We start from the raw sequence: 144,179 nt of genomic DNA on the forward strand, positions 1-144,179 counted from the left end.
AAGTTTACAGTTTATCAATAGTTTTACATAAATAGTAAAATTTCCATATAGTACAGTGCAACGTGTTGTCCGAAATCGCTGGCAAAATTAGGCAATAACAGGAAATATATGCAAGGCAATATAAGGTATATGTATAGCATGGAAATTGTAATCGTTGCTCGCTCGCTCCGCTCGCTCGTATAAATCTAGTCCAACCTCACAACCGATCCGACACGTTAGCAAATTTGAAATAAGTCGCCTCATTATCGAATAACGAACGCAAGAGTGCTTGGTTTTAGGTTAGACTATAGTTTTCGAGCGAGCGCAGCGAGCGAGGGTCGCGTAAATGTGTGTCACAATCCAACGGCTTGGCACATAGGGACATTGAAATATTCGCACCAGCCCGAGGAGTCGGAAGTCTTTATCGAATTGCGTACTGACGAAAGTTTACAGTTTATGAATATTTTTACATAAATAGTAATAATTCCACATAGTACAGTGCAACGTGTGGTCCGAAATCGCTGACAAAATTAGGCAATAACAGGAAATATATGCAAGGCAATATAAGGTATATGTATAGCTTGGAAATTGTAATCGTTGCTCGCTCGCTCCGCTCGCTCGTAAAAATCTAGTCCGTCCTCACAACCGATCCGACACGTTAGCAAATTTGAAATAAGTCGCCTCCTTATCGAATAACGAACGCAAGAGGGATTGGTTTTAGGTTAGGCTATAGTTTTCGAGCGAGCGCAGCGAGCGAGGGACGCGTAAAGGTGTGTCACAAACCAACGGATTGGCACACAGGGACATTGAAATATTCGCACCAGCCCGGGGAACCGCAAGTCTTTATCGAATTGCGTACTGACAAAAGTTTACGGTTTATCAATAGTTTTAAATAAGTAGTAATATTTCCACATAGTACAGTGCAACGTGTGGTCCGAAATCGCTGACAAAATTAGGCAAAGCAGGAAATATATGCGAGGCAATATAAGGTATATGTATAGCTTGGAAATTGTAATCGTTGCTCGCTCGCTCCGCTCGCTCGTAAAAATCTAGTCCGACCTCACAACCGATCCGACACGTTAGCAAATTTGAAATAAGTCGCCTCCTTATCGAATAACGAACGTAAGAGGGATTGGTTTTAGGTTAGGCTATAGTTTTCGAGCGAGCGCAGCGAGCGAGGGACGCGTAAAGGTGTGTCACAAACCAACGGTTTGGCACATAGGGACATTGAAATATTCGCACCATCCCGAGGAGCCGGAAGCTTTTATCGAACTGCGTACTGACAAAAGTTTACAGGTTACCAATAGTTTTACATAACAAGTAATATTTCCACATAGTACAGTCCAACGTGTGGTCCGAAATCGCTGACAAAATTAGGCAATAACAGGAAATATATGCAAGGCAATATAAGGTATATGTATAGCTTGGAAATTGTAATCGTTGCTCGCTCGCTCCGCTCGCTCGTAAAAATCTAGTCCGACCTCACAACCGATCCGACACGTTAGCAAATTTGATATAAGTCGCCTCCTTATCGAATAACGAACGTAAGAGGGATTGGTTTTAGGTTAGGCTATAGTTTTCGAGCGAGCGCAGCGAGCGAGGGACGCGTAAAGGTGTGTCACAAACCAACGGTTTGGCACATAGGGACATTGAAATATTCGCACCATCCCGAGGAGCCGGAAGCCTTTATCGAACTGCGTACTGACAAAAGTTTACAGTTTATCAATAGTTTTACATAACAAGTAATATTTCCACATAGTACAGTCCAACGTGTGGTCCGAAATCGCTGACAAAATTAGGCAATAACAGGAAATATATGCAAGGCAATATAAGGTATATGTATAGCTTGGAAATTGTAATCGTTGCTCGCTCGCTCCGCTCGCTCGTAAAAATCTAGTCCGACCTCACAACCGATCCGACACGTTAGCAAATTTGAAATAAGTCGCCTCCTTATCGAATAACGAACGCAAGAGGGATTGGTTTTAGGTTAGGCTATAGTTTTCGAGCGAGCGCAGCGAGCGAGGGACGCGTAAAGGTGTGTCACAAACCAACGGATTGGCACACAGGGACATTGAAATATTCGCACCAGCCCGAGGAACCGCAAGTCTTTATCGAATTGCGTACTGACAAAAGTTTACAGTTTATCAATAGTTTTACATAAATAGTAAAATTTCCATATAGTACAGTGCAACGTGTTGTCCGAAATCGCTGGCAAAATTAGGCAATAACAGGAAATATATGCAAGGCAATATAAGGTATATGTATAGCATGGAAATTGTAATCGTTGCTCGCTCGCTCCGCTCGCTCGTATAAATCTAGTCCAACCTCACAACCGATCCGACACGTTAGCAAATTTGAAATAAGTCGCCTCATTATCGAATAACGAACGCAAGAGTGCTTGGTTTTAGGTTAGACTATAGTTTTCGAGCGAGCGCAGCGAGCGAGGGTCGCGTAAATGTGTGTCACAAACCAACGGTTTGGCACATAGGGACATTGAAATATTCGCACCATCCCGAGGAGCCGGAAGCTTTTATCGAACTGCGTACTGACAAAAGTTTACAGGTTATCAATAGTTTTACATAACAAGTAATATTTCCACATAGTACAGTCCAACGTGTGGTCCGAAATCGCTGACAACATTAGGCAATAACAGGAAATATATGCAAGGCAATATAAGGTATATGTATAGCTTGGAAATTGTAATCGTTGCTCGCTCGCTCCGCTCGCTCGTAAAAATCTAGTCCGACCTCACAACCGATCCGACACGTTAGCAAATTTGATATTAGTCGCCTCCTTATCGAATAACGAACGTAAGAGGGATTGGTTTTAGGTTAGGCTATAGTTTTCGAGCGAGCGTAGCGAGCGTGGGACGCGTAAAGTTGTGTCACAAACCAACGGCTTGGCACATAGGGACATTGAAATATTCGCACCAGCTCAAGGAACCGCAAGTATTTATTGAATTGCGTCCTGACAAGATTTTACAGTTTACCAATAGTTTTACATAAATAGTAATAATTCCACTTAGTACAGTGCAACGTGTGGTCCGAAATCGCTGACATAATTAGGCAATAACAGGAAATATATGCAAGGCACTATAAGGTATATGTATAGCGTGGAAATTGTAATCGTTGCTCGCTCGCTCCGCTCGCTCGTAAAAATCTTGTCCAACCTTACAACTGATCCGACACGTTAGCAAATTTGAAATAAGTCGCCTCATTATCGAATAACGAACGCAAGAGGGCTTGGTTTTAGGTTAGACTATAGTTTTCGAGCGAGCGCAGCGAGCGAGGGTCGCGTAAATGTGTGTCGCAATCCAACGGTTTGGCACATAGGGACATTGAAATATTCGCACCAGCCCGAGGAGTCGGAAGTCTTTATCGAATTGCGTACTGACGAAAGTTTACAGGTTATCAATAGTTTTACATAACAAGTAATATTTCCACATAGTACAGTCCAACGTGTGGTCCGAAATCGCTGACAACATTAGGCAATAACAGGAAATATATGCAAGGCAATATAAGGTATATGTATAGCTTGGAAATTGTAATCGTTGCTCGCTCGCTCCGCTCGCTCGTAAAAATCTAGTCCGACCTCACAACCGATCCGACACGTTAGCAAATTTGATATTAGTCGCCTCCTTATCGAATAACGAACGTAAGAGGGATTGGTTTTAGGTTAGGCTATAGTTTTCGAGCGAGCGTAGCGAGCGTGGGACGCGTAAAGTTGTGTCACAAACCAACGGCTTGGCACATAGGGACATTGAAATATTCGCACCAGCTCAAGGAACCGCAAGTATTTATTGAATTGCGTCCTGACAAAATTTTACAGTTTACCAATAGTTTTACATAAATAGTAATATTTCCACATAGTACAGTGCAACGTGTGGTCCGAAATCGCTGACATAATTAGGCAATAACAGGAAATATATGCAAGGCACTATAAGGTATATGTATAGCGTGGAAATTGTAATCGTTGCTCGCTCGCTCCGCTCGCTCGTAAAAATCTTGTCCAACCTTACAACTGATCCGACACGTTAGCAAATTTGAAATAAGTCGCCTCATTATCGAATAACGAACGCAAGAGGGCTTGGTTTTAGGTTAGACTATAGTTTTCGAGCGAGCGCAGCGAGCGAGGGTCGCGTAAATGTGTGTCGCAATCCAACGGTTTGGCACATAGGGACATTGAAATATTCGCACCAGCCCGAGGAGTCGGAAGTCTTTATCGAATTGCGTACTGACGAAAGTTTACAGTTTATGAATATTTTTACATAAATAGTAATAATTCCACATAGTACAGTGCAACGTGTGGTCCGAAATCGCTGACAAAATTAGGCAATAACAGGAAATATATGCAAGGCAATATAAGGTATATGTATAGCTTGGAAATTGTAATCGTTGCTCGCTCGCTCCGCTCGCTCGTAAAAATCTAGTCCGTCCTCACAACCGATCCGACACGTTAGCAAATTTGAAATAAGTCGCCTCCTTATCGAATAACGAACGCAAGAGGGATTGGTTTTAGGTTAGGCTATAGTTTTCGAGCGAGCGCAGCGAGCGAGGGACGCGTAAAGGTGTGTCACAAACCAACGGATTGGCACACAGGGACATTGAAATATTCGCACCAGCCCGAGGAACCGCAAGTCTTTATCGAATTGCGTACTGACAAAAGTTTACGGTTTATCAATAGTTTTAAATAAGTAGTAATATTTCCACATAGTACAGTGCAACGTGTGGTCCGAAATCGCTGACAAAATTAGGCAAAGCAGGAAATATATGCGAGGCAATATAAGGTATATGTATAGCTTGGAAATTGTAATCGTTGCTCGCTCGCTCCGCTCGCTCGTAAAAATCTAGTCCGACCTCACAACCGATCCGACACGTTAGCAAATTTGAAATAAGTCGCCTCCTTATCGAATAACGAACGGAAGAGGGAATGGTTTTAGGTTAGGCTATAGTTTTCGAGCGAGCGCAGCGAGCGAGGGACGCGTAAAGGTGTGTCACAAACCAACGGTTTGGCACATAGGGACATTGAAATATTCGCACCATCCCGAGGAGCCGGAAGCTTTTATCGAACTGCGTACTGACAAAAGTTTACAGGTTACCAATAGTTTTACATAACAAGTAATATTTCCACATAGTACAGTCCAACGTGTGGTCCGAAATCGCTGACAACATTAGGCAATAACAGGAAATATATGCAAGGCAATATAAGGTATATGTATAGCTTGGAAATTGTAATCGTTGCTCGCTCGCTCCGCTCGCTCGTAAAAATCTAGTCCGACCTCACAACCGATCCGACACGTTAGCAAATTTGATATTAGTCGCCTCCTTATCGAATAACGAACGTAAGAGGGATTGGTTTTAGGTTAGGCTATAGTTTTCGAGCGAGCGCAGCGAGCGAGGGACGCGTAAAGGTGTGTCACAAACCAACGGTTTGGCACATAGGGACATTGAAATATTCGCACCATCCCGAGGAGCCGGAAGCTTTTATCGAACTGCGTACTGACAAAAGTTTACAGGTTATCAATAGTTTTACATAACAAGTAATATTTCCACATAGTACAGTCCAACGTGTGGTCCGAAATCGCTGACAAAATTAGGCAATAACAGGAAATATATGCAAGGCAATATAAGGTATATGTATAGCTTGGAAATTGTAATCGTTGCTCGCTCGCTCCGCTCGCTCGTAAAAATCTAGTCCGACCTCACAACCGATCCGACACGTTAGCAAATTTGATATTAGTCGCCTCCTTATCGAATAACGAACGTAAGAGGGATTGGTTTTAGGTTAGGCTATAGTTTTCGAGCGAGCGTAGCGAGCGTGGGACGCGTAAAGTTGTGTCACAAACCAACGGCTTGGCACATAGGGACATTGAAATATTCGCACCAGCTCAAGGAACCGCAAGTATTTATTGAATTGCGTCCTGACAAGATTTTACAGTTTACCAATAGTTTTACATAAATAGTAATAATTCCACATAGTACAGTGCAACGTGTGGTCCGAAATCGCTGACAAAATTAGGCAATAACAGGAAATATATGCAAGGCAATATAAGGTATATGTATAGCGTGGAAATTGTAATCGTTGCTCGCTCGCTCCGCTCGCTCGTAAAAATCTTGTCCAACCTTACAACTGATCCGACACGTTAGCAAATTTGAAATAAGTCGCCTCATTATCGAATAACGAACGCAAGAGGGCTTGGTTTTAGGTTAGACTATAGTTTTCGAGCGAGCGCAGCGAGCGAGGGTCGCGTAAATGTGTGTCGCAATCCAACGGTTTGGCACATAGGGACATTGAAATATTCGCACCAGCCCGAGGAGTCGGAAGTCTTTATCGAATTGCGTACTGACGAAAGTTTACAGTTTATGAATATTTTTACATAAATAGTAATAATTTCACATAGTACAGTGCAACGTGTGGTCCGAAATCGCTGACAAAATTAGGCAATAACAGGAAATATATGCAAGGCAATATAAGGTATATGTATAGCTTGGAAATTGTAATCGTTGCTCGCTCGCTCCGCTCGCTCGTAAAAATCTAGTCCGACCTCACAACCGATCCGACACGTTAGCAAATTTGAAATAAGTCGCCTCCTTATCGAATAACGAACGCAAGAGGGATTGGTTTTAGGTTAGGCTATAGTTTTCGAGCGAGCGCAGCGAGCGAGGGACGCGTAAAGGTGTGTCACAAACCAACGGTTTGGCACATAGGGACATTGAAATATTCGCACCATCCCGAGGAGCCGGAAGCTTTTATCGAACTGCGTACTGACAAAAGTTTACAGGTTATCAATAGTTTTACATAACAAGTAATATTTCCACATAGTACAGTCCAACGTGTGGTCCGAAATCGCTGACAACATTAGGCAATAACAGGAAATATATGCAAGGCAATATAAGGTATATGTATAGCTTGGAAATTGTAATCGCTGCTCGCTCGCTCCGCTCGCTCGTAAAAATCTAGTCCGACCTCACAACCGATCCGACACGTTAGCAAATTTGAAATAAGTCGCCTCCTTATCGAATAACGAACGTAACAGGGATTGGTGTTAGGTTAGGCTATAGTTTTCGAGCGAGCGCAGCGAGCGAGGGACGCGTAAAGGTGTGTCACAAACCAACGGTTTGGCACATAGGGACATTGAAATATTCGCACCAGCCCGAGGAACCGCAAGTATTTATCGAATTGCGTACTGACAAAAGTTTACAGTTTATCAATAGTTTTACATAAATAGTAAAATTTCCAGATAGTACAGTGCAACGTGTGGTCCGACATTGCTGACAACATTAGGAAATAACAGGAAATATATGCAAGGCAATATAAGGTATATGTATAGCTTGGAAATTGTAATCGTTGCTCGCTCGCTCCGCTCGCTCGTAAAAATCTAGTCCGACCTCACAACCGATCCGACACGTTAGCAAATTTGAAATAAGTCGCCTCCTTATCGAATAACGAACGCAAGAGGGATTGGTTTTGGGTTAGGCTATAGTTTTCGAGCTAGCGCAGCGAGCGAGGGACGCGTAAAGGTGTGTCACAAACCAACGGATTGGCACACAGGGACATTGAAATATTCGCACCAGCCCGAGGAACCGCAAGTCTTTATCGAATTGCGTACTGACAAAAGTTTACAGTTTATCAATAGTTTTACATAAATAGTAAAATTTCCATATAGTACAGTGCAACGTGTGGTCCGAAATCGCTGACAAAATTAGGCAAAGCAGGAAATATATGCGAGGCAATATAAGGTATATGTATAGCTTGGAAATTGTAATCGTTGCTCGCTCGCTCCGCTCGCTCGTAAAAATCTTGTCCAACCTTACAACTGATCCGACACGTTAGCAAATTTGAAATAAGTCGCCTCATTATCGAATACCGAACGCAAGAGGGCTTGGTTTTAGGTTAGACTATAGTTTTCGAGCGAGCGCAGCGAGCGAGGGTCGCGTAAATGTGTGTCGCAATCCAACGGTTTGGCACATAGGTACATTGAAATATTCGCACCAGCCCGAGGAGTCGGAAGTCTTTATCGAATTGCGTACTGACGAAAGTTTACAGTTTATGAATATTTTTACATAAATAGTAATAATTCCACATAGTACAGTGCAACGTGTGGTCCGAAATCGCTTACAAAATTAGGCAATAACAGGAAATATATGCGAGGCAATATAAGGTATATGTATAGCTTGCAAATTGTAATCGTTGCTCGCTCGCTCCGCTCGCTCGTAAAAATCTAGTCCGACCTCACAACCGATCCGACACGTTAGCAAATTTGAAATAAGTCGCCTCCTTATCGAATAACGAACGCAAGAGGGATTGGTTTTAGGTTAGGCTATAGTTTTCGAGCGAGCGCAGCGAGCGAGGGACGCGTAAAGGTGTGTCACAAACCAACGGATTGGCACACAGGGACATTGAAATATTCGCACCAGCCCGAGGAACCGCAAGTCTTTATCGAATTGCGTACTGACAAAAGTTTACAGTTTATCAATAGTTTTACATAAATAGTAAAATTTCCATATAGTACAGTGCAACGTGTGGTCCGAAATCGCTGACAAAATTAGGCAATAACAGGAAATATATGCAAGGCAATATAAGGTATATGTATAGCTTGGAAATTGTAATCGTTGCTCGCTCGCTCCGCTCGCTCGTAAAAATCTAGTCCGACATCACAACCGATCCGACACGTTAGCAAATTTGAAATAAGTCGCCTCCTTATCGAATAACGAACGCAAGAGGGATTGGTTTTAGGTTAGGCTATAGTTTTCGAGCGAGCGCAGCGAGCGAGGGACGCGTAAAGGTGTGTCACAAACCAACGGATTGGCACACAGGGACATTGAAATATTCGCACCAGCCCGAGGAACCGCAAGTCTTTATCGAATTGCGTACTGACAAAAGTTTACAGTTTATCAATAGTTTTACATAAATAGTAAAATTTCCATATAGTACAGTGCAACGTGTTGTCCGAAATCGCTGACAAAATTAGGCAATAACAGGAAATATATGCAAGGCAATATAATGTATATGTACAGCATGGAAATTGTAATCGTTGCTCGCTCGCTCCGCTCGCTCGTATAAATCTAGTCCAACCTCACAACCGATCCGACACGTTAGCAAATTTGAAATAAGTCGCCTCATTATCGAATAACGAACGCAAGAGGGCTTGGTTTTAGGTTAGACTATAGTTTTCGAGCGAGCGCAGCGAGCGAGGGACGCGTAAAGGTGTGTCACAAACCAACGGATTGGCACACAGGGACATTGAAATATTCGCACCAGCCCGAGGAACCGCAAGTCTTTATCGAATTGCGTACTGACAAAAGTTTACAGTTTATCAATAGTTTTACATAAATAGTAAAATTTCCATATAGTACAGTGCAACGTGTTGTCCGAAATCGCTGGCAAAATTAGGCAATAACAGGAAATATATGCAAGGCAATATAAGGTATATGTATAGCATGGAAATTGTAATCGTAGCTCGCTCGCTCCGCTCGCTCGTATAAATCTAGTCCAACCTCACAACCGATCCGACACGTTAGCAAATTTGAAATAAGTCGCCTCATTATCGAATAACGAACGCAAGAGTGCTTGGTTTTAGGTTAGACTATAGTTTTCGAGCGAGCGCAGCGAGCGAGGGTCGCGTAAATGTGTGTCACAATCCAACGGTTTGGCACATACGGACATTGAAATATTCGCACCAGCCCGAGGAGCCGGAAGTCTTTATCGAATTGCGTACTGACGAAAGTTTACAGTTTATCAATAGTTTTACATAAATAGTAATATTTCCACATAGTACAGTGCAACGTGTGTTCCGAAATCGCTGACAAAATTAGGCAATAACACGAAATATATGCAAGGCAATATAAGGTATATGTATAGCTTGGAAATTGTAATCGTTGCTCGCTCGCTCCGCTCGCTCGTAAAAATCTAGTCCGACCTCACAACCGATCCGACACGTTAGCAAATTTGATATCAGTCGCCTCCTTATCGAATAACGAACGCAAGAGGGATTGGTTTAAGGCTAGGCTATAGTTTTCGAGCGAGCGCAGCGAGCGAGGGACGCGTAAAGGTGTGTCACAAACCAACGGTTTGGCACATAGGGACATTGAAATATTCGCACCAGCTCGAGGAACCGCAAGTCTTTATCGAATTGCGTACTGACAAAAGTTTACAGTTCATCAATAGTTTTACATAAATAGTAATATTTCCACATAGTACAGTGCAACGTGTGGTCCGAAATCGCTGACAAAATTAGGCAAAGCAGGAAATATATGCGACGCAATATAAGGTATATGTATAGCTTGGAAATTGTAATCGTTGCTCGCTCGCTCCGCTCGCTCGTAAAAATCTAGTCCGACCTCACAACCGATCCGACACGTTAGCAAATTTGATATTAGTCGCCTCCTTATCGAATAACGAACGTAAGAGGGATTGGTTTTAGGTTAGGCTATAGTTTTCGAGCGAGCGTAGCGAGCGTGGGACGCGTAAAGTTGTGTCACAAACCAACGGCTTGGCACATAGGGACATTGAAATATTCGCACCAGCTCAAGGAACCGCAAGTATTTATTGAATTGCGTCCTGACAAAATTTTACAGTTTACCAATAGTTTTACATAAATAGTAATATTTCCACATAGTACAGTGCAACGTGTGGTCCGAAATCGCTGACATAATTAGGCAATAACAGGAAATATATGCAAGGCACTATAAGGTATATGTATAGCGTGGAAATTGTAATCGTTGCTCGCTCGCTCCGCTCGCTCGTAAAAATCTAGTCCAACCTTACAACCGATCCGACACGTTAGCAAATTTGAAATAAGTCGCCTCATTATCGAATAACGAACGCAAGAGGGCTTGGTTTTAGGTTAGACTATAGTTTTCGAGCGAGCGCAGCGAGCGAGGTTCGCGTAAATGTGTGTCGCAATCCAACGGTTTGGCACATAGGGACATTGAAATATTCGCACCAGCCCGAGGAGTCGGAAGTCTTTATCGAATTGCGTACTGACGAAAGTTTACAGTTTATGAATATTTTTACATAAATAGTAATAATTCCACATAGTACAGTGCAACGTGTGGTCCGAAATCGCTGACAAAATTAGGCAATAACAGGAAATATATGCAAGGCAATATAAGGTATATGTATAGCTTGGAAATTGTAATCGTTGCTCGCTCGCTCCGCTCGCTCGTAAAAATCTAGTCCAACCTCACAACCGATCCGACACGTTAGCAAATTCGAAATAAGTCGCCTCCTTAGCGAATAACGAACGCAAGAGGGATTGGTTTTAGGTTAGGCTATTGTTTTCGAGCGAGCGCAGCGAGCGAGGGACGCGTAAAGGTGTGTCACAAACCAACGGATTGGCACACAGGGACATTGAAATATTCGCACCAGCCCGAGGAACCGCAAGTCTTTATCGAATTGCGTACTGACAAAAGTTTACAGTTTATCAATAGTTTTACATAAATAGTAAAATTTCCATATAGTACAGTTCAACGTGTTGTCCGAAATCGCTGACAAATTTGGCAATAACAGGAAATATATGCAAGGCAATATAATGTATATGTACAGCATGGAAATTGTAATCGTTGCTCGCTCGCTCCGCTCGCTCGTATAAATCTAGTCCAACCTCACAACCGATCCGACACGTTAGCAAATTTGAAATAAGTCGCCTCATTATCGAATAACGAACGCAAGAGGGCTTGGTTTTAGGTTAGACTATAGTTTTCGAGCGAGCGCAGCGAGCGAGGGACGCGTAAAGGTGTGTCACAAACCAACGGTTTGGCACACAGGGACATTGAAATATTCGCACCAGCCCGAGGAACCGCAAGTCTTTATCGAATTGCGTACTGACAAAAGTTTACAGTTTATCAATAGTTTTACATAAATAGTAAAATTTCCATATAGTACAGTGCAACGTGTTGTCCGAAATCGCTGGCAAAATTAGGCAATAACAGGAAATATATGCAAGGCAATATAAGGTATATGTATAGCATGGAAATTGTAATCGTAGCTGGCTCGCTCCGCTCGCTCGTATAAATCTAGTCCAACCTCACAACCGATCCGACACGTTAGCAAATTTGAAATAAGTCGCCTCATTATCGAATAACGAACGCAAGAGTGCTTGGTTTTAGGTTAGACTATAGTTTTCGAGCGAGCGCAGCGAGCGAGGGACGCGTAAATGTGTGTCACAATCCAACGGCTTGGCACATACGGACATTGAAATATTCGCACCAGCCCGAGGAGCCGGAAGTCTTTATCGAATTGCGTACTGACGAAAGTTTACAGTTTATCAATAGTTTTACATAAATAGTAATATTTCCACATAGTACAGTGCAACGTGTGTTCCGAAATCGCTGACAAAATTAGGCAATAACACGAAATATATGCAAGGCAATATAAGGTATATGTATAGCTTGGAAATTGTAATCGTTGCTCGCTCGCTCCGCTCGCTCGTAAAAATCTAGTCCGACCTCACAACCGATCCGACACGTTAGCAAATTTGATATCAGTCGCCTCCTTATCGAATAACGAACGCAAGAGGGATTGGTTTTAGGCTAGGCTATAGTTTTCGAGCGAGCGCAGCGAGCGAGGGACGCGTAAAGGTGTGTCACAAACCAACGGTTTGGCACATAGGGACATTGAAATATTCGCACCAGCTCGAGGAACCGCAAGTCTTTATCGAATTGCGTACTGACAAAAGTTTACAGTTCATCAATAGTTTTACATAAGTAGTAATATTTCCACATAGTACAGTGCAACGTGTGGTCCGAAATCGCTGACAAAATTAGGCAAAGCAGGAAATATATGCGAGGCAATATAAGGTATATGTATAGCTTGGAAATTGTAATCGTTGCTCGCTCGCTCCGCTCGCTCGTAAAAATCTAGTCCGACCTCACAACCGATCCGACACGTTAGTAAATTTGAAATTAGTCGCCTCCTTATCGAATAACGAACGCCAGAGGGATTGGTTTTAGGTTAGGCTATAGTTTTCGAGCGAGCGTAGCGAGCGTGGGACGCGTAAAGTTGTGTCACAAACCAACGGCTTGGCACATAGGGACATTGAAATATTCGCACCAGCTCAAGGAACCGCAAGTATTTATCGAATTGCGTACTGACAAAAGTTTACAGTTTACCAATAGTTTTACATAAATAGTAATATTTCCACATAGTACAGTGCAACGTGTGGTCCGAAATCGCTGACATAATTAGGCAATAACAGGAAATATATGCAAGGCAATATAAGGTATATGTATAGCATGGAAATTGTAATCGTTGCTCGCTCGCTCCGCTCGCTCGTAAAAATCTAGTCCAACCTCACAACCGGTCCGGCATTTTCGCAAATTTGAAATATGTCGCCTCCTTATCGAATAACGAACGTAAGAGGGATTGGTTTTAGGTTAGGCTATAGTTTTCGAGCGAGCGCAGCGAGCGAGGGACGCGTAAAGGTGTGTCACAAACCAACGGTTTGGCACACAGGGACATTGAAATATTCGCACCATCCCGAGGAGCCGGATGCATTTATCGAACTGCGTACTGACAAAAGTTTACAGTTTATCAATAGTTTTACATAACAAGTAATATTTCCACATAGTACAGTCCAACGTGTGGTCCGAAATCGCTGACAAAATTAGGCAAAGCAGGAAATATGTGCAAGGCAATATAAGGTATATGTATAGCTTGGAAATTGTAATCGTTGCTCGCTCGCTCCGCTCGCTCGTAAAAATCTAGTCCAACCTCACAACCGATCCGACACGTTAGCAAATTCGAAATAAGTCGCCTCCTTAGCGAATAACGAACGCAAGAGGGATTGGTTTTAGGTTAGGCTATTGTTTTCGAGCGAGCGCAGCGAGCGAGGGACGCGTAAAGGTGTGTCAGAAAACAACGTTTTGGCACATAGGGACATTGAAATATTCGCACCAGCTCAAGGAACCGCAAGTATTTATTGAATTGCGTACTGACAAAAGTTTACAGGTTATCAATAGTTTTACATAACAAGTAGTATTTCCACATAGTACAGTCCAACGTGTGGTCCGAAATCGCTGACAAAATTAGGCAATAACAGGAAATATATGCAAGGCAATATAAGGTATATGTATAGCTTGGAAATTGTAATCGTTGCTCGCTCGCTCCGCTCGATCGTAAAAATCTAGTCCGACCTCACAACCGATCCGACACGTTAGCAAATTTGAAATATGTCGCCTCCTTATCGAATAACGAACGTAAGAGGGATTGGTTTTAGGTTAGGCTATAGTTTTCGAGCGAGCGCAGCGAGCGAGGGACGCGTAAAGGTGTGTCACAAACTAACGGTTTGGCACATAGGGACATTGAAATATTCGCACCATCCCGAGGAGCCGGAAGCTTTTATCGAACTGCGTACTGACAAAAGTTTACAGGTTATCAATAGTTTTACATAACAAGTAATATTTCCACATAGTACAGTCCAACGTGTGGTCCGAAATCGCTGACAACATTAGGCAATAACAGGAAATATATGCAAGGCAATATAAGGTATATGTATAGCTTGGAAATTGTAATCGTTGCTCGCTCGCTCCGCTCGCTCGTAAAAATCTAGTCCGACCTCACAACCGATCCGACACGTTAGCAAATTTGAAATAAGTCGCCTCCTTATCGAATAACGAACGTAACAGGGATTGGTTTTAGGTTAGGCTATAGTTTTCGAGCGAGCGCAGCGAGCGAAGGACGCGTAAAGGTGGGTCACAAACCAACGGTTTGGCACATAGGGACATTGAAATATTCGCACCAGCCCGAGGAACCGCAAGTATTTATCGAATTGCGTACTGACAAAAGTTTACAGTTTATCAATAGTTTTACATAAATAGTAAAATTTCCAGATAGTACAGTGCAACGTGTGGTCCGAAATCGCTGACATAATTAGGCAATAACAGGAAATATATGCAAGGCAATATAAGGTATATGTATAGCTTGGAAATTGTAATCGCTGCTCGCTCGCTCCGCTCGCTCGTAAAAATCTAGTCCGGCCTCACAACCGATCCGACACGTTAGCAAATTTGAAATAAGTCGCCTCCTTATCGAATAACGAACGTAAGAGGGATTGGTTTTAGGTTAGGCTATAGTTTTCGAGCGAGCGCAGCGAGCGAGGGACGCGTAAAGGTGTGACACAAACCAACGGTTTGGCACATAGGGACATTGAAATATTCGCACCATCCCGAGGAGCCGGAAGCTTTTATCGAACTGCGTACTGACAAAAGTTTACAGGTTATCAATAGTTTTACATAACAAGTAATATTTCCACATAGTACAGTCCAACGTGTGGTCCGAAATCGCTGACAACATTAGGCAATAACAGGAAATATATGCAAGGCACTATAAGGTATATGTATAGCGTGGAAATTGTAATCGTTGCTCGCTCGCTCCGCTCGCTCGTAAAAATCTTGTCCAACCTTACAACTGATCCGACACGTTAGCAAATTTGAAATAAGTCGCCTCATTATCGAATAACGAACGCAAGAGGGCTTGGTTTTAGGTTAGACTATAGTTTTCGAGCGAGCGCAGCGAGCGAGGTTCGCGTAAATGTGTGTCGCAATCCAACGGTTTGGCACATAGGGACATTGAAATATTCGCACCAGCCCGAGGAGTCGGAAGTCTTTATCGAATTGCGTACTGACGAAAGTTTACAGTTTATGAATATTTTTACATAAATAGTAATAATTCCACATAGTACAGTGCAACGTGTGGTCCGAAATCGCTGACAAAATTAGGCAATAACAGGAAATATATGCAAGGCAATATAAGGTATATGTATAGCTTGGAAATTGTAATCGTTGCTCGCTCGCTCCGCTCGCTCGTAAAAATCTAGTCCAACCTCACAACCGATCCGACACGTTAGCAAATTCGAAATAAGTCGCCTCCTTATCGAATAACGAACGCAAGAGGGATTGGTTTTAGGTTAGGCTATTGTTTTCGAGCGAGCGCAGCGAGCGAGGGACGCGTAAAGGTGTGTCACAAACCAACGGATTGGCACACAGGGACATTGAAATATTCGCACCAGCCCGAGGAACCGCAAGTCTTTATCGAATTGCGTACTGACAAAAGTTTACAGTTTATCAATAGTTTTACATAAATAGTAAAATTTCCATATAGTACAGTTCAACGTGTTGTCCGAAATCGCTGACAAATTTGGCAATAACAGGAAATATATGCAAGGCAATATAATGTATATGTACAGCATGGAAATTGTAATCGTTGCTCGCTCGCTCCGCTCGCTCGTATAAATCTAGTCCAACCTCACAACCGATCCGACACGTTAGCAAATTTGAAATAAGTCGCCTCATTATCGAATAACGAACGCAAGAGGGCTTGGTTTTAGGTTAGACTATAGTTTTCGAGCGAGCGCAGCGAGCGAGGGACGCGTAAAGGTGTGTCACAAACCAACGGTTTGGCACACAGGGACATTGAAATATTCGCACCAGCCCGAGGAACCGCAAGTCTTTATCGAATTGCGTACTGACAAAAGTTTACAGTTTATCAATAGTTTTACATAAATAGTAAAATTTCCATATAGTACAGTGCAACGTGTTGTCCGAAATCGCTGGCAAAATTAGGCAATAACAGGAAATATATGCAAGGCAATATAAGGTATATGTATAGCATGGAAATTGTAATCGTTGCTCGCTCGCTCCGCTCGCTCGTATAAATCTAGTCCAACCTCACAACCGATCCGACACGTTAGCAAATTTGAAATAAGTCGCCTCATTATCGAATAACGAACGCAAGAGTGCTTGGTTTTAGGTTAGACTATAGTTTTCGAGCGAGCGCAGCGAGCGAGGGTCGCGTAAATGTGTGTCACAATCCAACGGCTTGGCACATACGGACATTGAAATATTCGCACCAGCTCAAGGAACCGCAAGTATTTATTGAATTGCGTACTGACAAAAGTTTACAGGTTATCAATAGTTTTACATAACAAGTAGTATTTCCACATAGTACAGTCCAACGTGTGGTCCGAAATCGCTGACAACATTAGGCAATAACAGGAAATATATGCAAGGCAATATAAGGTATATGTATAGCTTGGAAATTGTAATCGTTGCTCGCTCGCTCCGCTCGATCGTAAAAATCTAGTCCGACCTCACAACCGATCCGACACGTTAGCAAATTTGAAATATGTCGCCTCCTTATCGAATAACGAACGTAAGAGGGATTGGTTTTAGGTTAGGCTATAGTTTTCGAGCGAGCGCAGCGAGCGAGGGACGCGTAAAGGTGTGTCACAAACTAACGGTTTGGCACATAGGGACATTGAAATATTCGCACCATCCCGAGGAGCCGGAAGCCTTTATCGAACTGCGTACTGACAAAAGTTTACAGTTTATCAATAGTTTTACATAACAAGTAATATTTCCACATAGTACAGTCCAACGTGTGGTCCGAAATCGCTGACAACATTAGGCAATAACAGGAAATATATGCAAGGCAATATAAGGTATATGTATAGCTTGGAAATTGTAATCGTTGCTCGCTCGCTCCGCTCGCTCGTAAAAATCTAGTCCGACCTCACAACCGATCCGACACGTTAGCAAATTTGAAATAAGTCGCCTCCTTATCGAATAACGAACGTAACAGGGATTGGTTTTAGGTTAGGCTATAGTTTTCGAGCGAGCGCAGCGAGCGAGGGACGCGTAAAGGTGTGTCACAACCCAACGGTTTGGCACATAGGGACATTGAAATATTCGCACCAGCCCGAGGAACCGCAAGTATTTATCGAATTGCGTACTGACAAAAGTTTACAGTTTATCAATAGTTTTACATAAATAGTAAAATTTCCAGATAGTACAGTGCAACGTGTGGTCCGACATTGCTGACAACATTAGGCAATAACAGGAAATATATGCAAGGCAATATAAGGTATATGTATAGCTTGGAAATTGTAATCGTTGCTCGCTCGCTCCGCTCGCTCGTAAAAATCTAGTCCGACCTCACAACCGATCCGACACGTTAGCAAATTTGAAATAAGTCGCCTCCTTATCGAATAACGAACGCAAGAGGGATTGGTTTTGGGTTAGGCTATAGTTTTCGAGCGAGCGCAGCGAGCGAGGGACGCGTAAAGGTGTGTCACAAACCAACGGTTTGGCACATAGGGACATTGAAATATTCGCACCATCCCGAGGAGCCGGAAGCTTTTATCGAACTGCGTACTGACAAAAGTTTACAGTTTATCAATAGTTTTACATAACAAGTAATATTTCCACATAGTACAGTCCAACGTGTGGTCCGAAATCGCTGACAACATTAGGCAATAACAGGAAATATATGCAAGGCAATATAAGGTATATGTATAGCTTGGAAATTGTAATCGTTGCTCGCTCGCTCCGCTCGCTCGTAAAAATCTAGTCCGACCTCACAACCGATCCGACACGTTAGCAAATTTGAAATAAGTCGCCTCCTTATCGAATAACGAACGTAACAGGGATTGGTTTTAGGTTAGGCTATAGTTTTCGAGCGAGCGCAGCGAGCGAGGGACGCGTAAAGGTGTGTCACAAACCAACGGTTTGGCACATAGGGACATTGAAATATTCGCACCAGCCCGAGGAACCGCAAGTATTTATCGAATTGCGTACTGACAAAAGTTTACAGTTTATCAATAGTTTTACATAAATAGTAAAATTTCCAGATAGTACAGTGCAACGTGTGGTCCGACATTGCTGACAACATTAGGCAATAACAGGAAATATATGCAAGGCAATATAAGGTATATGTATAGCTTGGAAATTGTAATCGTTGCTCGCTCGCTCCGCTCGCTCGTAAAAATCTAGTCCGACCTCACAACCGATCCGACACGTTAGCAAATTTGAAATAAGTCGCCTCCTTATCGAATAACGAACGCAAGAGGGATTGGTTTTGGGTTAGGCTATAGTTTTCGAGCTAGCGCAGCGAGCGAGGGACGCGTAAAGGTGTGTCACAAACCAACGGATTGGCACACAGGGACATTGAAATATTCGCACCAGCCCGAGGAGCCGGAAGTCTTTATCGAATTGCGTACTGACAAAAGTTTACAGTTTATCAATAGTTTTACATAAATAGTAAAATTTCCATATAGTACAGTGCAACGTGTGGTCCGAAATCGCTGACAAAATTAGGCAAAGCAGGAAATATATGCGAGGCAATATAAGGTATATGTATAGCTTGGAAATTGTAATCGTTGCTCGCTCGCTCCGCTCGCTCGTAAAAATCTTGTCCAACCTTACAACTAATCCGACACGTTAGCAAATTTGAAATAAGTCGCCTCATTATCGAATAACGAACGCAAGAGGGCTTGGTTTTAGGTTAGACTATAGTTTTCGAGCGAGCGCAGCGAGCGAGGGTCGCGTAAATGTGTGTCGCAATCCAACGGTTTGGCACATAGGTACATTGAAATATTCGCACCAGCCCGAGGAGTCGGAAGTCTTTATCGAATTGCGTACTGACGAAAGTTTACAGTTTATGAATATTTTTACATAAATAGTAATAATTCCACATAGTACAGTGCAACGTGTGGTCCGAAATCGCTGACAAAATTAGGCAATAACAGGAAATATATGCAAGGCAATATAAGGTATATGTATAGCTTGCAAATTGTAATCGTTGCTCGCTCGCTCCGCTCGCTCGTAAAAATCTATTCCGACCTCACAACCGATCCGACACGTTAGCAAATTTGAAATAAGTCGCCTCCTTATCGAATAACGAACGCAAGAGGGATTGGTTTTAGGTTAGGCTATAGTTTTCGAGCGAGCGCAGCGAGCGAGGGACGCGTAAAGGTGTGTCACAAACCAACGGATTGGCACACAGGGACATTGAAATATTCGCACCAGCCCGAGGAACCGCAAGTCTTTATCGAATTGCGTACTGACAAAAGTTTACAGTTTATCAATCGTTTTACATAAATAGTAAAATTTCCATATAGTACAGTGCAACGTGTGGTCCGAAATCGCTGACAAAATTAGGCAATAACAGGAAATATATGCAAGGCAATATAAGGTATATGTATAGCTTGGAAATTGTAATCGTTGCTCGCTCGCTCCGCTCGCTCGTAAAAATCTAGTCCGACCTCACAACCGATCCGACACGTTAGCAAATTTGAAATAAGTCGCCTCCTTATCGAATAACGAACGCAAGAGGGATTGGTTTTAGGTTAGGCTATAGTTTTCGAGCGAGCGCAGCGAGCGAGGGTCGCGTAAATGTGTGTCACAATCCAACGGTTTGGCACATAGGGACATTGAAATATTCGCACCAGCCCGAGGAACCGCAAGTCTTTATCGAATTGCGTACTGACAAAAGTTTACAGTTTATCAATAGTTTTACATAAATAGTAAAATTTCCATATAGTACAGTGCAACGTGTTGTCCGAAATCGCTGACAAAATTAGGCAATAACAGGAAATATATGCAAGGCAATATAAGGTATATGTGTAGCATGGAAATTGTAATCGTTGCTCGCTCGCTCCGCTCGCTCGTATAAATCTAGTCCAACCTCACAACCGATCCGACACGTTAGCAAATTTGAAATAAGTCGCCTCATTATCGAATAACGAACGCAAGAGGGCTTGGTTTTAGGTTAGACTATAGTTTTCGAGCGAGCGCAGCGAGCGAGGGTCGCGTAAATGTGTGTCACAATCCAACGGTTTGGCACATACGGACATTGAAATATTCGCACCAGCCCGAGGAGGCGGAAGTCTTTATCGAATTGCGTACTGACGAAAGTTTACAGTTTATCAATAGTTTTACATAAATAGTAATATTTCCACATAGTACAGTGCAACGTGTGTTCCGAAATCGCTGACAAAATTAGGCAATAACACGAAATATATGCAAGGCAATATAAGGTATATGTATAGCTTGGAAATTGTAATCGTTGCTCGCTCGCTCCGCTCGCTCGTAAAACTCTAGTCCGACCTCACAACCGATCCGACACGTTAGCAACTTTGAAATTAGTCGCCTCCTTATCGAATAACGAACGCAAGAGGGATTGGTTTTAGGTTAGGCTATAGTTTTCGAGCGAGCGCAGCGAGCGAGGGACGCGTAAAGGTGTGTCACAAACCAACGGTTTGGCACATAGGGACATTGAAATATTCGCACCAGCTCGAGGAACCGCAAGTCTTTATCGAATTGCGTACTGACAAAAGTTTATAGTTTATCAATAGTTTTAAATAAGTAGTAATATTTCCACATAGTACAGTGCAACGTGTGGTCCGAAATCGCTGACAAAATTAGGCAAAGCAGGAAATATATGCGAGGCAATATAAGGTATATGTATAGCTTGGAAATTGTAATCGTTGCTCGCTCGCTCCGCTCGCTCGTAAAAATCTAGTCCAACCTCACAACCGATCCGACACGTTAGCAAATTCGAAATAAGTCGCCTCCTTAGCGAATAACGAACGCAAGAGGGATTGGTTTTAGGTTAGGCTATTGTTTTCGAGCGAGCGCAGCGAGCGAGGGACGCGTAAAGGTGTGTCAGAAAACAACGTTTTGGCACATAGGGACATTGAAATATTCGCACCAGCTCAAGGAACCGCAAGTATTTATTGAATTGCGTACTGACAAAAGTTTACAGTTTATGAATATTTTTACATAAATAGTAAAATTTCCAGATAGTACAGTGCAACGTGTGGTCCGACATTGCTGACAACATTAGGCAATAACAGGAAATATATGCAAGGTTATATAAGGTATATGTATAGCTTGGAAATTGAAATCGTTGCTCGCTCGCTCCGCTCGATCGTAAAAATCTAGTCCGACCTCACAACCGATCCGACACGTTAGCAAATTTGAAATAAGTCGCCTCCTTATCGAATAACGAACGTAAGAGGGATTGGTTTTAGGTTAGGCTATAGTTTTCGAGCGAGCGTAGCGAGCGTGGGACGCGTAAAGGTGTGTCACAAACCAACGGCTTGGCACATAGGGACATTGAAATATTCGCACCAGCTCAAGGAACCGCAAGTATTTATTGAATTGCGTCCTGACAAAATTTTACAGTTTACCAATAGTTTTACATAAATAGTAAAATTTCCAGATAGTACAGTGCAACGTGTGGTCCGAAATTGCTGACAACATTAGGCAATAACAAGAAATATATGCAAGGCAATATAAGGTATATGTATAGCTTGGAAATTGTAATCGTTACTCGCTCGCTCCGCTCGCTCGTAAAAATCTAGTCCGACCTCACAACCGATCCGACACGTTAGCAAATTTGATATTAGTCGCCTCCTTATCGAATAACGAACGTAAGAGGGATTGGTTTTAGGTTAGGCTATAGTTTTCGAGCGAGCGTAGCGAGCGTGGGACGCGTAAAGGTGTGTCACAAACCAACGGCTTGGCACATAGGGACATTGAAATATTCGCACCAGCTCAAGGAACCGCAAGTATTTATTGAATTGCGTCCTGACAAAATTTTACAGTTTACCAATAGTTTTACATAAATAGTAAAATTTCCATATAGTACAGTGCAACGTGTGGTCCGAAATCGCTGACAAAATTAGGCAATAACAGGAAATATATGCAAGGCAATATAAGGTATATGTATAGCTTGGAAATTGTAATCGTTGCTCGCTCGCTCCGCTCGCTCGTAAAAATCTAGTCCGACCTCACAACCGATCCGACACGTTAGCAAATCTGAAATAAGTCGCCTCCTTATCGAATAACGAACGCAAGAGGGATTGGTTTTAGGTTAGGCTATAGTTTTCGAGCGAGCGCAGCGAGCGAGGGTCGCGTAAATGTGTGTCACAAACCAACGGATTGGCACACAGGGACATTGAAATATTCGCACCAGCCCGAGGAACCGCAAGTCTTTATCGAATTGCGTACTGACAAAAGTTTACAGTTTATCAATAGTTTTACATAAATAGTAAAATTTCCATATAGTACAGTGCAACGTGTTGTCCGAAATCGCTGACAAAATTAGGCAATAACAGGAAATATATGCAAGGCAATATAATGTATATGTATAGCATGGAAATTGTAATCGTTGCTCGCTCGCTCCGCTCGCTCGTATAAATCTAGTCCAACCTCACAACCGATCCGACACGTTAGCAAATTTGAAATAAGTCGCCTCATTATCGAATAACGAACGCAAGAGGGCTTGGTTTTAGGTTAGACTATAGTTTTCGAGCGAGCGCAGCGAGCGAGGGTCGCGTAAATGTGTGTCACAATCCAACGGCTTGGCACATACGGACATTGAAATATTCGCACCAGCCCGAGGAGGCGGAAGTCTTTATCGAATTGCGTACTGACGAAAGTTTACAGTTTATCAATAGTTTTACATAAATAGTAATATTTCCACATAGTACAGTGCAACGTGTGTTCCGAAATCGCTGACAAAATTAGGCAATAACACGAAATATATGCAAGGCAATATAAGGTATATGTATAGCTTGGAAATTGTAATCGTTGCTCGCTCGCTCCGCTCGCTCGTAAAACTCTAGTCCGACCTCACAACCGATCCGACACGTTAGCAAATTTGATATTAGTCGCCTCCTTATCGAATAACGAACGCAAGAGGGATTGGTTTTAGGCTAGGCTATAGTTTTCGAGCGAGCGCAGCGAGCGAGGGACGCGTAAAGGTGTGTCACAAACCAACGGTTTGGCACATAGGGACATTGAAATATTCGCACCAGCTCGAGGAACCGCAAGTCTTTATCGAATTGCGTACTGACAAAAGTTTATAGTTTATCAATAGTTTTAAATAAGTAGTAATATTTCCACATAGTACAGTGCAACGTGTGGTCCGAAATCGCTGACAAAATTAGGCAAAGCAGGAAATATATGCGAGGCAATATAAGGTATATGTATAGCTTGGAAATTGTAATCGTTGCTCGCTCGCTCCGCTCGCTCGTAAAAATCTAGTCCAACCTCACAACCGATCCGACACGTTAGCAAATTCGAAATAAGTCGCCTCCTTAGCGAATAACGAACGCAAGAGGGATTGGTTTTAGGTTAGGCTATTGTTTTCGAGCGAGCGCAGCGAGCGAGGGACGCGTAAAGGTGTGTCAGAAAACAACGTTTTGGCACATAGGGACATTGAAATATTCGCACCAGCTCAAGGAACCGCAAGTATTTATTGAATTGCGTACTGACAAAAGTTTACAGTTTATGAATATTTTTACATAAATAGTAAAATTTCCAGATAGTACAGTGCAACGTGTGGTCCGACATTGCTGACAACATTAGGCAATAACAGGAAATATATGCAAGGTTATATAAGGTATATGTATAGCTTGGAAATTGAAATCGTTGCTCGCTCGCTCCGCTCGATCGTAAAAATCTAGTCCGACCTCACAACCGATCCGACACGTTAGCAAATTTGAAATAAGTCGCCTCCTTATCGAATAACGAACGTAAAAGGGATTGGTTTTAGGTTAGGCTATAGTTTTCGAGCGAGCGCAGCGAGCGAGGGACGCGTAAAGGTGTGTCACAAACCAACGGTTTGGCACATAGGGACATTGAAATATTCGCACCAGCACGAGGAACCGCAAGTATTTATCGAATTGCGTACTGACAAAAGTTTACAGTTTATCAATAGTTTTACATAAATAGTAAAATTTCCAGATAGTACAGTGCAACGTGTGGTCCGACATTGCTGACAACATTAGGCAATAACAGGAAATATATGCAAGGCAAAATAAGGTATATGTATAGCTTGGAAATTGTAATCGTTGCTCGCTCGTTCCGCTCGCTCGTAAAAATCTAGTCCGACCTCACAACCGATCCGACACGTTAGCAAATTTGAAATAAGTCGCCTCCTTATCGAATAACGAACGTAACAGGGATTGGTTTTAGGTTAGGCTATAGTTTTCGAGCGAGCGCAGCGAGCGCGGGACGCGTAAAGGTGTGTCACAAACCAACGGTTTGGAACACAGGGACATTGAAATATTCACACCAGCCCGAGGAACCGTATGTCTTTATCGAATTGCGTACTGACAAAAGTTTACAGTTTATCAATAGTTTTACATAAATAGTAAAATTTCCAGATAGTACAGTGCAACGTGTGGTCCGAAATTGCTGACAACATTAGGCAATAACAAGAAATATATGCAAGGCAATATAAGGTATATGTATAGCTTGGAAATTGTAATCGTTACTCGCTCGCTCCGCTCGCTCGTAAAAATCTAGTCCGACCTCACAACCGATCCGACACGTTAGCAAATTTGATATTAGTCGCCTCCTTATCGAATAACGAACGTAAGAGGGATTGGTTTTAGGTTAGGCTATAGTTTTCGAGCGAGCGTAGCGAGCGTGGGACGCGTAAAGGTGTGTCACAATCCAACGGTTTGGCACATAGGGACATTGAAATATTCGCACCAGCCCGAGGAGTCGGAAGTCTTTATCGAATTGCGTACTGACGAAAGTTTACAGTTTATGAATATTTTTACATAAATAGTAATAATTCCACATAGTACAGTGCAACGTGTGGTCCGAAATCGCTGACATAATTAGGCAATAACAGGAAATATATGCAAGGCACTATAAGGTATATGTATAGCGTGGAAATTGTAATCGTTGCTCGCTCGCTCCGCTCGCTCGTAAAAATCTTGTCCAACCTTACAACTGATCCGACACGTTAGCAAATTTGAAATAAGTCGCCTCATTATCGAATAACGAACGCAAGAGGGCTTGGTTTTAGGTTAGACTATAGTTTTCGAGCGAGCGCAGCGAGCGAGGGTCGCGTAAATGTGTGTCGCAATCCAACGGTTTGGCACATAGGGACATTGAAATATTCGCACCAGCCCGAGGAGTCGGAAGTCTTTATCGAATTGCGTACTGACGAAAGTTTACAGTTTATGAATATTTTTACATAAATAGTAATAATTCCACATAGTACAGTGCAACGTGTGGTCCGAAATCGCTGACAAAATTAGGCAATAACAGGAAATATATGCAAGGCAATATAAGGTATATGTATAGCATGGAAATTGTAATCGTTGCTCGCTCGCTCCGCTCGCTCGTAAAAATCTAGTCCGACCTCACAACCGATCCGACACGTTAGCAAATTTGAAATAAGTCGCCTCCTTATCGAATAACGAACGCAAGAGGGATTGGTTTTAGGTTAGGCTATAGTTTTCGAGCGAGCGCAGCGAGCGAGGGACGCGTAAAGGTGTGTCACAAACCAACGGTTTGGCACACAGGGACATTGAAATATTCGCACCAGCCCAAGGAACCGCAAGTCTTTATCGAATTGCGTACTGACAAAAGTTTACAGTTTATCAATAGTTTTACATAAATAGTAAAATTTCCATATAGTACAGTGCAACGTGTTGTCCGAATTCGCTGACAAAATTAGGCAATAACAGGAAATATATGCAAGGCAATATAAGGTATATGTGTAGCATGGAAATTGTAATCGTTGCTCGCTCGCTCCGCTCGCTCGTATAAATCTAGTCCAACCTCACAACCGATCCGACACGTTAGCAAATTTGAAATAAGTCGCCTCCTTATCGAATAACGAACGTAAGAGGGATTGGCTTTATGTTAGGCTATAGTTTTCGAGCGAGCGAAGCGAGCGCGGGACGCGTAAAGGTGTGTCACAAACCAACGGTTTGGAACACAGGGACATTGAAATATTCACACCAGCGCGAGGAACCGCAAGTATTTATCGAATTGCGTACTGACAAAAGTTTACAGTTTATGAATATTTTTACATAAGTAGTAATAATTCCACATAGTACAGTGCAACGTGTGGTCCGAAATTGCTGACAAAATTTGGCAATAACACGAAATACATGCAAGGCAATATAAGGTATATGTATAGCTTGGAAATTGTAATCGTTACTCGCTCGCTCCGCTCGCTCGTAAAAATCTAGTCCGACCTCACAAGCGATCCGACACGTTAGCAAATTTGATATTAGTCGCCTCCTTATCGAATAACGAACGTAAGAGGGATTGGTTTTAGGTTAGGCTATAGTTTTCGAGCGAGCGTAGCGAGCGACGGACGCGTAAAGGTGTGTCACAAACCAACGGCTTGGCACATAGGGACATTGAAATATTCGCACCAGCCCGAGGAACCGCAAGTCTTTATCGAATTGCGTACTGACGAAAGTTTACAGTTTATCAATAGTTTTAAATAAGTAGTAATATTTCCACATAGTACAGTGCAACGTGTGGTCCGAAATCGCTGACAAAATTAGGCAAAGCAGGAAATATATGCAAGGCAAAATAAGGTATATGTATAGCTTGGAAATTGTAATCGTTGCTCGCTCGCTCCGCTCGCTCGTAAAAATCTAGTCCGACCTCACAACCGATCCGACACGTTAGCAAATTTGAAATAAGTCGCCTCATTATCGAATAACGAACGCAAGAGGGCTTGGTTTTAGGTTAGACTATAGTTTTCGAGCGAGCGCAGCGAGCGAGGGTCGCGTAAATGTGTGTCGCAATCCAACGGTTTGGCACATAGGGACATTGAAATATTCGCACCAGCCCGAGGAGTCGGAAGTCTTTATCGAATTGCGTACTGACGAAAGTTTACAGTTTATGAATATTTTTACATAAATAGTAATAATTCCACATAGTACAGTGCAACGTGTGGTCCGAAATCGCTGACAAAATTAGGCAATAACAGGAAATATATGCAAGGCAATATAAGGTATATGTATAGCATGGAAATTGTAATCGTTGCTCGCTCGCTCCGCTCGCTCGTAAAAATCTAGTCCGACCTCACAACCGATCCGACACGTTAGCAAATTTGAAATAAGTCGCCTCCTTATCGAATAACGAACGCAAGAGGGATTGGTTTTAGGTTAGGCTATAGTTTTCGAGCGAGCGCAGCGAGCGAGGGACGCGTAAAGGTGTGTCACAAACCAACGGATTGGCACACAGGGACATTGAAATATTCGCACCAGCCCAAGGAACCGCAAGTCTTTATCGAATTGCGTACTGACAAAAGTTTACAGTTTATCAATAGTTTTACATAAATAGTAAAATTTCCATATAGTACAGTGCAACGTGTTGTCCGAAATCGCTGACAAAATTAGGCAATAACAGGAAATATATGCAAGGCAATATAAGGTATATGTATAGCATGGAAATTGTAATCGTTGCTCGCTCGCTCCGCTCGCTCGTATAAATCTAGTCCAACCTCACAACCGATCCGACACGTTAGCAAATTTGAAATAAGTCGCCTCCTTATCGAATAACGAACGTAAGAGGGATTGGCTTTATGTTAGGCTATAGTTTTCGAGCGAGCGAAGCGAGCGCGGGACGCGTAAAGGTGTGTCACAAACCAACGGTTTGGAACACAGGGACATTGAAATATTCACACCAGCGCGAGGAACCGCAAGTATTTATCGAATTGCGTACTGACAAAAGTTTACAGTTTATGAATATTTTTACATAAGTAGTAATAATTCCACATAGTACAGTGCAACGTGTGGTCCGAAATTGCTGACAAAATTTGGCAATAACACGAAATACATGCAAGGCAATATAAGGTATATGTATAGCTTGGAAATTGTAATCGTTACTCGCTCGCTCCGCTCGCTCGTAAAAATCTAGTCCGACCTCACAAGCGATCCGACACGTTAGCAAATTTGATATTAGTCGCCTCCTTATCGAATAACGAACGTAAGAGGGATTGGTTTTAGGTTAGGCTATAGTTTTCGAGCGAGCGTAGCGAGCGACGGACGCGTAAAGGTGTGTCACAAACCAACGGCTTGGCACATAGGGACATTGAAATATTCGCACCAGCCCGAGGAACCGCAAGTCTTTATCGAATTGCGTACTGACGAAAGTTTACAGTTTATCAATAGTTTTAAATAAGTAGTAATATTTCCACATAGTACAGTGCAACGTGTGGTCCGAAATCGCTGACAAAATTAGGCAAAGCAGGAAATATATGCAAGGCAATATAAGATATATGTATAGCTTGGAAATTGTAATCGTTGCTCGCTCGCTCCGCTCGCTCGTAAAAATCTAGTCCAACCTCACAACCGATCCGACACGTTAGCAAATTCGAAATAAGTCGCCTCCTTAGCGAATAACGAACGCAAGAGGGATTGGTTTTAGGTTAGGCTATTGTTTTCGAGCGAGCGCAGCGAGCGAGGGACGCGTAAAGGTGTGTTAGAAAACAACGATTTGGCACATAGGGACATTGAAATATTCGCACCAGCTCAAGGAACCGCAAGTATTTATTGAATTGCGTACTGACAAAAGTTTACAGTTTATGAATATTTTTACATAAATAGTAATATTTCCATATAGTACAGTGCAACGTGTTGTCCGAAATCGCTGACAAAATTAGGCAATAACAGGAAATATATGCAAGGCAATATAATGTATATGTATAGCATGGAAATTGTAATCGTTGCTCGCTCGCTCCGCTCGCTCGTATAAATCTAGTCCAACCTCACAACCGATCCGACACGTTAGCAAATTTGAAATAAGTCGCCTCCTTATCGAATAACGAACGCAAGAGGGATTGGTTTTAGGTTAGGCTATAGTTTTCGAGCGAGCGCAGCGAGCGAGGGACGCGTAAAGGTGTGTCAGAAAACAACGTTTTGGCACATAGGGACATTGAAATATTCGCACCAGCTCGAGGAACCGCAAGTATTTATCGAATTGCGTACTGACAAAAGTTTACAGTTTATCAATAGTTTTAAATAAATAGTAAAATTTCCATATAGTACAGTGCAACGTGTTGTCCGAAGTCGCTGACAAAATTAGGCAATAACAGGAAATATATGCAAGGCAATATAAGGTATATGTATAGCTTGGAAATTGTAATCGTTGCTCGCTCGCTCCGCTCGCTCGTAAAAATCTAGTCCGACCTCACAACCGATCCGACACGTTAGCAAATTTGAAATAAGTCGCCTCCTTATCGAATAACGAACGCAAGAGGGATTGGTTTTAGGTTAGACTATAGTTTTCGAGCGAGCGCAGCGAGCGAGGGTCGCGTAAATGTGTGTCACAATCCAACGGTTTGGCACATAGGGACATTGAAATATTCGCACCAGCCCGAGGAGCCGGAAGTCTTTATCGAACTGCGTACTGACGAAAGTTTACAGTTTATGAATATTTTTGCATAAATAGTAATAATTCCACATAGTACAGTGCAACGTGTGGTCCGAAATCGCTGACAAAATTAGGCAATAACAGGAAATATATGCAAGGCAATATAAGGTATATGTATAGCTTGGAAATTGTAATCGTTGCTCGCTCGCTCCGCTCGCTCGTAAAAATCTAGTCCGACCTCACAACCGATCCGACACGTTAGCAAATTTGAAATAAGTCGCCTCCTTATCGAATAACGAACGTAACAGGGATTGGTTTTAGGTTAGGCTATAGTTTTCGAGCGAGCGCAGCGAGCGCGGGACGCGTAAAGGTGTGTCACAAACCAACGGTTTGGAACACAGGGACATTGAAATATTCACACCAGCCCGAGGAACCGTATGTCTTTATCGAATTGCGTACTGACAAAAGTTTACAGTTTATCAATAGTTTTACATAAATAGTAAAATTTCCAGATAGTACAGTGCAACGTGTGGTCCGAAATTGCTGACAACATTAGGCAATAACAAGAAATATATGCAAGGCAATATAAGGTATATGTATAGCTTGGAAATTGTAATCGTTACTCGCTCGCTCCGCTCGCTCGTAAAAATCTAGTCCGACCTCACAACCGATCCGACACGTTAGCAAATTTGATATTAGTCGCCTCCTTATCGAATAACGAACGTAAGAGGGATTGGTTTTAGGTTAGGCTATAGTTTTCGAGCGAGCGTAGCGAGCGTGGGACGCGTAAAGGTGTGTCACAAACCAACGGCTTGGCACATTGGGACATTGAAATATTCGCACCAGCTCAAGGAACCGCAAGTATTTATTGAATTGCGTCCTGACAAAATTTTACAGTTTACCAATAGTTTTACATAAATAGTAATATTTCCACATAGTACAGTGCAACGTGTGGTCCGAAATTGCTGACAACATTAGGCAATAACAAGAAATATATGCAAGGCAATATAAGGTATATGTATAGCTTGGAAATTGTAATCGTTACTCGCTCGCTCCGCTCGCTCGTAAAAATCTAGTCCGACCTCACAACCGATCCGACACGTTAGCAAATTTGATATTAGTCGCCTCCTTATCGAATAACGAACGTTAGAGGGATTGGTTTTAGGTTAGGCTATAGTTTTCGAGCGAGCGTAGCGAGCGTGGGACGCGTAAAGGTGTGTCACAAACCAACGGCTTGGCACATAGGGACATTGAAATATTCGCACCAGCTTAAGGAACCGCAAGTATTTATTGAATTGCGTCCTGACAAAATTTTACAGTTTACCAATAGTTTTACATAAATAGTAATATTTCCACATAGTACAGTGCAACGTGTGGTCCGAAATCGCTGACATAATTAGGCAATAACAGGAAATATATGCAAGGCACTATAAGGTATATGTATAGCGTGGAAATTGTAATCGTTGCTCGCTCGCTCCGCTCGCTCGTAAAAATCTTGTCCAACCTTACAACTGATCCGACGCGTTAGCAAATTTGAAATAAGTCGCCTCATTATCGAATAACGAACGCAAGAGGGCTTGGTTTTAGGTTAGACTATAGTTTTCGAGCGAGCGCAGCGAGCGAGGGTCGCGTAAATGTGTGTCGCAATCCAACGGTTTGGCACATAGGGACATTGAAATATTCGCACCAGCCCGAGGAACCGCAAGTATTTATCGAATTGCGTACTGACAAAAGTTTACAGTTTATCAATAGTTTTACATAAATAGTAATATTTCCACATAGTACAGTGCAACGTGTGTTCCGAAATCGCTGACAAAATTAGGCAATAACACGAAATATATGCAAGGCAATATAAGGTATATGTATAGCTTGGAAATTGTAATCGTTGCTCGCTCGCTCCGCTCGCTCGTAAAACTCTAGTCCGACCTCACAACCGATCCGACACGTTAGCAAATTTGATATTAGTCGCCTCCTTATCGAATAACGAACGCAAGAGGGATTGGTTTTAGGCTAGGCTATAGTTTTCGAGCGAGCGCAGCGAGCGAGGGACGCGTAAAGGTGTTTCACAAACCAACGGTTTGGCACATAGGGACATTGAAATATTCGCACCAGCTCGAGGAACCGCAAGTCTTTATCGAATTGCGTACTGACAAAAGTTTATAGTTTATCAATAGTTTTAAATAAGTAGTAATATTTCCACATAGTACAGTGCAACGTGTGGTCCGAAATCGCTGACAAAATTAGGCAAAGCAGGAAATATATGCGAGGCAATATAAGGTATATGTATAGCTTGGAAATTGTAATCGTTGCTCGCTCGCTCCGCTCGCTCGTAAAAATCTAGTCCAACCTCACAACCGATCCGACACGTTAGCAAATTCGAAATAAGTCGCCTCCTTAGCGAATAACGAACGCAAGAGGGATTGGTTTTAGGTTAGGCTATTGTTTTCGAGCGAGCGCAGCGAGCGAGGGACGCGTAAAGGTGTGTCAGAAAACAACGTTTTGGCACATAGGGACATTGAAATATTCGCACCAGCTCAAGGAACCGCAAGTATTTATTGAATTGCGTACTGACAAAAGTTTACAGTTTATGAATATTTTTACATAAATAGTAAAATTTCCAGATAGTACAGTGCAACGTGTGGTCCGACATTGCTGACAACATTAGGCAATAACAGGAAATATATGCAAGGTTATATAAGGTATATGTATAGCTTGGAAATTGAAATCGTTGCTCGCTCGCTCCGCTCGATCGTAAAAATCTAGTCCGACCTCACAACCGATCCGACACGTTAGCAAATTTGAAATAAGTCGCCTCCTTATCGAATAACGAACGTAACAGGGATTGGTTTTAGGTTAGGCTATAGTTTTCGAGCGAGCGCAGCGAGCGAGGGACGCGTAAAGGTGTTTCACAAACCAACGGTTTGGCACATAGGGACATTGAAATATTCGCACCAGCACGAGGAACCGCAAGTATTTATCGAATTGCGTACTGACAAAAGTTTACAGTTTATCAATAGTTTTACATAAATAGTAAAATTTCCAGATAGTACAGTGCAACGTGTGGTCCGACATTGCTGACAACATTAGGCAATAACAGGAAATATATGCAAGGTTGTATAAGGTATATGTATAGCTTGGAAATTGTAATCGTTGCTCGCTCGCTCCGCTCGATCGTAAAAATCTAGTCCAGCCTCACAACCGATCAGACACGTTAGCAAATTTGAAATAAGTCGCCTCCTTATCGAATAACGAACGCAAGAGGGATTGGTTTTAGGTTAGGCTATAGTTTTCGAGCGAGCGCAGCGAGCGCGGGACGCGTAAAGGTGTGTCACAAACCAACGGTTTGGAACACAGGGACATTGAAATATTCACACCAGCCCGAGGAACCGTATGTCTTTATCGAATTGCGTACTGACAAAAGTTTACAGTTTATCAATAGTTTTACATAAATAGTAAAATTTCCAGATAGTACAGTGCAACGTGTGGTCCGAAATTGCTGACAACATTAGGCAATAACAAGAAATATATGCAAGGCAATATAAGGTATATGTATAGCTTGGAAATTGTAATCGTTACTCGCTCGCTCCGCTCGCTCGTAAAAATCTAGTCCGACCTCACAACCGATCCGACACGTTAGCAAATTTGATATTAGTCGCCTCCTTATCGAATAACGAACGTAAGAGGGATTGGTTTTAGGTTAGGCTATAGTTTTCGAGCGAGCGCAGCGAGCGTGGGACGCGTAAAGGTGTGTCACAAACCAACGGCTTGGCACATAGGGACATTGAAATATTCGCACCAGCTCAAGGAACCGCAAGTATTTATTGAATTGCGTCCTGACAAAATTTTACAGTTTACCAATAGTTTTACATAAATAGTAATATTTCCACATAGTACAGTGCAACGTGTGGTCCGAAATCGCTGACATAATTAGGCAATAACAGGAAATATATGCAAGGCACTATAAGGTATATGTATAGCGTGGAAATTGTAATCGTTGCTCGCTCGCTCCGCTCGCTCGTAAAAATCTTGTCCAACCTTACAACTGATCCGACACGTTAGCAAATTTGAAATAAGTCGCCTCATTATCGAATAACGAACGCAAGAGGGCTTGGTTTTAGGTTAGACTATAGTTTTCGAGCGAGCGCAGCGAGCGAGGGTCGCGTAAATGTGTGTCGCAATCCAACGGTTTGGCACATAGGGACATTGAAATATTCGCACCAGCCCGAGGAGTCGGAAGTCTTTATCGAATTGCGTACTGACGAAAGTTTACAGTTTATGAATATTTTTACATAAATAGTAATAATTCCACATAGTACAGTGCAACGTGTGGTCCGAAATCGCTGACATAATTAGGCAATAACAGGAAATATATGCAAGGCACTATAAGGTATATGTATAGCATGGAAATTGTAATCGTTGCTCGCTCGCTCCGCTCGCTCGTAAAAATCTAGTCCGACCTCACAACCGATCCGACACGTTAGCAAATTTGAAATAAGTCGCCTCCTTATCGAATAACGAACGCAAGAGGGATTGGTTTTAGGTTAGGCTATAGTTTTCGAGCGAGCGCAGCGAGCGAGGGACGCGTAAAGGTGTGTCACAAACCAACGGATTGGCACACAGGGACATTGAAATATTCGCACCAGCCCAAGGAACCGCAAGTCTTTATCGAATTGCGTACTGACAAAAGTTTACAGTTTATCAATAGTTTTACATAAATAGTAAAATTTCCATATAGTACAGTGCAACGTGTTGTCCGAATTCGCTGACAAAATTAGGCAATAACAGGAAATATATGCAAGGCAATATAAGGTATATGTATAGCATGGAAATTGTAATCGTTGCTCGCTCGCTCCGCTCGCTCGTATAAATCTAGTCCAACCTCACAACCGATCCGACACGTTAGCAAATTTGAAATAAGTCGCCTCCTTATCGAATAACGAACGTAACAGGGATTGGTTTTAGGTTAGGCTATAGATTTCGAGCGAGCGCAGCGAGCGAGGGACACGTAAAGGTGTGTCACAAACCAACGGTTTGGCACATAGGGACATTGAAATATTCGCACCAGCCCGAGGAACCGCAAGTATTTATCGAATTGCGTACTGACAAAAGTTTACAGTTTATGAATATTTTTACATAAATAGTAATAATTCCACATAGTACAGTGCAACGTGTGGTCCGAAATCGCTGACAAAATTAGGCAATAACAGGAAATATATGCAAGGTTATATAAGGTATATGTATAGCTTGGAAATTGAAATCGTTGCTCGCTCGCTCCGCTCGATCGTAAAAATCTAGTCCAGCCTCACAACCGATCAGACACGTTAGCAAATTTGAAATAAGTCGCCTCCTTATCGAATAACGAACGTAAGAGGGATTGGCTTTATGTTAGGCTATAGTTTTCGAGCGAGCGAAGCGAGCGCGGGACGCGTAAAGGTGTGTCACAAACCAACGGTTTGGAACACAGGGACATTGAAATATTCACACCAGCGCGAGGAACCGCAAGTATTTATCGAATTGCGTACTGACAAAAGTTTACAGTTTATGAATATTTTTACATAAGTAGTAATAATTCCACATAGTACAGTGCAACGTGTGGTCCGAAATTGCTGACAAAATTTGGCAATAACACGAAATACATGCAAGGCAATATAAGGTATATGTATAGCTTGGAAATTGTAATCGTTACTCGCTCGCTCCGCTCGCTCGTAAAAATCTAGTCCGACCTCACAAGCGATCCGACACGTTAGCAAATTTGATATTAGTCGCCTCCTTATCGAATAACGAACGTAAGAGGGATTGGTTTTAGGTTAGGCTATAGTTTTCGAGCGAGCGTAGCGAGCGACGGACGCGTAAAGGTGTGTCACAAACCAACGGCTTGGCACATAGGGACATTGAAATATTCGCACCAGCCCGAGGAACCGCAAGTCTTTATCGAATTGCGTACTGACGAAAGTTTACAGTTTATCAATAGTTTTAAATAAGTAGTAATATTTCCACATAGTACAGTGCAACGTGTGGTCCGAAATCGCTGACAAAATTAGGCAAAGCAGGAAATATATGAAAGGCAATATAAGGTATATGTATAGCTTGGAAATTGTAATCGTTGCTCGCTCGCTCCGCTCGCTCGTAAAAATCTAGTCCAACCTCACAACCGATCCGACACGTTAGCAAATTCGAAATAAGTCGCCTCCTTAGCGAATAACGAACGCAAGAGGGATTGGTTTTAGGTTAGGCTATTGTTTTCGAGCGAGCGCAGCGAGCGAGGGACGCGTAAAGGTGTGTTAGAAAACAACGATTTGGCACATAGGGACATTGAAATATTCGCACCAGCTCAAGGAACCGCAAGTATTTATTGAATTGCGTACTGACAAAAGTTTACAGTTTATGAATATTTTTACATAAATAGTAATATTTCCATATAGTACAGTGCAACGTGTTGTCCGAAATCGCTGACAAAATTAGGCAATAACAGGAAATATATGCAAGGCAATATAAGGTATATGTATAGCATGGAAATTGTAATCGTTGCTCGCTCGCTCCGCTCGCTCGTATAAATCTAGTCCAACCTCACAACCGATCCGACACGTTAGCAAATTTGAAATAAGTCGCCTCCTTATCGAATAACGAACGCAAGAGGGATTGGTTTTAGGTTAGGCTATAGTTTTCGAGCGAGCGCAGCGAGCGAGGGACGCGTAAAGGTGTGTCAGAAAACAACGTTTTGGCACATAGGGACATTGAAATATTCGCACCAGCACGAGGAACCGCAAGTCTTTATCGAATTGCGTACTGACAAAAGTTTACAGTTTATCAATAGTTTTACATAAATAGTAAAATTTCCATATAGTACAGTGCAACGTGTTGTCCGAAATCGCTGACAAAATTAGGCAATAACAGGAAATATATGCAAGGCAATATAAGGTATATGTATAGCATGGAAATTGTAATCGTTGCTCGCTCGCTCCGCTCGCTCGTAAAAATCTAGTCCGACCTCACAACCGATCCGACACGTTAGCAAATTTGAAATAAGTCGCCTCCTTATCGAATAACGAACGCAAGAGGGATTGGTTTTAGGTTAGACTATAGTTTTCGAGCGAGCGCAGCGAGCGAGGGTCGCGTAAATGTGTGTCACAATCCAACGGTTTGGCACATAGGGACATTGAAATATTCGCACCAGCCCGAGGAGCCGGAAGTCTTTATCGAATTGCGTACTGACGAAAGTTTACAGTTTATGAATATTTTTGCATAAATAGTAATAATTCCACATAGTACAGTGCAACGTGTTGTCCGAAATCGCTGACAAAATTAGGCAATAACAGGAAATATATGCAAGGCAATATAAGGTATATGTATAGCTTGGAAATTGTAATCGTTGCTCGCTCGCTCCGCTCGCTCGTAAAAATCTAGTCCGACCTCACAACCGATCCGACACGTTAGCAACTTTGAAATTAGTCGCCTCCTTATCGAATAACGAACGTAACAGGGATTGGTTTTAGGTTAGGCTATAGTTTTCGAGCGAGCGCAGCGAGCGCGGGACGCGTAAAGGTGTGTCACAAACCAACGGTTTGGAACACAGGGACATTGAAATATTCACACCAGCCCGAGGAACCGTATGTCTTTATCGAATTGCGTACTGACAAAAGTTTACAGTTTATCAATAGTTTTACATAAATAGTAAAATTTCCAGATAGTACAGTGCAACGTGTGGTCCGAAATTGCTGACAACATTAGGCAATAACAAGAAATATATGCAAGGCAATATAAGGTATATGTATAGCTTGGAAATTGTAATCGTTACTCGCTCGCTCCGCTCGCTCGTAAAAATCTAGTCCGACCTCACAACCGATCCGACACGTTAGCAAATTTGAAATAAGTCGCCTCCTTATCGAATAACGAACGCAAGAGGGATTGGTTTTAGGTTAGACTATAGTTTTCGAGCGAGCGCAGCGAGCGAGGGTCGCGTAAATGTGTGTCACAATCCAACGGTTTGGCACATAGGGACATTGAAATATTCGCACCAGCCCGAGGAGCCGGAAGTCTTTATCGAATTGCGTACTGACAAAAGTTTACAGTTTATCAATAGTTTTACATAAATAGTAAAATTTCCAGATAGTACAGTGCAACGTGTGGTCCGAAATTGCTGACAACATTAGGCAATAACAAGAAATATATGCAAGGCAATATAAGGTATATGTATAGCTTGGAAATTGTAATCGTTGCTCGCTCGCTCCGCTCGCTCGTAAAAATCTAGTCCGACCTCACAACCGATCCGACACGTTAGCAAATTTGATATTAGTCGCCTCCTTATCGAATAACGAACGTTAGAGGGATTGGTTTTAGGTTAGGCTATAGTTTTCGAGCGAGCGTAGCGAGCGTGGGACGCGTAAAGGTGTGTCACAAACCAACGGCTTGGCACATAGGGACATTGAAATATTCGCACCAGCTCAAGGAACCGCAAGTATTTATTGAATTGCGTCCTGACAAAATTTTACAGTTTACCAATAGTTTTACATAAATAGTAATATTTCCACATAGTACAGTGCAACGTGTGGTCCGAAATCGCTGACATAATTAGGCAATAACAGGAAATATATGCAAGGCACTATAAGGTATATGTATAGCGTGGAAATTGTAATCGTTGCTCGCTCGCTCCGCTCGATCGTAAAAATCTTGTCCAACCTTACAACTGATCCGACGCGTTAGCAAATTTGAAATAAGTCGCCTCATTATCGAATAACGAACGCAAGAGGGCTTGGTTTTAGGTTAGACTATAGTTTTCGAGCGAGCGCAGCGAGCGAGGGTCGCGTAAATGTGTGTCGCAATCCAACGGTTTGGCACATAGGGACATTGAAATATTCGCACCAGCCCGAGGAACCGCAAGTATTTATCGAATTGCGTACTGACAAAAGTTTACAGTTTATCAATAGTTTTACATAAATAGTAATATTTCCACATAGTACAGTGCAACGTGTGTTCCGAAATCGCTGACAAAATTAGGCAATAACACGAAATATATGCAAGGCAATATAAGGTATATGTATAGCTTGGAAATTGTGATCGTTGCTCGCTCGCTCCGCTCGCTCGTAAAACTCTAGTCCGACCTCACAACCGATCCGACACGTTAGCAAATTTGATATTAGTCGCCTCCTTATCGAATAACGAACGCAAGAGGGATTGGTTTTAGGCTAGGCTATAGTTTTCGAGCGAGCGCAGCGAGCGAGGGACGCGTAAAGGTGTGTCACAAACCAACGGTTTGGCACATAGGGACATTGAAATATTCGCACCAGCTCGAGGAACCGCAAGTCTTTATCGAATTGCGTACTGACAAAAGTTTATAGTTTATCAATAGTTTTAAATAAGTAGTAATATTTCCACATAGTACAGTGCAACGTGTGGTCCGAAATCGCTGACAAAATTAGGCAAAGCAGGAAATATATGCGAGGCAATATAAGGTATATGTATAGCTTGGAAATTGTAATCGTTGCTCGCTCGCTCCGCTCGCTCGTAAAAATCTAGTCCAACCTCACAACCGATCCGACACGTTAGCAAATTCGAAATAAGTCGCCTCCTTAGCGAATAACGAACGCAAGAGGGATTGGTTTTAGGTTAGGCTATTGTTTTCGAGCGAGCGCAGCGAGCGAGGGACGCGTAAAGGTGTGTCAGAAAACAACGTTTTGGCACATAGGGACATTGAAATATTCGCACCAGCTCAAGGAACCGCAAGTATTTATTGAATTGCGTACTGACAAAAGTTTACAGTTTATGAATATTTTTACATAAATAGTAAAATTTCCAGATAGTACAGTGCAACGTGTGGTCCGACATTGCTGACAACATTAGGCAATAACAGGAAATATATGCAAGGTTATATAAGGTATATGTATAGCTTGGAAATTGAAATCGTTGCTCGCTCGCTCCGCTCGATCGTAAAAATCTAGTCCGACCTCACAACCGATCCGACACGTTAGCAAATTTGAAATAAGTCGCCTCCTTATCGAATAACGAACGTAACAGGGATTGGTTTTAGGTTAGGCTATAGTTTTCGAGCGAGCGCAGCGAGCGAGGGACGCGTAAAGGTGTGTCACAAACCAACGGTTTGGCACATAGGGACATTGAAATATTCGCACCAGCACGAGGGGCCGGAAGTATTTATCGAATTGCGTACTGACAAATGTTTACAGTTTATCAATAGTTTTACATAAATAGTAAAATTTCCAGATAGTACAGTGCAACGTGTGGTCCGACATTGCTGACAACATTAGGCAATAACAGGAAATATATGCAAGGTTGTATAAGGTATATGTATAGCTTGGAAATTGTAATCGTTGCTCGCTCGCTCCGCTCGATCGTAAAAATCTAGTCCAGCCTCACAACCGATCAGACACGTTAGCAAATTTGAAATAAGTCGCCTCCTTATCGAATAACGAACGCAAGAGGGATTGGTTTTAGGTTAGGCTATAGTTTTCGAGCGAGCGCAGCGAGCGCGGGACGCGTAAAGGTGTGTCACAAACCAACGGTTTGGAACACAGGGACATTGAAATATTCACACCAGCCCGAGGAACCGTATGTCTTTATCGAATTGCGTACTGACAAAAGTTTACAGTTTATCAATAGTTTTACATAAATAGTAAAATTTCCAGATAGTACAGTGCAACGTGTGGTCCGAAATTGCTGACAACATTAGGCAATAACAAGAAATATATGCAAGGCAATATAAGGTATATGTATAGCTTGGAAATTGTAATCGTTACTCGCTCGCTCCGCTCGCTCGTAAAAATCTAGTCCGACCTCACAACCGATCCGACACGTTAGCAAATTTGATATTAGTCGCCTCCTTATCGAATAACGAACGTAAGAGGGATTGGTTTTAGGTTAGGCTATAGTTTTCGAGCGAGCGTAGCGAGCGTGGGACGCGTAAAGGTGTGTCACAAACCAACGGCTTGGCACATAGGGACATTGAAATATTCGCACCAGCTCAAGGAACCGCAAGTATTTATTGAATTGCGTCCTGACAAAATTTTACAGTTTACCAATAGTTTTACATAAATAGTAATATTTCCACATAGTACAGTGCAACGTGTGATCCGAAATCGCTGACATAATTAGGCAATAACAGGAAATATATGCAAGGCACTATAAGGTATATGTATAGCGTGGAAATTGTAATCGTTGCTCGCTCGCTCCGCTCGCTCGTAAAAATCTTGTCCAACCTTACAACTGATCCGACACGTTAGCAAATTTGAAATAAGTCGCCTCATTATCGAATAACGAACGCAAGAGGGCTTGGTTTTAGGTTAGACTATAGTTTTCGAGCGAGCGCAGCGAGCGAGGGTCGCGTAAATGTGTGTCGCAATCCAACGGTTTGGCACATAGGGACATTGAAATATTCGCACCAGCCCGAGGAGTCGGAAGTCTTTATCGAATTGCGTACTGACGAAAGTTTACAGTTTATGAATATTTTTACATAAATAGTAATAATTCCACATAGTACAGTGCAACGTGTGGTCCGAAATCGCTGACAAAATTAGGCAATAACAGGAAATATATGCAAGGCAATATAAGGTATATGTATAGCATGGAAATTGTAATCGTTGCTCGCTCGCTCCGCTCGCTCGTAAAAATCTAGTCCGACCTCACAACCGATCCGACACGTTAGCAAATTTGAAATAAGTCGCCTCCTTATCGAATAACGAACGCAAGAGGGATTGGTTTTAGGTTAGGCTATAGTTTTCGAGCGAGCGCAGCGAGCGAGGGACGCGTAAAGGTGTGTCACAAACCAACGGATTGGCACACAGGGACATTGAAATATTCGCACCAGCCCAAGGAACCGCAAGTCTTTATCGAATTGCGTACTGACAAAAGTTTACAGTTTATCAATAGTTTTACATAAATAGTAAAATTTCCATATAGTACAGTGCAACGTGTTGTCCGAAATCGCTGACAAAATTAGGCAATAACAGGAAATATATGCAAGGCAATATAAGGTATATGTATAGCATGGAAATTGTAATCGTTGCTCGCTCGCTCCGCTCGCTCGTATAAATCTAGTCCAACCTCACAACCGATCCGACACGTTAGCAAATTTGAAATAAGTCGCCTCCTTATCGAATAACGAACGTAACAGGGATTGGTTTTAGGTTAGGCTATAGATTTCGAGCGAGCGCAGCGAGCGAGGGACGCGTAAAGGTGTGTCACAAACCAACGGTTTGGCACATAGGGACATTGAAATATTCGCACCAGCCCGAGGAACCGCAAGTATTTATCGAATTGCGTACTGACAAAAGTTTACAGTTTATGAATATTTTTACATAAATAGTAATAATTCCACATAGTACAGTGCAACGTGTGGTCCGAAATCGCTGACAAAATTAGGCAATAACAGGAAATATATGCAAGGTTATATAAGGTATATGTATAGCTTGGAAATTGAAATCGTTGCTCGCTCGCTCCTCTCGATCGTAAAAATCTAGTCCAGCCTCACAACCGATCAGACACGTTAGCAAATTTGAAATAAGTCGCCTCCTTATCGAATAACGAACGTAAGAGGGATTGGCTTTATGTTAGGCTATAGTTTTCGAGCGAGCGAAGCGAGCGCGGGACGCGTAAAGGTGTGTCACAAACCAACGGTTTGGAACACAGGGACATTGAAATATTCACACCAGCGCGAGGAACCGCAAGTATTTATCGAATTGCGTACTGACAAAAGTTTACAGTTTATGAATATTTTTACATAAGTAGTAATATTTCCACATAGTACAGTGCAACGTGTGGTCCGAAATCGCTGACAAAATTAGGCAAAGCAGGAAATATATGCAAGGCAATATAAGGTATATGTATAGCTTGGAAATTGTAATCGTTGCTCGCTCGCTCCGCTCGCTCGTAAAAATCTAGTCCAACCTCACAACCGATCCGACACGTTAGCAAATTCGAAATAAGTCGCCTCCTTAGCGAATAACGAACGCAAGAGGGATTGGTTTTAGGTTAGGCTATTGTTTTCGAGCGAGCGCAGCGAGCGAGGGACGCGTAAAGGTGTGTTAGAAAACAACGATTTGGCACATAGGGACATTGAAATATTCGCACCAGCTCAAGGAACCGCAAGTATTTATTGAATTGCGTACTGACAAAAGTTTACAGTTTATGAATATTTTTACATAAATAGTAATATTTCCATATAGTACAGTGCAACGTGTTGTCCGAAATCGCTGACAAAATTAGGCAATAACAGGAAATATATGCAAGGCAATATAAGGTATATGTGTAGCATGGAAATTGTAATCGTTGGTCGCTCGCTCCGCTCGCTCGTATAAATCTAGTCCAACCTCACAACCGATCCGACACGTTAGCAAATTTGAAATAAGTCGCCTCCTTATCGAATAACGAACGCAAGAGGGATTGGTTTTAGGTTAGGCTATAGTTTTCGAGCGAGCGCAGCGAGCGAGGGACGCGTAAAGGTGTGTCAGAAAACAACGTTTTGGCACATAGGGACATTGAAATATTCGCACCAGCCCGAGGAACCGCAAGTATTTATCTAATTGCGTACTGACAAAAGTTTACAGTTTATCAATAGTTTTACATAAATAGTAAAATTTCCATATAGTACAGTGCAACGTGTAGTCCGAAATCGCTGACAAAATTAGGCAATAACAGGAAATATATGCAAGGCAATATAAGGTATATGTATAGCATGGAAATTGTAATCGTTGCTCGCTCGCTCCGCTCGCTCGTAAAAATCTAGTCCGACCTCACAACCGATCCGACACGTTAGCAAATTTGAAATAAGTCGCCTCCTTATCGAATAACGAACGCAAGAGGGATTGGTTTTAGGTTAGACTATAGTTTTCGAGCGAGCGCAGCGAGCGAGGGTCGCGTAAATGTGTGTCACAATCCAACGGTTTGGCACATAGGGACATTGAAATATTCGCACCAGCCCGAGGAGCCGGAAGTCTTTATCGAATTGCGTACTGACGAAAGTTTACAGTTTATGAATATTTTTGCATAAATAGTAATAATTCCACATAGTACAGTGCAACGTGTGGTCCGAAATCGCTGACAAAATTAGGCAATAACAGGAAATATATGCAAGGCAATATAAGGTATATGTATAGCTTGGAAATTGTAATCGTTGCTCGCTCGCTCCGCTCGCTCGTAAAAATCTAGTCCGACCTCACAACCGATCCGACACGTTAGCAAATTTGAAATAAGTCGCCTCCTTATCGAATAACGAACGTAACAGGGATTGGTTTTAGGTTAGGCTATAGTTTTCGAGCGAGCGCAGCGAGCGCGGGACGCGTAAAGGTGTGTCACAAACCAACGGTTTGGAACACAGGGACATTGAAATATTCACACCAGCCCGAGGAACCGTATGTCTTTATCGAATTGCGTACTGACAAAAGTTTACAGTTTATCAATAGTTTTACATAAATAGTAAAATTTCCAGATAGTACAGTGCAACGTGTGGTCCGAAATTGCTGACAACATTAGGCAATAACAAGAAATATATGCAAGGCAATATAAGGTATATGTATAGCTTGGAAATTGTAATCGTTACTCGCTCGCTCCGCTCGCTCGTAAAAATCTAGTCCGACCTCACAACCGATCCGACACGTTAGCAAATTTGATATTAGTCGCCTCCTTATCGAATAACGAACGTAAGAGGGATTGGTTTTAGGTTAGGCTATAGTTTTCGAGCGAGCGTAGCGAGCGTGGGACGCGTAAAGGTGTGTCACAAACCAACGGCTTGGCACATTGGGACATTGAAATATTCGCACCAGCTCAAGGAACCGCAAGTATTTATTGAATTGCGTCCTGACAAAATTTTACAGTTTACCAATAGTTTTACATAAATAGTAATATTTCCACATAGTACAGTGCAACGTGTGGTCCGAAATTGCTGACAACATTAGGCAATAACAAGAAATATATGCAAGGCAATATAAGGTATATGTATAGCTTGGAAATTGTAATCGTTACTCGCTCGCTCCGCTCGCTCGTAAAAATCTAGTCCGACCTCACAACCGATCCGACACGTTAGCAAATTTGATATTAGTCGCCTCCTTATCGAATAACGAACGCAAGAGGGATTGGTTTTAGGCTAGGCTATAGTTTTCGAGCGAGCGCAGCGAGCGAGGGACGCGTAAAGGTGTGTCACAAACCAACGGTTTGGCACATAGGGACATTGAAATATTCGCACCAGCTCGAGGAACCGCAATTCTTTATCGAATTGCGTACTGACAAAAGTTTATAGTTTATCAATAGTTTTAAATAAGTAGTAATATTTCCACATAGTACAGTGCAACGTGTGGTCCGAAATCGCTGACAAAATTAGGCAAAGCAGGAAATATATGCGAGGCAATATAAGGTATATGTATAGCTTGGAAATTGTAATCGTTGCTCGCTCGCTCCGCTCGCTCGTAAAAATCTAGTCCAACCTCACAACCGATCCGACACGTTAGCAAATTCGAAATAAGTCGCCTCCTTAGCGAATAACGAACGCAAGAGGGATTGGTTTTAGGTTAGGCTATTGTTTTCGAGCGAGCGCAGCGAGCGAGGGACGCGTAAAGGTGTGTCAGAAAACAACGTTTTGGCACATAGGGACATTGAAATATTCGCACCAGCTCAAGGAACCGCAAGTATTTATTGAATTGCGTACTGACAAAAGTTTACAGTTTATGAATATTTTTACATAAATAGTAAAATTTCCAGATAGTACAGTGCAACGTGTGGTCCGACATTGCTGACAACATTAGGCAATAACAGGAAATATATGCAAGGTTATATAAGGTATATGTATAGCTTGGAAATTGAAATCGTTGCTCGCTCGCTCCGCTCGATCGTAAAAATCTAGTCCGACCTCACAACCGATCCGACACGTTAGCAAATTTGAAATAAGTCGCCTCCTTATCGAATAACGAACGTAACAGGGATTGGTTTTAGGTTAGGCTATAGTTTTCGAGCGAGCGCAGCGAGCGAGGGACGCGTAAAGGTGTGTCACAAACCAACGGTTTGGCACATAGGGACATTGAAATATTCGCACCAGCACGAGGAACCGCAAGTATTTATCGAATTGCGTACTGACAAAAGTTTACAGTTTATCAATAGTTTTACATAAATAGTAAAATTTCCAGATAGTACAGTGCAACGTGTGGTCCGACATTGCTGACAACATTAGGCAATAACAGGAAATATATGCAAGGTTGTATAAGGTATATGTATAGCTTGGAAATTGAAATCGTTGCTCGCTCGCTCGGCTCGATCGTAAAAATCTAGTCCAGCCTCACAACCGATCAGACACGTTAGCAAATTTGAAATAAGTCGCCTCCTTATCGAATAACGAACGCAAGAGGGATTGGTTTTAGGTTAGGCTATAGTTTTCGAGCGAGCGCAGCGAGCGCGGGACGCGTAAAGGTGTGTCACAAACCAACGGTTTGGAACACAGGGACATTGAAATATTCACACCAGCCCGAGGAACCGTATGTCTTTATCGAATTGCGTACTGACAAAAGTTTACAGTTTATCAATAGTTTTACATAAATAGTAAAATTTCCAGATAGTACAGTGCAACGTGTGGTCCGAAATTGCTGACAACATTAGGCAATAACAAGAAATATATGCAAGGCAATATAAGGTATATGTATAGCTTGGAAATTGTAATCGTTACTCGCTCGCTCCGCTCGCTCGTAAAAATCTAGTCCGACCTCACAACCGATCCGACACGTTAGCAAATTTGATATTAGTCGCCTCCTTATCGAATAACGAACGTAAGAGGGATTGGTTTTAGGTTAGGCTATAGTTTTCGAGCGAGCGTAGCGAGCGTGGGACGCGTAAAGGTGTGTCACAAACCAACGGCTTGGCACATAGGGACATTGAAATATTCGCACCAGCTCAAGGAACCGCAAGTATTTATTGAATTGCGTCCTGACAAAATTTTACAGTTTACCAATAGTTTTACATAAATAGTAATATTTCCACATAGTACAGTGCAACGTGTGGTCCGAAATCGCTGACATAATTAGGCAATAACAGGAAATATATGCAAGGCACTATAAGGTATATGTATAGCGTGGAAATTGTAATCGTTGCTCGCTCGCTCCGCTCGCTCGTAAAAATCTTGTCCAACCTTACAACTGATCCGACACGTTAGCAAATTTGAAATAAGTCGCCTCATTATCGAATAACGAACGCAAGAGGGCTTGGTTTTAGGTTAGACTATAGTTTTCGAGCGAGCGCAGCGAGCGAGGGTCGCGTAAATGTGTGTCGCAATCCAACGGTTTGGCACATAGGGACATTGAAATATTCGCACCAGCCCGAGGAGTCGGAAGTCTTTATCGAATTGCGTACTGACGAAAGTTTACAGTTTATGAATATTTTTACATAAATAGTAATAATTCCACATAGTACAGTGCAACGTGTGGTCCGAAATCGCTGACAAAATTAGGCAATAACAGGAAATATATGCAAGGCAATATAAGGTATATGTATAGCATGGAAATTGTAATCGTTGCTCGCTCGCTCCGCTCGCTCGTAAAAATCTAGTCCGACCTCACAACCGATCCGACACGTTAGCAAATTTGAAATAAGTCGCCTCCTTATCGAATAACGAACGCAAGAGGGATTGGTTTTAGGTTAGGCTATAGTTTTCGAGCGAGCGCAGCGAGCGAGGGACGCGTAAAGGTGTGTCACAAACCAACGGTTTGGCACATAGGGACATTGAAATATTCGCACCAGCCCAAGGAACCGCAAGTCTTTATCGAATTGCGTACTGACAAAAGTTTACAGTTTATCAATAGTTTTACATAAATAGTAAAATTTCCATATAGTACAGTGCAACGTGTTGTCCGAAATCGCTGACAAAATTAGGCAATAACAGGAAATATATGCAAGGCAATATAAGGTATATGTATAGCATGGAAATTGTAATCGTTGCTCGCTCGCTCCGCTCGCTCGTATAAATCTAGTCCAACCTCACAACCGATCCGACACGTTAGCAAATTTGAAATAAGTCGCCTCCTTATCGAATAACGAACGTAACAGGGATTGGTTTTAGGTTAGGCTATAGATTTCGAGCGAGCGCAGCGAGCGAGGGACGCGTAAAGGTGTGTCACAAACCAACGGTTTGGCACATAGGGACATTGAAATATTCGCACCAGCCCGAGGAACCGCAAGTATTTATCGAATTGCGTACTGACAAAAGTTTACAGTTTATGAATATTTTTACATAAATAGTAATAATACCACATAGTACAGTGCAACGTGTGGTCCGAAATCGCTGACAAAATTAGGCAATAACAGGAAATATATGCAAGGTTATATAAGGTATATGTATAGCTTGGAAATTGTAATCGTTGCTCGCTCGCTCCGCTCGATCGTAAAAATCTAGTCCAGCCTCACAACCGATCAGACACGTTAGCAAATTTGAAATAAGTCGCCTCCTTATCGAATAACGAACGTAAGAGGGATTGGCTTTATGTTAGGCTATAGTTTTCGAGCGAGCGAAGCGAGCGCGGGACGCGTAAAGGTGTGTCACAAACCAACGGTTTGGAACACAGGGACATTGAAATATTCACACCAGCGCGAGGAACCGCAAGTATTTATCGAATTGCGTACTGACAAAAGTTTACAGTTTATGAATATTTTTACATAAGTAGTAATAATTCCACATAGTACAGTGCAACGTGTGGTCCGAAATTGCTGACAAAATTTGGCAATAACACGAAATACATGCAAGGCAATATAAGGTATATGTATAGCTTGGAAATTGTAATCGTTACTCGCTCGCTCCGCTCGCTCGTAAAAATCTAGTCCGACCTCACAAGCGATCCGACACGTTAGCAAATTTGATATTAGTCGCCTCCTTATCGAATAACGAACGTAAGAGGCATTGGTTTTAGGTTAGGCTATAGTTTTCGAGCGAGCGTAGCGAGCGACGGACGCGTAAAGGTGTGTCACAAACCAACGGCTTGGCACATAGGGACATTGAAATATTCGCACCAGCCCGAGGAACCGCAAGTCTTTATCGAATTGCGTACTGACGAAAGTTTACAGTTTATCAATAGTTTTAAATAAGTAGTAAAATTTCCACATAGTACAGTGCAACGTGTGGTCCGAAATCGCTGACAAAATTAGGCAAAGCAGGAAATATATGCAAGGCAATATAAGGTATATGTATAGCTTGGAAATTGTAATCGTTGCTCGCTCGCTCCGCTCGCTCGTAAAAATCTAGTCCAACCTCACAACCGATCCGACACGTTAGCAAATTCGAAATAAGTCGCCTCCTTAGCGAATAACGAACGCAAGAGGGATTGGTTTTAGGTTAGGCTATTGTTTTCGAGCGAGCGCAGCGAGCGAGGGACGCGTAAAGGTGTGTTAGAAAACAACGATTTGGCACATAGGGACATTGAAATATTCGCACCAGCTCAAGGAACCGCAAGTATTTATTGAATTGCGTACTGACAAAAGTTTACAGTTTATGAATATTTTTACATAAATAGTAATATTTCCATATAGTACAGTGCAACGTGTTGTCCGAAATCGCTGACAAAATTAGGCAATAACAGGAAATATATGCAAGGCAATATAAGGTATATGTATAGCATGGAAATTGTAATCGTTGCTCGCTCGCTCCGCTCGCTCGTATAAATCTAGTCCAACCTCACAACCGATCCGACACGTTAGCAAATTTGAAATAAGTCGCCTCCTTATCGAATAACGAACGCAAGAGGGATTGGTTTTAGGTTAGGCTATAGTTTTCGAGCGAGCGCAGCGAGCGAGGGACGCGTAAAGGTGTGTCAGAAAACAACGTTTTGGCACATAGGGACATTGAAATATTCGCACCAGCTCAAGGAACCGCAAGTATTTATCTAATTGCGTACTGACAAAAGTTTACAGTTTATCAATAGTTTTACATAAATAGTAAAATTTCCATATAGTACAGTGCAACGTGTTGTCCGAATTCGCTGACAAAATTAGGCAATAACAGGAAATATATGCAAGGCAATATAAGGTATATGTATAGCATGGAAATTGTAATCGTTGCTCGCTCGCTCCGCTCGCTCGTAAAAATCTAGTCCGACCTCACAACCGATCCGACACGTTAGCAAATTTGAAATAAGTCGCCTCCTTATCGAATAACGAACGCAAGAGGGATTGGTTTTAGGTTAGACTATAGTTTTCGAGCGAGCGCAGCGAGCGAGGGTCGCGTAAATGTGTGTCACAATCCAACGGTTTGGCACATAGGGACATTGAAATATTCGCACCAGCCCGAGGAGCCGGAAGTCTTTATCGAATTGCGTACTGACGAAAGTTTACAGTTTATGAATATTTTTGCATAAATAGTAATAATTCCACATAGTACAGTGCAACGTGTGGTCCGAAATCGCTGACAAAATTAGGCAATAACAGGAAATATATGCAAGGCAAAATAAGGTATATGTATAGCTTGGAAATTGTAATCGTTGCTCGCTCGCTCCGCTCGCTCGTAAAAATCTAGTCCGACCTCACAACCGATCCGACACGTTAGCAAATTTGAAATAAGTCGCCTCCTTATCGAATAACGAACGTAACAGGGATTGGTTTTAGGTTAGGCTATAGTTTTCGAGCGAGCGCAGCGAGCGCGGGACGCGTAAAGGTGTGTCACAAACCAACGGTTTGGAACACAGGGACATTGAAATATTCACACCAGCCCGAGGAACCACATGTCTTTATCGAATTGCGCACTGACAAAAGTTTACAGTTTATCAATAGTTTTACATAAATAGTAAAATTTCCAGATAGTACAGTGCAACGTGTGGTCCGAAATTGCTGACAAAATTTGGCAATAACACGAAATACATGCAAGGCAATATAAGGTATATGTATAGCTTGGAAATTGTAATCGTTACTCGCTCGCTCCGCTCGCTCGTAAAAATCTAGTCCGACCTCACAAGCGATCCGACACGTTAGCAAATTTGATATTAGTCGCCTCCTTATCGAATAACGAACGTAAGAGGGATTGGTTTTAGGTTAGGCTATAGTTTTCGAGCGAGCGTAGCGAGCGACGGACGCGAAAAGGTGTGTCACAAACCAACGGCTTGGCACATAGGGACATTGAAATATTCGCACCAGCTCAAGGAACCGCAAGTATTTATTGAATTGCGTCCTGACAAAATTTTACAATTTACCAATAGTTTTACATAAATAGTAATATTTCCACATAGTACAGTGCAACGTGTGGTCCGAAATCGCTGACATAATTAGGCAATAACAGGAAATATATGCAAGGCACTATAAGGTATATGTATAGCGTGGAAATTCTAATCGTTGCTCGCTCGCTCCGCTCGCTCGTAAAAATCTAGTCCGACCTCACAACTGATCCGACGCGTTAGCAAATTTGAAATAAGTCGCCTCATTATCGAATAACGAACGCAAGAGGGCTTGGTTTTAGGTTAGACTATAGTTTTCGAGCGAGCGCAGCGAGCGAGGGTCGCGTAAATGTGTGTCGCAATCCAACGGTTTGGCACATAGGGACATTGAAATATTCGCACCAGCCCGAGGAGTCGGAAGTCTTTATCGAATTGCGTACTGACGAAAGTTTACAGTTTATGAATATTTTTACATAAATAGTAAGAATTCCACATAGTACAGTGCAACGTGTGGTCCGAAATCGCTGACAAAATTAGGCAATAACAGGAAATATATGCAAGGCAATATAAGGTATATGTATAGCATGGAAATTGTAATCGTTGCTCGCTCGCTCCGCTCGCTCGTAAAAATCTAGTCCGACCTCACAACCGATCCGACACGTTAGCAAATTTGAAATAAGTCGCCTCCTTATCGAATAACGAACGCAAGAGGGATTGGTTTTAGGTTAGGCTATATTTTTCGAGCGAGCGCAGCGAGCGAGGGACGCGTAAAGGTGTGTCACAAACCACCGGATTGGCACACAGGGGCATTGAAATATTCGCACCAGCCCGAGGAACCGCAAGTCTTTATCGAATTGCGTACTGACAAAAGTTTACAGTTTATCAATAGTTTTACATAAATAGTAAAATTTCCATATAGTACAGTGCAACGTGTTGTCCGAATTCGCTGACAAAATTAGGCAATAACAGGAAATATATGCAAGGCAATATAAGGTATATGTATAGCATGGAAATTGTAATCGTTGCTCGCTCGCTCCGCTCGCTCGTATAAATCTAGTCCAACCTCACAACCGATCCGACACGTTAGCAAATTTGAAATAAGTCGCCTCATTATCGAATAACGAACGCAAGAGGGCTTGGTTTTAGGTTAGACTATAGTTTTCGAGCGAGCGCAGCGAGCGAGGGTCGCGTAAATGTGTGTCACAATCCAACGGCTTGGCACATAGGGACATTGAAATATTCGCACCATCCCGAGGAGCCGGAAGCTTTTATCGGACTGCGTACTGACAAAAGTTTACAGGTTATCAATAGTTTTACATAACAAGTAATATTTCCACATAGTACAGTCCAACGTGTGGTCCGAAATCGCTGACAACATTAGGCAATAACAGGAAATATATGCAAGGCAATATAAGGTATATGTATAGCTTGGAAATTGTAATCGTTGCTCGCTCGCTCCGCTCGCTCGTAAAAATCTAGTCCGACCTCACAACCGATCCGACACGTTAGCAAATTTGAAATAAGTCGCCTCCTTATCGAATAACGAACGTAACAGGGATTCGTTTTAGGTTAGGGTATAGTTTTCGAGCGAGCGCAGCGAGCGAGGGACGCGTAAAGGTGTGTCACAAACCAACGGTTTGGCACATAGGGACATTGAAATATTCGCACCAGCCCGAGGAACCGCAAGTATTTATCGAATTGCGTACTGACAAAAGTTTACAGTTTATCAATAGTTTTACATAAATAGTAATAATTCCACATAGTACAGTGCAACGTGTGGTCCGAAATCGCTGACAAAATTAGGCAATAACAGGAAATATATGCAAGGTTATATAAGGTATATGTATAGCTTGGAAATTGTAATCGTTGCTCGCTCGCTCCGCTCGATCGTAAAAATCTAGTCCAGCCTCACAACCGATCAGACACGTTAGCAAATTTGAAATAAGTCGCCTCCTTATCGAATAACGAACGCAAGAGGGATTGGTTTTAGGTTAGGCTATAGTTTTCGAGCGAGCGCAGCGAGCGCGGGACGCGTAAAGGTGTGTCACAAACCAACGGTTTGGAACACAGGGACATTGAAATATTCACACCAGCCCGAGGAACCACATGTCTTTATCGAATTGCGCACTGACAAAAGTTTACAGTTTATCAATAGTTTTACATAAATAGTAAAATTTCCAGATAGTACAGTGCAACGTGTGGTCCGAAATTGCTGACAAAATTTGGCAATAACACGAAATACATGCAAGGCAATATAAGGTATATGTATAGCTTGGAAATTGTAATCGTTACTCGCTCGCTCCGCTCGCTCGTAAAAATCTAGTCCGACCTCACAAGCGATCCGACACGTTAGCAAATTTGATATTAGTCGCCTCCTTATCGAATAACGAACGTAAGAGGGATTGGTTTTAGGTTAGGCTATAGTTTTCGAGCGAGCGTAGCGAGCGACGGACGCGAAAAGGTGTGTCACAAACCAACGGCTTGGCACATAGGGACATTGAAATATTCGCACCAGCTCAAGGAACCGCAAGTATTTATTGAATTGCGTCCTGACAAAATTTTACAATTTACCAATAGTTTTACATAAATAGTAATATTTCCACATAGTACAGTGCAACGTGTGGTCCGAAATCGCTGACATAATTAGGCAATAACAGGAAATATATGCAAGGCACTATAAGGTATATGTATAGCGTGGAAATTCTAATCGTTGCTCGCTCGCTCCGCTCGCTCGTAAAAATCTAGTCCGACCTCACAACTGATCCGACGCGTTAGCAAATTTGAAATAAGTCGCCTCATTATCGAATAACGAACGCAAGAGGGCTTGGTTTTAGGTTAGACTATAGTTTTCGAGCGAGCGCAGCGAGCGAGGGTCGCGTAAATGTGTGTCGCAATCCAACGGTTTGGCACATAGGGACATTGAAATATTCGCACCAGCCCGAGGAGTCGGAAGTCTTTATCGAATTGCGTACTGACGAAAGTTTACAGTTTATGAATATTTTTACATAAATAGTAAGAATTCCACATAGTACAGTGCAACGTGTGGTCCGAAATCGCTGACAAAATTAGGCAATAACAGGAAATATATGCAAGGCAATATAAGGTATATGTATAGCATGGAAATTGTAATCGTTGCTCGCTCGCTCCGCTCGCTCGTAAAAATCTAGTCCGACCTCACAACCGATCCGACACGTTAGCAAATTTGAAATAAGTCGCCTCCTTATCGAATAACGAACGCAAGAGGGATTGGTTTTAGGTTAGGCTATATTTTTCGAGCGAGCGCAGCGAGCGAGGGACGCGTAAAGGTGTGTCACAAACCACCGGATTGGCACACAGGGGCATTGAAATATTCGCACCAGCCCGAGGAACCGCAAGTCTTTATCGAATTGCGTACTGACAAAAGTTTACAGTTTATCAATAGTTTTACATAAATAGTAAAATTTCCATATAGTACAGTGCAACGTGTTGTCCGAATTCGCTGACAAAATTAGGCAATAACAGGAAATATATGCAAGGCAATATAAGGTATATGTATAGCATGGAAATTGTAATCGTTGCTCGCTCGCTCCGCTCGCTCGTATAAATCTAGTCCAACCTCACAACCGATCCGACACGTTAGCAAATTTGAAATAAGTCGCCTCATTATCGAATAACGAACGCAAGAGGGCTTGGTTTTAGGTTAGACTATAGTTTTCGAGCGAGCGCAGCGAGCGAGGGTCGCGTAAATGTGTGTCACAATCCAACGGTTTGGCACATAGGGACATTGAAATATTCGCACCATCCCGAGGAGCCGGAAGCTTTTATCGAACTGCGTACTGACAAAAGTTTACAGGTTATCAATAGTTTTACATAACAAGTAATATTTCCACATAGTACAGTCCAACGTGTGGTCCGAAATCGCTGACAAAATTAGGCAATAACAGGAAATATATGCAAGGCAATATAAGGTATATGTATAGCTAGGAAATTGTAATCGTTGCTCGCTCGCTCCGCTCGCTCGTAAAAATCTAGTCCGACCTCACAACCGATCCGACACGTTAGCAAATTTGAAATAAGTCGCCTCCTTATCGAATAACGAACGTAACAGGGATTCGTTTTAGGTTAGGGTATAGTTTTCGAGCGAGCGCAGCGAGCGAGGGACGCGTAAAGGTGTGTCACAAACCAACGGTTTGGCACATAGGGACATTGAAATATTCGCACCAGCCCGAGGAACCGCAAGTCTTTATCGAACTGCGTACTGACAAAAGTTTACAGTTTATGAATAGTTTTACATAAATAGTAATAATTCCACATAGTACAGTGCAACGTGTTTTCCGAAATCGCTGACAAAATTAGGCAATAACAGGAAATATATGCAAGGTTATATAAGGTATATGTATAGCTTGGAAATTGTAATCGTTGCTCGCTCGCTCCGCTCGATCGTAAAAATCTAGTCCAGCCTCACAACCGATCAGACACGTTAGCAAATTTGAAATAAGTCGCCTCCTTATCGAATAACGAACGCAAGAGGGATTGGTTTTAGGTTAGGCTATAGTTTTCGAGCGAGCGCAGCGAGCGCGGGACGCGTAAAGGTGTGTCACAAACCAACGGTTTGGAACACAGGGACATTGAAATATTCACACCAGCCCGAGGAACCACATGTCTTTATCGAATTGCGCACTGACAAAAGTTTACAGTTTATCAATAGTTTTACATAAATAGTAAAATTTCCAGATAGTACAGTGCAACGTGTGGTCCGAAATTGCTGACAAAATTTGGCAATAACACGAAATACATGCAAGGCAATATAAGGTATATGTATAGCTTGGAAATTGTAATCGTTACTCGCTCGCTCCGCTCGCTCGTAAAAATCTAGTCCGACCTCACAAGCGATCCGACACGTTAGCAAATTTGATATTAGTCGCCTCCTTATCGAATAACGAACGTAAGAGGGATTGGTTTTAGGTTAGGCTATAGTTTTCGAGCGAGCGTAGCGAGCGACGGACGCGAAAAGGTGTGTCACAAACCAACGGCTTGGCACATAGGGACATTGAAATATTCGCACCAGCTCAAGGAACCGCAAGTATTTATTGAATTGCGTCCTGACAAAATTTTACAATTTACCAATAGTTTTACATAAATAGTAATATTTCCACATAGTACAGTGCAACGTGTGGTCCGAAATCGCTGACATAATTAGGCAATAACAGGAAATATATGCAAGGCACTATAAGGTATATGTATAGCGTGGAAATTCTAATCGTTGCTCGCTCGCTCCGCTCGCTCGTAAAAATCTAGTCCGACCTCACAACTGATCCGACGCGTTAGCAAATTTGAAATAAGTCGCCTCATTATCGAATAACGAACGCAAGAGGGCTTGGTTTTAGGTTAGACTATAGTTTTCGAGCGAGCGCAGCGAGCGAGGGTCGCGTAAATGTGTGTCGCAATCCAACGGTTTGGCACATAGGGACATTGAAATATTCGCACCAGCCCGAGGAGTCGGAAGTCTTTATCGAATTGCGTACTGACGAAAGTTTACAGTTTATGAATATTTTTACATAAATAGTAAGAATTCCACATAGTACAGTGCAACGTGTGGTCCGAAATCGCTGACAAAATTAGGCAATAACAGGAAATATATGCAAGGCAATATAAGGTATATGTATAGCATGGAAATTGTAATCGTTGCTCGCTCGCTCCGCTCGCTCGTAAAAATCTAGTCCGACCTCACAACCGATCCGACACGTTAGCAAATTTGAAATAAGTCGCCTCCTTATCGAATAACGAACGCAAGAGGGATTGGTTTTAGGTTAGGCTATATTTTTCGAGCGAGCGCAGCGAGCGAGGGACGCGTAAAGGTGTGTCACAAACCACCGGATTGGCACACAGGGGCATTGAAATATTCGCACCAGCCCGAGGAACCGCAAGTCTTTATCGAATTGCGTACTGACAAAAGTTTACAGTTTATCAATAGTTTTACATAAATAGTAAAATTTCCATATAGTACAGTGCAACGTGTTGTCCGAATTCGCTGACAAAATTAGGCAATAACAGGAAATATATGCAAGGCAATATAAGGTATATGTATAGCATGGAAATTGTAATCGTTGCTCGCTCGCTCCGCTCGCTCGTATAAATCTAGTCCAACCTCACAACCGATCCGACACGTTAGCAAATTTGAAATAAGTCGCCTCATTATCGAATAACGAACGCAAGAGGGCTTGGTTTTAGGTTAGACTATAGTTTTCGAGCGAGCGCAGCGAGCGAGGGTCGCGTAAATGTGTGTCACAATCCAACGGTTTGGCACATAGGGACATTGAAATATTCGCACCATCCCGAGGAGCCGGAAGCTTTTATCGAACTGCGTACTGACAAAAGTTTACAGGTTATCAATAGTTTTACATAACAAGTAATATTTCCACATAGTACAGTCCAACGTGTGGTCCGAAATCGCTGACAACATTAGGCAATAACAGGAAATATATGCAAGGCAATATAAGGTATATGTATAGCTTGGAAATTGTAATCGTTGCTCGCTCGCTCCGCTCGCTCGTAAAAATCTAGTCCGACCTCACAACCGATCCGACACGTTAGCAAATTTGAAATAAGTCGCCTCCTTATCGAATAACGAACGTAACAGGGATTCGTTTTAGGTTAGGGTATAGTTTTCGAGCGAGCGCAGCGAGCGAGGGACGCGTAAAGGTGTGTCACAAACCAACGGTTTGGCACATAGGGACATTGAAATATTCGCACCAGCCCGAGGAACCGCAAGTCTTTATCGAATTGCGTACTGACAAAAGTTTACAGTTTATCAATAGTTTTACATAAATAGTAATAATTCCACATAGTACAGTGCAACGTGTGGTCCGAAATCGCTGACAAAATTAGGCAATAACAGGAAATATATGCAAGGTTATATAAGGTATATGTATAGCTTGGAAATTGTAATCGTTGCTCGCTCGCTCCGCTCGATCGTAAAAATCTAGTCCAGCCTCACAACCGATCAGACACGTTAGCAAATTTGAAATAAGTCGCCTCCTTATCGAATAACGAACGCAAGAGGGATTGGTTTTAGGTTAGGCTATAGTTTTCGAGCGAGCGCAGCGAGCGCGGGACGCGTAAAGGTGTGTCACAAACCAACGGTTTGGAACACAGGGACATTGAAATATTCACACCAGCCCGAGGAACCACATGTCTTTATCGAATTGCGCACTGACAAAAGTTTACAGTTTATCAATAGTTTTACATAAATAGTAAAATTTCCAGATAGTACAGTGCAACGTGTGGTCCGAAATTGCTGACAAAATTTGGCAATAACACGAAATACATGCAAGGCAATATAAGGTATATGTATAGCTTGGAAATTGTAATCGTTACTCGCTCGCTCCGCTCGCTCGTAAAAATCTAGTCCGACCTCACAAGCGATCCGACACGTTAGCAAATTTGAAATTAGTCGCCTCCTTATCGAATAACGAACGCAAGAGGGATGGGTTTTAGGTTAGACTATAGTTTTCGAGCGAGCGCAGCGAGCGAGGGTCGCGTAAATGTGTGTCACAATCCAACGGTTTGGCACATAGGGACATTGAAATATTCGCACCATCCCGAGGAGCCGGAAGCTTTTATCGAACTGCGTACTGACAAAAGTTTACAGGTTATCAATAGTTTTACATAACAAGTAATATTTCCACATAGTACAGTCCAACGTGTGGTCCGAAATCGCTGACAACATTAGGCAATAACAGGAAATATATGCAAGGCAATATAAGGTATATGTATAGCGTGGAAATTCTAATCGTTGCTCGCTCGCTCCGCTCGCTCGTAAAAATCTAGTCCGACCTCACAACCGATCCGACACGTTAGCAAATTTGAAATAAGTCGCCTCCATATCGAATAACGAACGTAAGAGGGATTGGGTTTAGGTTAGGCTATAGTTTTCGAGCGAGCGCAGCGAGCGAGGGACGCGTAAAGGTGTGTCACAAACCAACGGTTTGGCACATAGGGACATTGAAATATTCGCACCAGCCCGAGGAACCGCAAGTATTTATCGAATTGCGTACTGACAAAAGTTTACAGTTTATGAATATTTTTACATAAATAGTAAGAATTCCACATAGTACAGTGCAACGTGTGGTCCGAAATCGCTGACAAAATTAGGCAATAACAGGAAATATATGCAAGGTTATATAAGGTATATGTATAGCTTGGAAATTGTAATCGTTGCTCGCTCGCTCCGCTCGATCGTAAAAATCTAGTCCAGCCTCACAACCGATCAGACACGTTAGCAAATTTGAAATAAGTCGCCTCCTTATCGAATAACGAACGCAAGAGGGATTGGTTTTAGGTTAGGCTATAGTTTTCGAGCGAGCGCAGCGAGCGAGGGACGCGTAAAGGTGTGTCACAAACCAACGGATTGGCACACAGGGACATTGAAATATTCGCACCAGCCCGAGGAACCGCAAGTCTTTATCGAATTGCGTACTGACGAAAGTTTACAGTTTATCAATAGTTTTAAATAAGTAGTAAAATTTCCATATAGTACAGTGCAACGTGTTGTCCGAAATCGCTGACAAAATTAGGCAAAGCAGGAAATATATGCAAGGCAATATAAGGTATATGTATAGCTTGGAAATTGTAATCGTTGCTCGCTCGCTCCGCTCGCTCGTAAAAATCTAGTCCAACCTCACAACCGATCCGACACGTTAGCAAATTCGAAATAAGTCGCCTCCTTAGCGAATAACGAACGCAAGAGGGATTGGTTTTAGGTTAGGCTATTGTTTTCGAGCGAGCGCAGCGAGCGAGGGACGCGTAAAGGTGTGTTAGAAAACAACGATTTGGCACATAGGGACATTGAAACATTCGCACCAGCTCAAGGAACCGCAAGTATTTATTGAATTGCGTACTGACAAAAGTTTACAGTTTATGAATATTTTTACATAAATAGTAATATTTTCACATAGTACAGTGCAATGTGTGGTCCGAAATCGCTGACATAATTAGGCAATAACAGGACATATATGCAAGGCACTATAAGGTATATGTATAGCGTGGAAATTGTAATCGTTGCTCGCTCGCTCCGCTCGCTCGTAAAAATCTTGTCCAACCTTGCAACTGATCAGACACGTTACCAAATTTGAAATAAGTCGCCTCATTATCGAGTAACGAACGCAAAAGGGCTTGGTTTTAGGTTAGACTATAGTTTTCGAGCGAGCGCAGCGAGCGAGGGTCGCGTAAATGTGTGTCGCAATCCAACGGTTTGGCACATAGGGACATTGAAATATTCGCACCAGCCCGAGGAGCCGGAAGTCTTTATCGAATTGCGTACTGACGAAAGTTTACAGTTTATGAATATTTTTGCATAAATAGTAATAATTCCACATAGTACAGTGCAACGTGTGGTCCGAAATCGCTGACAAAATTAGGCAATAACAGGAAATATATGCAAGGCAATATAAGGTATATGTATAGCATGGAAATTGTAATCGTTGCTCGCTCGCTCCGCTCGCTCGTATAAATCTAGTCCAACCTCACAACCGATCCGACACGTTAGCAAATTTGAAATAAGTCGCCTCATTATCGAATAACGAACGCAAGAGTGCTTGGTTTTAGGTTAGACTATAGTTTTCGAGCGAGCGCAGCGAGCGAGGGTCGCGTAAATGTGTGTCACAATCCAACGGTTTGGCACATAGGGACATTGAAATATTCGCACCAGCCCGAGGAGCCGGAAGTCTTTATCGAACTGCGTACTGACAAAAGTTTACAGTTTATCAAAATTTTTACATAAATAGTAATAATTCCACATAGTACAGTGCAACGTGTGGTCCGAAATCGCTGACATAATTAGGCAATAACAGGAAATATATGCAAGGTTATATAAGGTATATGTATAGCTTGGAAATTGAAATCGCTGCTCGCTCGCTCCGCTCGATCGTAAAAATCTAGTCCAACCTCACAACCGATCAGACACGTTAGCAAATTTGAAATAAGTCGCCTCCTTATCGAATAACGAACGTAAGAGGGATTGGTTTTAGGTTAGGCTATAGTTTTCGAGCGAGCGCAGCGAGCGCGGGACGCGTGAAGGTGTGTCACAAACCAACGGTTTGGAACACAGGGACATTGAAATATTCACACCAGCCCGAGGAACCGCATGTCTTTATCGAATTGCGTACTGACAAAATTTTACAGTTTACCAATAGTTTTACATAAATAGTAATATTTCCACATAGTACAGTGCAACGTGTGGTCCGAAATCGCTGACATAATTAGGCAATAACAGGAAATATATGCAAGGCACTATAAGGTATATGTATAGCGTGGAAATTGTAATCGTTGCTCGCTCGCTCCGCTCGCTCGTAAAAATCTTGTCCAACCTTACAACTGATCCGACACGCTAGCAAATTTGAAATAAGTCGCCTCATAATCGAATAACGAACGCAAGAGGGCTTGCTTTTAGGTTAGACTATAGTTTTCGAGCGAGCGCAGGTCGCGTAAATGTGTGTCGCAATCCAACGGTTTGGCACATAGGGACATTGAAATATTCGCACCAGCCCGAGGAGCCGAAGTCTTTATCGAATTGCGTACTGACAAAAGTTTACAGGTTATCAATAGTTTTACATAACAAGTAATATTTCCACATAGTACAGTCCAACGTGTGGTCCGAAATCGCTGACAACATTAGGCAATAACAGGAAATATATGCAAGGCAATATAAGGTATATGTATAGCTTGGAAATTGTAATCGTTGCTCGCTCGCTCCGCTCGCTCGTAAAAATCTAGTCCGACCTCACAACCGATCCGACACGTTAGCAAATTTGAAATAAGACGCCTCCTTATCGAATAACGAACGTAAGAGGAATTGGTTTTAGGTTAGGCTATAGTTTTCGAGCGAGCGCAGCGAGCGCGGGACGCGTAAAGGTGTGTCACAAACCAACGGTTTGGCACATAGGGACATTGAAATATTCGCACCAGCCCGAGGAGCCGGAAGTCTTTATCGAATTGCGTACTGACGAAAGTTTACAGTTTATCAATAGTTTTACATAAATAGTAATATTTCCACATAGTACAGTGCAACGTGTGTTCCGAAATCGCTGACAAAATTAGGCAATAACAGGAAATATATGCAAGGCAATATAAGGTATATGTATAGCTTGGAAATTGTAATCGTTGCTCGCTCGCTCCGCTCGCTCGTAAAAATCTAGTCCGACCTCACAACCGATCCGACACGTTAGCAAATTTGAAATAAGTCGCCTCCTTAGCGAATAACGAACGCAAGAGGGATTGGTTTTAGGTTAGGCTATTGTTTTCGAGCGAGCGCAGCGAGCGAGGGACGCGTAAAGGTGTGTCAGAAAACAACGTTTTGGCACATAGGGACATTGAAATATTCGCACCAGCTCAAGGAACCGCAAGTATTTATTGAATTGCGTACTGACAAAAGTTTACAGTTTATGAATATTTTTACATAAATAGTAATATTTTCACATAGTACAGTGCAATGTGTGGTCCGAAATCGCTGACATAATTAGGCAATAACAGGAAATATATGCAAGGCACTATAAGGTATATGTATAGCGTGGAATTGTAATCGTTGCTCGCTCGCTCCGCTCGCTCGTAAAAATTTTGTCCAACCTTACAACTGATCCGACACGTTAGCAAATTTGAAATAAGTCGCCTCATTATCGAGTAACGAACGCAAGAGGGCTTGGTTTTAGGTTAGACTATAGTTTTCGAGCGAGCGCAGCGAGCGAGGGTCGCGTAAATGTGTGTCGCAATCCAACGGTTATGCACATAGGGACATTGAAATATTCGCACCAGCCCGAGGAGCCGGAAGTCTTTATCGAATTGCGTACTGACGAAAGTTTACAGTTTATGAATATTTTTGCATAAATAGTAATAATTCCACATAGTACAGTGCAACGTGTGGTCCGAAATCGCTGACAAAATTAGGCAATAACAGGAAATATATGCAAGGTTATATAAGATATATGTATAGCTTGGAAATTGAAATCGTTGCTCGCTCGCTCCGCTCGCTCGTAAAAATCTAGTCCGACCTCACAACCGATCGGACACGTTAGAAAATTTGAAATAAGTCGCCTCCTTAGCGAATAACGAACGCAAGAGGGATTGGTTTTAGGTTAGGCTATTGTTTTCGAGCGAGCGCAGCGAGCGAGGGACGCGTAAAGGTGTGTCAGAAAACAACGTTTTGACACATAGGGACATTGAAATATTCGCACCAGCTCAAGGAACCGCAAGTATTTATTGAATTGCGTACTGACAAAAGTTTACAGTTTATGAATATTTTTACATAAATAGTAATATTTTCACATAGTACAGTGCAATGTGTGGTCCGAAATCGCTGACATAATTAGGCAATAACAGGAAATATATGCAAGGCACTATAAGGTATATGTATAGCGTGGAAATTGTAATCGTTGCTCGCTCGCTCCGCTCGCTCGTAAAAATCTTGTCCAACCTTACAACTGATCAGACACGTTACCAAATTTGAAATAAGTCGCCTCATTATCGAGTAACGAACGCAAGAGGGCTTGGTTTTAGGTTAGACTATAGTTTTCGAGCGAGCGCAGCGAGCGAGGGTCGCGTAAATGTGTGTCGCAATCCAACGGTTTGGCACATAGGGACATTGAAATATTCGCACCAGCCCGAGGAACCGCAAGTATTTATCGAATTGCGTACTGACAAAAGTTTACAGTTTACCAATAGTTTTACATAAATAGTAATATTTTCACATAGTACAGTGCAATGTGTGGTCCGAAATCGCTGACAAAATTAGGCAATAACAGGAAATATATGCAAGGTTATATAAGGTATATGTATAGCTTGGAAATTGAAATCGTTGCTCGCTCGCTCCGCTCGCTCGTAAAAATCTAGTCCGACCTTACAACCGATCCGACACGTTAGCAAATTTGAAATAAGTCGCCTCCTTATCGAATAACGAACGCAAGAGGGATTGGTTTTAGGTTAGGCTATAGTTTTCGAGCGAGCGCAGCGAGCGAGGGACGCTTAAAGGTGTGTCACAAACCAACGGATTGGCACATAGGGACATTGAAATATTCGCACCAGCCCGAGGAGACGGAAGTCTTTATCGAATTGCGTACTGACGAAAGTTTACAGTTTGTCAATAGTTTTACATAAATAGTAATATTTCCACATAGTACAGTGCAACGTGTGTTCCGAAATCGCTGACAAAATTAGGCAATAACAGGAAATATATGCAAGGCACTATAAGGTATATGTATAGCTTGGAAATTGTAATCGTTACTCGCTCGCTCCGCTCGCTCGTAAAAATCTAGTCCGACCTCACAAGCGATCCGACACGTTAGCAATTTTGATATTAGACGCCTCCTTATCGAATAACGAACGTAAGAGGGATTGGTTTTAGGTTAGGCTATAGTTTTCGAGCGAGCGTAGCGAGCGAGGGACGCGTAAAGGTGTGTCACAAACCAACGGCTTGGCACCTATGGACATTGAAATATTCGCACCAGCCCGAGGAACCGCATGTCTTTATCGAATTGCGTACTGACAAAATTTTACAGTTTACCAATAGTTTTACATAAATAGTAATATTTCCACATACTACAGTGCAACGTGTGGTCAGAAATCGCTGACATAATTAGGCAATAACAGGAAATATATGCAAGGCACTATAAGGTATATGTATAGCGTGGAAATTGTAATCGTTGCTCGCTCGCTCCGCTCGCTCTTAAAAATCTTGTCCAACCTTACAACTGATCCGACACGTTAGCAAATTTGAAATAAGTCGCCTCATTATCGAATAACGAACGCAAGAGGGCTTGCTTTTCGGTTAGACTATAGTTTTCGAGCGAGCGCAGCGAGCGAGGGTCGCGTAAATGTGTGTCGCAATCCAACGGTTTGGCACATAGGGACATTGAAATATTCGCACCAGCCCGAGGAGCCGGAAGTCTTTATCGAATTGCGTACTGACGAAAGTTTACAGGTTATCAATAGTTTTACATAACAAGTAATATTTCCACATAGTACAGTCCAACGTGTGGTCCGAAATCGCTGACAAAATTAGGCAATAACAGGAAATATATGCAAGGCAATATAAGGTATATGTATAGCTTGGAAATTGTAATCGTTGCTCGCTCGCTCCGCTCGCTCGTAAAAATCTAGTCCGACCTCACAACCGATCCGACACGTTAGCAAATTTGAAATAAGTCGCCTCCTTATCGAATAACGAACGTAAGAGGGATTGGCTTTAGGTTAGGCTATAGTTTTCGAGCGAGCGCAGCGAGCGCGGGACGCGTAAAGGTGTGTCACAAACCAACGGTTTGGCACATAGGGACATTGAAATATTCGCACCAGCCCGAGGAGCCGGAAGTCTTTATCGAATTGCGTACTGACGAAAGTTTACAGTTTATCAATAGTTTTACATAAATAGTAATATTTCCACATAGTACAGTGCAACGTGTGTTCCGAAATCGCTGACAAAATTAGGCAATAACAGGAAATATATGCAAGGCAATATAAGGTATATGTATAGCTTGGAAATTGTAATCGTTGCTCGCTCGCTCCGCTCGCTCGTAAAAATCTAGTCCGACCTCACAACCGATCCGACACGTTAGCAAATTTGATATTAGTCGCCTCCTTATCGAATAACGAACGCAAGAGGGATTGGTTTTAGGTTAGGCTATAGTTTTCGAGCGAGCGCAGCGAGCGAGGGACGCGTAAAGGTGTGTCACAAACCAACGGTTTGGCACATAGGGACATTGAAATATTCGCACCAGCTCGAGGAACCGCAAGTCTTTATCGAATTGCGTACTGACAAAAGTTTACAGTTTATCAATAGTTTTAAATAAGTAGTAAAATTTCCACATAGTACAGTGCAACGATTGGTCCGAAATCGCTGACAAAATTAGGCAAAGCAGGAAATATATTCAAGGCAATACAAGGTATATGTATAGCTTGGAAATTGTAATCGTTGCTCGCTCGCTCCGCTCGCTCGTAAAAATCTAGTCCAACCTCACAACCGATCCGACACGTTAGCAAATTCGAAATAAGTCGCCTCCTTAGCGAATAACGAACGCAAGAGGGATTGGTTTTAGGTTAGGCTATAGTTTTCGAGCGAGCGCAGCGAGCGAAAGACGCGTAAAAGTGTGTCAGAAAACAACGTTTTGGCACATAGGGACATTGAAATATTCGCACCAGCCCGAGGAGCCGGAAGTCTTTATCGAACTGCGTACTGACAAAAGTTTACAGTTTATCAATATTTTTACATAAATAGTAATATTTCCACATAGTACAGTGCAACGTGTGGTCCGAAATCGCTGACAAAATTAGGCAATAACAGGAAATATATGCAAGGCAATATAAGGTATATGTATAGCTTGGAAATTGTAATCGTTGCTCGCTCGCTCCGCTCGCTCGTAAAAATCTAGTCCGACCTCACAACCGATCCGACACGTTAGCAAATTTGAAATAAGTCGCCTCCTTATCGAATAACGAACGTAAGAGGGATTGGTTTTAGGTTAGGCTATAGTTTTCGAGCGAGCGCAGCGAGCGAGGGACGCGTAAAGGTGTGTCACAAACCAACGGCTTGGCACCTAGGGACATTGAAATATTCGCACCAGCCCGAGGAACCGCAAGTATTTATCGAATTGCGTACTGACAAAAGTTTACAGTTTACCAATAGTTTTACATAAATAGTAATATTTTCACATAGTACAGTGCAACGTGTTGTCCGAAATCGCTGACAAAATTAGGCAATAACAGGAAATATATGCAAGGTTATATAAGGTATATGTATAGCTTGGAAATTGAAATCGTTGCTCGCTCGCTCCGCTCGCTCGTAAAAATCTAGTCCGACCTTACAACCGATCCGACACGTTAGCAAATTTGAAATAAGTCGCCTCCTTATCGAATAACGAACGCAAGAGGGATTGGTTTTAGGTTAGGCTATAGTTTTCGAGCGAGCGCAGCGAGCGAGGGACGCTTAAAGGTGTGTCACAAACCAACGGATTGGCACATAGGGACATTGAAATATTCGCACCAGCCCGAGGAGACGGATGTCTTTATCGAATTGCGTACTGACGAAAGTTTACAGTTTGTCAATAGATTTACATAAATAGTAATATTTCCACATAGTACAGTGCAACGTGTGTTCCGAAATCGCTGACAAAATTAGGCAATAACAGGAAATATATGCAAGGCACTATAAGGTATATGTATAGCTTGGAAATTGTAATCGTTACTCGCTCGCTCCGCTCGCTCGTAAAAATCTAGTCCGACCTCACAAGCGATCCGACACGTTAGCAATTTTGATATTAGTCGCCTCCTTATCGAATAACGAACGTAAGAGGGATTGGTTTTAGGTTAGGCTATAGTTTTCGAGCGAGCGTAGCGAGCGAGGGACGCGTAAAGGTGTGTCACAAACCAACGGCTTGGCACCTATGGACATTGAAATATTCGCACCAGCCCGAGGAACCGCATGTCTTTATCGAATTGCGTACTGACAAAATTTTACAGTTTACCAATAGTTTTACATAAATAGTAATATTTCCACATAGTACAGTGCAACGTGTGGTCCGAAATCGCTGACATAATTAGGCAATAACAGGAACTATATGCAAGGCACTATAAGGTATATGTATAGCGTGGAAATTGTAATCGTTGCTCGCTCGCTCCGCTCGCTCTTAAAAATCTTGTCCAACCTTACAACTGATCCGACACGTTAGCAAATTTGAAATAAGTCGCCTCATTATCGAATAACGAACGCAAGAGGGCTTGCTTTTCGGTTAGACTATTGTTTTCGAGCGAGCGCAGCGAGCGAGGGTCGCGTAAATGTGTGTCGCAATCCAACGGTTTGGCACATAGGGACATTGAAATATTCGCACCAGCCCGAGGAGCCGGAAGTCTTTATCGAATTGCGTACTGACAAAAGTTTACAGGTTATCAATAGTTTTACATAACAAGTAATATTTCCACATAGTACAGTCCAACGTGTGGTCCGAAATCGCTGACAACATTAGGCAATAACAGGAAATATATGCAAGGCAATATAAGGTATATGTATAGCTTGGAAATTGTAATCGTTGCTCGCTCGCTCCGCTCGCTCGTAAAAATGTAGTCCGACCTCACAACCGATCCGACACGTTAGCAAATTTGAAATAAGTCGCCTCCTTATCGAATAACGAACGTAAGAGGGATTGGCTTTAGGTTAGGCTATAGTTTTCGAGCGAGCGCAGCGAGCGCGGGACGTGTAAAGGTGTGTCACAAACCAACGGTTTGGCACATAGGGACATTGAAATATTCGCACCAGCCCGAGGAGCCGGAAGTCTTTATCGAATTGCGTACTGACGAAAGTTTACAGTTTATCAATAGTTCTACATAAATAGTAATATTTCCACATAGTACAGTGCAACGTGTGTTCCGAAATCGCTGACAAAATTAGGCAATAACAGGAAATATATGCAAGGCAATATAAGGTATATGTATAGCTTGGAAATTGTAATCGTTGCTCGCTCGCTCCGCTCGCTCGTAAAAATCTAGTCCGACCTCACAACCGATCCGACACGTTAGCAAATTTGATATTAGTCGCCTCCTTATCGAATAACGAACGCAAGAGGGATTGGTTTTAGGTTAGGCTATAGTTTTCGAGCGAGCGCAGCGAGCGAGGGACGCTTAAAGGTGTGTCACAAACCAACGGTTTGGCACATAGGGACATTGAAATATTCGCACCAGCTCGAGGAACCGCAAGTCTTTATCGAATTGCGTACTGACAAAAGTTTACAGTTTATCAATAGTTTTAAATAAGTAGTAAAATTTCCATATAGTACAGTGCAACGATTGGTCCGAAATCGCTGACAAAATTAGGCAAAGCAGGAAATATATTCAAGGCAATACAAGGTATATGTATAGCTTGGAAATTGTAATCGTTGCTCGCTCGCTCCGCTCGCTCGTAAAAATCTAGTCCAACCTCACAACCGATCCGACACGTTAGCAAATTCGAAATAAGTCGCCTCCTTAGCGAATAACGAACGCAAGAGGGATTGGTTTTAGGTTAGGCTATAGTTTTCGAGCGAGCGCAGCGAGCGATGGACGCGTAAAAGTGTGTCAGAAAACAACGTTTTGGCACATAGGGACATTGAAATATTCGCACCAGCCCGAGGAGCCGGAAGCCTTTATCGAATTGCGTACTGACGAAAGTTTACAGTTTATGAATATTTTTACATAAATAGTAATAATTCCACATAGTACAGTGCAACGTGTGGTCCGAAATCGCTGACAAAATTAGGCAATAACAGGAAATATATGCAAGGCAATATAAGGTATATGTATAGCTTGGAAATTGTAATCGTTGCTCGCTCGCTCCGCTCGCTCGTAAAAATCTAGTCCGACCTCACAACCGATCCGACACGTTAGCAAATTTGAAATAAGTCGCCTCCTTATCGAATAACGAACGTAAGAGGGATTGGTTTTAGGTTAGGCTATAGTTTTCGAGCGAGCGCAGCGAGCGAGGGACGCGTAAAGGTGTGTCACAAACCAACGGCTTGGCACCTAGGGACATTGAAATATTCGCACCAGCCCGAGGAACCGCAAGTATTTATCGAATTGCGTACTGACAAAAGTTTACAGTTTACCAATAGTTTTACATAAATAGTAATATTTTCACATAGTACAGTGCAATGTGTGGTCCGAAATCGCTGACAAAATTAGGCAATAACAGGAAATATATGCAAGGTTATATAAGGTATATGTATAGCTTGGAAATTGAAATCGTTGCTCGCTCGCTCCGCTCGCTCGTAAAAATCTAGTCCGACCTTACAACCGATCCGACACGTTAGCCAATTTGAAATAAGTCGCCTCCTTATCGAATAACGAACGCAAGAGGGATTGGTTTTAGGTTAGGCTATAGTTTTCGAGCGAGCGCAGCGAGCGAGGGACGCTTAAAGGTGTGTCACAAACCAACGGATTGGCACATAGGGACATTGAAATATTCGCACCAGCCCGAGGAGACGGAAGTCTTTATCGAATTGCGTACTGACGAAAGTTTACAGTTTGTCAATAGATTTACATAAATAGTAATATTTCCACATAGTACAGTGCAACGTGTGTTCCGAAATCGCTGACAAAATTAGGCAATAACAGGAAATATATGCAAGGCACTATAAGGTATATGTATAGCTTGGAAATTGTAATCGTTACTCGCTCGCTCCGCTCGCTCGTAAAAATCTAGTCCGACCTCACAAGCGATCCGACACGTTAGCAATTTTGATATTAGTCGCCTCCTTATCGAATAACGAACGTAAGAGGGATTGGTTTTAGGTTAGGCTATAGTTTTCGAGCGAGCGTAGCGAGCGAGGGACGCGTAAAGGTGTGTCACAAACCAACGGCTTGGCACCTATGGACATTGAAATATTCGCACCAGCCCGAGGAACCGCATGTCTTTATCGAATTGCGTACTGACAAAATTTTACAGTTTACCAATAGTTTTACATAAATAGTAATATTTCCACATAGTACAGTGCAACGTGTGGTCCGAAATCGCTGACATAATTAGGCAATAACAGGAACTATATGCAAGGCACTATAAGGTATATGTATAGCGTGGAAATTGTAATCGTTGCTCGCTCGCTCCGCTCGCTCTTAAAAATCTTGTCCAACCTTACAACTGATCCGACACGTTAGCAAATTTGAAATAAGTCGCCTCATTATCGAATAACGAACGCAAGAGGGCTTGCTTTTCGGTTAGACTATTGTTTTCGAGCGAGCGCAGCGAGCGAGGGTCGCGTAAATGTGTGTCGCAATCCAACGGTTTGGCACATAGGGACATTGAAATATTCGCACCAGCCCGAGGAGCCGGAAGTCTTTATCGAATTGCGTACTGACAAAAGTTTACAGGTTATCAATAGTTTTACATAACAAGTAATATTTCCACATAGTACAGTCCAACGTGTGGTCCGAAATCGCTGACAAAATTAGGCAATAACAGGAAATATATGCAAGGCAATATAAGGTATATGTATAGCTTGGAAATTGTAATCGTTGCTCGCTCGCTCCGCTCGCTCGTAAAAATCTAGTCCGACCTCACAACCGATCCGACACGTTAGCAAATTTGAAATAAGTCGCCTCCTTATCGAATAACGAACGCAAGAGGGATTGGTTTTAGGTTAGGCTATAGTTTTCGAGCGAGCGCAGCGAGCGAGGGACGCGTAAAGGTGTTTCACAAACCAACGGTTTGGCACATAGGGACATTGAAATATTCGCACCAGCCCGAGGAGCCGGAAGTCTTTATCGAATTGCGTACTCACGAAAGTTTACAGTTTATCAATAGTTTTACATAAATAGTAATATTTCCACATAGTACAGTGCAACGTGTGTTCCGAAATCGCTGACAAAATTAGGCAATAACAGGAAATATATGCAAGGCAATATCAGGTATATGTATAGCTTGGAAATTGTAATCGTTGCTCGCTCGCTCCACTCGCTCGTAAAAATCTAGTCCGACCTCACAACCGATCCGACACGTTAGCAAATTTGATATTAGTCGCCTCCTTATCGAATAACGAACGCAAGAGGGATTGGTTTTAGGTTAGGCTATAGTTTTCGAGCGAGCGCAGCGAGCGAGGGACGCGTAAAGGTGTGTCACAAACCAACGGTTTGGCACATAGGGACATTGAAATATTCGCACCAGATCGAGGAACCGCAAGTCTTTATCGAATTGCGTACTGACAAAAGTTTACAGTTTATCAATAGTTTTAAATAAGTAGTAATATTTCCACATAGTACAGTGCAACGATTGGTCCGAAATCGCTGACAAAATTAGGCAAAGCAGGAAATATATTCAAGTCAATACAAGGTATATGTATAGCTTGGAAATTGTAATCGTTGCTCGCTCGCTCCGCTCGCTCGTAAAAATCTAGTCCAACCTCACAACCGATCCGACACGTTAGCAAATTCGAAATAAGTCGCCTCCTTAGCGAATAACGAACGCAAGAGGGATTGGTTTTAGGTTAGGCTATTGTTTTGGAGCGAGCGCAGCGAGCGAGGGACGCGTAAAGGTGTGTCAGAAAACAACGTTTTGGCACATAGGGACATTGAAATATTCGCACCAGCTCAGGGAACCGCAAGTATTTATTGAATTGCGTACTGACAAAAGTTTACAGTTTATGAATATTTTTACATAAATAGTAATATTTTCACATAGTACAGTGCAATGTGTGGTCCGAAATCGCTGACATAATTAGGCAATAACAGGAAATATATGCAAGGCACTATAAGGTATATGTATAGCGTGGAATTGTAATCGTTGCTCGCTCGCTCCGCTCGCTCGTAAAAATCTTGTCCAACCTTACAACTGATCCGACACGTTAGCAAATTTGAAATAAGTCGCCTCATTATCGAGTAACGAACGCAAGAGGGCTTGGTTTTAGGTTAGACTATAGTTTTCGAGCGAGCGCAGCGAGCGAGGGTCGCGTAAATGTGTGTCGCAATCCAACGGTTAGGCACATAGGGACATTGAAATATTCGCACCAGCCCGAGGAGCCGGAAGTCTTTATCGAATTGCGTACTGACGAAAGTTTACAGTTTATGAATATTTTTGCATAAATAGTAATATTTTCACATAGTACAGTGCAATGTGTGGTCCGAAATCGCTGACAAAATTAGGCAATAACAGGAAATATATGCAAGGTTATATAAGGTATATGTATAGCTTGGAAATTGAAATCGTTGCTCGCTCGCTCCGCTCGCTCGTAAAAATCTAGTCCGACCTCACAACCGATCCGACACGTTAGCAAATTTGAAATAAGTCGCCTCCTTATCGAATAACGAACGCAAGAGGGATTGGTTTTAGGTTAGGCTATTGTTTTCGAGCGAGCGCAGCGAGCGAGGGACGCGTAAAGGTGTGTCAGAAAACAACGTTTTGGCACATAGGGACATTGAAATATTCGCACCAGCTCAAGGAACCGCAAGTATTTATTGAATTGCGTACTGACAAAAGTTTACAGTTTATGAATATTTTTACATAAATAGTAATATTTTCACATAGTACAGTGCAATGTGTGGTCCGAAATCGCTGACATAATTAGGCAATAACAGGAAATATATGCAAGGCACTATAAGGTATATGTATAGCGTGGAAATTGTAATCGTTGCTCGCTCGCTCCGCTCGCTCGTAAAAATCTTGTCCAACCTTACAACTGATCAGACACGTTACCAAATTTGAAATAAGTCGCCTCATTATCGAGTAACGAACGCAAGAGGGCTTGGTTTTAGGTTAGACTATAGTTTTCGAGCGAGCGCAGCGAGCGAGGGTCGCGTAAATGTGTGTCGCAATCCAACGGTTTGGCACATAGGGACATTGAAATATTCGCACCAGCCCGAGGAGCCGGAAGTCTTTATCGAATTGCGTACTGACGAAAGTTTACAGTTTATGAATATTTTTGCATAAATAGTAATAATTCCACATAGTACAGTGCAACGTGTGGTCCGAAATCGCTGACAAAATTAGGCAATAACAGGAAATATATGCAAGGCAATATAAGGTATATGTATAGCTTGGAAATTGTAATCGTTGCTCGCTCGCTCCGCTCGCTCGTAAAAATCTAGTCCGACCTCACAACCGATCCGACACGCTAGCAAATTTGAAATAAATCGCCTCCTTATCGAATAACGAACGTAAGAGGGATTGGTTTTAGGTTAGGCTATAGTTTTCGAGCGAGCGCAGCGAGCGAGGGACGCGGATAGGTGTGTCACAAACCAACGGCTTGGCACCTAGGGACATTGAAATATTCGCACCAGCCCGAGGAACCGCAAGTATTTATCGAATTGCGTACTGACAAAAGTTTACAGTTTACCAATAGTTTTACATAAATAGTAATATTTTCACATAGTACAGTGCAATGTGTGGTCCGAAATCGCTGACAAAATTAGGCAATAACAGGAAATATATGCAAGGTTATATAAGGTATATGTATAGCTTGGAAATTGAAATCGTTGCTCGCTCGCTCCGCTCGCTCGTAAAAATCTAGTCCGACCTCACAACCGATCCGACACGTTAGCAAATTTGAAATAAGTCGCCTCCTTATCGAATAACGAACGCAAGAGGGATTGGTTTTAGGTTAGGCTATAGTTTTCGAGCGAGCGCAGCGAGCGAGGGACGCGTAAAGGTGTGTCACAAACCAACGGTTTGGCACATAGGGACATTGAAATATTCGCACCAGCCCGAGGAGCCGGAAGTCTTTATCGAATTGCGTACTGACGAAAGTTTACAGTTTATGAATATTTTTGCATAAATAGTAATAATTTCACATAGTACAGTGCAACGTGTTGTCCGAAATCGCTGACAAAATTAGGCAATAACAGGAAATATATGCAAGGCAATATAAGGTATATGTATAGCTTGGAAATTGTAATCGTTGCTCGCTCGCTCCGCTCGCTCGTAAAAATCTAGTCCGACCTCACAACCGATCCGACACGTTAGCAAATTTGAAATAAATCGCCTCCTTATCGAATAACGAACGTAAGAGGGATTGGTTTTAGGTTAGGCTATAGTTTTCGAGCGAGCGCAGCGAGCGAGGGACGCGGAAAGGTGTGTCACAAACCAACGGCTTGGCACCTAGGGACATTGAAATATTCGCACCAGCCCGAGGAACCGCAAGTATTTATCGAATTGCGTACTGACAAAAGTTTACAGTTTACCAATAGTTTTACATAAATAGTAATATTTTCACATAGTACAGTGCAACGTGTGGTCCGAAATCGCTGACAAAATTAGGCAATAACAGGAAATATATGCAAGGCACTATAAGGTATATGTATAGCTTGGAAATTGTAATCGTTACTCGCTCGCTCCGCTCGCTCGTAAAAATCTAGTCCGACCTCACAAGCGATCCGACACGTTAGCAATTTTGATATTAGTCGCCTCCTTATCGAATAACGAACGTAAGAGGGATTGGTTTTAGGTTAGGCTATAGTTTTCGAGCGAGCGTAGCGAGCGAGGGACGCGTAAAGGTGTGTCACAAACCAACGGCTTGGCACCTATGGACATTCAAATATTCGCACCAGCCCGAGGAACCGCAAATATTTATTGAATTGCGTACTGACAAAAGTTTACAGTTTACCAATAGTTTTACATAAATAGTAATATTTTCACATAGTACAGTGCAATGTGTGGTCCGAAATCGCTGACAAAATTAGGCAATAACAGGAAATATATGCAAGGTTATATAAGGTATATGTATAGCTTGGAAATTGAAATCGTTGCTCGCTCGCTCCGCTCGCTCGTAAAAATCTAGGCCAACCTCACAACCGATCCGACACGTTAGCAAATTTGAAATAAGTCGCCTCATTATCGAGTAACGAACGCAAGAGTGCTTGGTTTTAGGTTAGACTATAGTTTTCGAGCGAGCGCAGCGAGCGAGGGTCACGTAAATGTGTGTCGCAATCCAACGGTTAGGCACATAGGGACATTGAAATATTCGCACCAGCCCGAGGAGCCGGAAGTCTTTATCGAATTGCGTACTGACGAAAGTTTACAGTTTATGAATATTTTTGCATAAATAGTAATAATTCCACATAGTACAGTGCAACGTGTGGTCCGAAATCGCTGACAAAATTAGGCAATAACAGGAAATATATGCAAGGCAATATAAGGTATATGTATAGCTTGGAAATTGTAATCGTTGCTCGCTCGCTCCGCTCGCTCGTAAAAATCTAGTCCGACCTCACAACCGATCCGACACGTTAGCAAATTTGAAATAAGTCGCCTCCTTATCGAATAACGAACGTAAGAGGGATTGGTTTTAGGTTAGGCTATAGTTTTCGAGCGAGCGCAGCGAGCGAGGGACGCGTAAAGGTGTGTCACAAACCAACGGCTTGGCACCTAGGGACATTGAAATATTCGCACCAGCCCGAGGAACCGCAAGTCTTTATCGAACTGCGTACTGACAAAGTTTACAGTTTACCAATAGTTTTACATATATAGTAATATTTTCACATAGTACAGTGCAATGTGTGGTCCGAAATCGCTGACAAAATTAGGCAATAACAGGAAATATATGCAAGGTTATATAAGGTATATGTATAGCTTGGAAATTGAAATCGTTGCTCGCTCGCTCCGCTCGCTCGTAAAAATCTAGTCCGACCTCACAACCGATCCGACACGTTAGAAAATTTGAAATAAGTCGCCTCCTTAGCGAATAACGAACGCAAGAGGGATTGGTTTTAGGTTAGGCTATTGTTTTCGAGCGAGCGCAGCGAGCGAGGGACGCGTAAAGGTGTGTCAGAAAACAACGTTTTGGCACATAGGGACATTGAAATATTCGCACCAGCTCAAGGAACCGCAAGTATTTATTGAATTGCGTACTGACAAAAGTTTACAGTTTATGAATATTTTTACATAAATAGTAATATTTTCACATAGTACAGTGCAATGTGTGATCCGAAATCGCTGACATAATTAGGCAATAACAGGAAATATATGCAAGGCACTATAAGGTATATGTATAGCGTGGAAATTGTAATCGTTGCTCGCTCGCTCCGCTCGCTCTTAAAAATCTAGTCCAACCTTACAACCGATCCGACACGTTAGCAAATTTGAAATAAGTCGCCTCATTATCGAATAACGAACGCAAGAGGGCTTGCTTTTCGGTTAGACTATTGTTTTCGAGCGAGCGCAGCGAGCGAGGGTCGCGTAAATGTGTGTCGCAATCCAACGGTTTGGCACATAGGGACATTGAAATATTCGCACCAGCCCGAGGAGCCGGAAGTCTTTATCGAATTGCGTACTGACAAAAGTTTACAGTTTATCAATAGTTTTACATAACAAGTAATATTTCCACATAGTACAGTCCAACGTGTGGTCCGAAATCGCTGACAAAATTAGGCAATAACAGGAAATATATGCAAGGCAATATAAGGTATATGTATAGCTTGGAAATTGTAATCGTTGCTCGCTCGCTCCGCTCGCTCGTAAAAATCTAGTCCGACCTCACAACCGATCCGACACGTTAGCAAATTTGAAATAAGTCGCCTCCTTATCGAATAACGAACGTAAGAGGGATTGGCTTTAGGTTAGGCTATAGTTTTCGAGCGAGCGCAGCGAGCGCGGGACGTGTAAAGGTGTGTCACAAACCAACGGTTTGGCACATAGGGACATTGAAATATTCGCACCAGCCCGAGGAGCCGGAAGTCTTTATCGAATTGCGTACTCACGAAAGTTTACAGTTTATCAATAGTTTTACATAAATAGTAATATTTCCACATAGTACAGTGCAACGTGTGTTCCGAAATCGCTGACAAAATTAGGCAATAACAGGAAATATATGCAAGGCAATATAAGGTATATGTATAGCTTGGAAATTGTAATCGTTGCTCGCTCGCTCCGCTCGCTCGTAAAAATCTAGTCCGACCTCACAACCGATCCGACACGTTAGCAAATTTGATATTAGTCGCCTCCTTATCGAATAACGAACGCAAGAGGGATTGGTTTTAGGTTAGGCTATAGTTTTCGAGCGAGCGCAGCGAGCGAGGGACGCTTAAAGGTGTGTCACAAACCAACGGTTTGGCACATAGGGACATTGAAATATTCGCACCAGCTCGAGGAACCGCAAGTCTTTATCGAATTGCGTACTGACAAAAGTTTACAGTTTATCAATAGTTTTAAATAAGTAGTAATATTTCCACATAGTACAGTGCAACGATTGGTCCGAAATCGCTGACAAAATTAGGCAAAGCAGGAAATATATTCAAGGCAATACAAGGTATATGTATAGCTTGGAAATTGTAATCGTTGCTCGCTCGCTCCGCTCGCTCGTGAAAATCTAGTCCAACCTCACAACCGATCCGACACGTTAGCAAATTCGAAATAAGTCGCCTCCTTAGCGAATAACGAACGCAAGAGGGATTGGTTTTAGGTTAGGCTATTGTTTTGGAGCGAGCGCAGCGAGCGAGGGACGCGTAAAGGTGTGTCAGAAAACAACGTTTTGGCACATAGGGACATTGAAATATTCGCACCAGCCCGAGGAGCCGGAAGTCTTTATCGAATTGCGTACTGACGAAAGCTTACAGTTTATGAATATTTTTACATAAATAGTAATAATTCCACATAGTACAGTGCAACGTGTGGTCCGAAATCGCTGACAAAATTAGGCAATAACAGGAAATATATGCAAGGCAATATAAGGTATATGTATAGCTTGGAAATTGTAATCGTTGCTCGCTCGCTCCGCTCGCTCGTAAAAATCTAGTCCGACCTCACAACCGATCCGACACGTTAGCAAATTTGAAATAAGTCGCCTCCTTATCGAATAACGAACGTAAGAGGGATTGGTTTTAGGTTAGGCTATAGTTTTCGAGCGAGCGCAGCGAGCGAGGGACGCGTAAAGGTGTGTCACAAACCAACGGCTTGGCACCTAGGGACATTGAAATATTCGCACCAGCCCGAGGAACCGCAAGTATTTATCGAATTGCGTACTGACAAAAGTTTACAGTTTACCAATAGTTTTACATAAATAGTAATATTTTCACATAGTACAGTGCAATGTGTGGTCCGAAATCGCTGACAAAATTAGGCAATAACAGGAAATATATGCAAGGTTATATAAGGTATATGTATAGCTTGGAAATTGTAATCGTTGCTCGCTCGCTCCGCTCGCTCGTAAAAATCTAGTCCAACCTTACAACCGATCCGACACGTTAGCAAATTTGAAATAAGTCGCCTCCTTATCGAATAACGAACGCAAGAGGGATTGGTTTTAGGTTAGGCTATAGTTTTCGAGCGAGCGCAGCGAGCGAGGGACGCTTAAAGGTGTGTCACAAACCATCGGATTGGCACATAGGGACATTGAAATATTCGCACCAGCCCGAGGAGACGGAAGTCTTTATCGAATTGCGTACTGACGAAAGTTTACAGTTTGTCAATAGATTTACATAAATAGTAATATTTCCACATAGGACAGTGCAACGTGAGTTCCGAAATCGCTCACAAAATTAGGAAATAACTGGAAAAATATTCAAGGCAATATAAGGTATATGTATAGCTTGGCAATTGTAATCGTTACTCGCTCGCTCCGCTCGCTCGTAAAAATCTAGTCCGACCTCACAAGCGATCCGACACGTTAGCAATTTTGATATTAGTCGCCTCCTTATCGAATAACGAACGTAAGAGGGATTGGTTTTAGGTTAGGCTATAGTTTTCGAGCGAGCGTAGCGAGCGAGGGACGCGTAAAGGTGTGTCACAAACCAACGGCTTGGCACCTATGGACATTGAAATATTCGCACCAGCCCGAGGAACCGCATGTCTTTATCGAATTGCGTACTGACAAAATTTTACAGTTTACCAATAGTTTTACATAAATAGTAATATTTCCACATAGTACAGTGCAACGTGTGGTCCGAAATCGCTGACATAATTAGGCAATAACAGGAACTATATGCAAGGCACTATAAGGTATATGTATAGCGTGGAAATTGTAATCGTTGCTCGCTCGCTCCGCTCGCTCTTAAAAATCTTGTCCAACCTTACAACTGATCCGACACGTTAGCAAATTTGAAATAAGTCGCCTCATTATCGAATAACGAACGCAAGAGGGCTTGCTTTTCGGTTAGACTATTGTTTTCGAGCGAGCGCAGCGAGCGAGGGTCGCGTAAATGTGTGTCGCAATCCAACGGTTTGGCACATAGGGACATTGAAATATTCGCACCAGCCCGAGGAGCCGGAAGTCTTTATCGAATTGCGTACTGACAAAAGTTTACAGTTTATCAATAGTTTTACATAACAAGTAATATTTCCACATAGTACAGTCCAACGTGTGGTCCGAAATCGCTGACAAAATTAGGCAATAACAGGAAATATATGCAAGGCAATATAAGGTATATGTATAGCTTGGAAATTGTAATCGTTGCTCGCTCGCTCCGCTCGCTCGTAAAAATCTAGTCCGACCTCACAACCGATCCGACACGTTAGCAAATTTGAAATAAGTCGCCTCCTTATCGAATAACGAACGTAAGAGGGATTGGCTTTAGGTTAGGCTATAGTTTTCGAGCGAGCGCAGCGAGCGAGGGACGTGTAAAGGTGTGTCACAAACCAACGGTTTGGCACATAGGGACATTGAAATATTCGCACCAGCCCGAGGAGCCGGAAGTCTTTATCGAATTGCGTACTGACGAAAGTTTACAGTTTATCAATAGTTTTACATAAATAGTAATATTTCCACATAGTACAGTGCAACGTGTGTTCCGAAATCGCTGACAAAATTAGGCAATAACAGGAAATATATGCAAGGCAATATAAGGTATATGTATAGCTTGGAAATTGTAATCGTTGCTCGCTCGCTCCGCTCGCTCGTAAAAATCTAGTCCGACCTCACAACCGATCCGACACGTTAGCAAATTTGATATTAGTCGCCTCCTTATCGAATAACGAACGCAAGAGGGATTGGTTTTAGGTTAGGCTATAGTTTTCGAGCGAGCGCAGCGAGCGAGGGACGCGTAAAGGTGTGTCACAAACCAACGGTTTGGCACATAGGGACATTGAAATATTCGCACCAGCTCGAGGAACCGCAAGTCTTTATCGAATTGCGTACTGACAAAAGTTTACAGTTTATCAATAGTTTTAAATAAGTAGTAAAATTTCCATATAGTACAGTGCAACGATTGGTCCGAAATCGCTGACAAAATTAGGCAAAGCAGGAAATATATTCAAGTCAATACAAGGTATATGTATAGCTTGGAAATTGTAATCGTTGCTCGCTCGCTCCGCTCGCTCGTAAAAATCTAGTCCAACCTCACAACCGATCCGACACGTTAGCAAATTCGAAATAAGTCGCCTCCTTAGCGAATAACGAACGCAAGAGGGATTGGTTTTAGGTTAGGCTATTGTTTTGGAGCGAGCGCAGCGAGCGAGGGACGCGTAAAGGTGTGTCAGAAAACAACGTTTTGGCACATAGGGACATTGAAATATTCGCACCAGCTCAGGGAACCGCAAGTATTTATTGAATTGCGTACTGACAAAAGTTTACAGTTTATGAATATTTTTACATAAATAGTAATATTTTCACATAGTACAGTGCAATGTGTGGTCCGAAATCGCTGACATAATTAGGCAATAACAGGAAATATATGCAAGGCACTATAAGGTATATGTATAGCGTGGAATTGTAATCGTTGCTCGCTCGCTCCGCTCGCTCGTAAAAATCTTGTCCAACCTTACAACTGATCCGACACGTTAGCAAATTTGAAATAAGTCGCCTCATTATCGAGTAACGAACGCAAGAGGGCTTGGTTTTAGGTTAGACTATAGTTTTCGAGCGAGCGCAGCGAGCGAGGGTCGCGTAAATGTGTGTCGCAATCCAACGGTTAGGCACATAGGGACATTGAAATATTCGCACCAGCCCGAGGAGCCGGAAGTCTTTATCGAATTGCGTACTGACGAAAGTTTACAGTTTATGAATATTTTTGCATAAATAGTAATAATTCCACACAGTACAGTGCAACGTGTGGTCCGAAATCGCTGACAAAATTAGGCAATAACAGGAAATATATGCAAGGCAATATAAGGTATATGTATAGCTTGGAAATTGTAATCGTTGCTCGCTCGCTCCGCTCGCTCGTAAAAATCTAGTCCGACCTCACAACCGATCCGACACGTTAGCAAATTTGAAATAAGTCGCCTCCTTATCGAATAACGAACGTAAGAGGGATTGGTTTTAGGTTAGGCTATAGTTTTCGAGCGAGCGCAGCGAGCGAGCAACGCGGAAAGGTGTGTCACAAACCAACGGCTTGGCACCTAGGGACATTGAAATATTCGCACCAGCCCGAGGAACCGCAAGTATTTATCGAATTGCGTACTGACAAAAGTTTAAAGTTTACCAATAGTTTTACATAAATAGTAATATTTTCACATAGTACAGTGCAATGTGTGGTCCGAAATCGCTGACAAAATTAGGCAATAACAGGAAATATATGCAAGGTTATATAAGGTATATGTATAGCTTGGAAATTGAAATCGTTGCTCGCTCGCTCCGCTCGCTCGTAAAAATCTAGTCCAACCTCACAACCGATCCGACACGATCCCAAATTTGAAATAAGTCGCCTCCTTATCGAATAACGAACGCAAGAGGGATTGGTTTTAGGTTAGGCTATTGTTTTCGAGCGAGCGCTGCGAGCGAGGGACGCGTAAAGGTGTGTCAGAAAACAACGTTTTGGCACATAGGGACATTGAAATATTCGCACCAGCTCAAGGAACCGCAAGTATTTATTGAATTGCGTACTGACAAAAGTTTACAGTTTATGAATATTTTTACATAAATAGTAATATTTTCACATAGTACAGTGCAATGTGTGGTCCGAAATCGCTGACATAATTAGGCAATAACAGGAAATATATGCAAGGCACTATAAGGTATATGTATAGCGTGGAAATTGTAATCGTTGCTCGCTCGCTCCGCTCGCTCGTAAAAATCTTGTCCAACCTTACAACTGATCAGACACGTTACCAAATTTGAAATAAGTCGCCTCATTATCGAGTAACGAACGCAAGAGGGATTGGTTTTAGGTTAGACTATAGTTTTCGAGCGAGCGCAGCGAGCGAGGGTCGCGTAAATGTGTGTCACAATCCAACGGTTTGGCACATAGGGACATTGAAATATTCGCACCAGCCCGAGGAGCCGGAAGTCTTTATCGAATTGCGTACTGACGAAAGTTTACAGTTTATGAATATTTTTGCATAAATAGTAATAATTCCACATAGTACAGTGCAACGTGTTGTCCGAAATCGCTGACAAAATTAGGCAATAACAGGAAATATATGCAAGGCAATATAAGGTATATGTATAGCTTGGAAATTGTAATCGTTGCTCGCTCGCTCCGCTCGCTCGTAAAAATCTAGTCCGACCTCACAACCGATCCGACACGTTAGCAAATTTGAAATAAATCGCCTCCTTATCGAATAACGAACGCAAGAGGGATTGGTTTTAGGTTAGGCTATAGTTTTCGAGCGAGCGCAGCGAGCGAGGGACGCGGAAAGGTGTGTCACAAACCAACGGCTTGGCACCTAGGGACATTGAAATATTCGCACCAGCCCGAGGAACCGCAAGTATTTATCGAATTGCGTACTGACAAAAGTTTACAGTTTACCAATAGTTTTACATAAATAGTAATATTTTCACATAGTACAGTGCAATGTGTGGTCCGAAATCGCTGACAAAATTAGGCAATAACAGGAAATATATGCAAGGTTATATAAGGTATATGTATAGCTTGGAAATTGAAATCGTTGCTCGCTCGCTCCGCTCGCTCGTAAAAATCTAGTCCGACCTCAGAACCGATCCGACACGTTAGCAAATTTGAAATAAGTCGCCTCCTTATCGAATAACGAACGCAAGAGGGATTGGTTTTAGGTTAGGCTATAGTTTTCGAGCGAGCGTAGCGAGCGAGGGACGCGTAAAGGTGTGTCACAAACCAACGGTTTGGCACATAGGGACATTGAAATATTCGCACCAGCCCGAGGAGCCGGAAGTCTTTATCGAATTGCGTACTGACGAAAGTTTACAGTTTATGAATATTTTTGCATAAATAGTAATAATTCCACATAGTACAGTGCAACGTGTGGTCCGAAATCGCTGACAAAATTAGGCAATAACAGGAAATATATGCAAGGCAATATAAGGTATATGTATAGCTTGGAAATTGTAATCGTTGCTCGCTCGCTCCGCTCGCTCGTAAAAATCTAGTCCGACCTCACAACCGATCCGACACGTTAGCAAATTTGAAATAAATCGCCTCCTTATCGAATAACGAACGTAAGAGGGATTGGTTTTAGGTTAGGCTATAGTTTTCGAGCGAGCGCAGCGAGCGAGGGACGCGGAAAGGTGTGTCACAAACCAACGGCTTGGCACCTAGGGACATTGAAATATTCGCACCAGCCCGAGGAACCGCAAGTATTTATCGAATTGCGTACTGACAAAAGTTTACAGTTTACCAATAGTTTTACATAAATAGTAATATTTTCACATAGTACAGTGCAACGTGTTGTCCGAAATCGCTGACAAAATTAGGCAATAACAGGAAATATATGCAAGGCAATATAAGGTATATGTATAGCTTGGAAATTGTAATCGTTACTCGCTCGCTCCGCTCGCTCGTAAAAATCTAGTCCGACCTCACAAGCGATCCGACACGTTAGCAATTTTGATATTAGTCGCCTCCTTATCGAATAACGAACGTAAGAGGGATTGGTTTTAGGTTAGGCTATAGTTTTCGAGCGAGCGCAGCGAGCGAGGGACGCGTAAAGGTGTGTCACAAACCAACGGCTTGGCACCTATGGACATTCAAATATTCGCACCAGCCCGAGGAACCGCAAATATTTATTGAATTGCGTACTGACAAAAGTTTACAGTTTACCAATAGTTTTACATAAATAGTAATATTTTCACATAGTACAGTGCAATGTGTGGTCCGAAATCGCTGACAAAATTAGGCAATAACAGGAAATATATGCAAGGTTATATAAGGTATATGTATAGCTTGGAAATTGAAATCGTTGCTCGCTCGCTCCGCTCGCTCGTAAAAATCTAGGCCAACCTCACAACCGATCCGACACGTTAGCAAATTTGAAATAAGTCGCCTCATTATCGAGTAACGAACGCAAGAGTGCTTGGTTTTAGGTTAGACTATAGTTTTCGAGCGAGCGCAGCGAGCGAGGGTCACGTAAATGTGTGTCGCAATCCAACGGTTAGGCACATAGGGACATTGAAATATTCGCACCAGCCCGAGGAGCCGGAAGTCTTTATCGAATTGCGTACTGACGAAAGTTTACAGTTTATGAATATTTTTGCATAAATAGTAATAATTGCACATAGTACAGTGCAACGTGTGGTCCGAAATCGCTGACAAAATTAGGCAATAACAGGAAATATATGCAAGGCAATATAAGGTATATGTATAGCTTGGAAATTGTAATCGTTGCTCGCTCGCTCCGCTCGCTCGTAAAAATCTAGTCCGACCTCACAACCGATCCGACACGTTAGCAAATTTGAAATAAGTCGCCTCCTTATCGAATAACGAACGTAAGAGGGATTGGTTTTAGGTTAGGCTATAGTTTTCGAGCGAGCGCAGCGAGCGAGGGACGCGTAAAGGTGTGTCACAAACCAACGGCTTGGCACCTAGGGACATTGAAATATTCGCACCAGCCCGAGGAACCGCAAGTATTTATCGAATTGCGTACTGACAAAGTTTACAGTTTACCAATAGTTTTACATATATAGTAATATTTTCACATAGTACAGTGCAATGTGTGGTCCGAAATCGCTGACAAAATTAGGCAATAACAGGAAATATATGCAAGGTTATATAAGGTATATGTATAGCTTGGAAATTGAAATCGTTGCTCGCTCGCTCCGCTCGCTCGTAAAAATCTAGTCCGACCTCACAACCGATCCGACACGTTAGAAAATTTGAAATAAGTCGCCTCCTTAGCGAATAACGAACGCAAGAGGGATTGGTTTTAGGTTAGGCTATTGTTTTCGAGCGAGCGCAGCGAGCGAGGGACGCGTAAAGGTGTGTCAGAAAACAACGTTTTGGCACATAGGGACATTGAAATATTCGCACCAGCTCAAGGAACCGCAAGTATTTATTGAATTGCGTACTGACAAAAGTTTACAGTTTATGAATATTTTTACATAAATAGTAATATTTTCACATAGTACAGTGCAATGTGTGATCCGAAATCGCTGACATAATTAGGCAATAACAGGAAATATATGCAAGGCACTATAAAGTATATGTATAGCGTGGAAATTGTAATCGTTGCTCGCTCGCTCCGCTCGCTCGTAAAAATCTTGTCCAACCTTACAACTGATCAGACACGTTACCAAATTTGAAATAAGTCGCCTCATTATCGAGTAACGAACGCAAGAGGGCTTGGTTTTAGGTTAGACTATAGTTTTCGAGCGAGCGCAGCGAGCGAGGGTCGCGTAAATGTGTGTCGCAATCCAACGGTTTGGCACATAGGGACATTGAAATATTCGCACCAGCCCGAGGAGCCGGAAGTCTTTATCGAATTGCGTACTGACGAAAGTTTACAGTTTATGAATATTTTTGCATAAATAGTAATAATTCCACATAGTACAGTGCAACGTGTGGTCCGAAATCGCTGACAAAATTAGGCAATAACAGGAAATATATGCAAGGCAATATAAGGTATATGTATAGCTTGGAAATTGTAATCGTTGCTCGCTCGCTCCGCTCGCTCATAAAAATCTAGTCCGACCTCACAACCGATCCGACACGTTAGCAAATTTGAAACTAGTCGCCTCCTTATCGAATAACGAACGCAAGAGGGATTGGTTTTAGGTTAGGTTATAGTTATCGAGCGAGCGCAGCTAGCGAGGGACGCGTAAAGGTGTGTCACAAGCCAACGGTTTGGCACATAGGGACATTGAAATATTTGCACCAGCTCGAGGAACCGCAAGTCTTTATCGAGTTGCGTACTGACAAAAGTTTACAGTTTATCAATAGTTTTAAATAAGTAGTAATATTTCCACATAGTACAGTGCAACGTGTGGTCCGAAATCGCTGACAAAATTAGGCAAAGCAGGAAATATATGCAAGGTTATATAAGGTATATGTATAGCTTGGAAATTGTAATCGTTGCTCGCTCGCTCCGCTCGCTCGTAAAAATATAGTCCGACCTCACAACCGATCCGACACGTAAGCAACTTTGAAATAAGGCGCCTCCTTATCGAATAACGAACGCAAGAGGGATTGGTTTTAGGTTAGGCTATAGTTATCGAGCGAGCGCAGCGAGCGAGGGACGCGTAAAGGTGTGTCACAAACCAACGGCTTGGCACCTATGGACATTGAAATATTCGCACCAGCCCGAGGAGCCGGAAGTCTTTATCGAACTGCGTACTGACGAAAGTTTACAGTTTACCAATAGATTTACATTTATTGTAATATTTCCACATAGTACAGTGCAACGTGTGGTCCGAAATCGCTGACAAAATTAGGCAATAACAGGAAACATATGCATGGCAATATAAGGTATATGTATAGCTTGGAAATTGTAATCGTTGCTCGCTCGCTCCGCTCGCTCGTAAAAATCTAGTCCGACCTCACAACCGATCCGACACGTTAGCAAATTTGAAACTAGTCGCCTCCTTATCGAATAACGAACGCAAGAGGGATTGGTTTTAGGTTAGGCTATAGTTATCGAGCGAGCGCAGCGAGCGAGAGACGCGTAAAGGTGTGTCACAAACCAACGGTTTGGCACATAGGGACATTGAAATATTCGCACCAGCTCGAGGAACCGCAAGTCTTTATCGAATTGTGTACTGACAAAAGCTTACAGTTTATCAATAGTTTTAAATAAGTAGTAATATTTTCACATAGTACAGTGCAATGTGTGGTCCGAAATCGCTGACAAAATTAGGCAAAGCAGGAAATATATGCAAGGTTATATAAGGTATATGTATAGCTTGGAAATTGTAATCGTTGCTCGCTCGCTCCGCTCGCTCGTAAAAATCTAGTCCGACCTCACAACCGATCCGACACGTTAGCAAATTTGAAATAAGTCGCCTCCTTATCGAATAACGAACGCAAGAGGGATTGGTTTTAGGTTAGACTATAGTTTTCGAGCGAGCGCAGCGAGCGAGGTTCGCGTAAATGTGTGTCACAATCCAACGGTTTGGCACATAGGGACATTGAAATATTCGCACCAGCCCGGGGAACCGCAAGTCTTTATCGAATTGCGTACTGACAAAAGTTTACAGTTTATCAATAGTTTTACATAAATAGTAATATTTCCACATAGTACAGTGCAACGTGTGTTCCGAAATCGCTGACAAAATTAGGCAATAACAGGAAATATATGCAAGGCAATATAAGGTATATGTATAGCTTGGAAATTGTAATCGTTGCTCGCTCGCTCCGCTCGCTCATAAAAATCTAGTCCGACCTCACAACCGATCCGACACGTTAGCAAATTTGAAACTAGTCGCCTCCTTATCGAATAACGAACGCAAGAGGGATTGGTTTTAGGTTAGGTTATAGTTATCGAGCGAGCGCAGCTAGCGAGGGACGCGTAAAGGTGTGTCACAAGCCAACGGTTTGGCACATAGGGACATTGAAATATTTGCACCAGCTCGAGGAACCGCAAGTCTTTATCGAGTTGCGTACTGACAAAAGTTTACAGTTTATCAATAGTTTTAAATAAGTAGTAATATTTCCACATAGTACAGTGCAACGTGTGGTCCGAAATCGCTGACAAAATTAGGCAAAGCAGGAAATATATGCAAGGTTATATAAGGTATATGTATAGCTTGGAAATTGTAATCGTTGCTCGCTCGCTCCGCTCGCTCGTAAAAATATAGTCCGACCTCACAACCGATCCGACACGTAAGCAACTTTGAAATTAGGCGCCTCCTTATCGAATAACGAACGCAAGAGGGATTGGTTTTAGGTTAGGCTATAGTTATCGAGCGAGCGCAGCGAGCGAGGGACGCGTAAAGGTGTGTCACAAACCAACGGTTTGGCACATAGGGACATTGAAATATTCGCACCAGCTCGAGGAACCGCAAGTCTTTATCGAATTGTGTACTGACAAAAGCTTACAGTTTATCAATAGTTTTAAATAAGTAGTAATATTTTCACATAGTACAGTGCAATGTGTGGTCCGAAATCGCTGACAAAATTAGGCAAAGCAGGAAATATATGCAAGGTTATATAAGGTATATGTATAGCTTGGAAATTGTAATCGTTGCTCGCTCGCTCCGCTCGCTCGTAAAAATCTAGTCCGACCTCACAAGCGATCCGACACGTTAGCAAATTTGAAATAAGTCGCCTCCTTATCGAATAACGAACGCAAGAGGGATTGGTTTTAGGTTAGACTATAGTTTTCGAGCGAGCGCAGCGAGCGAGGTTCGCGTAAATGTGTGTCACAATCCAACGGTTTGGCACATAGGGACATTGAAATATTCGCACCAGCCCGAGGAGCCGGAAGACTTTATCGAATTGCGTACTGACAAAAGTTTACAGTTTATCAATAGTTTTACATAAATAGTAATATTTCCACATAGTACAGTGCAACGTGTGTTCCGAAATCGCTGACAAAATTAGGCAATAACAGGAAATATATGCAAGGCAATATAAGGTATATGTATAGCTTGGAAATTGTAATCGTTGCTCGCTCGCTCCGCTCGCTCATAAAAATCTAGTCCGACCTCACAACCGATCCGACACGTTAGCAAATTTGAAACTAGTCGCCTCCTTATCGAATAACGAACGCAAGAGGGATTGGTTTTAGGTTAGGTTATAGTTATCGAGCGAGCGCAGCTAGCGAGGGACGCGTAAAGGTGTGTCACAAGCCAACGGTTTGGCACATAGGGACATTGAAATATTTGCACCAGCTCGAGGAACCGCAAGTCTTTATCGAGTTGCGTACTGACAAAAGTTTACAGTTTATCAATAGTTTTAAATAAGTAGTAAAATTTCCATATAGTACAGTGCAACGTGTTGTCCGAAATCGCTGACAAAATTAGGCAAAGCAGGAAATATATGCAAGGTTATATAAGGTATATGTATAGCTTGGAAATTGTAATCGTTGCTCGCTCGCTCCGCTCGCTCGTAAAAATATAGTCCGACCTCACAACCGATCCGACACGTAAGCAACTTTGAAATTAGGCGCCTCCTTATCGAATAACGAACGCAAGAGGGATTGGTTTTAGGTTAGGCTATAGTTATCGAGCGAGCGCAGCGAGCGAGGGACGCGTAAAGGTGTGTCACAAACCAACGGCTTGGCACCTATGGACATTGAAATATTCGCACCAGCCCGAGGAGCCGGAAGTCTTTATCGAACTGCGTACTGACGAAAGTTTACAGTTTACCAATAGATTTACATTTATTGTAATATTTCCACATAGTACAGTGCAACGTGTGGTCCGAAATCGCTGACAAAATTAGGCAATAACAGGAAACATATGCATGGCAATATAAGGTATATGTATAGCTTGGAAATTGTAATCGTTGCTCGCTCGCTCCGCTCGCTCGTAAACATCTAGTCCGGCCTCACAACCGATCCGACACGTTAGCAAATTTGATATTAGTCGCCTCCTTATCGAATAACGAACGCAAGAGGGATTGGTTTTAGGTTAGGCTATAGTTTTCAAGCGAGCTCAGCGAGAGCGGGTCGCGTAAATGTGTGTCACAATCCAACGGTTTGGCACATAGGGACATTGAAATATTCGCACCAGCCCGAGGAGCCGGAAGACTTTATCGAATTGCGTACTGACCAAAGTTTACAGTTTATCAATAGTTTTACATAAATAGTAATATTTCCACATAGTACTGTGCAACGTGTTGTCCGAAATCGCTGACAAAATTAAGCAATAACAGGAAATATATGCAAGGCAATATAAGGTATATGTATAGCTTGGAAATTGTAATCGTTACTCGCTCGCTCCGCTCGCTCGTAAAAATCTAGTCCGACCTCACAACCGATCCGACACGTTAGCAAATTTGATATTAGTCGCCTCCTTATCGAATAACGAACGCAAGAGGGATTGGTTTTAGGCTAGGCTATAGTTTTCGAGCGAGCGCAGCGAGCGAGGGACGCGTAAAGGTGTGTCACAAACCAACGGTTTGGCACATAGGGACATTGAAATATTCGCACCAGCTCGAGGAACCGCAAGTCTTTATCGAATTGCGTACTGACAAAAGTTTACAGTTTATCAATAGTTTTAAATAAGTAGTAATATTTCCACATAGTACAGTGCAACGTGTGGTCCGAAATCGCTGACAAAATTAGGCAAAGCAGGAAATATATGCAAGGTTATATAAGGTATATGTATAGCTTGGAAATTGTAATCGTTGCTCGCTCGCTCCGCTCGCTCGTAAAAATATAGTCCGACCTCACAACCGATCCGACACGTAAGCAACTTTGAAATTAGGCGCCTCCTTATCGAATAACGAACGCAAGAGGGATTGGTTTTAGGTTAGGCTATAGTTATCGAGCGAGCGCAGCGAGCGAGGGACGCGTAAAGGTGTGTCACAAACCAACGGCTTGGCACCTATGGACATTGAAATATTCGCACCAGCCGGAGGAACCAAAAGTATTTATTGAATTGCGTACTGACAAAAGTTTACAGTTTACCAATAGTTTTACATAAATAGTAATATTTTCACATAGTACAGTGCAACGTGTTGTCCGAAATCGCTGACAAAATTAGGCAATAACAGGAAATATATGCAAGGCAATATAAGGTATATGTATAGCTTGGAAATTGTAATCGTTGCTCGCTCGCTCCGCTCGCTCGTAAACATCTAGTCCGACCTCACAACCGATCCGACACGTTAGCAAATTTGATATTAGTCGCCTCCTTATCGAATAACGAACGCAAGAGGGATTGGTTTTAGGTTAGGCTATAGTTTTCGAGCGAGCGCAGCGAGCGAAGGACGCGTAAAGGTGTGTCACAAACCAACGGTTTGGCACATAGGGACATTGAAATATTCGCACCAGCTCGAGGAACCGCAAGTCTTTATCGAATTGCGTACTGACAAAAGTTTTTAGTTTATCAATAGTTTTAAATAAGTAGTAATATTTCCACATAGTACAGTGCAACGTGTGGTCCGAAATCGCTGACAAAATTAGGCAAAGCAGGAAATATATGCAAGGCAATATAAGGTATATGTATAGCTTGGAAATTGTAATCGTTGCTCGCTCGCTCCGCTCGCTCGTAAAAATCTAGTCCGACCTCACAACCGATCCGGAACGTTAGCAAATTTGATATTAGTCGCCTCCTTATCGAATAACGAACGCAAGAGGGATTGGTTTTAGGTTAGGCTATAGTTATCGAGCGAGCGCAGCGAGCGAGGGACGCGTAAAGGTGTGTCACAAACCAACGGTTTGGCACATAGGGACATTGAAATATTCGCACCAGCTCGAGGAACCGCAAGTCTTTATCGAATTGTGTACTGACAAAAGCTTACAGTTTATCAATAGTTTTAAATAAGTAGTAATATTTTCACATAGTACAGTGCAATGTGTGGTCCGAAATCGCTGACAAAATTAGGCAAAGCAGGAAATATATGCAAGGTTATATAAGGTATATGTATAGCTTGGAAATTGTAATCGTTGCTCGCTCGCTCCGCTCGCTCGTAAAAATCTAGTCCGACCTCACAAGCGATCCGACACGTTAGCGAATTTGAAATAAGTCGCCTCCTTATCGAATAACGAACGCAAGAGGGATTGGTTTTAGGTTAGACTATAGTTTTCGAGCGAGCGCAGCGAGCGAGGGACGCGTAAAGGTGTGTCACAAACCAACGGTTTGGCACATAGGGACATTGAAATATTCGCACCAGCCTCAGAAGCCGGAAGTCTTTATCGAACTGCGTACTGACAAAAGTTTACAGATTATCAATATTTTTACATAAATAGTAATAATTCCACATGGTACAGTGCAACGTGTGGTCCGAAATCGCTGACAAAGTTAGGCAATAACAGGAAATATATGCAAGGTTATATAAGGTATATGTATAGCTTGGAAATTGTAATCGTTGCTCTCTCGCTCCGCTCGCTCGTAAAAATCTAGTCCGACCTCACAACCGATCCGACACGTTAGCAAATTCGAAATAAGTCGCCTCCTTAGCGAATAACGAACGCAAGAGGGATTGGTTTTAGGTTAGGCTATTGTTTTCGAGCGAGCGCAGCGAGCGAAGGACGCGTAAAGGTGTGTCACAAACCAACGGTTTGGCACATAGGGACATTGAAATATTCGCACCAGCTCGAGGAACCGCAAGTCTTTATCGAATTGCGTACTGACAAAAGTTTACAGTTTATCAATAGTTTTAAATAAGTAGTAATATTTCCACATAGTACAGTGCAACGTGTGGTCCGAAATCGCTGACAAAATTAGGCAAAGCAGGAAATATATGCAAGGCAATATAAGGTATATGTATAGCTTGGAAATTGTAATCGTTGCTCGCTCGCTCCGCTCGCTCGTAAAAATCTAGTCCGACCTCACAACCGATCCGACACGTTAGCAAATTTGAAACTAGTCGCCTCCTTATCGAATAACGAACGCAAGAGGGATTGGTTTTAGGTTAGGCTATAGTTATCGAGCGAGCGCAGCGAGCGAGGGACGCGTAAAGGTGTGTCACAAACCAACGGTTTGGCACATAGGGACATTGAAATATTCGCACCAGCTCGAGGAACCGCAAGTCTTTATCGAATTGTGTACTGACAAAAGCTTACAGTTTATCAATAGTTTTAAATAAGTAGTAATATTTTCACATAGTACAGTGCAATGTGTGGTCCGAAATCGCTGACAAAATTAGGCAAAGCAGGAAATATATGCAAGGTTATATAAGGTATATGTATAGCTTGGAAATTGTAATCGTTGCTCGCTCGCTCCGCTCGCTCGTAAAAATCTAGTCCGACCTCACAAGCGATCCGACACGTTAGCGAATTTGAAATAAGTCGCCTCCTTATCGAATAACGAACGCAAGAGGGATTGGTTTTAGGTTAGACTATAGTTTTCGAGCGAGCGCAGCGAGCGAGAGTCGCGTAAATGGGTGTCACAATCCAACGGTTTGGCACATAGGGACATTGAAATATTCGCACCAGCCCGAGGAGCCGGAAGACTTTATCGAATTGCGTACTGACCAAAGTTTACAGTTTATCAATAGTTTTACATAAATAGTAATATTTCCACATAGTACAGTGCAACGTGTGTTCCGAAATCGCTGACGAAATTAGGCAATAACAGGAAATATATGCAAGGCAATATAAGGTATATGTATAGCTTGGAAATTGTAATCGTTGCTCGCTCGCTCCGCTCGCTCGTAAAAATCTAGTCCGACCTCACAACGGATCCGACACGTAAGCAACTTTGAAATTAGTCGCCTCCTTATCGAATAACGAACGCAAGAGGGTTGGTTTTAGGTTAGACTATAGTTTTCAAGCGAGCTCAGCGAGAGCGGGTCGCGTAAATGTGTGTCACAATCCAACGGTTTGGCACATAGGGACATTGAAATATTCGCACCAGCCCGAGGAGCCGGAAGACTTTATCGAATTGCGTACTGACCAAAGTTTACAGTTTATCAATAGTTTTACATAAATAGTAATATTTCCACATAGTACTGTGCAACGTGTTGTCCGAAATCGCTGACAAAATTAAGCAATAACAGGAAATATATGCAAGGCAATATAAGGTATATGTATAGCTTGGAAATTGTAATCGTTGCTCGCTCGCTCCGCTCGCTCGTAAAAATCTAGTCCGACCTCACAACCGATCCGACACGTTAGCAAATTTAATATTAGTCGCCTCCTTATCGAATAACGAACGCAAGGGGGATTGGTTTTAGGTTAGGCTATAGTTTTCGAGCGAGCGCAGCTAGCGAGGGACGCGTAAAGGTGTGTCACAAACCAACGGTTTGGCACATAGGGACATTGAAATATTCGCACCAGCTCGAGGAACCGCAAGTCTTTATCGAATTGCGTACTGACAAAAGTTTACAGTTTATCAATAGTTTTAAATAAGTAGTAATATTTCCACATAGTACAGTGCAACGTGTGGTCCGAAATCGCTGACAAAATTAGGCAAAGCAGGAAATATATGCAAGGTTATATAAGGTATATGTATAGCTTGGAAATTGTAATCGTTGCTCGCTCGCTCCGCTCGCTCGTAAAAATATAGTCCGACCTCACAACCGATCCGACACGTAAGCAACTTTGAAATTAGGCGCCTCCTTATCGAATAACGAACGCAAGAGGGATTGGTTTTAGGTTAGGCTATAGTTATCGAGCGAGCGCAGCGAGCGAGGGACGCGTAAAGGTGTGTCACAAACCAACGGCTTGGCACCTATGGACATTGAAATATTCGCACCAGCCGGAGGAACCAAAAGTATTTATTGAATTGCGTACTGACAAAAGTTTACAGTTTACCAATAGTTTTACATAAATAGTAATATTTTCACATAGTACAGTGCAACGTGTTGTCCGAAATCGCTGACAAAATTAAGCAATAACAGGAAATATATGCAAGGCAATATAAGGTATATGTATAGCTTGGAAATTGTAATCGTTGCTCGCTCGCTCCGCTCGCTCGTAAACATCAAGTCCGACCTCACAACCGATCCGACACGTTAGCAAATTTGATATTAGTCGCCTCCCTATCGAATAACGAACGCAAGAGGGATTGGTTTTAGGTTAGGCTATAGTTTTCGAGCGAGCGCAGCGAGCGAAGGACGCGTAAAGGTGTGTCACAAACCAACGGTTTGGCACATAGGGACATTGAAATATTCGCACCAGCTCGAGGAACCGCAAGTCTTTATCGAATTGCGTACTGACAAAAGTTTACAGTTTATCAATAGTTTTAAATAAGTAGTAATATTTCCACATAGTACAGTGCAACGTGTGGTCCGAAATCGCTGACAAAATTAGGCAAAGCAGGAAATATATGCAAGGCAATATAAGGTATATGTATAGCTTGGAAATTGTAATCGTTGCTCGCTCGCTCCGCTCGCTCGTAAAAATCTAGTCCGACCTCACAACCGATCCGGAACGTTAGCAAATTTGATATTAGTCGCCTCCTTATCGAATAACGAACGCAAGAGGGATTGGTTTTAGGTTAGGCTATAGTTATCGAGCGAGCGCAGCGAGCGAGGGACGCGTAAAGGTGTGTCACAAACCAACGGTTTGGCACATAGGGACATTGAAATATTCGCACCAGCCTCAGAAGCCGGAAGTCTTTATCGAACTGCGTACTGACAAAAGTTTACAGATTATCAATATTTTTACATAAATAGTAATAATTCCACATGGTACAGTGCAACGTGTGGTCCGAAATCGCTGACAAAGTTAGGCAATAACAGGAAATATATGCAAGGTTATATAAGGTATATGTATAGCTTGGAAATTGTAATCGTTGCTCTCTCGCTCCGCTCGCTCGTAAAAATCTAGTCCGACCTCACAACCGATCCGACACGTTAGCAAATTCGAAATAAGTCGCCTCCTTAGCGAATAACGAACGCAAGAGGGATTGGTTTTAGGTTAGGCTATTGTTTTCGAGCGAGCGCAGTGAGCGAGGGACGCGTAAATGTGTGTCGCAATCCAACGGTTTGGCACATAGGGACATTGAAATATTCGCACCAGCCCGAGGAGCCGGAAGTCTTTATCGAATTGCGTACTGACGAAAGTTTACAGTTTATGAATATTTTTACATAAATAGTAATAATTCCACATAGTACAGTGCAACGTGTGGTCCGAAATCGCTGGCAAAATTAGGCAATAACAGGAAATATATGCAAGGCAATATAAGGTATATGTATAGCTTGGAAATTGTAATCGTTGCTCGCTCGCACCGCTCGCTCGTAAAAATCTAGTCCGACCTCACAACCGATCCGACACGTTAGCAAATTTGAAACTAGTCGCCTCCTTATCGAATAACGAACGCAAGAGGGATTGGTTTTAGGTTAGGCTATAGTTTTCGAGCGAGCGCAGCGAGCGAGGGACGCGTAAAGGTGTGTCACAAACCAACGGTTTGGCACATAGGGACATTGAAATATTCGCACCAGCTCGAGGAACCGCAAGTATTTATCGAATTGCGTACTGACAAAAGTTTACAGTTTACCAATAGTTTTACATAAATAGTAATATTTCCACATAGTACAGTGCAACGTGTGGTCCGAAATCGCTGACATAATTAGGCAATAACAGGAAATATATGCATGGCAATATAAGGTATATGTATAGCTTGGAAATTGTAATCGTTGCTCGGTCGCTCCGCTCGCTCGTAAAAATCTAGTCCAACCTCACAACCGATCCGACACGTTAGCAAATTTGAAATAAGTCGCCTCCTTATCGAATAACGAACGCAAGAGGGATTGGTTTTAGGTTAGGCTATAGTTTTCGAGCGAGCGCAGCGAGCGAGGTACGCGTGAAGGTATGTCACAAACCAACGGTTTGGCACATAGGGACATTGAAATATTCGCACCAGCCCGAGGAACCGCAAGTCTTTATCGAATTGCGTACTGACAAAGGTTTACAGTTTATCAATAGTTTTACATAAATAGTAAAATTTCCATATAGTACAGTGCAACGTGTTGTCCGAAATCGCTGACAAAATTAGGCAATAACAGGAAATATATGCAAGGCAATATAAGGTATATGTATAGCTTGGAAATTGTAATCGTAGCTCGCTCGCGCCGCTCGCTCCTAAAAATCTAGTCCGACCTCACAACCGATCCGACACGTTAGCAAATTTGAAATAAGTCGCCTCCTTATCGAATGACGTACGCAAGAGGGTTGGTTTTAGGTTAGGCTATAGTTTTCGAGCGAGCGCAGCGGGCGAGGGACGCGTAAAGTTGTGTCACAAACCAACGGTTTGGCACATAGGGACATTGAAATATTCGCACCAGCCCGAGGAGCCGGAAGACTTTATCGAATTGCGTACTGACCAAAGTTTACAGTTTATCAATAGTTTTACATAAATAGTAATATTTCCACATAGTACAGTGCAACGTGTGGTCCGAAATCGCTGACAAAGTTAGGCAATAACAGGAAATATATGCAAGGTTATATAAGGTATATGTATAGCTTGGAAATTGTAATCGTTGCTCGCTCGCTCCGCTCGCTCGTAAAAATCTAGTCCGACCTCACAACCGATCCGACACGTTAGCAACTTTGAAATTAGTCGCCTCCTTATCGAATAACGAACGCAAGAGGGATTGGTTTTAGGTTAGGCTATAGTTTTCGAGCGAGCGCAGCGAGCGAGGGACGCGTAAAGGTGTGTCACAAACCAACGGCTTGGCACCTAGGGACATTGAAATATTCGCACCAGCCCGAGGAACCGCAAGTATTTATCGAATTGCGTACTGACAAAAGTTTACAGTTTACCAATAGTTTTACATAAATAGTAATATTTTCACATAGTACAGTGCAACGTGTTGTCCGAAATCGCTGACAAAATTAGGCAATAACAGGAAATATATGCAAGGCAATATAAGGTATATGTATAGCTTGGAAATTGTAATCGTTGCTCGCTCGCTCCGCTCGCTCGTAAAAATCTAGTCCGACCTCACAACCGATCCGACACGTTAGCAAATTTGATATTAGTCGCCTCCTTATCGAATAACGAACGCAAGGGGGATTGGTTTTAGGTTAGGCTATAGTTTTCGAGCGAGCGCAGCGAGCGAGGGACGCGTAAAGGTGTGTCACAAACCAACGGTTTGGCACATAGGGACATTGAAATATTCGCACCAGCTCGAGGAACCGCAAGTCTTTATCGAATTGCGTACTGACAAAAGTTTACAGTTTATCAATAGTTTTAAATAAGTAGTAAAATTTCCATATAGTACAGTGCAACGTGTTGTCCGAAATCGCTGACAAAATTAGGCAAAGCAGGAAATATATGCAAGGCAATATAAGGTATATGTATAGCTTGGAAATTGTAATCGTTGCTCGCTCGCTCCGCTCGCTCGTAAAAATCTAGTCCGACCTCACAACCGATCCGACACGTTAGCAAATTTGAAATAAGTCGCCTCCTTATCGAATAACGAACGCAAGAGGGATTGGTTTTAGGTTAGACTATAGTTTTCGAGCGAGCGCAGCGAGCGAGGGTCGCGTAAATGTGTGTCACAATCCAACGGTTTGGCACATAGGGACATTGAAATATTCGCACCAGCCCGAGGAGCCGGAAGACTTTATCGAATTGCGTACTGACCAAAGTTTACAGTTTATCAATAGTTTTACATAAATAGTAATATTTCCACATAGTACAGTGCAACGTGTGTTCCGAAATCGCTGACAAAATTAGGCAATAACAGGAAGTATATGCAAGGCAATATAAGGTATATGTATAGCTTGGAAATTGTAATCGTTGCTCGCTCGCTCCGCTCGCTCATAAAAATCTAGTCCGACCTCACAACCGATCCGACACGTTAGCAAATTTGAAACTAGTCGCCTCCTTATCGAATAACGAACGCAAGAGGGATTGGTTTTAGGTTAGGTTATAGTTATCGAGCGAGCGCAGCTAGCGAGGGACGCGTAAAGGTGTGTCACAAACCAACGGTTTGGCACATAGGGACATTGAAATATTCGCACCAGCTCGAGGAACCGCAAGTCTTTATCGAATTGTGTACTGACAAAAGCTTACAGTTTATCAATAGTTTTAAATAAGTAGTAATATTTTCACATAGTACAGTGCAATGTGTGGTCCGAAATCGCTGACAAAATTAGGCAAAGCAGGAAATATATGCAAGGTTATATAAGGTATATGTATAGCTTGGAAATTGTAATCGTTGCTCGCTCGCTCCGCTCGCTCGTAAAAATCTAGTCCGACCTCACAAGCGATCCGACACGTTAGCGAATTTGAAATAAGTCGCCTCCTTATCGAATAACGAACGCAAGAGGGATTGGTTTTAGGTTAGACTATAGTTTTCGAGCGAGCGCAGCGAGCGAGAGTCGCGTAAATGTGTGTCACAATCCAACGGTTTGGCACATAGGGACATTGAAATATTCGCACCAGCCCGAGGAGCCGGAAGACTTTATCGAATTGCGTACTGACCAAAGTTTACAGTTTATCAATAGTTTTACATAAATAGTAATATTTCCACATAGTACAGTGCAACGTGTGGTCCGAAATCGCTGAGAAAATTAGGCAATAACAGGAAATATATGCAAGGCAATATAAGGTATATGTATAGCTTGGAAATTGTAATCGTTGCTCGCTCGCTCCGCTCGCTCATAAAAATCTAGTCCGACCTCACAACCGATCCGACACGTTAGCAAATTTGAAACTAGTCGCCTCCTTATCGAATAACGAACGCAAGAGGGATTGGTTTTAGGTTAGGTTATAGTTATCGAGCGAGCGCAGCTAGCGAGGGACGCGTAAAGGTGTGTCACAAGCCAACGGTTTGGCACATAGGGACATTGAAATATTTGCACCAGCTCGAGGAACCGCAAGTCTTTATCGAGTTGCGTACTGACAAAAGTTTACAGTTTATCAATAGTTTTAAATAAGTAGTAAAGTTTCCATATAGTACAGTGCAACGTGTTGTCCGAAATCGCTGACAAAGTTAGGCAATAACAGGAAATATATGCAAGGTTATATAAGGTATATGTATAGCTTGGAAATTGTAATCGTTGCTCGCTCGCTCCGCTCGCTCGTAAAAATATAGTCCGACCTCACAACCGATCCGACACGTAAGCAACTTTGAAATTAGGCGCCTCCTTATCGAATAACGAACGCAAGAGGGATTGGTTTTAGGTTAGGCTATAGTTATCGAGCGAGCGCAGCGAGCGAGGGACGCGTAAAGGTGTGTCACAAACCAACGGCTTGGCACCTATGGACATTGAAATATTCGCACCAGCCCGAGGAGCCGGAAGTCTTTATCGAACTGCGTACTGACGAAAGTTTACAGTTTACCAATAGATTTACATTTATTGTAATATTTCCACATAGTACAGTGCAACGTGTGGTCCGAAATCGCTGACAAAATTAGGCAATAACAGGAAACATATGCATGGCAATATAAGGTATATGTATAGCTTGGAAATTGTAATCGTTGCTCGCTCGCTCCGCTCGCTCGTAAACATCTAGTCCGACCTCACAACCGATCCGACACGTTAGCAAATTTGATATTAGTCGCCTCCTTATCGAATAACGAACGCAAGAGGGATTGGTTTTAGGTTAGACTATAGTTTTCGAGCGAGCGCAGCGAGCGAGAGTCGCGTAAATGTGTGTCACAATCCAACGGTTTGGCACCTATGGACATTGAAATATTCGCACCAGCCCGAGGAGCCGGAAGTCTTTATCGAACTGCGTACTGACGAAAGTTTACAGTTTATCAATAGTTTTACATAAATAGTAATATTTCCACATAGTACAGTGCAATGTGTGGTCCGAAATCGCTGACAAAATTAGGCAAAGCAGGAAATATATGCAAGGTTATATAAGGTATATGTATAGCTTGGAAATTGTAATCGTTGCTCGCTCGCTCCGCTCGCTCGTAAAAATCTAGTCCGACCTCACAAGCGATCCGACACGTTAGCGAATTTGAAATAAGTCGCCTCCTTATCGAATAACGAACGCAAGAGGGATTGGTTTTAGGTTAGACTATAGTTTTCGAGCGAGCGCAGCGAGCGAGAGTCGCGTAAATGGGTGTCACAATCCAACGGTTTGGCACATAGGGACATTGAAATATTCGCACCAGCCCGAGGAGCCGGAAGACTTTATCGAATTGCGTACTGACCAAAGTTTACAGTTTATCAATAGTTTTACATAAATAGTAATATTTCCACATAGTACAGTGCAACGTGTGTTCCGAAATCGCTGACGAAATTAGGCAATAACAGGAAATATATGCAAGGCAATATAAGGTATATGTATAGCTTGGAAATTGTAATCGTTGCTCTCTCGCTCCGCTCGCTCGTAAAAATCTAGTCCGACCTCACAACGGATCCGACACGTAAGCAACTTTGAAATTAGTCGCCTCCTTATCGAATAACGAACGCAAGAGGGTTGGTTTTAGGTTAGACTATAGTTTTCAAGCGAGCTCAGCGAGAGCGGGTCGCGTAAATGTGTGTCACAATCCAACGGTTTGGCACATAGGGACATTGAAATATTCGCACCAGCCCGAGGAGCCGGAAGACTTTATCGAATTGCGTACTGACCAAAGTTTACAGTTTATCAATAGTTTTACATAAATAGTAATATTTCCACATAGTACAGTGCAACGTGTGTTCCGAAATCGCTGACAAAATTAGGCAATAACAGGAAATATATGCAAGGCAATATATGGTATATGTATAGCTTGGAAATTGTAATCGTTGCTCGCTCGCTCCGCTCGCTCGTAAAAATCTAGTCCGACCTCACAACCGATCCGACACGTTAGCAAATTTGAAACTAGTCGCCTCCTTATCGAATAACGAACGCAAGAGGGATTGGTTTTAGGTTAGGTTATAGTTATCGAGCGAGCGCAGCTAGCGAGGGACGCGTAAAGGTGTGTCACAAACCAACGGTTTGGCACATAGGGACATTGAAATATTCGCACCAGCTCGAGGAACCGCAAGTCTTTATCGAATTGCGTACTGACAAAAGTTTACAGTTTATCAATAGTTTTAAATAAGTAGTAATATTTCCACATAGTACAGTGCAACGTGTGGTCCGAAATCGCTGACAAAATTAGGCAAAGCAGGAAATATATGCAAGGTTATATAAGGTATATGTATAGCTCGCTCGCTCCGCTCGCTCGTAAAAATATAGTCCGACCTCACAACCGATCCGACACGTAAGCAACTTTGAAATTAGGCGCCTCCTTATCGAATAACGAACGCAAGAGGGATTGGTTTTAGGTTAGGCTATAGTTATCGAGCGAGCGCAGCGAGCGAGGGACGCGTAAAGGTGTGTCACAAACCAACGGCTTGGCACCTATGGACACTGAAATATTCGCACCAGCCGGAGGAACCAAAAGTATTTATTGAATTGCGTACTGACAAAAGTTTACAGTTTACCAATAGTTTTACATAAATAGTAATATTTTCACATAGTACAGTGCAACGTGTTGTCCGAAATCGCTGACAAAATTAAGCAATAACAGGAAATATATGCAAGGCAATATAAGGTATATGTATAGCTTGGAAATTGTAATCGTTGCTCGCTCGCTCCGCTCGCTCGTAAACATCTAGTCCGACCTCACAACCGATCCGACACGTTAGCAAATTTGATATTAGTCGCCTCCTTATCGAATAACGAACGCAAGAGGGATTGGTTTTAGGTTAGGCTATAGTTTTCGAGCGAGCGCAGCGAGCGAAGGACGCGTAAAGGTGTGTCACAAACCAACGGTTTGGCACATAGGGACATTGAAATATTCGCACCAGCTCGAGGAACCGCAAGTCTTTATCGAATTGCGTACTGACAAAAGTTTACAGTTTATCAATAGTTTTAAATAAGTAGTAAAATTTCCATATAGTACAGTGCAACGTGTTGTCCGAAATCGCTGACAAAATTAGGCAAAGCAGGAAATATATGCAAGGCAATATAAGGTATATGTATAGCTTGGAAATTGTAATCGTTGCTCGCTCGCTCCGCTCGCTCGTAAAAATCTAGTCCGACCTCACAACCGATCCGGAACGTTAGCAAATTTGATATTAGTCGCCTCCTTATCGAATAACGAACGCAAGAGGGATTGGTTTTAGGTTAGGCTATAGTTATCGAGCGAGCGCAGCGAGCGAGGGACGCGTAAAGGTGTGTCACAAACCAACGGTTTGGCACATAGGGACATTGAAATATTCGCACCAGCCTCAGAAGCCGGAAGTCTTTATCGAACTGCGTACTGACAAAAGTTTACAGATTATCAATATTTTTACATAAATAGTAATAATTCCACATGGTACAGTGCAACGTGTGGTCCGAAATCGCTGACAAAGTTAGGCAATAACAGGAAATATATGCAAGGTTATATAAGGTATATGTATAGCTTGGAAATTGTAATCGTTGCTCTCTCGCTCCGCTCGCTCGTAAAAATCTAGTCCGACCTCACAACCGATCCGACACGTTAGCAAATTCGAAATAAGTCGCCTCCTTAGCGAATAACGAACGCAAGAGGGATTGGTTTTAGGGTAGGCTATTGTTTTCGAGCGAGCGCAGTGAGCGAGGGACGCGTAAATGTGTGTCGCAATCCAACGGTTTGGCACATAGGGACATTGAAATATTCGCACCAGCCCGAGGAGCCGGAAGTCTTTATCGAATTGCGTACTGACGAAAGTTTACAGTTTATGAATATTTTTACATAAATAGTAATAATTCCACATAGTACAGTGCAACGTGTGGTCCGAAATCGCTGACAAAATTAGGCAATAACAGGAAATATATGCAAGGCAATATAAGGTATATGTATAGCTTGGAAATTGTAATCGTTGCTCGCTCGCACCGCTCGCTCGTAAAAATCTAGTCCGACCTCACAACCGATCCGACACGTTAGCAAATTTGAAACTAGTCGCCTCCTTATCGAATAACGAACGCAAGAGGGATTGGTTTTAGGTTAGGCTATAGTTTTCGAGCGAGCGCAGCGAGCGAGGGACGCGTAAAGGTGTGTCACAAACCAACGGCTTGGCACCTATGGACATTGAAATATTCGCACCAGCCGGAGGAACCAAAAGTATTTATTGAATTGCGTACTGACAAAAGTTTACAGTTTACCAATAGTTTTACATAAATAGTAATATTTTCACATAGTACAGTGCAACGTGTTGTCCGAAATCGCTGACAAAATTAGGCAATAACAGGAAATATATGCAAGGCAATATAAGGTATATGTATAGCTTGGAAATTGTAATCGTTGCTCGCTCGCTCCGCTCGCTCGTAAACATCTAGTCCGACCTCACAACCGATCCGACACGTTAGCAAATTTGATATTAGTCGCCTCCTTATCGAATAACGAACGCAAGAGGGATTGGTTTTAGGTTAGGCTATAGTTTTCGAGCGAGCGCAGCGAGCGAAGGACGCGTAAAGGTGTGTCACAAACCAACGGTTTGGCACATAGGGACATTGAAATATTCGCACCAGCTCGAGGAACCGCAAGTCTTTATCGAATTGCGTACTGACAAAAGTTTACAGTTTATCAATAGTTTTAAATAAGTAGTAATATTTCCACATAGTACAGTGCAACGTGTGGTCCGAAATCGCTGACAAAATTAGGCAAAGCAGGAAATATATGCAAGGCAATATAAGGTATATGTATAGCTTGGAAATTGTAATCGTTGCTCGCTCGCTCCGCTCGCTCGTATAAATCTAGTCCAACCTCACAACCAATCCGACACGTTAGCAAATTTGAAATAAGTCGCCTCATTATCGAATAACGAATGGAAGAGGGACTGGTTTTAGGTTAGGCTATATTTTTCGAGCGAGCGCAGCGAGCGAGGGACGCGTAAAGGTGTGTCACAAACCAACGGTTTGGCACATAGGGACATTGAAATATTCGCACCAGCCTCAGAAGCCGGAAGTCTTTATCGAACTGCGTACTGACTAAAGTTTACCGATTATCAATATTTTTACATAAATAGTAATAATTCCACATGGTACAGTGCAACGTGTGGTCCGAAATCGCTGACAAAGTTAGGCAATAACAGGAAATATATGCAAGGTTATATAAGGTATATGTATAGCTTGGAAATTGTAATCGTTGCTCTCTCGCTCCGCTCGCTCGTAAAAATCTAGTCCGACCTCACAACCGATCCGACACGTTAGCAAATTCGAAATAAGTCGCCTCCTTAGCGAATAACGAACGCAAGAGGGATTGGTTTTAGGTTAGGCTATTGTTTTCGAGCGAGCGCAGTGAGCGAGGGACGCGTAAATGTGTGTCGCAATCCAACGGTTTGGCACATAGGGACATTGAAATATTCGCACCAGCCCGAGGAGCCGGAAGTCTTTATCGAATTGCGTACTGACGAAAGTTTACAGTTTATGAATATTTTTACATAAATAGTAATAATTCCACATAGTACAGTGCAACGTGTGGTCCGAAATCGCTGACAAAATTAGGCAATAACAGGAAATATATGCAAGGCAATATAAGGTATATATATAGCTTGGAAATTGTAATCGTTGCTCGCTCGCACCGCTCGCTCGTAAAAATCTAGTCCGACCTCACAACCGATCCGACACGTTAGCAAATTTGAAACTAGTCGCCTCCTTATCGAATAACGAACGCAAGAGGGATTGGTTTTAGGTTAGGCTATAGTTTTCGAGCGAGCGCAGCGAGCGAGGGACGCGTAAAGGTGTGTCACAAACCAACGGTTTGGCACATAGGGACATTGAAATATTCGCACCAGCTCGAGAAACCGCAAGTATTTATTGAATTGCGTACTGACAAAAGTTTACAGTTTACCAATAGTTTTACATAAATAGTAATATTTCCACATAGTACAGTGCAACGTGTGGTCCGAAATCGCTGACATAATTAGGCAATAACAGGAAATATATGTAAGGCAATATAAGGTATATGTATAGCTTGGAAATTGTAATCGTTGCTCGGTCGCTCCGCTCGGTCGTAAAAATCTAGTCCGACCTCACAACCGATGCGACACGTTAGCAAATTTGAAATAAGTCGCCTCCTTATCGAATAACGAACGCAAGAGGGATTGGTTTTAGGTTAGGCTATAGTTTTCGAGCGAGCGCAGCGAGCGAGGTACGCGTAATGGTGTGTCACAAACCAACGGTTTGGCACACAGGGACATTGAAATGTTCGCACCAGCCCGAGGAACCGCAAGTCTTTATCGAATTGCGTACTGACAAAGGTTTACAGTTTATCAATAGTTTTACATAAATAGTAAAATTTCCATATAGTACAGTGCAACGTGTTGTCCGAAATCGCTGACAAAATTAGGCAATAACAGGAAATATATGCAAGGCAATATAAGGTATATGTATAGCTTGGAAATTGTAATCGTAGCTCGCTCGCGCCGCTCGCTCCTAAAAATCTAGTCCGACCTCACAACCGATCCGACACGTTAGCAAATTTGAAATAAGTCGCCTCCTTATCGAATGACGTACGCAAGAGGGTTGGTTTTAGGTTAGGCTATAGTTTTCGAGCGAGCGCAGCGGGCGAGGGACGCGTAAACTTGTGTCACAAACCAACGGTTTGGCACATAGGGACATTGAAATATTCGCACCAGCCCGAGGAGCCGGAAGACTTTATCGAATTGCGTACTGACAAAAGTTTACAGTTTATCAATAGTTTTACATAAATAGTAATAATTCCACATAGTACAGTGCAACGTGTGGTCCGAAATCGCTGACAAAGTTAGGCAATAACAGGAAATATATGCAAGGTTATATAAGGTATATGTATAGCTTGGAAATTGTAATCGTTGCTCGCTCGCTCCGCTCGCTCGTAAAAATCTAGTCCGACCTCACAACCGATCCGACACGTTAGCAACTTTGAAATTAGTCGCCTCCTTATCGAATAACGAACGCAAGAGGGATTGGTTTTAGGTTAGGCTATAGTTTTCGAGCGAGCGCAGCGAGCGAGGGACGCGTAAAGGTGTGTCACAAACCAACGGCTTGGCACCTAGGGACATTGAAATATTCGCACCAGCCCGAGGAACCGCAAGTATTTATCGAATTGCGTACTGACAAAAGTTTACAGTTTACCAATAGTTTTACATAAATAGTAATATTTTCACATAGTACAGTGCAACGTGTTGTCCGAAATCGCTGACAAAATTAGGCAATAACAGGAATATATGCAAGGCAATATAAGGTATATGTATAGCTTGGAAATTGTAATCGTTGCTCGCTCGCTCCGCTCGCTCGTAAAAATCTAGTCCGACCTCACAACCGATCCGACACGTTAGCAAATTTGATATTAGTCGCCTCCTTATCGAATAACGAACGCAAGAGGGATTGGTTTTAGGTTAGGCTATAGTTTTCGAGCGAGCGCAGCGAGCGAGGGACGCGTAAAGGTGTTTCACAAACCAACGGTTTGGCACATAGGGACATTGAAATATTCGCACCAGATCGAGGAACCGCAAGTCCTTATCGAATTGCGTACTGACAAAAGTTTACAGTTTATCAATAGTTTTAAATAAGTAGTAAAATTTCCATATAGTACAGTGCAACGTGTTGTCCGAAATCGCTGACAAAATTAGGCAAAGCAAGAAATATATGCAAGGCAATATAAGGTATATGTATAGCTTGGAAATTGTAATCGTTGCTCGCTCGCTCCGCTCGCTCGTAAAAATCTAGTCCGACCTCACAACCGATCCGACACGTTAGCAAATTTGAAATAAGTCGCCTCCTTATCGAATAACGAACGCAAGAGGGATTGGTTTTAGGTTAGACTATAGTTTTCGAGCGAGCGCAGCGAGCGAGGTTCGCGTAAATGTGTGTCACAATCCAACGGTTTGGCACATAGGGACATTGAAATATTCGCACCAGCCCGAGGAGCCGGAAGACTTTATCGAATTGCGTACTGACCAAAGTTTACAGTTTATCAATAGTTTTACATAAATAGTAATATTTCCACATAGTACAGTGCAACGTGTGTTCCGAAATCGCTGACAAAATTAGGCAATAACAGGAAATATATGCAAGGCAATATAAGGTATATGTATAGCTTGGAAATTGTAATCGTTGCTCGCTCGCTCCGCTCGCTCATAAAAATCTAGTCCGACCTCACAACCGATCCGACACGTTAGCAAATTTGAAACTAGTCGCCTCCTTATCGAATAACGAACGCAAGAGGGATTGGTTTTAGGTTAGGCTATAGTTATCGAGCGAGCGCAGCGAGCGAGGGACGCGTAAAGGTGTGTCACAAACCAACGGCTTGGCACCTATGGACATTGAAATATTCGCACCAGCCCGAGGAGCCGGAAGTCTTTATCGAACTGCGTACTGACGAAAGTTTACAGTTTACCAATAGATTTACATTTATTGTAATATTTCCACATAGTACAGTGCAACGTGTGGTCCGAAATCGCTGACAAAATTAGGCAATAACAGGAAACATATGCATGGCAATATAAGGTATATGTATAGCTTGGAAATTGTAATCGTTGCTCGCTCGCTCCGCTCGCTCGTAAACATCTAGTCCGACCTCACAACCGATCCGACACGTTAGCAAATTTGATATTAGTCGCCTCCTTATCGAATAACGAACGCAAGAGGGATTGGTTTTAGGTTAGGCTATAGTTTTCGAGCGAGCGCAGCGAGCGAAGGACGCGTAAAGGTGTGTCACAAACCAACGGTTTGGCACATAGGGACATTGAAATATTCGCACCAGCTCGAGGAACCGCAAGTCTTTATCGAATTGCGTACTGACAAAAGTTTACAGTTTATCAATAGTTTTAAATAAGTAGTAATATTTCCACATAGTACAGTGCAACGTGTGGTCCGAAATCGCTGACAAAATTAGGCAAAGCAGGAAATATATGCAAGGCAATATAAGGTATATGTATAGCTTGGAAATTGTAATCGTTGCTCGCTCGCTCCGCTCGCTCGCTCCGCTCGCTCGTAAAAATCTAGTCCGACCTCACAACCGATCCGACACGTTAGCAAATTTGAAACTAGTCGCCTCCTTATCGAATAACGATCGCAAGAGGGATTGGTTTTAGGTTAGGCTATAGTTATCGAGCGAGCGCAGCGAGCGAGGGACGCGTAAAGGTGTGTCACAAACCAACGGTTTGGCACATAGGGACATTGAAATATTTGCACCAGCTCGAGGAACCGCAAGTCTTTATCGAATTGTGTACTGACAAAAGCTTACAGTTTATCAATAGTTTTAAATAAATAGTAATATTTTCACATAGTACAGTGCAACGTGTTGTCCGAAATCGCTGACAAAATTAAGCAATAACAGGAAATATATGCAAGGCAATATAAGGTATATGTATAGCTTGGAAATTGTAATCGTTGCTCGCTCGCTCCGCTCGCTCGTAAACATCTAGTCCGACCTCACAACCGATCCGACACGTTAGCAAATTTGATATTAGTCGCCTCCTTATCGAATAACGAACGCAAGAGGGATTGGTTTTAGGTTAGGCTATAGTTTTCGAGCGAGCGCAGCGAGCGAAGGACGCGTAAAGGTGTGTCACAAACCAACGGTTTGGCACATAGGGACATTGAAATATTCGCACCAGCTCGAGGAACCGCAAGTCTTTATCGAATTGCGTACTGACAAAAGTTTACAGTTTATCAATAGTTTTAAATAAGTAGTAATATTTCCACATAGTACAGTGCAACGTGTGGTCCGAAATCGCTGACAAAATTAGGCAAAGCAGGAAATATATGCAAGGCAATATAAGGTATATGTATAGCTTGGAAATTGTAATCGTTGCTCGCTCGCTCCGCTCGCTCGTATAAATCTAGTCCAACCTCACAACCAATCCGACACGTTAGCCAATTTGAAATAAGTCGCCTCATTATCGAATAACGAATGGAAGAGGGACTGGTTTTAGGTTAGGCTATATTTTTCGAGCGAGCGCAGCGAGCGAGGGACGCGTAAAGGTGTGTCACAAACCAACGGTTTGGCACATAGGGACATTGAAATATTCGCACCAGCCTCAGAAGCCGGAAGTCTTTATCGAACTGCGTACTGACTAAAGTTTACCGATTATCAATATTTTTACATAAATAGTAATAATTCCACATGGTACAGTGCAACGTGTGGTCCGAAATCGCTGACAAAGTTAGGCAATAACAGGAAATATATGCAAGGTTATATAAGGTATATGTATAGCTTGGAAATTGTAATCGTTGCTCTCTCGCTCCGCTCGCTCGTAAAAATCTAGTCCGATCTCACAACCGATCCGACACGTTAGCAAATTCGAAATAAGTCGCCTCCTTAGCGAATAACGAACGCAAGAGGGATTGGTTTTAGGTTAGGCTATTGTTTTCGAGCGAGCGCAGTGAGCGAGGGACGCGTAAATGTGTGTCGCAATCCAACGGTTTGGCACATAGGGACATTGAAATATTCGCACCAGCCCGAGGAGCCGGAAGTCTTTATCGAATTGCGTACTGACGAAAGTTTACAGTTTATGAATATTTTTACATAAATAGTAATAATTCCAAATAGTACAGTGCAACGTGTGGTCCGAAATCGCTGACAAAATTAGGCAATAACAGGAAATATATGCAAGGCAATATAAGGTATATATATAGCTTGGAAATTGTAATCGTTGCTCGCTCGCACCGCTCGCTCGTAAAAATCTAGTCCGACCTCACAACCGATCCGACACGTTAGCAAATTTGAAACTAGTCGCCTCCTTATCGAATAACGAACGCAAGAGGGATTGGTTTTAGGTTAGGCTATAGTTTTCGAGCGAGCGCAGCGAGGAGGGGGACGCGTAAAGGTGTGTCACAAACCAACGGTTTGGCACATAGGGACATTGAAATATTCGCACCAGCTCGAGAAACCGCAAGTATTTATTGAATTGCGTACTGACAAAAGTTTACAGTTTACCAATAGTTTTACATAAATAGTAATATTTCCACATAGTACAGTGCAACGTGTGGTCCGAAATCGCTGACATAATTAGGCAATAACAGGAAATATATGTAAGGCAATATAAGGTATATGTATAGCTTGGAAATTGTAATCGTTGCTCGGTCGCTCCGCTCGGTCGTAAAAATCTAGTCCGACCTCACAACCGATCCGACACGTTAGCAAATTTGAAATAAGTCGCCTCCTTATCGAATAACGAACGCAAGAGGGATTGGTTTTAGGTTAGGCTATAGTTTTCGAGCGAGCGCAGCGAGCGAGGTACGCGTAATGGTGTGTCACAAACCAACGGTTTGGCACACAGGGACATTGAAATGTTCGCACCAGCCCGAGGAACCGCAAGTCTTTATCGAATTGCGTACTGACAAAAGTTTACAGTTTATCAATAGTTTTAAATAAGTAGTAAAATTTCCATATAGTACAGTGCAACGTGTTGTCCGAAATCGCTGACAAAATTAGGCAATAACAGGAAATATATGCAAGGCAATATAAGGTATATGTATAGCTTGGAAATTGTAATCGTAGCTCGCTCGCGCCGCTCGCTCCTAAAAATCTAGTCCGACCTCACAACCGATCCGACACGTTAGCAAATTTGAAATAAGTCGCCTCCTTATCGAATGACGTACGCAAGAGGGTTGGTTTTAGGTTAGGCTATAGTTTTCGAGCGAGCGCAGCGGGCGAGGGACGCGTAAACTTGTGTCACAAACCAACGGTTTGGCACATAGGGACATTGAAATATTCGCACCAGCCCGAGGAGCCGGAAGACTTTATCGAATTGCGTACTGACAAAAGTTTACAGTTTATCAATAGTTTTACATAAATAGTAATATTTCCACATAGTACAGTGCAACGTGTGGTCCGAAATCGCTGACAAAGTTAGGCAATAACAGGAAATATATGCAAGGTTATATAAGGTATATGTATAGCTTGGAAATTGTAATCGTTGCTCGCTCGCTCCGCTCGCTCGTAAAAATCTAGTCCGACCTCACAACCGATCCGACACGTTAGCAACTTTGAAATTAGTCGCCTCCTTATCGAATAACGAACGCAAGAGGGATTGGTTTTAGGTTAGGCTATAGTTTTCGAGCGAGCGCAGCGAGCGAGGGACGCGTAAAGGTGTGTCACAAACCAACGGCTTGGCACCTATGGACATTGAAATATTCGCACCAGCCCGAGGAACCGCAAGTATTTATCGAATTGCGTACTGACAAAAGTTTACAGTTTACCAATAGTTTTACATAAATAGTAATATTTTCACATAGTACAGTGCAACGTGTTGTCCGAAATCGCTGACAAAATTAAGCAATAACAGGAAATATATGCAAGGCAATATAAGGTATATGTATAGCTTGAAAATTGTAATCGTTGCTCGCTCGCTCCGCTCGCTCGTAAAAATCTAGTCCGACCTCACAACCGATCCGACACGTTAGCAAATTTAATATTAGTCGCCTCCTTATCGAATAACGAACGCAAGGGGGATTGGTTTTAGGTTAGGCTATAGTTTTCGAGCGAGCGCAGCGAGCGAGGGACGCGTAAAGGTGTGTCACAAACCAACGGTTTGGCACATAGGGACATTGAAATATTCGCACCAGCTCGAGGAACCGCAAGTCTTTATCGAATTGCGTACTGACAAAAGTTTACAGTTTATCAATAGTTTTAAATAAGTAGTAAAATTTCCATATAGTACAGTGCAACGTGTTGTCCGAAATCGCTGACAAAATTAGGCAAAGCAGGAAATATATGCAAGGCAATATAAGGTATATGTATAGCTTGGAAATTGTAATCGTTGCTCGCTCGCTCCGCTCGCTCGTAAAAATCTAGTCCGACCTCACAACCGATCCGACACGTTAGCAAATTTGAAATAAGTCGCCTCCTTATCGAATAACGAACGCAAGAGGGATTGGTTTTAGGTTAGACTATAGTTTTCGAGCGAGCGCAGCGAGCGAGGTTCGCGTAAATGTGTGTCACAATCCAACGGTTTGGCACATAGGGACATTGAAATATTCGCACCAGCCCGAGGAGCCGGAAGACTTTATCGAATTGCGTACTGACCAAAGTTTACAGTTTATCAATAGTTTTACATAAATAGTAATATTTCCACATAGTACAGTGCAACGTGTGTTCCGAAATCGCTGACAAAATTAGGCAATAACAGGAAATATATGCAAGGCAATATAAGGTATATGTATAGCTTGGAAATTGTAATCGTTGCTCGCTCGCTCCGCTCGCTCATAAAAATCTAGTCCGACCTCACAACCGATCCGACACGTTAGCAAATTTGAAACTAGTCGCCTCCTTATCGAATAACGAACGCAAGAGGGATTGGTTTTAGGTTAGGCTATAGTTTTCGAGCGAGCGCAGCGAGCGAGGGACGCGTAAAGGTGTGTCACAAACCAACGGTTTGGCACATAGGGACATTGAAATATTCGCACCAGCTCGAGAAACCGCAAGTATTTATTGAATTGCGTACTGACAAAAGTTTAGAGTTTACCAATAGTTTTACATAAATAGTAATATTTCCACATAGTACAGTGCAACGTGTGGTCCGAAATCGCTGACATAATTAGGCAATAACAGGAAATATATGTAAGGCAATATAAGGTATATGTATAGCTTGGAAATTGTAATCGTTGCTCGGTCGCTCCGCTCGGTCGTAAAAATCTAGTCCGACCTCACAACCGATCCGACACGTTAGCAAATTTGAAATAAGTCGCCTCCTTATCGAATAACGAACGCAAGAGGGATTGGTTTTAGGTTAGGCTATAGTTTTCGAGCGAGCGCAGCGAGCGAGGTACGCGTAATGGTGTGTCACAAACCAACGGTTTGGCACACAGGGACATTGAAATGTTCGCACCAGCCCGAGGAACCGCAAGTCTTTATCGAATTGCGTACTGACAAAGGTTTACAGTTTATCAATAGTTTTACATAAGTAGTAAAATTTCCATATAGTACAGTGCAACGTGTTGTCCGAAATCGCTGACAAAATTAGGCAATAACAGGAAATATATGCAAGGCAATATAAGGTATATGTATAGCTTGGAAATTGTAATCGTAGCTCGCTCGCGCCGCTCGCTCCTAAAAATCTAGTCCGACCTCACAACCGATCCGACACGTTAGCAAATTTGAAATAAGTCGCCTCCTTATCGAATGACGTACGCAAGAGGGTTGGTTTTAGGTTAGGCTATAGTTTTCGAGCGAGCGCAGCGGGCGAGGGACGCGTAAACTTGTGTCACAAACCAACGGTTTGGCACATAGGGACATTGAAATATTCGCACCAGCCCGAGGAGCCGGAAGACTTTATCGAATTGCGTACTGACAAAAGTTTACAGTTTATCAATAGTTTTACATAAATAGTAATAATTCCACATAGTACAGTGCAACGTGTGGTCCGAAATCGCTGACAAAGTTAGGCAATAACAGGAAATATATGCAAGGTTATATAAGGTATATGTATAGCTTGGAAATTGTAATCGTTGCTCGCTCGCTCCGCTCGCTCGTAAAAATCTAGTCCGACCTCACAACCGATCCGACACGTTAGCAACTTTGAAATTAGTCGCCTCCTTATCGAATAACGAACGCAAGAGGGATTGGTTTTAGGTTAGGCTATAGTTTTCGAGCGAGCGCAGCGAGCGAGTGACGCGTAAAGGTGTGTCACAAACCAACGGCTTGGCACCTATGGACATTGAAATATTCGCACCAGCCCGAGGAACCGCAAGTATTTATCGAATTGCGTACTGACAAAAGTTTACAGTTTACCAATAGTTTTACATAAATAGTAATATTTTCACATAGTACAGTGCAACGTGTTGTCCGAAATCGCTGACAAAATTAAGCAATAACAGGAAATATATGGAAGGCAATATAAGGTATATGTATAGCTTGGAAATTGTAATCGTTGCTCGCTCGCTCCGCTCGCTCGTAAAAATCTAGTCCGACCTCACAACCGATCCGACACGTTAGCAAATTTAATATTAGTCGCCTCCTTATCGAATAACGAACGCAAGGGGGATTGGTTTTAGGTTAGGCTATAGTTTTCGAGCGAGCGCAGCGAGCGAGGGACGCGTAAAGGTGTGTCACAAACCAACGGTTTGGCACATAGGGACATTGAAATATTCGCACCAGATCGAGGAACCGCAAGTCTTTATCGAATTGCGTACTGACAAAAGTTTACAGTTTATCAATAGTTTTAAATAAGTAGTAAAATTTCCATATAGTACAGTGCAACGTGTTGTCCGAAATCGCTGACAAAATTAGGCAAAGCAGGAAATATATGCAAGGCAATATAAGGTATATGTATAGCTTGGAAATTGTAATCGTTGCTCGCTCGCTCCGCTCGCTCGTAAAAATCTAGTCCGACCTCACAACCGATCCGACACGTTAGCAAATTTGAAATAAGTCGCCTCCTTATCGAATAACGAACGCAAGAGGGATTGGTTTTAGGTTAGACTATAGTTTTCGAGCGAGCGCAGCGAGCGAGGTTCGCGTAAATGTGTGTCACAATCCAACGGTTTGGCACATAGGGACATTGAAATATTCGCACCAGCCCGAGGAGCCGGAAGACTTTATCGAATTGCGTACTGACAAAAGTTTACAGTTTATCAATAGTTTTACATAAATAGTAATATTTCCACATAGTACAGTGCAACGTGTGTTCCGAAATCGCTGACAAAATTAGGCAATAACAGGAAATATATGCAAGGCAATATAAGGTATATGTATAGCTTGGAAATTGTAATCGTTGCTCGCTCGCTCCGCTCGCTCATAAAAATCTAGTCCGACCTCACAACCGATCCGACACGTTAGCAAATTTGAAACTAGTCGCCTCCTTATCGAATAACGAACGCAAGAGGGATTGGTTTTAGGTTAGGTTATAGTTATCGAGCGAGCGCAGCTAGCGAGGGACGCGTAAAGGTGTGTCACAAGCCAACGGTTTGGCACATAGGGACATTGAAATATTTGCACCAGCTCGAGGAACCGCAAGTCTTTATCGAGTTGCGTACTGACAAAAGTTTACAGTTTATCAATAGTTTTAAATAAGTAGTAATATTTCCACATAGTACAGTGCAACGTGTGGTCCGAAATCGCTGACAAAATTAGGCAAAGCAGGAAATATATGCAAGGTTATATAAGGTATATGTATAGCTTGGAAATTATAATCGTTGCTCGCTCGCTCCGCTCGCTCGTAAAAATATAGTCCGACCTCACAACCGATCCGACACGTAAGCAACTTTGAAATTAGGCGCCTCCTTATCGAATAACGAACGCAAGAGGGATTGGTTTTAGGTTAGGCTATAGTTATCGAGCGAGCGCAGCGAGCGAGGGACGCGTAAAGGTGTGTCACAAACCAACGGCTTGGCACCTATGGACATTGAAATATTCGCACCAGCCCGAGGAGCCGGAAGTCTTTATCGAACTGCGTACTGACGAAAGTTTACAGTTTACCAATAGATTTACATTTATTGTAATATTTCCACATAGTACAGTGCAACGTGTGGTCCGAAATCGCTGACAAAATTAGGCAATAACAGGAAACATATGCATGGCAATATAAGGTATATGTATAGCTTGGAAATTGTAATCGTTGCTCGCTCGCTCCGCTCGCTCGTAAACATCTAGTCCGACCTCACAACCGATCCGACACGTTAGCAAATTTGATATTAGTCGCCTCCTTATCGAATAACGAACGCAAGAGGGATTGGTTTTAGGTTAGGCTATAGTTTTCGAGCGAGCGCAGCGAGCGAAGGACGCGTAAAGGTGTGTCACAAACCAACGGTTTGGCACATAGGGACATTGAAATATTCGCACCAGTTCGAGGAACCGCGAGTCTTTATCGAATTGCGTACTGACAAAAGTTTACAGTTTATCAATAGTTTTAAATAAGTAGTAATATTTCCACATAGTACAGTGCAACGTGTGGTCCGAAATCGCTGACAAAATTAGGCAAAGCAGGAAATATATGCAAGGCAATATAAGGTATATGTATAGCTTGGAAATTGTAATCGTTGCTCGCTCGCTCCGCTCGCTCGTAAAAATCTAGTCCGACCTCACAACCGATCCGACACGTTAGCAAATTTGAAACTAGTCGCCTCCTTATCGAATAACGAACGCAAGAGGGATTGGTTTTAGGTTAGGCTATAGTTATCGAGCGAGCGCAGCTAGCGAGGGACGCGTAAAGGTGTGTCACAAACCAACGGTTTGGCACATAGGGACATTGAAATATTTGCACCAGCTCGAGGAACCGCAAGTCTTTATCGAATTGTGTACTGACAAAAGCTTACAGTTTATCAATAGTTTTAAATAAGTAGTAATATTTTCACATAGTACAGTGCAATGTGTGGTCCGAAATCGCTGACAAAATTAGGCAAAGCAGGAAATATATGCAAGGTTATATAAGGTATATGTATAGCTTGGAAATTGTAATCGTTGCTCGCTCGCTCCGCTCGCTCGTAAAAATATAGTCCGACCTCACAACCGATCCGACACGTAAGCAACTTTGAAATTAGGCGCCTCCTTATCGAATAACGAACGCAAGAGGGATTGGTTTTAGGTTAGGCTATAGTTATCGAGCGAGCGCAGCGAGCGAGGGACGCGTAAAGGTGTGTCACAAACCAACGGCTTGGCACCTATGGACATTGAAATATTCGCACCAGCCGGAGGAACCGCAAGTCTTTATCGAATTGTGTACTGACAAAAGCTTACAGTTTATCAATAGTTTTAAATAAGTAGTAATATTTTCACATAGTACAGTGCAATGTGTGGTCCGAAATCGCTGACAAAATTAGGCAAAGCAGGAAATATATGCAAGGTTATATAAGGTATATGTATAGCTTGGAAATTGTAATCGTTGCTCGCTCGCTCCGCTCGCTCGTAAAAATATAGTCCGACCTCACAACCGATCCGACACGTAAGCAACTTTGAAATTAGGCGCCTCCTTATCGAATAACGAACGCAAGAGGGATTGGTTTTAGGTTAGGCTATAGTTATCGAGCGAGCGCAGCGAGCGAGGGACGCGTAAAGGTGTGTCACAAACCAACGGCTTGGCACCTATGGACATTGAAATATTCGCACCAGCCGGAGGAACCAAAAGTATTTATTGAATTGCGTACTGACAAAAGTTTACAGTTTACCAATAGTTTTACATAAATAGTAATATTTTCACATAGTACAGTGCAACGTGTTGTCCGAAATCGCTGACAAAATTAGGCAATAACAGGAAATATATGCAAGGCAATATAAGGTATATGTATAGCTTGGAAATTGTAATCGTTGCTCGCTCGCTCCGCTCGCTCGTAAAAATCTAGTCCGACCTCACAACCGATCCGACACGTTAGCAAATTTGATATTAGTCGCCTCCTTATCGAATAACGAACGCAAGAGGGATTGGTTTTAGGTTAGGCTATAGTTTTCGAGCGAGCGCAGCGAGCGAAGGACGCGTAAAGGTGTGTCACAAACCAACGGTTTGGCACATAGGGACATTGAAATATTCGCACCAGCTCGAGGAACCGCAAGTCTTTATCGAATTGCGTACTGACAAAAGTTTACAGTTTATCAATAGTTTTAAATAAGTAGTAAAATTTCCATATAGTACAGTGCAACGTGTTGTCCGAAATCGCTGACAAAATTAGGCAAAGCAGGAAATATATGCAAGGCAATATAAGGTATATGTATAGCTTGGAAATTGTAATCGTTGCTCGCTCGCTCCGCTCGCTCGTAAAAATCTAGTCCGACCTCACAACCGATCCGACACGTTAGCAAATTTGATATTAGTCGCCTCCTTATCGAATAACGAACGCAAGAGGGATTGCTTTAGGTTAGGCTATAGTTATCGAGCGAGCGCAGCGAGCGAGGGACGCGTAAAGGTGTGTCACAAACCAACGGTTTGGCACATAGGGACATTGAAATATTCGCACCAGCCTCAGAAGCCGGAAGTCTTTATCGAACTGCGTACTGACAAAAGTTTACAGATTATCAATATTTTTACATAAATAGTAATAATTCCACATGGTACAGTGCAACGTGTGGTCCGAAATCGCTGACAAAGTTAGGCAATAACAGGAAATATATGCAAGGTTATATAAGGTATATGTATAGCTTGGAAATTGTAATCGTTGCTCTCTCGCTCCGCTCGCTCGTAAAAATCTAGTCCGACCTCACAACCGATCCGACACGTTAGCAAATTCGAAATAAGTCGCCTCCTTAGCGAATAACGAACGCAAGAGGGATTGGTTTTAGGTTAGGCTATTGTTTTCGAGCGAGCGCAGTGAGCGAGGGACGCGTAAATATGTGTCGCAATCCAACGGTTTGGCACATAGGGACATTGAAATATTCGCACCAGCCCGAGGAGCCGGAAGTCTTTATCGAATTGCGTACTGACGAAAGTTTACAGTTTATGAATATTTTTACATAAATAGTAATAATTCCACATAGTACAGTGCAACGTGTGGTCCGAAATCGCTGACAAAATTAGGCAATAACAGGAAATATATGCAAGGCAATATAAGGTATATGTATAGCTTGGAAATTATAATCGTTGCTCGCTCGCACCGCTCGCTCGTAAAAATCTAGTCCGACCTCACAACCGATCCGACACGTTAGCAAATTTGAAACTAGTCGCCTCCTTATCGAATAACGAACGCAAGAGGGATTGGTTTTAGGTTAGGCTATCGTTTTCGAGCGAGCGCAGCGAGCGAGGGACGCGTAAAGGTGTGTCACAAACCAACGGTTTGGCACATAGGGACATTGAAATATTCGCACCAGCTCGAGAAACCGCAAGTATTTATTGAATTGCGTACTGACAAAAGTTTACAGTTTACCAATAGTTTTACATAAATAGTAATATTTCCACATAGTACAGTGCAACGTGTGGTCCGAAATCGCTGACATAATTAGGCAATAACAGGAAATATATGTAAGGCAATATAAGGTATATGTATAGCTTGGAAATTGTAATCGTTGCTCGGTCGCTCCGCTCGGTCGTAAAAATCTAGTCCAACCTCACAACCGATCCGACACGTTAGCAAATTTGAAATAAGTCGCCTCCTTATCGAAATACGGTCGCAAGAGGGATTGGTTTTAGGTTAGGCTATAGTTTTCGAGCGAGCGCAGCGAGCGAGGTACGCGTAATGGTGTGTCACAAACCAACGGTTTGGCACACAGGGACATTGAAATGTTCGCACCAGCCCGAGGAACCGCAAGTCTTTATCGAATTGCGTACTGACAAAGGTTTACAGTTTATCAATAGTTTTACATAAATAGTAAAATTTCCATATAGTACAGTGCAACGTGTTGTCCGAAATCGCTGACAAAATTAGGCAATAACAGGAAATATATGCAAGGCAATATAAGGTATATGTATAGCTTGGAAATTGTAATCGTAGCTCGCTCGCGCCGCTCGCTCCTAAAAATCTAGTCCGACCTGACAACCGATCCGACACGTTAGCAAATTTGAAATAAGTCGCCTCCTTATCGAATGACGTACGCAAGAGGGTTGGTTTTAGGTTAGGCTATAGTTTTCGAGCGAGCGCAGCGGGCGAGGGACGCGTAAAGTTGTGTCACAAACCAACGGTTTGGCACATAGGGACATTGAAATATTCGCACCAGCCCGAGGAGCCGGAAGACTTTATCGAATTGCGTACTGACCAAAGTTTACAGTTTATCAATAGTTTTACATAAATAGTAATATTTCCACATAGTACAGTGCAACGTGTGTTCCGAAATCGCTGACGAAATTAGGCAATAACAGGAAATATATGCAAGGCAATATAAGGGATATGTATAGCTTGGAAATTGTAATCGTTGCTCGCTCGCTCGCTCGCTCGTAAAAATCTAGTCCGACCTCACAACGGATCCGACACGTAAGCAACTTTGAAATTAGTCGCCTCCTTATCGAATAACGAACGCAAGAGGGTTGGTTTTAGGTTAGGCTATAGTTATCGAGCGAGCGCAGCGAGCGAGGGACGCGTAAAGGTGTGTCACAAACCAACGGCTTGGCACCTATGGACATTGAAATATTCGCACCAGCCGGAGGAACCAAAAGTATTTATTGAATTGCGTACTGACAAAAGGTTACAGTTTACCAATAGTTTTACATAAATAGTAATATTTTCACATAGTACAGTGCAACGTGTTGTCCGAAATCGCTGACAAAATTAAGCAATAACAGGAAATATATGCAAGGCAATATAAGGTATATGTATAGCTTGGAAATTGTAATCGTTGCTCGCTCGCTCCGCTCGCTCGTAAACATCTAGTCCGACCTCACAACCGATCCGACACGTTAGCAAATTTGATATTAGTCGCCTCCTTATCGAATAACGAACGCAAGAGGGATTGGTTTTAGGTTAGGCTATAGTTTTCGAGCGAGCGCAGCGAGCGAAGGACGCGTAAAGGTGTGTCACAAACCAACGGTTTGGCACATAGGGACATTGAAATATTCGCACCAGCTCGAGGAACCGCAAGTCTTTATCGAATTGCGTACTGTCAAAAGTTTACAGTTTATCAATAGTTTTAAATAAGTAGTAATATTTCCACATAGTACAGTGCAACGTGTGGTCCGAAATCGCTGACAAAATTAGGCAAAGCAGGAAATATATGCAAGGCAATATAAGGTATATGTATAGCTTGGAAATTGTAATCGTTGCTCGCTCGCTCCGCTCGCTCGTAAAAATCTAGTCCGACCTCACAACCGATCCGACACGTTAGCAAATTTGATATTAGTCGCCTCCTTATCGAATAACGAACGCAAGAGGGATTGGTTTTAGGTTAGGCTATAGTTATCGAGCGAGCGCAGCGAGCGAGGGACGCGTAAAGGTGTGTCACAAACCAACGGTTTGGCACATAGGGACATTGAAATATTCGCACCAGCCTCAGAAGCCGGAAGTCTTTATCGAACTGCGTACTGACAAAAGTTTACAGATTATCAATATTTTTACATAAATAGTAATATTTCCACATGGTACAGTGCAACGTGTGGTCCGAAATCGCTGACAAAGTTAGGCAATAACAGGAAATATATGCAAGGTTATATAAGGTATATGTATAGCTTGGAAATTGTAAAAATCTAGTCCGACCTCACAACCGATCCGACACGTTAGCAAATTTGAAACTAGTCGCCTCCTTATCGAATAACGAACGCGACCTCACAACCGATCCGACACGTTAGCAAATTTGAAACTAGTCGCCTCCTTATCGAATAACGAACGCAAGAGGGATTGGTTTTAGGTTAGGTTATAGTTATCGAGCGAGCGCAGCTAGCGAGGGACGCGTAAAGGTGTGTCACAAACCAACGGTTTGGCACATAGGGACATTGAAATATTCGCACCAGCTCGAGGAACCGCAAGTCTTTATCGAATTGCGTACTGACAAAAGTTTACAGTTTATCAATAGTTTTAAATAAGTAGTAATATTTCCACATAGTACAGTGCAACGTGTGGTCCGAAATCGCTGACAAAATTAGGCAAAGCAGGAAATATATGCAAGGTTATATAAGGTATATGTATAGCTTGGAAATTGTAATCGTTGCTCGCTCGCTCCGCTCGCTCGTAAAAATCTAGTCCGACCTCACAACCGATCCGACACGTTAGCAAATTCGAAATAAGTCGCCTCCTCATCGAATAACGAACGCAAGAGGGATTGGTTTTAGGTTAGGCTATTGTTTTCGAGCGAGCGCAGTGAGCGAGGGACGCGTAAATGTGTGTCGCAATCCAACGGTTTGGCACATAGGGACATTGAAATATTCGCACCAGCCCGAGGAGCCGGAAGTCTTTATCGAATTGCGTACTGACGAAAGTTTACAGTTTATGAATATTTTTACATAAATAGTAATAATTCCACATAGTACAGTGCAACGTGTGGTCCGAAATCGCTGACAAAATTAGGCAATAACAGGAAATATATGCAAGGCAATATAAGGTATATGTATAGCTTGGAAATTGTAATCGTTGCTCGCTCGCTCCGCTCGCTCGTAAAAATCTAGTCCGACCTCACAACCGATCCGACACGTTAGCAAATTTGAAACTAGTCGCCTCCTTATCGAATAACGAACGCAAGAGGGATTGGTTTTAGGTTAGGCTATAGTTTTCGAGCGAGCGCAGCGAGCGAGGGACGCGTAAAGGTGTGTCACAAACCAACGGTTTGGCACATAGGGACATTGAAATATTCGCACCAGCTCGAGAAACCGCAAGTATTTATCGAATTGCGTACTGACAAAAGTTTACAGTTTACCAATAGTTTTACATAAATAGTAATATTTCCACATAGTACAGTGCAACGTGTGGTCCGAAATCGCTGACATAATTAGGCAATAACAGGAAATATATGTAAGGCAATATAAGGTATATGTATAGCTTGGAAATTGTAATCGTTGCTCGGTCGCTCCGCTCGGTCGTAAAAATCTAGTCCGACCTCACAACCGATCCGACACGTTAGCAAATTTGAAATAAGTCGCCTCCTTATCGAATAACGAACGCAAGAGGGATTGGTTTTAGGTTAGGCTATAGTTTTCGAGCGAGCGCAGCGAGCGAGTTACGCGTAATGGTGTGTCACAAACCAACGGTTTGGCACACAGGGACATTGAAATGTTCGCACCAGCCCGAGGAACCGCAAGTCTTTATCGAATTGCGTACTGACAAAGGTTTACAGTTTATCAATAGTTTTACATAAATAGTAAAATTTCCATATAGTACAGTGCAACGTGTGGTCCGAAGTCGCTGACAAAATTAGGCAAAGCAGGAAATATATGCAAGGCAATATAAGGTATATGTATAGCTTGGAAATTGCAATCGTTGCTCGCTCGCTCCGCTCGCTCGTAAAAATCTAGTCCAACCTCACAACCGATCCGACACGTTCCCAAATTTGATATTAGTCGCCTCCTTATCGAATGACGAACGCAAGAGGGTTGGTTTTAGGTTAGGCTATAGTTTTCGAGCGAGCGCAGCGGGCGAGGGACGCGTAAAGTTGTGTCACAAACCAACGGTTTGGCACATAGGGACATTGAAATATTCGCACCAGCCTGAGAAGCCGGAAGTCTTTATCGAACTGCGTACTGACAATAGTTTACAGTTTATCAATATTATTACATAAATAGTAATAATTCCACATAGTACAGTGCAACGTGCGGTCCGAAATCGCTGACAAAGTTAGGCAATAACAGGAAATATATGCAAGGTTATATAAGGTATATGTATAGCTTGGAAATTGTAATCGTTGCTCGCTCGCTCCGCTCGCTCGTAAACGGATCCGACCTCACAACGGATCCGACACGTAAGCAACTTTGAAATTAGTCGCCTCCTTATCGAATAACGAACGCAAGAGGGATTGGTTTTAGGTTAGGCTATAGTTTTCGAGCGAGCGCAGCGAGCGAGGTTCGCGTAAATGTGTGTCACAATCCAACGGTTTGGCACATAGGGACATTGAAATATTCGCACCAGCTCGAGGAACCGCAAGTCTTTATCGAATTGCGTACTGACAAAAGTTTACAGTTTATCAATAGTTTTAAATAAGTAGTAAAATTTCCATATAGTACAGTGCAACGTGTTGTCCGAAATCGCTGACAAAATTAGGCAAAGCAGGAAATATATGCAAGGCAATATAAGGTATATGTATAGCTTGGAAATTGTAATCGTTGCTCGCTCGCTCCGCTCGCTCGTAAAAATCTAGTCCGACCTCACAACCGATCCGACACGTTAGCAAATTTGATATTAGTCGCCTCCTTATCGAATAACGAACGCAAGAGGGATTGGTTTCAGGTTAAGCTATAGTTTTCGAGCGAGCGCAGCGAGCGATGGACGCGTAAAGGTGTGTCACAAACCAACGGTTTGGCACATAGGGACATTGAAATATTCGCAACCAGCCCAAGGAGCCGGAAGACTTTATCGAATTGCGTACTGACCAAAGTTTACAGTTTACCAATAGTTTTACATAAATAGTAATATTTTCACATAGTACAGTGCAATGTGTGGTCCGAAATCGCTGACAAAGTTAGGCAATAACAGGAAATATATGCAAGGCAATATAAGGTATATGTATAGCTTGGAAATTGAAATCGTTGCTTGCTCGCGCCGCTCGCTCCTAAAAATCTAGTCCGACCTCACAACCGATCCGACACGTAAGCAACTTTGAAATTAGTCGCCTCCTTATCGAATAACGAACGCAAGAGGGTTGGTTTTAGGTTAGACTATAGTTTTCAAGCGAGCTCCGCGAGAGCGGGTCGCGTAAATGTGTGTCACAATCCAACGGTTTGGCACATAGGGACATTGAAATATTCGCACCAGCCCGAGGAACCGCAAGTATTTATTGAATTGCGTACTGACAAAAGTTTACAGTTTACCAATAGTTTTACATAAATAGTAATATTTTCACATAGTACAGTGCAACGTATGGTCCGAAATCGCTGACAAAATTAAGCAATAACAGGAAATATATGCAAGGCAATATAAGGTATATGTATAGCTTGGAAATTGTAATCGTTGCTCGCTCGCTCCGCTCGCTCGTAAAAATCTAGTCCGACCTCACAACCGATCCGACACGTTAGCAAATTTGATATTAGTCGCCTCCTTATCGAATAACGAACGCAAGAGGGATTGGTTTCAGGTTAGGCTATAGTTTTCGAGCGAGCGCAGCGAGCGAGGGACGCGTAAAGGTGTGTCACAAACCAACGGTTTGGCACATAGGGACATTGAAATATTCGCACCAGCTCGAGGAATCGCAAGTCTTTATCGAATTGCGTACTGACAAATGTTTACAGTTTATCAATAGTTTTAAATAAGTAGTAATATTTCCACATAGTACAGTGCAACGTGTGGTCCGAAGTCGCTGACAAAATTAGGCAAAGCAGGAAATATATGCAAGGCAATATAAGGTATATGTATAGCTTGGAAATTGCAATCGTTGCTCGCTCGCTCCGCTCGCTCGTAAAAATCTAGTCCGACCTCACAACCGATCCGACACGTTAGCAAATTTGATATTAGTCGCCTCCTTATCGAATGACGAACGCAAGAGGGTTGGTTTTAGGTTAGGCTATAGTTTTCGAGCGAGCGCAGCGGGCGAGGGACGCGTAAAGTTGTGTCACAAACCAACGGTTTGGCACATAGGGACATTGAAATATTCGCACCAGCCTGAGAAGCCGGAAGTCTTTATCGAACTGCGTACTGACAATAGTTTACAGTTTATCAATATTATTACATAAATAGTAATAATTCCACATAGTACAGTGCAACGTGCGGTCCGAAATCGCTGACAAAGTTAGGCAATAACAGGAAATATATGCAAGGTTATATAAGGTATATGTATAGCTTGGAAATTGTAATCGTTGCTCGCTCGCTCCGCTCGCTCGTAAACGGATCCGACCTCACAACGGATCCGACACGTAAGCAACTTTGAAATTAGTCGCCTCCTTATCGAATAACGAACGCAAGAGGGATTGGTTTTAGGTTAGGCTATAGTTTTCGAGCGAGCGCAGCGAGAGCGGGTCGCGTAAATGTGTGTCACAATCCAACGGTTTGGCACATAGGGACATTGAAATATTCGCACCAGCTCGAGGAACCGCAAGTCTTTATCGAATTGCGTACTGACAAAAGTTTACAGTTTATCAATAGTTTTAAATAAGTAGTAAAATTTCCACATAGTACAGTGCAACGTGTTGTCCGAAATCGCTGACAAAATTAGGCAAAGCAGGAAATATATGCAAGGCAATATAAGGTATATGTATAGCTTGGAAATTGTAATCGTTGCTCGCTCGCTCCGCTCGCTCGTAAAAATCTAGTCCGACCTCACAACCGATCCGACACGTTAGCAAATTTGATATTAGTCGCCTCCTTATCGAATAACGAACGCAAGAGGGATTGGTTTCAGGTTAAGCTATAGTTTTCGAGCGAGCGCAGCGAGCGATGGACGCGTAAAGGTGTGTCACAAACCAACGGTTTGGCACATAGGGACATTGAAATATTCGCAACCAGCCCAAGGAGCCGGAAGACTTTATCGAATTGCGTACTGACCAAAGTTTACAGTTTACCAATAGTTTTACATAAATAGTAATATTTTCACATAGTACAGTGCAATGTGTGGTCCGAAATCGCTGACAAAGTTAGGCAATAACAGGAAATATATGCAAGGCAATATAAGGTATATGTATAGCTTGGAAATTGAAATCGTTGCTTGCTCGCTCCGCTCGCTCGTAAAAATCTAGTCCGACCTCACAACCGATCCGACACGTTAGCAAATTTGAAATAAGTCGCCTCCTTATCGAATAACGAACGCAAGAGGGATTGGTTTTAGGTTAGGCTATAGTTTTCGAGCGAGCGCAGCGAGCGAGGGACGCGTAATGGTGTGTCACAAACCAACGGTTTGGCACATAGGGACATTGAAATATTCGCACCAGCTCGAGGAACCGCAAGTCTTTATCGAATTGCGTACTGACAAAAGTTTACAGTTTATCAATAGTTTTAAATAAGTAGTAATATTTCCACATAGTACAGTGCAACGTGTTGTCCGAAATCGCTGACAAAATTAGGCAAAGCAGGAAATATATGCAAGGCAATATAAGGTATATGTATAGCTTGGAAATTGTAATCGTTGCTCGCTCGCTCCGCTCGCTCGTAAAAATCTAGTCCGACCTCACAACCGATCCGACACGTTAGCAAATTTGATATTAGTCGCCTCCTTATCGAATAACGAACGCAAGAGGGATTGGTTTTAGGTTAGGCTATAGTTTTCGAGCGAGCGCAGCGAGAGCGGGTCGCGTAAATGTGTGTCACAATCCAGCGGTTTGGCACATAGGGACATTGAAATATTCGCACCAGCTCGAGGAACCGCAAGTCTTTATCGAATTGCGTACTGACAAAAGTTTACAGTTTATCAATAGTTTTAAATAAGTAGTAAAATTTCCATATAGTACAGTGCAACGTGTTGTCCGAAATCGCTGACAAAATTAGGCAAAGCAGGAAATATATGCAAGGCAATATAAGGTATATGTATAGCTTGGAAATTGTAATCGTTGCTCGCTCGCTCCGCTCGCTCGTAAAAATCTAGTCCGACCTCACAACCGATCCGACACGTTAGCAAATTTGATATTAGTCGCCTCCTTATCGAATAACGAACGCAAGAGGGATTGGTTTTAGGTTAGGCTATAGTTTTCGAGCGAGCGCAGCGAGCGAGGGACGCGTAAAGGTGTGTCACAAACCAACGGTTTGGCACATAGGGACATTGAAATATTCGCACCAGCTCGAGGAACCGCAAGTCTTTATCGAATTGCGTACTGACAAAAGTTTACAGTTTATCAATAGTTTTACATAAATAGTAATATTTCCACATAGTACAGTGCAATGTGTGGTCCGAAATCGCTGACAAAATTAGGCAATATCAGGAAATATATGCAAGGCAATATAAGGTGTATGTATAGCTTGGAAATTGAAATCGTTGCTCGCTCGCTCCGCTCGCTCGTAAAAATCTAGTCCGACCTCACAAGCGATCCGACACGTTAGCAAATTTGAAATAAGTCGCCTCCTTATCGAATAACGAACGCAAGAGGGCTTGGTTTTAGGTTAGACTCTAGTTTTCGAGCGAGCGCAGCGAGCGAGAGTCGCGTAAATGTGTGTCACAATCCAACGGTTTGGCACATAGGGACATTGAAATATTCGCACCAGCCCAAGGAGCCGGAAGACTTTATCGAATTGCGTACTGACCAAAGTTTACAGTTTATCAATAGTTTTACATAAATAGTAATATTTCCACATAGTACAGTGCAACGTGTGTTCCGAAATCGCTGACAAAATTAGGCAATAACAGGAAATATATGCAAGGCAATATAAGGTATATGTATAGCTTGGAAATTGTAATCGTTGCTCGCTCGCTTCGCTCGCTCGTAAAAATCTAGTCCGACCTCACAACCGATCCGACACGTAAGCAACTTTGAAATTAGTCGCCACCTTATCGAATAACGAACGCAAGAGGGATTGGTTTTAGGTTAGGCTATAGTTATCGAGCGAGCGCTGCGAGCGAGGGACGCGTAAAGGTGTGTCACAAACCAACGGCTTGGCACCTATGGACATTGAAATATTCGCACCAGCCCGAGGAACCGCAAGTATTTATTGAATTGCGTACTGACAAAAGTTTACAGTTTACCAATAGTTTTACATAAATAGTAATATTTTCACATAGTACAGTGCAACGTGTGGTCCGAAATCGCTGACAAAATTAGGCAATAACAGGAAATATATGCAAGGCAATATAAGGTATATGTATAGCTTGGAAATTGTAATCGTTGCTCGCTCGCTCCGCTCGCTCGTAAAAATCTAGTCCGACCTCACAACCGATCCGACACGTTAGCAAATTTGATATTAGTCGCCTCCTTATCGAATAACGAACGCAAGAGGGATTGGTTTCAGGTTAAGCTATAGTTTTCGAGCGAGCGCAGCGAGCGATGGACGCGTAAAGGTGTGTCACAAACCAACGGTTTGGCACATAGGGACATTGAAATATTCGCACCAGCTCGAGGAATCGCAAGTCTTTATCGAATTGCGTACTGACAAAAGTTTACAGTTTATCAATAGTTTTAAATAAGTAGTAATATTTCCACATAGTACAGTGCAACGTGTGGTCCGAAATCGCAGACAAAATTAGGCAAAGCAGGAAATATATGCAAGGCAATATAAGGTATATGTATAGCTTGGAAATTGTAATCGTTGCTCGCTCGCTCCGCTCGCTCGTAAAAATCTAGTCCGACCTCACAACCGATCCGACACGTTAGCAAATTTGATATTAGTCGCCTCCTTATCGAATAACGAACGCAAGAGGGATTGGTTTTAGGTTAGGCTATAGTTTTCGAGCGAGCGCAGCGAGCGAGGGACGCGTAAAGGTGTGTCACAAACCAACGGTTTGGCACATAGGGACATTGAAATATTCGCACCAGCCTGAGAAGCCGGAAGTCTTTATCGAACTGCGTACTGACAAAAGTTTACAGTTTATCAATGTTTTTACATAAATAGCAATAATTCCACATAGTACAGTGCAACGTGCGGTCCGAAATCGCTGACAAAGTTAGGCAATAACAGGAAATATATGCAAGGTTATATAAGGTATATGTATAGCTTGGAAATTGTAATCGTTGCTCGCTCTCTCCGCTCGCTCGTAAAAATCTAGTCCGACCTCACAACCGATCCGACACGTTAGCAAATTTGATATTAGTCGCCTCCTTATCGAATAACGAACGCAAGAGGGATTGGTTTTAGGTTAGGCTATAGTTTTCGAGCGAGCGCAGCGAGCGAGGGACGCGTAAAGGTGTGTCACAAACCAACGGTTTGGCACATAGGGACATTGAAATATTCGCACCAGCCCAAGGAGCCGGAAGACTTTATCGAATTGCGTACTGACCAAAGTTTACAGTTTATCAATAGTTTTACATAAATAGTAATATTTCCACATAGTACAGTGCAACGTGTGTTCCGAAATCGCTGACAAAATTAGGCAATAACAGGAAATATATGCAAGGCAATATAAGGTATATGTATAGCTTGGAAATTGTAATCGTTGCTCGCTCGCTTCGCTCGCTCGTAAAAATCTAGTCCCACCTCACAACCGATCCGACACGTAAGCAACTTTGAAATTAGTCGCCACCTTATCGAATAACGAACGCAAGAGGGATTGGTTTTAGGTTAGGCTATAGTTATCGAGCGAGCGCTGCGAGCGAGGGACGCGTAAAGGTGTGTCACAAACCAACGGCTTGGCACCTATGGACATTGAAATATTCGCACCAGCCCGAGGAACCGCAAGTATTTATTGAATTGCGTACTGACAAAAGTTTACAGTTTACCAATAGTTTTACATAAATAGTAATATTTTCACATAGTACAGTGCAACGTGTGGTCCGAAATCGCTGACAAAATTCGGCAATAACAGGAAATATATGCAAGGCAATATAAGGTATATGTATAGCTTGGAAATTGTAATCGTTGCTCGCTCGCTCCGCTCGCTCGTAAAAATCTAGTCCGACCTCACAACCGATCCGACACGTTAGCAAATTTGATATTAGTCGCCTCCTTATCGAATAACGAACGCAAGAGGGATTGGTTTCAGGTTAAGCTATAGTTTTCGAGCGAGCGCAGCGAGCGATGGACGCGTAAAGGTGTGTCACAAACCAACGGTTTGGCACATAGGGACATTGAAATATTCGCACCAGCTCGAGGAATCGCAAGTCTTTATCGAATTGCGTACTGACAAAAGTTTACAGTTTATCAATAGTTTTAAATAAGTAGTAATATTTCCACATAGTACAGTGCAACGTGTGGTCCGAAATCGCTGACAAAATTAGGCAAAGCAGGAAATATATGCAAGGCAATATAAGGTATATGTATAGCTTGGAAATTGTAATCGTTGCTCGCTTGCTCCGCTCGCTCGTAAAAATCTAGTCCGACCTCACAACCGATCCGACACGTTAGCAAATTTGATATTAGTCGCCTCCTTATCGAATAACGAACGCAAGAGGAATTGGTTTTAGGTTAGGCTATAGTTTTCGAGCGAGCGCAGCGAGAGCGGGTCGCGTAAATGTGTGTCACAATCCAGCGGTTTGGCACATAGGGACATTGAAATATTCGCACCAGCTCGAGGAACCGCAAGTCTTTATCGAATTGCGTACTGACAAAAGTTTACAGTTTATCAATAGTTTTAAATAAGTAGTAATATTTCCATATAGTACAGTGCAACGTGTTGTCCGAAATCGCTGACAAAATTAGGCAAAGCAGGAAATATATGCAAGGCAATATAAGGTATATGTATAGCTTGGAAATTGTAATCGTTGCTCGCTCGCTCCGCTCGCTCGTAAAAATCTAGTCCGACCTCACAACCGATCCGACACGTTAGCAAATTTGATATTAGTCGCCTCCTTATCGAATAACGAACGCAAGAGGGATTGGTTTTAGGTTAGGCTATAGTTTTCGAGCGAGCGCAGCGAGCGAGGGACGCGTAAAGGTGTGTCACAAACCAACGGTTTGGCACATAGGGACATTGAAATATTCGCACCAGCTCGAGGAACCGCAAGTCTTTATCGAATTGCGTACTGACAAAAGTTTACAGTTTACCAATAGTTTTACATAAATAGTAATATTTCCACATAGTACAGTGCAATGTGTGGTCCGAAATCGCTGACAAAATTAGGCAATATCAGGAAATATATGCAAGGCAATATAAGGTATATGTATAGCTTGGAAATTGTAATCGTTGCTCGCTCGCTTCGCTCGCTCGTAAAAATCTAGTCCGACCTCACAACCGTTCCGACGCGTTAGCAAATTTGAAATAAGTCGCCTCCTTATCGAATAACGAACGCAAGAGGGATTGGTTTTAGGTTAGGCTATAGTTTTCGAGCGAGCGCAGCGAGCGAGGGACGCGTAATGGTGTGTCACAAACCAACGGTTTGGCACATAGGGACATTGAAATATTCGCACCAGCCTGAGAAGCCGGAAGTCTTTATCGAACTGCGTACTGACAAAAGTTTACAGTTTATCAAAATTTTTACATAAATAGTAATAATTCCACATAGTACAGTGCAACGTGTGGTCCGAAATCGCTGACAATGTTAGGCAATAACAGGAAATATATGCAAGGTTATATAAGGTATATGTATAGCTTGGAAATTGTAATCGTTGCTCGCTCGCTCCGCTCGCTCGTAAAAATCTAGTCCGACCTCACAACGGATCCGACACGTAAGCAACTTTGAAATTAGTCGCCTCCTTATCGAATAACGAACGCAAGAGGGATTGGTTTTAGGTTAGGCCATAGTTTTCGAGCGAGCGCAGCGAGCGAGGGACGCGTAAAGGTGTGTCACAAACCAACGGTTTGGCACATAGGGACATTGAAATATTCGCTCCAGCTCGAGGAACCGCAAGTCTTTATCGAATTGCGTACTGACAAAAGTTTACAGTTTACCAATAGTTTTACATAAATAGAAATATTTTCACATAGTACAGTGCAATGTGTGGTCCGAAATCGCTGACAAAGTTAGGCAATAACAGGAAATATATGCAAGGCAATATAAGGTATATGTATAGCTTGGAAATTGAAATCGTTGCTTGCTCGCTCCGCTCGCTCGTAAAAATCTAGTCCGACCTCACAACCGATCCGACGCGTTAGCAAATTTGAAATAAGTCGCCTCCTTATCGAATAACGAACGCAAGAGGGATTGGTTTTAGGTTAGGCTATAGTTTTCGAGCGAGCGCAGCGAGTGAGGGACGCGTAATGGTGTGTCACAAACCAACGGTTTGGCACATAGGGACATTGAAATATTCGCACCAGCCCAAGGAGCCGGAAGACTTTATCGAATTGCGTACTGACCAAAGTTTACAGTTTATCAATAGTTTTACATAAATAGTAATATTTCCACATAGTACAGTGCAACGTGTGTTCCGAAATCGCTGACAAAATTAGGCAATAACAGGAAATATATGCAAGGCAATATAAGGTATATGTATAGCTTGGAAATTGTAATCGTTGCTCGCTCGCTTCGCTCGCTCGTAAAAATCTAGTCCGACCTCACAACCGTTCCGACGCGTTAGCAAATTTGAAATAAGTCGCCTCCTTATCGAATAACGAACGCAAGAGGGATTGGTTTTAGGTTAGGCTATAGTTTTCGAGCGAGCGCAGCGAGCGAGGGACGCGTAATGGTGTGTCACAAACCAACGGTTTGGCACATAGGGACATTGAAATATTCGCACCAGCCTGAGAAGCCGGAAGTCTTTATCGAACTGCGTACTGACAAAAGTTTACAGTTTATCAAAATTTTTACATAAATAGTAATAATTCCACATAGTACAGTGCAACGTGTGGTCCGAAATCGCTGACAATGTTAGGCAATAACAGGAAATATATGCAAGGTTATATAAGGTATATGTATAGCTTGGAAATTGTAATCGTTGCTCGCTCGCTCCGCTCGCTCGTAAAAATCTAGTCCGACCTCACAACGGATCCGACACGTAAGCAACTTTGAAATTAGTCGCCTCCTTATCGAATAACGAACGCAAGAGGGATTGGTTTTAGGTTAGGCCATAGTTTTCGAGCGAGCGCAGCGAGCGAGGGACGCGTAAAGGTGTGTCACAAACCAACGGTTTGGCACATAGGGACATTGAAATATTCGCTCCAGCTGGAGGAACCGCAAGTCTTTATCGAATTGCGTACTGACAAAAGTTTACAGTTTATCAATAGTTTTAAATAAGTAGTAATATTTCCACATAGTACAGTGCAACGTGCGGTCCGAAATCGCTGACAAAGTTAGCCAATAACAGGAAATATATGCAAGGTTATATAAGGTATATGTATAGCTTGGAAATTGTAATCGTTGCTCGCTCGCTCCGCTCGCTCGTAAAAATCTAGTCCGACCTCACAACGGATCCGACACGTAAGCAACTTTGAAATTAGTCGCCTCCTTATCGAATAACGAACGCAAGAGGGATTGGTTATAGGTTAGGCTATAGTTATCGAGCGAGCGCTGCGAGCGAGGGACGCGTAAAGGTGTGTCACAAACCAACGGCTTGGCACCTATGGACATTGAAATATTCGCACCAGCCCGAGGAACCGCAAGTATTTATTGAATTGCGTACTGACAAAAGTTTACAGTTTACCAATAGTTTTACATAAATAGAAATATTTTCACATAGTACAGTGCAATGTGTGGTCCGAAATCGCTGACAAAGTTAGGCAATAACAGGAAATATATGCAAGGCAATATAAGGTATATGTATAGCTTGGAAATTGAAATCGTTGCTTGCTCGCTCCGCTCGCTCGTAAAAATCTAGTCCGACCTCACAACCGATCCGACGCGTTAGCAAATTTGAAATAAGTCGCCTCCTTATCGAATAACGAACGCAAGAGGGATTGGTTTTAGGTTAGGCTATAGTTTTCGAGCGAGCGCAGCGAGCGAGGGACGCGTAATGGTGTGTCACAAACCAACGGTTTGGCACATAGGGACATTGAAATATTCGCACCAGCCTGAGAAGCCGGAAGTCTTTATCGAACTGCGTACTGACAAAAGTTTACAGTTTATCAATATTTTTACATAAATAGTAATAATTCCACATAGTACAGTGCAACGTGTGGTCCGAAATCGCTGACAAAGTTAGGCAATAACAGGAAATATATGCAAGGTTATATAAGGTATATGTATAGCTTGGAAATTGTAATCGTTGCTCGCTCGCTCCGCTCGCTCGTAAAAATCTAGTCCGACCTCACAACGGATGCGACACGCAAGCAACTTTGAAATTAGTCGCCTCCTTATCGAATAACGAACGCAAGAGGGATTGGTTTTAGGTTAGGCCATAGTTTTCGAGCGAGCGCAGCGAGCGAGGGACGCGTAAATGTGTGTCACAAACCAACGGTTTGGCACATAGGGACATTGAAATATTCGCTCCAGCTCGAGGAACCGCAAGCCTTTATCGAATCGCGTACTGAGAAAAGTTTACAGTTTATCAATAGTTTTAAATAAGTAGTAATATTTCCACATAGTACAGTGCAACGTGTGGTCCGAAATCGCTGACAAAATTAGGCAAAGCAGGAAATATATGCAAGGCAATATAAGGTATATGTATAGCATGGAAATTGTAATCGTTGCTCGCTCGCTCCGCTCGCTCGTAAAAATCTAGTCCAACCTCACAACCGATCCGACACGTTAGCAAATTCGAAATAAGTCGCCTCCTTAGCGAATAACGAACGCAAGAGGGATTGGTTTTAGGTTAGGCTATTGTTTTCGAGCGAGCGCAGCGAGCGAGGGACGCGTAAAGGTGTGTCAGAAAACAACGTTTTGGCACATAGGGACATTGAAATATTCGCACCAGCCCGAGGAACCGCAAGTCTTTATCTAATTGCGTACTGACAAAAGTTTACAGTTTATCAATAGTTTTACATAAATAGTAATATTTCCACATAGTACAGTGCAATGTGTGGTCCGAAATCGCTGACAAAATTAGGCAATACCAGGAAATATATGCAAGGCAATATAAGGTGTATGTATAGCTTGGAAATTGTAATCGTTGCTCGCTCGCTCCGCTCGCTCGTAAAAATCTAGTCCGACCTCACAAGCGATCCGACACGTTAGCAAATTTGATATTAGTCGCCTCCTTATCGAATAACGAACGTAAGAGGGATTGGTTTTAGGTTAGGCTATAGTTTTCGAGCGAGCGTAGCGAGCGAGGGACACGTAAAGGTGTGTCACAAATCAACGGCTTGGCACCTATGGACATTGAAATATTCGCACCAGCCTGAGAAGCCGGAAGTCTTTAGCGAACTGCGTACTGACAAAAGTTTACAGTTTATCAATATTTTTACATAAATAGTAATAATTCCACATAGTACATTGCAACGTGTGGTCCGAAATCGCGGACAAAATGAGGCAATAACAGGAAATATCTGCAAGGCAATATAAGGTATATGTATAGCTTGGAAATTGTAATCGTTGCTCGCTCGCGCTGCTCGCTCGTAAAAATCTAGTCCGACCTCACAACCGATCCGACACGTTAGCAAATTTGAAACTAGTCGCCTCCTTATCGAATATCGAACGCAAGAGGGATTGGTTTTAGGTTAGGCTATAGTTTTCGAGCGAGCGCAGCGAGCGAGGGACGCGTAAAGGTGTGTCACAAACCAACGGTTTGGCACATTGGGACATTGAAATATTCGCACCAGCTCGAGGAACCGCAAGTCTTTATCGAATTGCGTACTGACAAAAGTTTACAGTTTACCAATAGTTTTACATAAATAGTAATATTTCCACATAGTACAGTGCAACGTGTGGTCCGAAATTGCTGACATAATTAGGCAATAACAGGAAATATATGTAAGGCAATATAAGGTATATGTATAGCTTGGAAATTGTAATCGTTGCTCGCTCGCTCCGCTCGCTCGTAAAAATCTAGTCCGACCTCACAAGCGATCCGACACGTTAGCAAATTTGAAATAAGTCGCCTCCTTATCGAATAACGAACGTAAGAGGGATTGGTTTTAGGTTAGGCTATAGTTTTCGAGCGAGCGCAGCGAGCGAGGGATGCGTAAAGGTGTGTCACAAACCAACGGCTTGGCACCTAGGGACATTGAAATATTCGCACCAGCCCGAGGAACCGCAAGTATTTATCGAATTGCGTACTGACAAAAGTTTACAGTTTACCAATAGTTTTACATAAATAGTAATATTTTCACATAGTACAGTGCAATGTGTGGTCCGAAATCGCTGACAAAATTAGGCAATAACAGGAAATATATGCAAGGTTATATAAGGTATTTGTATAGCTTGGAAATTGAAATCGTTGCTCGGTCGCTCCGCTCGCTCGTAAAAATCTAGTCCGACCTCACAACCGATCCGGCACGTTAGCAAATTTGAAATAAGTCGCCTCCTTATCGAATGACGAACGCAAGAGGGTTGGTTTTAGGTTAGGCTATAGTTTTCGAGCGAGCGTAGCGAGCGAGGGACACATAAAGGTGTGTCACAAACCAACGGCTTGGCACCTATGGACATTGAAATATTAGCACCAGCCTGAGAAGCCGGAAGTCTTTATCGAACTGCGTACTGACAAAAGTTTACAGTTTATCAATATTTTTACATAAATAGTAATAATTCCACATAGTACAGTGCAACGTGCGGTCCGAAATCGCTGACAAAGTTAGGCAATAACAGGAAATATATGCAAGGTTATATAAGGTATATGTATAGCTTGGAAATTGTAATCGTTGCTCGCTCGCTCCGCTCGCTCGTAAAAATCTAGTCCGACCTCACAACGGATCCGACACGTGAGCAACTTTGAAATTAGTCGCCTCCTTATCGAATAACGAACGCAAGAGGGTTGGTTATAGGTTAGACTATAGTTTTCAAGCGAGCTCAGCGAGAGCGGGTCGCGTAAATGTGTGTCACAATCCAACGGTTTGGCACATAGGGACATTGAAATATTCGCACCAGCCCGAGGAGCCGGAAGTATTTATCGAATTGCGTACTGACAAAAGTTTACAGTTTACCAATAGTTTTACATAAATAGTAATATTTTCACATAGTACAGTGCAACGTGTTGTCCGAAATCGCTGACAAAATTAGGCAATAACAGGAAATATATGCAAGGCAATATAAGGTATATGTATAGCTTGGAAATTGTAATCGTTGCTCGCTCGCTCCGCTCGCTCGTAAAAATCTAGTCCGACCTCACAACCGATCCGACACGTTAGCAAATTCGAAATAAGTCGCCTCCTTAGCGAATAACGAACGCAAGAGGGATTGGTTTTAGGCTAGGCTATTGTTTTCGAGCGAGCGCAGCGAGCGAGGGACGCGTAAAGGTGTGTCAGAAAACAACGTTTTGGCACATAGGGACATTGAAATATTCGCACCAGCCCGAGGAACCGCAAGTCTTTATCTAATTGCGTACTGACAAAAGTTTACAGTTTATCAATAGTTTTACATAAATAGTAATATTTCCACATAGTACAGTGCAATGTGTGGTTCGAAATCGCTGACAAAATTAGGCAATATCAGGAAATATATGCAAGGCAATATAAGGTGTATGTATAGCTTGGAAATTGTAATCGTTGCTCGCTCGCTCCGCTCGCTCGTAAAAATCTAGTCCGACCTCACAAGCGATCCGACACGTTAGCAAATTTGATATTAGTCGCCTCCTTATCGAATAACGAACGTAAGAGGGATTGGTTTTAGGTTAGGCTATAGTTTTCGAGCGAGCGTAGCGAGCGAGGGACACGTAAAGGTGTGTCACAAACCAACGGCTTGGCACCTATGGACGTTGAAATATTAGCACCAGCCTGAGAAGCCGGAAGTCTTTATCGAACTGCGTACTGACAAAAGTTTACAGTTTATCAATAGTTTTACATAAATAGTAATATTTCCACATAGTACAGTGCAATGTGTGGTCCGAAATCGCTGACAAAATTAGGCAATATCAGGAAATATATGCAAGGCAATATAAGGTGTATGTATAGCTTGGAAATTGTAATCGTTGCTCGCTCGCGCCGCTCGCTCGTAAAAATCTAGTCCGACCTCACAACCGATCCGACACGTTAGCAAATTTGAAACTAGTCGCCCCCTTATCGAATAACGAACGCAAGAGGGATTGGTTTTAGGTTAGGCTATAGTTTTCGAGCGAGCGCAGCGAGCGAGGGACGCGTAAAGGTGTGTCACAAACCAACGGTTTGGCACACAGGGACATTGAAATATTCGCACCAGCTCGAGGAACCGCAAGTATTTATTGAATTGCGTACTGACAAAAGTTTACAGTTTACCAATAGTTTTACATAAATAGTAATATTTTCACATAGTACAGTGCAATGTGTGGTCCGAAATCGCTGACAAAATTAGGCAATAACAGGAAATATATGCAAGGTTGTATAAGGTATATGTATAGCTTGGAAATTGAAATCGTTGCTCGCTCGCTCCGCTCGCTCGTAAAAATCTAGTCCGACCTCACAAGCGATCCGACACGTTAGCAAATTTGAAATAAGTCGCCTCCTTATCGAATAACGAACGCAAGAGGGATTGGTTTTAGGTTAGGCTATAGTTATCGAGCGAGCGCTGCGAGCGAGGGACGCGTAAAGGTGTGTCACAAACCAACGGCTTGGCACCTATGGACATTGAAATATTCGCACCAGCTCGAGGAACCGCAAGTCTTTATCGAATTGCGTACTGACAAAAGTTTACAGTTTATCAATAGTTTTACATAAATAGTAATATTTCCACATAGTACAGTGCAATGTGTGGTCCGAAATCGCTGACAAAATTAGGCAATATCAGGAAATATATGCAAGGCAATATAAGGTGTATGTATAGCTTGGAAATTGTAATCGTTGCTCGCTCGCGCCGCTCGCTCGTAAAAATCTAGTCCGACCTCACAACCGATCCGACACGTTAGCAAATTTGAAACTAGTCGCCTCCTTATCGAATAACGAACGCAAGAGGGATTGGTTTTAGGTTAGGCTATAGTTTTCGAGCGAGCGCAGCGAGCGAGGGACGCGTAAAGGTGTGTCACAAACCAACGGTTTGGCACACAGGGACATTGAAATATTCGCACCAGCTCGAGGAACCGCAAGTATTTATTGAATTGCGTACTGACAAAAGTTTACAGTTTACCAATAGTTTTACATAAATAGTAATATTTCCACATAGTACAGTGCAATGTGTGTTCCGAAATCGCTGACAAAATTAGGCAATAACAGGAAATATATGCAAGGTTATATCAGGTATATGTATAGCTTGGAAATTGAAATCCTTGCTCGCTCGCTCCGCTCGCTCGTAAAAATCTAGTCCGACCTCACAAGCGATCCGACACGTTAGCAAATTTGAAATAAGTCGCCTCCTTATCGAATAACGAACGCAAGAGGGATTGGTTTTAGGTTAGGCTATAGTTTTCGAGCGAGCGCAGCGAGCGAGGGACGCGTAAAGTTGTGTCACAAACCAACGGCTTGGCACCTATGGACATTGAAATATTCGCACCAGCCCGAGGAACCGCAAGTATTTATTGAATTGCGTACTGACAAAAGTTTACAGTTTACCAATAGTTTTACATAAATAGTAATATTTTCACATAGTACAGTGCAACGTGTTGTCCGAAGTCGCTGACAAAATTAAGCAATAACAGGAAATGTATGCAAGGCAATATAAGGTATATGTATAGCGTGGAGATAGTAATCGTTGCTGGCTCGTACCGCTCGCTCGTAAAAATCTAGTCCAACCTCACAACAGATCCGACACGTTCGAAAATTTAAAATAAGTCGCCTCCTTATCGAATAACGAACGCAAGAGGGATTGGTTTTAGGTTAGGCTATAGTTATCGAGCGAGGGCTGCGAGCGAGGGACGCGTAAAGGTGTGTCACAAACCAACGGCTTGGCACCTATGGACATTGAAATATTCGCACCAGCCCGAGGAACCGCAAGTATTTATTGAATTGCGTACTGACAAAAGTTTACAGTTTACCAATAGTTTTACATAAATAGTAATATTTTGACATAGTACAGTGCAACGTGTTGTCCGAAATCGCTGACAAAATTAAGCAATAACAGGAAATATATGCAAGGCAATATAAGGTATATGTATAGCGTGGAGAATGTAATCGTTGCTGGCTCGTACCGCTCGCTCGTAAAAATCTAGTCCAACCTCACAACAGATCCGACACGTTCGAAAATTTAAAATAAGTCGCCTCCTTATCGAATAACGAACGCAAGAGGGATTGGTTTTAGGTTAGGCTATAGTTTTCGAGCGAGCGCAGCGAGCGAGGGACGCGTAAAGGTGTGTCACAAACCAACGGTTTGGCACATAGGGACATTGAAATATTCGCACCAGCTCGAGGAACCGCAAGTCTTTATCGAATTGCGTACTGACAAAAGTTTACAGTTTATCAATAGTTTTACATAAATAGTAATATTTCCACATAGTACAGTGCAATGTGTGGTCCGAAATCGCTGACAAAATTAGGCAATATCAGGAAATATATGCAAGGCAATATAAGGTGTATGTATAGCTTGGAAATTGTAATCGTTGCTCGCTCGCGCCGCTCGCTCGTAAAAATCTAGTCCAACCTCACAACAGAGCCGACACGTTCGAAAATTTAAAATAAGTCGCCTCCTTATCGAATAACGAACGCAAGAGGGATTGGTTTTAGGTTAGGCTATAGTTTTCCAGCGAGCGTAGCGAGCGAGGGACGCGTAAAGGTGTGTCACAAACCAACGGTTTGGCACATAGGGACATTGAAATATTCGCACCAGCTCGAGGAACCGCAAGTCTTTATCGAATTGCGTACTGACAAAAGTTTACAGTTTATCAATAGTTTTACATAAATAGTAATATTTCCACATAGTACAGTGCAATGTGTGGTCCGAAATCGCTGACAAAATTAGGCAATATCAGGAAATATATGCAAGGCAATATAAGGTGTATGTATAGCTTGGAAATTGTAATCGTTGCTCGCTCGCGCCGCTCGCTCGTAAATATCTAGTCCGACCTCACAACCGATCCGACACGTTAGCAAATTTGAAACTAGTCGCCTCCTTATCGAATAACGAACGCAAGAGGGATTGGTTTTAGGTTAGGCTATAGTTTTCGAGCGAGCGCAGCGAGCGAGGGACGCGTAAAGGTGTGTCACAAACCAACGGTTTGGCACACAGGGACATTGAAATATTCGCACCAGCTCGAGGAACCGCAAGTATTTATTGAATTGCGTACTGACAAAAGTTTACAGTTTACCAATAGTTTTACATAAATAGTAATATTTTCACATAGTACAGTGCAATGTGTGGTCCGAAATCGCTGACAAAATTAGGCAATAACAGGAAATATATGCAAGGTTATATAAGGTATATGTATAGCTTGGAAATTGAAATAGTTGCTCGCTCGCTCCGCTCGCTCGTAAAAATCTAGTCCGATCTCACAAGCGATCCGACACGTTAGCAAATTTGAAATAAGTCGCCTCCTTATCGAATAACGAACGCAAGAGGGATTGGTTTTAGGTTAGGCTATAGTTATCGAGCGAGCGCTGCGAGCGAGGGACGCGTAAAGGTGTGTCACAAACCAACGGCTTGGCACCTATGGACATTGAAATATTCGCACCAGCCCGAGGAACCGCAAGTATTTATTGAATTGCGTACTGACAAAAGTTTACAGTTTACCAATAGTTTTACATAAATAGTAATATTTTCACATAGTACAGTGCAACGTGTTGTCCGAAATCGCTGACAAAATTAAGCAATAACAGGAAATATATGCAAGGCAATATAAGGTATATGTATAGCGTGGAGATTGTAATCGTTGCTGGCTCGTACCGCTCGCTCGTAAAAATCTAGTCCAACCTCACAACAGATCCGACACGTTCGAAAATTTAAAATAAGTCGCCTCCTTATCGAATAACGAACGCAAGAGGGATTGGTTTTAGGTTAGGCTATAGTTTTCGAGCGAGCGCAGCGAGCGAGGGACGCGTAAAGGTGTGTCACAAACCAACGGTTTGGCACATAGGGACATTGAAATATTCGCACCAGCTCGAGGAACCGCAAGTCTTTATCGAATTGCGTACTGACAAAAGTTTACAGTTTATCAATAGTTTTACATAAATAGTAATATTTCCACATAGTACAGTGCAATGTGTGGTCCGAAATCGCTGACAAAATTAGGCAATATCAGGAAATATATGCAAGGCAATATAAGGTGTATGTATAGCTTGGAAATTGTAATCGTTGCTCGCTCGCGCCGCTCGCTCGTAAAAATCTAGTCCGACCTCACAACCGATCCGACACGTTAGCAAATTTGAAACTAGTCGCCTCCTTATCGAATAACGAACGCAAGAGGGATTGGTTTTAGGTTAGGCTATAGTTTTCGAGCGAGCGCAGCGAGCGAGGGACGCGTAAAGGTGTGTCACAAACCAACGGTTTGGCACACAGGGACATTGAAATATTCGCACCAGCTCGAGGAACCGCAAGTATTTATTGAATTGCGTACTGACAAAAGTTTACAGTTTACCAATAGTTTTACATAAATAGTAATATTTTCACATAGTACAGTGCAATGTGTGGTCCGAAATCGCTGACAAAATTAGGCAATAACAGGAAATATATGCAAGGTTATATAAGGTATATGTATAGCTTGGAAATTGAAATCGTTGCTCGCTCGCTCCGCTCGCTCGTAAAAATCTAGTCCGACCTCACAAGCGATCCGACACGTTAGCAAATTTGAAATAAGTCGCCTCCTTATCGAATAACGAACGCAAGAGGGATTGGTTTTAGGTTAGGCTATAGTTATCGAGCGAGCGCTGCGAGCGAGGGACGCGTAAAGGTGTGTCACAAACCAACGGCTTGGCACCTATGGACATTGAAATATTCGCACCAGCCCGAGGAACCGCAAGTATTTATCGAATTGCGTACTGACAAAAGTTTACAGTTTACCAATAGTTTTACATAAATAGTAATATTTTCACATAGTACAGTGCAACGTGATGTCCGAAATCGCTGACAAAATTAAGCAATAACAGGAAATATATGCAAGGCAATATAAGGTATATGTATAGCGTGGAGATTGTAATCGTTGCTGGCTCGTACCGCTCGCTCGTAAAAATCTAGTCCAACCTCACAACAGATCCGACACGTTCGAAAATTTAAAATAAGTCGCCTCCTTATCGAATAACGAACGCAAGAGGGATTGGTTTTAGGTTAGGCTATAGTTTTCGAGCGAGCGCAGCGAGCGAGGGACGCGTAAAGGTGTGTCACAAACCAACG

Source organism: Bombus terrestris, unplaced genomic scaffold (genome assembly GCF_910591885.1).
Source record: "Bombus terrestris unplaced genomic scaffold, iyBomTerr1.2, whole genome shotgun sequence".
Lineage (NCBI taxonomy): Eukaryota > Metazoa > Arthropoda > Insecta > Hymenoptera > Apidae > Bombus > Bombus terrestris.